Below are 133,541 nucleotides of genomic sequence, written 5' to 3'. Positions count from 1 at the left end.
TGGTGTGTACAGCAATGTACAAATGTGACTTGAAATGAAGCAGGAGAAACCGACCTTGTTGTTAATAATAATAATAATAATAATAATAATAATAATAATAAATTTATTATTTATACCCTGCCCACTTGGCTGAGTTTCCCCAGCCACTCTGGGTGGCTCCCAATCGAGTGTTAAAAACAATACAGCATTAAATATTAAAAAATTCCCTAAACAGGGTTGCCTTCAGATGTCTTTTAAAAATAAGATAGCTGCTTATTTCCTTGACATCTGAAGGGAGGGCGTTCCACAGGGCAGGCACCACTACTGAGAAGGCCCTCTGTCTGGTTCCCTCGCAGTGAGAAACCACCAGAAGGCCCTCGGCGCTGGATCTCAGTGTCCAGGCTGAACGATGGGGGTGGAGACACTCCTTCAGGTATACTGGGCCGAGGCCGTTTAGGGCTTTAAAGGTCAGCACCAACACTTTGAATTGTGCTCAGAAACATACTGGGAGCCAATGCAGATCTCTCAGGACCGGTGTTATGAGGTCCCGGCAGCCACTCGCAGTCACCAGTCTAGCTGCCGTATTCTGGATTAATTGCAGTTTCCAGGTCACCTTCAAAGGTAGCCCCACGTAGAGCGCATTGCAGTAGTCCAAGCAGGAGATAACTAGAGCATGCACCACTCCAGCAAGGCAGTCCGTGGGCAGGTAGGGTCTCAGCCTGCATACCAGGTGGGGCTGGTAGACAGCTGCCCTTGACAAAGAATTAACGTGCACCTCCATGGACAGCTGTTTTTAAGTTACTAATATGTCCACAGCCCAATTGTGCATAGTATTCCTGCAATGAAAGGGTGGGGATCCTTGGACCCTTCAGGTGATGCTGGACTACCACTCCCATAATCCCCAACAACTGGTCATGCTGGCTGCGGTAGATGTGAGTTGGAGTCCAACAAGTTACGGCTCCCAATCTCTGTTGGTAGTCAGTGGGTCACCATGTGACTTCAACCCAATGCAGTCCTTCACCTGGCATGGCTGCTTGCAGATATTTTATACAAATTCTGAAAACCACATAATGAACCCCTGTCTTGGGTATTTAAAAGCAAAAGGGCCAATGAGCTTCCTTAGAGGTTCTCCAGGTTAGCTAAAGTTCATAATGCTTTATTGCCTTGGGATGGGGGCATAGAAAGGAAGCTCTTTATATGTACAGACATTCTATTTCCTCCTCCTGTGGAAATTATGCATACTAATGCAAATTCGCACAAGAGGGTGGGGATGGGAGACACACACCAGGTTTTGTGTGGTACAAGCCGCTGATGCAGAAGCTTAGCACTTAGTCAGTTCCTCCTCCCTTCCACTTGAACTCTTGCCAAAAGCATGATAGGAGGCATAATAGTTGGGGAAGAATTAGAGTAGATGGAGTGCTTCTCCTGTTTTTAGAACTCTGGGTTTGGGTGTGCAGTTCCAGGAGGGCGGACGGATGGACAAAAAGTTATATCCTTTTTCTCTTATCAGCTGTAGCTGGGAGGACCACTGGATGTTGGGTGTTTATGGCTCATTCTCAGGCTTGAGACCTCTGCCCCAGTACTGGAAAACCCAGGAGGAGGAATAGGATTGAATGAGGCCCATCGCTTGCACACAGCTCTGAAGAAAGAGGGTCAAGAAGCCAAATCAAATGCAGGGGTCGGCAAAGTTTTTGTGGCTTGGGCCGGTTCATGGTCCCGCAGATGCTGCGGTGGGACGGTGTGTGTGTGTGTGTGTGTGTGTGCGCACGCATGCATGTATGCATGCACAAACAATATTTCCAGTGCTCCTTCTGTTGCAGAGGAGGCATGCGCAGCTTCCCATTGGCTGCAGGAGCTTCCTGTAGCCAATGGGAAGCCGGCTAGCATTGCAGAAGGCAGCCCCTGTTCTGCTCCATGCCGCTTTAGCGCGGCTCACAGGAGTCGACCAAGCAGACGGTAGGGGTCCCCAAGCGGGTGGCGGGGTTTATGGGCCGGTTAAACAACCCCCGTGGGCTGCTTGTGGCCCATGGGCCTTAGGTTGCCAACCCCTAGTCAAATGCATTCCTCCCTCCACCCACATCACAGAACAGTGTGGTGGGGATGTTGGTTCTTGTTTCATGGCTATCAGCAGTGCTTTCCCCAAATAAATGGGAAGCACCAGCTAAGCTGGTCATAAAACCTCTATAGATGGGAAAGCAGGTCTGAACAGGCAAATTCTGAAATTGCATATGGTCTGGGTAGCGGTTCATAAGAGCACGGCTGAGTACTCACCTTACTTTAAAGCACACGGCTTCCCCCCAATATTCCTGGGAACTGCAGTTTGTCAAGGCTGCTGAGAATTGTAGCTCTGAGAGGGGTAAACTACATTGCCCAGGATTCTTTGGGGGGGGGAGCCCTGTGCTTTAAATATATTGTGTGTATGCAACTCATGTCTCTATTAAAAAAAATGAATAATAGGAAACTTGTTTCATTACTGAGGATCCCTACTAGGAACTTAATCCGTCCAAAAACAAAAACCTAGTTCCCATGGTTCTCTTTGGGGAAGTTCTGACAGTTAAGCCAATTTTAAACTGGTTTGAATTGTGTAAGCCTTTTCAGAGAGTATAGATTGAGAGTTTGAGAGCGCATTGAAGAATGGTTGTAGCCAGAGATGCACATTCTATTTTCCACCACTGCCACCCCCTGTCCTGTCCTGCAGTGGTCTCTCAACAAGCTGGTTTTGCAGGTTTCTTCAGACCTGCGCTTCAAACGTTACCCAGGAAGAACAAAAAGTAGCTTCCAGCAATATGACTGCAGTTGTTGCAACAGACCTGTGTACCTTTTAAGGTGGCTGTCGCAGCCTCCCCCATGCTTGTGACGCAGTCGGTGCCAGATTTATGTATAAGCTAAACAAGCTATAGTTTAGGGCCCCACTCTCTTGCAGTAAAGGTAAAGGGACCCCTGACTGTTAAGTCCAGTCGCAGACGACTGGGGTTGCAGCACTCATCTCACTTTACTGGCCGAGGGAGCCGACTTTTGTCCGCAGACAGTTTTTCCGGGTCATGTGGCCAGCATGACTAAGCCGCTTCTGACGAAACCAGAGCAGTGCACGGAAACGGCATTTACCTTCCCGCTGGAGCGGTACCTATTTATCTACTTGCACTTGACGTGCTTTCAAACTGCTAGGTTGGCAGGAGCAGGGACTGAGCAATGGGAGCTCACCCCGTTGTGGGGATTCGAACCGCCAACCTTCTGATCGGCAAGTCCTTAGCTATGTGGTTTAAACCACAGCGCCACCCGCATCCCATCCACTCTCTTGGGCCCCCCCCAAAAAAATTAAAGGAAAAAAACCTGGATGTACATTTCCAAAATATAAGATAAAAACAAACAAACAAACAAACAAACAACAACAATTTATTTATACCCCACCCTTCCGGCTGGGTTTCCCCAGCCACTCTGGGCGGCTTCCAACAAAATATTAAAATACAGTAGTCCGTCAAACATTAAAAGCTACCCTAAACAGGGCTGCCTTCAGATGTCTTCTGAAAGTCTGATAGTTGTTGTTCTCTTCTGGTGGGAGGGCTTTCCACAGGGCGGGTGGATGTAAGTAATGGCCCCTGTGGAAAGTAATGGCCCCCACCTGTTGGCCTCCTCCCTAAAATATCACTGGTTTGCTCATTTCTTAACTGTATTTCACTATTAATATACTTCTTCTTAATTGTATTTCAGTTCAACAATTACTTTGATGAAACACACATTTTGTTATGTGCAAATGGCTTTAGATACCTACTAAGTCCATAAATTACCATATAGCATATATTCAACACAAAAAACAGCAACAATTTGCAGTTGACAAAGGACAGCTGGACATATAAAGGGCCTTATTACCTTCAGTAGCTTAGGGCCTCATCAATCCTAAATCCAGCCCTGGATGCAGTAGTGGTAAAATAAATGTTTCTTTCACAGCAATGATTCCACGTATCCCAAAATGAAGTTTGGCTTCCATGGCTGCCAGCGTAATTGCCATGCGCATGCATCTGGCCCTTCAAAAAAGTGGGGACATTTCAAGTCCCATCCACCTTGCCTCCACTCACCCCAAACTGTTTCACTCCAGCTTTGCCCACAAAGGACCCTCATGTCAGGTGGGACAGCTAAATGAAACGTCTATGTTTGGAGACATTTCTCAACAAAACGTTGCAGGCTGACCTGTTGCCTGCCATGCTAGCATAGCCATTAATCCATCAGCAAACATAACAGGACATGGATCTGCATTAAATTTGCATATGCTAATATACAGATAACAATTCTTTCTAAGTTTATATCATTTTAATAGAAATAGAATCCATCTCACTGTAGTGGGGAACAGAGATTGTGACCACGTATGAACCTGTATGCCTCTAGGTGCTACCTGCTGATGAGCAACTTCAAAGCCTCCACTCTCTCTCTCCTTTATCTTACACTAGACCAGGGCAGGGAAGCCCTTCAGCTAGAGGACTTCAGCCTGTAAAGTAGGACACCTAACCATCCTACTTCATGCCCTGCTGATAAGCTTCTCAGAGAGGACTTTCCCTGGCCACTGTTGGAACTTAATGCTAGATGGACCCTCCTAAGACCAGAAATGGACTCCAAATTGGAGCTGGGGCCAGAGGCCCCAAATATTAACCCCCCTCCCCGCAGTTCTCTTCCCATCCAAAAACAGCCACATTTGCAGCAATGCCATGCTTTGAATTGCTTCTCTCCCTACCCTCTCTGCACCTAGCAAAGACAGGGGGAAACAAATTCAAGGTGCCTCATGAAAGAATGTTGCTCACATGACTTCTTCACACAATGCAATAATTAACTTATGGAATCACTGCCAGAAGGTGAGGTGATGGCCATTAGCTTAGATGGTTTTCTCCCTCTCTCTCTCTTTTTAAGGATTAGGCACATGCACAGAGAGTAGGTCTATCAACAGCTCTTACCTGTAATCACTAAGATGATGCTCAATACTCAAGAGACTGTAGAGAAGATGATAGAGACAAAGAACCAGACCTGGCATCAGCACCCAGAATGACCAGGGAAGTGCTGGGATCCTTGAGGGTTCACCATGACTGATACGGGCACCATTTTATTCATTATTATTAAATTTTTTAAAGTTTTTTTTTTTACTGTTTTCTTTATGTATTCAGCAAGACTCACAGCTGAATCAGCAGCTGATTGTCTGGTATTCTGTCCATTCAAATTGCAAAGGCAGGAGGAAGCTGGGCTCACCCCATTACTGGATGTGATGGGGCAGGATGTGAGTTCTATTTTTATATTGTGTCTGCCAGCAGAGGCTGGTGGCCACTGGGACTGGCAGGGCGGAAGGCAGGCAGACCTACAGGACGTGGAGTCAGACCCAATGACAGGCAGAGCCAACCCTGCTTTGGCTTCCATCCTCCTGCCTTCTGAGTTCCACAAGGACAACATGGAGACTAAAGAGAAGGGGAGGGGGGAGCTGCCAGCCAGTGCCACCCCCTGGACTGGTTGTAAGTTAGAAAGCAGGTAGGTAAGGACACCAGACTGTGTCCTGGGGGCCAGACTGAAGTTGAGGGGGCACTGCCCCATTCACCCTAATAGTCCATTGATATCTACCTTTACCACCAGAAATGTACACTTGTATGACAAATTTCAAATTTCTCTATATAAAGAAAGCTATTAGATCTTATTACAAAGCCAGAAACCTAGGTCTCGTTTAAAGGTGAAGCACTAAGCAAAGAGAGAGTAGGAGCCTGGAAGCTGACAATCAACAGTTAGCACATAGACAGCAGACTGAGAATTCACACAGGACATGTAGTCTTCCAAGCTATGGTGACGTGTGTCTTTATTTAAATGACAGCAGTTATTTCTACATTTGTGTGTGTGTTAGCATAGTCAAATTTTATACAAATAGTTGCATTCTTTTGTCCTTTTTTGGATGATATGCGCTCTTTTTTTACATTGTCCCCACATTGCATGCCACTTGTTCAGCTGCATAAACTCTAATCCACCAGCTTTTTTCCCTGACTAATTTTGTTGCCCCAATCCCATGGAAAATCCAAATTGCTGTTTGTTGCCCTTCAGCTTTAAAGAACGGATTTCTGCAGGAAAAAATCCAAAGGTGGGGGGGAAGAGTGATTGGACATGGAGCTTTAAAACATGAACCTGTGCCTGGAAAGCGTGGGGCAAAATTTAAGTGTGGATAAGCCCTAAGAGCTACTAGGACAAATGGCTTGGCTTTCACATAGGCATGCATAGTAGTGCAGTTGTGTAATTTTTGATTCCAGACTTCCACAGTGCTACAGAGGACCCCCATTTTAGATGGTAATGTGTATTACCTCACTTATTCAAAACATGGTAAGCCATCCATGCTTTGTTTGGGGAGCCTTCCTGCTCACTCTGCTGAAAGGCAGCCATGGACACCTGCCTCAAAGTCCTTCTCTGGTGACACCACTGGGCATAAGCCTTGGTCCTTTGCATTTTAGAAGCAGAGCACTATTTTACCCTTCAGTAGCCGGTCCATTTTGTTGGCATGTACCTGTGCCGCCAACAGCAGAAAGACAGAACGAAAGAGAACCTATTAAATTCTCAACCGAAACATCAACTGTTTCAACGACTGGGGAATTGGCAAATAGTTCATCTCTATGTATCTGCGCATTGGCATTTAAAACATTGCATGTCATAAATGGATCTATATATCTGAGGGACTGCATTGCAGATGGGGTGACATATGTTTCTCCCACAGAAGAATGCCTAGTGAATGTTTATTCCCCCCCCCCCGAACTTCAAATGATAAAAAAAGGTTCTGCTTTTAAACAGGCAGTGTAGATGTCTCTTGCATAGTCTGGATAAACTATTGCCTCATTCAGGCACACCAATGTTATTTTTTTCTCTCCTTGTACATTTTTCTAAAAATATTTGTTCTGAGGCTGGTATCTGAGTGTGCCAAGTTTTAACCCAAAATGGGGGGAGGGGGAGGGAAAGTATGTTCTTGTTTGCGCAAGAAATCCTTTATGTTTTGGAAGTTTACAATGGGGAGTGGCTACGTACTCTGAACTGTGCAACAGTACTGCCCTCCACTGCTAAATGGAACCTAGGCCTAAACACGTCAGTGGGTATAGGCAGTGTTTACAGCTAGCTGGGGCCTCTGAATTACACAATAGCCTGCCTACTCTTAGCACATTCTGTACCAGTTGTTGAAAGCATTGGGTGCAGCTGCTCCAGATGACAATTTAAGTGCTACAATAGATAGGTCTAAACAATTTCCAATTACCATTCTTGCAGGATCTTCACAACCTTAATAACGGTGCAGGAGCCCCATCTCTCTCTAACCCTTATTTACACCATTGTCAGTAAAACAGGGACAGGATGTACTAATGCAGAGGGGGATTAACGGAATGGGCTAAAATGACTTGCAGCCGCCTAAGCTTGCATTCTTTCTCCCATTAAGACTGTTTTGGAGGAGCAAGGAAGGCTCGCGGTATTGCATTTCTCAGATGAGTGGGATGCATTTATAGTGAGAGATGTTTTTAGCTGTGTGGCATAAGCTCTCAGGAAGAAACTTGAGTGACGAGTTTGTTCCTGCTTCCCCTATCCCAAATATTTACTGGTGACAATGTAAAGAGTACTTTATGTGCCGTTGCCTGAAGTGAATCAGTATGGGTAATCTGTGTCATCATAGGCCCGGTGCTTCCTATGAACAATTCTCATCTTGTGCTCCTGTAAATTGACTTAGCTTTCAGCATCACTTGGATTGAAAGAGAAGCAGCAGTTGTTACAAAACCACAGTTGATAACGTGTCCTTGTTTTTGTGTTACTGATCTGCTTATTCCTAAATGGTAACATTCAAGATATTAAAAGGATAACAAATAGAGGACATATGTTGAAAAAATGCAATTAAACTCTGTTATCCAAATGTTGCAGGGACTCCTTATCACAGCCTTGAATGTCTCCCGATAAATTCCGCAGCCTTTGTTCAGAACTGTACATGCTGTGTTCCAATTCCCAGCCACTCCTCCCACACACATTCACGCACGCACACAAAAACAAAGGAAATCCAGATTTTGCATTCAGAATTAATTATATACACCAGTGACACTGACATCTTTTGGGTTTCCACCTCATCCAGGCTCTTTGTTTTATCTAGCCATCACTGTGCAACCATCACACATTGTGATTCAAACAAATAACATCACCCTAATTATGCTTTTCTTGTGGGCAAATAACTATTTACCAGAACATGAACTACTGTCCAAGTTGCTAGTAAACTAGGATGTTCACTCCAGCAAGTGTAATTGTTCTGGGTGTTTTTCTCTGGATATTGTCCTTGCAATAGTGAGGCCCCTTTGAATGGAGCTCGTCATCACTGCCACTCATCCCATAAGACCTTTCTTTGCTTGACTGTGGCGTTTTGAATCCTCTGTTAGTTTCAAGAGACTTTCCGTTTGTTTTTTTCTCAATAGGCTATGTGTTTACCTGCTCCAACACTTAAGCACTGACTTGAAAGTATATATACCTTCCTAATTATATAACAATGTAAGGCAGTCATCATTCTGCAGTTCTCCTGGCTGCCATTAGGCTGCGACCTCCAGCATCATGAACGGCATGCAGGCAGGTGACCAAGCAAGGGGCAGGAGTAGCAGATGGGGCAGGGGAGCTGTTTAATGGAGGTGGGAGAGGCGCTTCACAGAGCACCTCCTCCTCTCCATTAAACACAGCTGAGGCGGGGTTTAATTGGGGTGGGGGAGGCATGTCACAGAAACTGCTCATACCATAGATATTCTGAAAAGGTGAGGGTATAAGAATATCCGGACTGAGGGAGGGGAAAGTGTGGGTAGGCAGCAAATTGGGAAATAACATCACATGGACAACAGAGAATTAATGGAGGTACAGGAAGCTTACTATTCACATTAAATGACTGTATGGATGAACCCTACATCTAACAGGGTCTAAGAGGGTCATCCTATAAAAATCCACTTGAAGCTGATCCTGTAAGGTCAATTGCCATTTTTAGTGCCATCAAAGACGTTCCAGGTGTGGTCAAGGCTTGCGAGGTTAGAGGTAAGTATCACTGCACTGAATGAGGAAATGAAGCACAAAGCCTTTCTGCTTTGCCAAGGTCACTTTGAGCCAGCAGCAGCCTGGGGCCCACTCTTCCCCATGCGAACTGCCCTCTAGCCAGTGCGAGTTCCGTCCCCAGCCCAGGCACTCGCACCAAATGGAAGGGAAATGTTCCTGGGTTATATAGCTCCTCACTGAATCTAAATCAATTGAGGGTTTGTACACTGGCGAGAAACGCAGGCAGGCAAGGTGCAAATTGGTTTCTGCTCCTTAAATGTTCCGAATGGATTTTTAAGACCAGGTTCATCCCTCTTGGAGATAGAAGCAGGGAGACAGACAGACATAACTGACAGCAGGATGTAACTGAGCCTGGAGCAGGGAAGTATAAATAAAGTCCAGCTTCTGAGTCCTGGATCAAAGCCACTTGTAACACAAAGTACAATCCGCCCGAGTGTAACAAACCGTACCAATCTCCTCCCAGGCTGTGACTTGGGGATTGTGAGTGGGGATCTGGGGGGAAAGGCTTCCTGCTGATGAGGCTACAGCATGCAGAGGGAGACAGTGCCTGGCACTGTACAGGGTGGTAATGGGAGCAATGAGACACAGCAATCTGGTTTACTGCTGAAAGCCCACAGGAAATTCTGGGTTCCTTTTCTCTAGGTGATATCCTTTTTCTTAAGGTGCCTTCTTAAATGAATCCTAAATGTTTGAAAAAGATCTTTGTCTTCCTTTGCCCCCCTCTCCAGGGGTTCCTTCTCTTGACTTCGAGGTCCAAGCCTTCTTATTTTTTTCCTGCTCAGAAGCTTATAACATGGGTCCCCTCCCACAGACATACCACAATCCTATCCCCTACATACAATCTCATGACTCAGGAAAGAAACTTTCTGTTTTAATTCTGAAATTACATTTTGTACATTTCTGAAATTACAACATGGCCCACACTGGAGCGTTTCTCCCATGCCCCAATCCAGGCTCTCTCCCTCTTCTGCTTTACTATTTTTGTTCATCATGACATTGAGCCTGAAGAAGAGTCCCACCAAGATACTGTAATAGCTTACTATTTTGTAACTTTTGGTTGGTCCTAGTTACTATATTGCTGCCGGACTATGGAAAGTCCTGTCTGTTTTGTGAAACGAGACTGAATGGTGTCCTTTTGCTTCTTTCAGTTCCCTTTGTTTCTGGTTGACTGATTTGTATTCATAGCCAGACATGGCAGCAGCAGGTAGTGTCTTCCTGCATGTGAATGCACTAGACATTTACTCACACATATATTGAGCACATAGATCCTTACAACAGCACAAGCTCCCGCTGTCCCTGGGATCCATGTCACTGATTATTATTATGCTCGCTTCCTCCCACCACCTGTCTCTCCCTCCTACCTATGCACAAGGAATTCTGGGACAAGTAGTTCTTGAGAAAGCACGCCACATTACGTAGAGAACCACACAGCTGTCTTTCAAGCTCCAAATCCTAGTTAAACTGTGCAAGCTCACTCTCTCCGTTCTAATGAAGGTCCTAAGCCAGCACTTCACTGTTCAAAGTATTGTTTGTTCCGGTGTGCTTCTGATTGGCTCCAAAAAAATGCAACAAAATCGGGAGATAAATAAGGAAATAAGTTTCCACCAATATTCCCCTCAAACATGATCTGCAGTTCCTTTATTGTAATGGGGTTGCATCCTGGGCTGGCCCTCCTTGATCTCCAGACCCTAGTAAAGTGCACCCTTCCCCACGCTTAGCATCCCAGTCATCTACTCCCTTCCTTAGCTTATTTTGCTGCTATGAACCTCACTCTCACACTCCCAATAGTCTAGTGGACATAGCCTACCTATATGTGTTGTAGATCCAGTGGTGGGACACCAAAACACAATTTGGAAGTGTATAATTTGGACTGTTTGACTTGGATGTGCCTGAGGCTTTCAGTAGCAAGATGCTCCTGGTATGATTTGCCTTTGTGATATATCCTCTTGTGTCAATGTCATTGCTTGCATACATGTTGGTGTAACATGATGCATCCTTCTGCAGTTTTCTTGGGACAGGACACACAAACACAAGAGATGACTCCTCTGTTCCTTCCACCAGCAACAGAATTTATTGTTTAGCCTCTCTTCCCATGAATATGAGGAATTCAATAGAACTCAGATGTCCTTTAGATATTCTCCGAGGCTCATGAGGCTCTTATCCATGAATTCCTCCTACGCAAATAGGAAAACATTTAAGTGACTCAGCCATGTGAAGGACCCAGTTGCACAAGAGGGTTTCCATGGAATTGTCAGACACACACACATGTGGGAAATACCTGTATGATTGCCTCCTGCACATGTGGTTGAGTTATTTTGCCATTCTCGCAGCCATGTAGGAGCTGTTTGTGAATAGGGGGTTTCCAATGTGGCTGGCAGAACATCCAAAGAGCACCTAAATATGTCTGTAATGTTCGCCGCAGGCAGTGATCCAATAGGGCCAAGCAATACAAGTGCTTTTCATTTCAAGGACTGTATGACCAGGCTCCCAGAATAGCTTATATGTTAGAATATCAGTATAGTGATACAAATGTGCTTGGATTACATATTTCTGTCATTGGCTAAATGAGTGCTTTGACCACTGTTTTAAACAATCATTCCCAAAGTGCACTGTTTGATCTTCTGTGGGCACATGGGAGATTGGGAAAGGTTGGAGGTCATTACAACTTCCTGGTCTTCTCATAGAACCGCAAACCATCCTGAGAGTGAAACGGACAGTTGGTGATAACAGAGAGAAACTCTGTGTTGGCAGAGTACACTTCAAGAAACATTGGTGGGTCTCTATCACCAACAAAAGTGAGGGATATGTGCGCTTTAAAAGGCCTGAAACTCTCAAGTGAAGCTTGGCCAGAAATGATTTGGGCATTTTTGATCCCCACTGAGTCCATATGAACTCTCTAAAAGACAAAGCGCATCTCGCAAGCATTACATACCCTGCTCAGAATACCCTGCTCAGATTTCTTATGAGGAAATCTCTACACAAGCTGTTGGGTTGAAACATTTGTGCAGACAATGTGCTTGGTGGATGTACCTCCCATATTGTCTGCATTGGTTCATCGCACCGGCTATGGCTCAAAGGGCATCTAAGTCTTTTCTTTGGTATAGTTTCACATGTTTTAAACTATGAAGCGAAGCAACATTGTGGCAAATAGTCAGAGATGGAAGGTATAAGAGGGCGAGGTTGCTTTTTTGCTGGGAACATGTGTGTGTGTGTGTGAGAGAGAGAGAGAGAGAGAGAGAGTGGGGGGGGGGGAGAGCGCTCCAGCCTAGGATGGATAGATGGGATGGTAGGGAGAAATAACTTTAATCAGGGCTCTTCAAAGGAGTACCAAGTAGCCCCATAAGTGTGTCCCAAGAGACCATTCTGTAGCCATGCACTTCAGCTGTGCTGCAGGGTCTTATGTCGTTCAACTTGTTTGCCTCCGTTGAGCCACAGGGCGATGATTTACATTCAGAAATAACATAGAGACATGGAGATGACCTGAGTTAATCTCTTGCAAAACTGGTGGTTTGTTCCCCTCAGCCACCCCTGCCGTTACCCCCCCCCCATCCATATGTGAGGGCTTCCTTCTGGCATAAAAGCCCCAAACGGTCCCTCCTTTCTCTGTAAAGCTGAGGAAGGGGGTGGGGTGGGGAGGATTGCCGAGCTGCAAACCAGCCCTCAGTGCAAGCTGAGAACACAAACAAGAGTGAGAAGCTGATGTGAGCTGGGCTACGTGCCAGCGAGGCAGAGCTGGAACACAATGTACAGAGCGCGAGGCAGCAAAGGGAACAGCCTGACTCAGCAGCCGGGGAAGTGGGTGTGCTGTGTCGCGCTAGATAAACCACTCCTGCGGGCTTGTGGTCAGCAGCATCAGTCCTCCTGACACACAGCACCAGGCTTCTGAGACGGCAAGGCATAAAGAGAGACATTCATGAGTCCAGCTGTCTGTCCGTCTTTGCTGTCTAGCCCTAAGAGAACACATCCATACTGCTAGCAGTTCTGTACCTTATATATTCCTCCAGCTCTGGTTTCCGCCTAGAGACCACAGAGGGTTCAAAGCTCCTCAGTTTACCCATCTCTAAAATGGGGATCGTACCTGTTCAAAAGCACGGGCTGCTTAGGCAAGGCTGATTTAAAATCATGAATGGTGCAAAGATTACACACTGAATACTCAGCAGAAGTATCAAATGTCCCCGTTTCCACTTCTTGGGCACTCAGCAATTACAGAGAACAGTTCATTAAAGTTCACTATTCATGATGTGTAGTGATGAGTAATCATTCACTGTTACAGTTAGGGTTGGGCTGAATTCTCTCAATCTACACCCCTGAAGGCAATTTTGCTTTCCTAACCCTGCTTTTGAGATCAAATTCTTCCCTTGTCTAGAACCTCTTTTGGCATTCTAGAACATGCAAAGGCCTGGCAAGGCATAAACACAGAGAACATTAAAAGGTGGTGTTGCCCTAGGGCAGTGGTTTTACACACACACACACACACACACACACACACACACACACACACACACTGGACCACTCTAATGTTTCTGGGTATGGGTGTGTTAGGAAGCCAATATATTCTGTTCTGCAAATCAGAGCACTTCCCGCTTCCCTTCCACTGTGGGCATCATCACCAAGCCCTTGGTATATTATGAAAACCATGGGCCCTAGGCCAGGCCTCTGAAAAGAGGCCCTTTAGCTGGTATTTTTTGAAGGATGAGTTAGTAGGCAGCACCATATTATGAAAATCATAGGCCCCAGGCCACAAGGCCTTATTAGCTTCTTCAATAATCTGACCATATTATTAAGGAACTCACATTTCAGTCTAGTTGAAGCCTTTGGAACAAGGCGTTGGCCACTCTCAACCCATCACAGCTTACTTTCAGCTTTCACAGCTGCTTCATTACAACTCGTCAGGTGAGTCCTGGGGTTTCGGTGCTTGTTCATATACTTGGTAAATATCCCCTGCTGCACACTGCATACCCTGCAACATTCCTCAGATGAAAACGTTTCTCACAAGGACAAGCGCCAGCTGGTCTTCCTCCCTGAGCTCAGCAATGGTGGCGCTGGTGGGGCAAATAGGGCCATTCCTGGATCAAATCAGAAGCCAGGATGGCTTTAGTAATTCTGGGACTTCCCCTGGAAAATAGGGACACCTGGAGGGTATGACATGACACTGCTGTGGTCCTAGTGAGGCTCGATCACCTGAATCTTTCCTGCACACCTTCATGACTTATGTGGCCCACACACCCAGCCCTACACAGCAACCCCAGCCATTTCTCTCTCTCTCTCTCTCTCTCTCTCTCTCTCTCTCTCATGTTAAGGATTTCAGGGCCCTTGGAGGAGACGCTCTTCAGCATGCAAAGCTTATCAGTGTCCTTGGCATACCTCCTGGAAGACAAACTAAGCACATGAGAACAATGGCATTGAAATGGGCAGCACAGCCTGGGATCTTGAGCATTTCACAGGCTATGGAAACAAATGCAAGGGCAATTTGTATGTGAGAAATGTTGACAAAAAGTGCTCTGGATTTCCTTCAGCACCCTAGTGGGCATCCTTCTATGCCTGCTGCTAGATTAGATTGAAATTTGGAATGTGGTGGTGGTGGTAGTAGTAGTAGTAGTGAGGGAGTCTTACAGGTTTGGAGTGCTGAAAAACAACAACCGAATCTCAGTGACGTAGAAATCCCCATTTCACAACAAAATGGAAAAGGTGAAAATGTTGAACAGAACAGAGCAGATCTGGGGCCAAGGTGCCTTTTCATTCTGTTAGAACAGCTTGGCACAAAAAGGGCCAATTATTGCTTCTGACTTCCTCCTCTATCCCTTTAATCATCTGTCTTCTGCGGCAGGGGTGGGGTTAACCCTTTTAAGCCTGAGGGCCTCAATCTCAGCCTTTCAGGAATGGCATGCCAACAGTAGGTGTGCCCAAAGGTCTGCATGGCAATACCCGCCGAAGGCATATGCATGTGCACACCACACAGACACAGACTGCGTCCACACCAGAGCACGCAGAACCCTACAGAAAGGCTGCATTTTTGAGACAGTGCTGTAAAGAAGTTCACTTTGGTTTGTGGTTAGAAACCCCTTAACGCATGCCATATGATATCAAACCATTTACCAGAAGTGTTCACATATTACAAAAGCCCTTGGTTTCTCATTGGTGCATAACTTTATCCATTAACAACTCTTAAGTGTTGGCCTCTTAAGGAGCATATAGCATGAATTTCCCCCACAAACTGTTACGCAAATGCAATGTACGCCCACTGCAAAAACCAAAACAACCCCCCCCCGCACCTCTTTTAATAACCATTCTGATGCCAATCTGGACCCCTTCCTAATCTGTGGCTAAAGATCATGGATCTGTAATCTGAGAGTACACCTTGATTTCATTCTGTCACTGCAGTCCCAAGTAGCTTCTGTGGCTAGAAGTGCTTTTGCCTATCTTAGGCTGGTTTGCCATCTATGGCCATTCCAGGACTGGTTTAGTCCAGTGATCTCCCACTGGGTCTACTGCATACACTCTATGTGGGGCTGCCCTTGAAGACAGCCCAGGAACTTCAGCTAGTGCAGAATGTGGTTGCTAGGTTGGTGAATGGGGCAGATCCTGCATCACTGGTCCTGAAAGTGCTGCACTGGGTGCCATAGAGCTACTGGGTCCAATTCAAAGTTTCACACCCGGTGGAAATTGCAGGGATGTGGCTTCCAATAAGGATCAGAACCACAGCAGTTTTTCTATTTTCTGATTTTTTGAAAAACGTATACTCACTGCTGTATCATAAAAATATATCAAAGAGGTTTACAACAACAACAAGAAAATGTTACTCCTTATTCTGGGGTCCCAATCTGGATCAAGTTCCTCACTTCCCTGCAAGACTGTTGATTTGTGTAACAACAACTGCAACCTTGCACATAAGGGCACAGTACATAGCACATAGCTAACGTAATGTGCAGCTTGCTTGGTCTGTCTTCTGGAAAGAGGCGAGGGGTTTATTGGTGCAGTTTAGTGTGTAGTCCAGTGAGGAGTTCCAAACACACGCTGCCCCATGTGAAAGTGCAAGCCACATGTTTGGAAGAAGGGGAGAGGATGAAGGGTAAACTGAAGGCACAAAGGGAAGCGGCAAAGAGAAAGGTGTTGTGGGAGGATGAGAGGTCTCTGAGAGAGGCAGGCAGCTCACCAGGCAAGCTTAAATAAAGAAACTACAAAGACTTGGAAGGAAGGGAGGGAAGAGGAATGATGGTTGCAAAATGGGAAGAGATAAGATTAGGCTAGATCAGGGGTGGGGAATACTTTTTAGCCTGAGGGCCGTCCCCCCTCTGGGGTAACCTTCCAGAGGTCACCTGCCAGTGGTAGGTGGGGGTCAGAGGTAGACATGGGTGGAGACATGGATGTGGCTTTTACCTTTATACTGTAGGCCAAATTCCTGCCAAACAAGTCAAAGGATTTTAAACACATGCCATGCCTCTTCATCCTCCATCCTAGGTAAGCTAGAGGCAGCCACATGGACACAGCTTTTCCTGGTACTGAGATGCACTGGTGAGATATGCTTTGCCAGCTGGATTTCTGCCTGTCATGTGGTGACAATAATCCTGCTATTAAGGGTGTGGGGGGGGGGTCATGGTGGCCCCAAAATGTCAGGGATCTTGGACCACATAGAGAAAATACAACAGAAGAGTTTATGGTCACCTCCAGGGTGCCAGTATTTTGAGGGGGGTTCAGTTGCATATTGGAAATTTAGAGGCCCCACTATATGGAGGGTATTTCATGGGAAGGATTCAAGCACATACTGGAAAGTTAAGTTTGCACAAATAAAGCTCTGTTGCCCTAGTGTAGCAAATCCACTTAAAGAATCGGACTTCTGTGCATTGAAAGTATAGGGTGCATGAATGACTAATGGAAAGATGTATAAACATCCCATAAGGAAATCAGTAAGAATGCTTGATAAAATCCAGCAAATCAGGATGAATGTTGCAAAAATAGGCAGTCTGCAGGAGCTGTTAGTTTTATTTTATTTTTTTTTTAAAGTGGATTAAAGCACTCTGGTCCAGCTAACCCACTTTTCTTTTTAAATACTTTTTGCAGTTAGAAAAGTGGCAAGCAAATGTTCTAAGAAGTGTGGGATTAATAAGTGATTTACAGGAAGCTCTGTAACCACTGTGCAAGTAAATCACTGTGAAATCAGGATGAATGCTGATTGTCATCTAACCTCCCTGCAAATGAATCAGAATAATAAAGACCTGGAATTGACTAACCGTAAACTTTGTGCAAGCAAATCTGGATGAATGCTCAATAAACAGGTCACCGGGAGGCGCCCTGCATAGACGAGTGTGATTCTGTACAAGCACACACACTGTTGCATGCAGTCTGCAGACATACTGTCTTTGTGATAAGTAGTAGGCACTGCAAGCGGATTTCTTTAGAGGACTTATACCCACATGTCATTATTTTTCTTAGTGTGAGTCATTCAAGAGGTCTGGGGAAGAACAAGGAGCTGAATGTCCTGAACTGATTGCTCCCCGTCTCTTGCTTCTTGCTCAAAAACAATGCTACTGGCAATACCTTTTTCCTGTTATCCATAAATAGCAAAGTGCTTTGCTGAGAAGGCACTGTAATTAAACCCATTGTACAGCTAGGGAAGTGGTACAGGGGGAGGGCTCTCCCAAGTCACTCTCAGAAAAGGAGCCAAGGCAGTCCTACCTTTCTAACCAGCCAGACTCTGGCATAATCCATGTCTGCACCATGCCATCACTAGACCATGTCTGCCACAGATCCGCGGTGCCCCAAAAATACTGAAACTAGGCAGATTACTCCATGTCACCACTAGACAACAATGTCCACCACAGGACCGCAATGTCCCCCCCCCCCTCCCCGAAGCATGAAAACAAGTCCAACTGGTTTGGATATTGGGCATGTGGCTTCACTTTCATGCAGTGTGGAGCTGGGAACGCTCACCAAAGATTTCTGCAAAAGCTGATTCATCTGAAGGCTGCTCGACCCCACTTTACAGGGTAATTCATTCCACACACATACCCGACATGCTTTCTTTCCTCCCCGCCAAGGCTAGCTGTGGTGCTTCATGTTCTCTCCCATGGCCCCGGCTAGCACTCTCTGTCCACAGGAATGTGCCAGGGATGGGGAATGATCCTCCCCTGCAGAGCTGTGGGAATGGCTGGCAGCCTCATCATTTCAGTAAAAAAATTCAAGGTGGGGGGAAATGGTTGCCTATAAGCAGCTCAGGCTTCGCAGCCCTTTGCAAGGCTGTGGCACACAAGAGCCATGATCCTTGCACAAGTCGGGCATGGCACTCTTGGGGAGGAATAGAAAGTTTGTTCCTGTCTTTGTCAATGGCAAAGTTCTCACTGACTTTGTCAAGGAGGACCAGGCTCCTGCAAGGAACGCCTTGCTTGGCCTTTGTTTGTTGCTAGCTTATTCTAGGTCACGTTAACCTCCTATTCTACACACCCTCCAATTAGTCCTAATATTGTTGGCTGGCTCTAATAGCGGTTTAGCTTCCAGGCTGCTGGGAAGGTTGAGAAATGTATGCAGCAGGTATAAACAAGTGAGTGCTCTCCCATCTCTTCCTCTCTCTGCAGCTGGTGCTATACCAATAGAATGAGCACCACTTGCCTCCTTCCAAAGCATTTCCACTGATGAAATGGTCCACCAAACCTCAGATCTACATGGCCTAGGCTCTTTCGCAAACCAGGATATTTATAAATATCCCCAATATTGCAACATTGAATGCCACTATTTATTTGTATTGCCCTTCCTTGAAGGAATGAATTTTGGAAACAACGGTGCCCTGGAAAGAGATGGTGCTTAGTATCCATGCTGACCCCTTCCACACTCTGAGCATAAACATTGTTGGAGGCAGTATGGGTGGGAATCAGCTAGCAAGTCCTGCTTGCAGAAGCCAGTGCATGGGCTCCTACTAGTGCAATGGGTTTTGCTCTCCCTTACCTCCCCACTGCAAGCTGGCATGGGAGAATCACCAGAACAGTGCACGTGGGAGGAGCTGAAGCGTTTGCTTTGACAGAACAATTGCCATGGTTGCTACATTGAATTTCTCCCTATGCCTCAGATTCCCAGTGGTTGGAAATCACAGGTGGGGGAGGGTATTGTTGTGCCACTCCGGTTCAACTTGCAGGCTTCCCATGGCCATCTGGTTGGCCGCTGTGAGAACAGGATGCTAGACTAGATGCTAGACTGTGGAATGCTCTCCCCAGGGAAGTTCGCCTGGCGCCTTCATTATACACCTTTAGGCACCAGGCAAAAACATTCCTTTTAAATCAGGCCTTTGGTTGACCTGAGCAACATCACATACCCTTTTAAAATGCGGCTTTTTTTGGGGGGGGTGTATTATTGGGTTATTACTCTTATTTTTATTTTATATACTGCAATCTTTTTAAGAGAACTATCCTGAGAGCTCCAAGTATAGGGTGGTATATAAATTCTAATTCTAATAATAATAATACTAGATGGCCTGACTCAACAGGGTTCTGACTTTGTTGCTGTTGTGTGCCTCCTTTCTCTGTCCTGATATGCTATACAGATTCAGCCAGATGGAGGTCACGTGAGTGGCACAGACCTACCACACCATCCGCTGCTGCCTAAACAGTTTGAGGATGTGCCTGCCAGTGCCTGGAGATTGGCAATGGAAGCGATGCTCACTGGCATGCCTTTATGATCAGTTAGATAGGAAGGTTCAAGGGACAGGGCCTTCTCAGTAGTGACCCCTTGTCTATGCAGTCCATCTCAGGGGATGTGCAGTTGGCCTCTTCAGTCTTGGTATTTCAATCTTGGCGTTCAAAAAGCTTATTCTAGGTCACGTTAACCTCCTATTCTACACACCCTCCAATTACTCCTAATATTTTTGGCTGGCTCTAATAGTGGTTTAGCTTCCAGGCTGCTGCGAAGGTTGAGAAATGTATGCAGCAGGTATAAACAAGTGAGTGCTCTCCCATCTCTTCCTCTCTCTGCAGCTGGTGCTATACCAATAGACTGAGCACCACTTGCCTCCTTCCAAAGCATTTCCACTGATGAAATGGTCCACCAAACCTCAGATCTACATGGCCTAGGCTCTTTCGCAAACCAGGATATTTATAAATATCCCCAATATTGCAACATTGAATGCCACTATTTATTTGTATTACCCTTCCTTGAAGGAATGAATTTTGGAATCAACGGTGCCCTGGAAAGAGATGGTGCTTAGTATCCATGCTGACCCCTTCCACACTCTGAGCATAAACATTGTTGGAGGCAGTATGGGTGGGAATCAGCTAGCAAGTCCTGCTTGCAGAAGCCAGTGCATGGGCTCCTCCTAGTGCAATGGGTTTTGCTCTCTCTTACCTCCCCACTGGAGGTCACGTGAGTGGCACAGACCTACCACACCACCCACTGCTGCCTAAACAGTTTGAGGATGTGCCTGCCAGTGCCTGGAGATTGGCAATGGAGGCGATGCTCACTGGCATGCCTTTATGATCAGTTAGATATGAAGGTTCAAGGGACAGGGCCTTCTCAGTAGTGACCCCTTGTCTATGCAGTCCATCTCAGGGGATGTGCAGTTGGCCTCTTCAGTCTTGGTATTTCAATCTTGGTGTTCAAAAAGAATACAAATGCCTCTCAGTTCCAAGTGACTTGGGATTCTCAAATGTTGTAATTTTTGAAATGCTATAGTGTTTCCATTTTGTGCTTTATGTTGTTGTTTATAGTTATTCATATTGTTGAACATTGCCTTGAGAAGACTTTGTCTGGAGAGGCGGGCCAAATGTGCTTAAAAACAAATAAGTAAATATAGATTGAATGTGAATGTCATCAAAAATCAATAGGGCTTACTTAAGAGACCATGTATTAAGAATGGGAGAATTTCTGGTTCAGAAATCTAACATGTGAAACAAAGGTCACCCCAATTCCACTAAGAAGATGCACATTGTTCCCTTTATGCTCCCTTCAAACATTTCCTCACCCTTTGTTTTCCAGTTTGGTGTGCTCCCATTTTGTAACTGGTCTAATTTCTTGAATTATTGAAGCCTATCACACAATGAGGGGCAATGACAGGGTAGAGGCTCAGGCAGGCCCATTCCCAAGTAAGGGTGGGGGTGGAAATTCAATTCAGTTTGCATTTAAGGCCGAACCTACCTACCAATTCACATTTTCCGAAACAATATACGAACCGAAATACATCCAGCCTTCTCTGAATTTTGCAGTGCTATTCTCCAGTCAAATAAACACCTATCGTATAGTGCATATGAAGATGCATCTCTTGTGAAAACAACATTTTAAACAATGCTTTATCCTAGGAGATATTGCTTTGGAAGACAGTGTATATTAGGCAAAATTGCGCAGGAAAAATGTGTAGAGCAGGAGAGATTCGCTGATGAATTTTCACAAGGACTAATAATAAAGAAAAAAACCTCAGCAAGCTCAAACTGATGTGGAAATGTAGAACCTAAGGCTGGAAAAATGTGAAGGTGAGGGGGAAATGAAATTTACAGATTCACCCATCCCTGTTCTCAGGTAACTAAAAATGCCAGCGTGTTTCCCCTATAGCGAAGCCGGCTCTTGCCAGATGGTTCCGCTTATCCCTGTGTGCTATCGGTGAATCCACGTCATCTTCTTCCCAACCTTGTTACCCAGGAACAGCCAACCTGTGGAGAAAAACCAGGGTCAGGAGGAGGGGCCAGAGGAGAAGAGACAACACGATCCGCAGGGGCCAGGCGACGGGAGGGGTTGTCTCATTCCACTGAATGTCAGGGGAGGAAAGGAGAGGGAGGAGGAGGAGGAGGAGGAAGGGGAGAGAGAGAAAAAAAGAAAAGCAACACTGTCTCTCTCTCTAAGCCACCTAGTAAACCGGCAAGCTGGTTACCGGCCAGGTCTTCAGGAAACCCCCTCATAAAAAGTAGGCAGAGCTGCTAGTTTATGGTGATGAGAGGCCGGGGAGTTTGCCTTTTACTTCTGGGATGAGCAATGCAGAGGCTCTGGGAGGGAGTCGCGGGGGGGGGGGGAGGAAAGAGAGAAGTGGAGCAACAGCCACTCTGGTATTGTCTTCACACAGAGCTGTGCCGAAGTGGCAGAGGAGGGGTTAAAAAGGTGAAGGCCACAGGCCTGAGAGTGAGGAACAGAAAGAGGGAGGGGTGCGCGGAGTGAGTGTGCCTGAGTGTGTGCTTGCGGGAGAGAGAGAGAGAGAACAGAACATCCTGTACCTTCGAGCATTAAAAACGGCCCTGTGAGGGCGGTGGGGGTGGGCGCAGGAAGACAGGAGCTGTCTTTAGGGAATAGCTGCACAGAAGAAGTGGGAGGCCTCCGTCTGTGTGTGTTGAGAGGGAGGCTGCTGGGCCGGGCCAGTTGGGAATAGCAGAGAGAGCGAGCAATGACCTCCGCAAGGTCAGCCCCCTCGCCTGCCTCCGTCCAGGCCTCGGCCTGCAGCTAGAGACACCGGAGGCCATTCCAGAAATGGAAACTTGGTCCTGGTGTGAGGGAAGGGCCACCAGTTGGTGGCAGAGCAGCTGCATGCAGAAAGCCCCGTGGCCAGTCGCTGGCATCTCTGTAGGGTGGGGCATGTGCCCTGTCTGAAATGCCAGAGAGCCACTGCCAGTCAGTGTTGACCAGGCGCATGGAGCCTTTTTTGGACAGGTACAGACACACTCTTTCTCTCCCTGTCACGTACACACATATTCCTCATTCGTTTCATTTATTATATTTCTGTGCAGCTTTTCACTCTCATGAACCACATAGCAGCATCCATACAACAAATAGCAAGAAGAAGAAGAGTTTGGATCTGATATCCTGCTTTATCACTACCCGAAGGAGTCTCAAAGCGGCTAACATTCTCCTTTCCCTTCCTCCCCCACAACAAACACTCTGTGAGGTGAGTGGGGCTGAGAGACTTCAGAGAAGTGTGACTAGCCCAAGGTCACCCAGCAGCTGCATGTGGAGGAGCGGGGAATTGAACCTGGTTCACCAGATTACGAGTCTATTGCTCTTAACCACCACACCACACTGGCTCTTGTAATAGGACACCACAATCACAACATAAATCATATAAAGTAACTAACAAATCACTAGGAAAGCAATTGCAAAATCATCAGTAAAACAACCAGCTCCTGTAAAACACTATTAACAAAACAACTGTAAAAAAATAGGCTAGACCAGTGTTTCCCAACCTTTTTTGGGCAAAGGCACACTTGTTTCATGAAAAAAATCTCGAGGCACACCACCATGCCAGATGGGGAAAGGTCACTTTTTACTTATGTAAAAAAAATTTAAAAAATAGTAACAGCATAGAAGGTAATGGTTAGGCTAGCATCCCTCTTCCAAATATGCTAGGTTTTTATTTGCAGGGACTGTTCTACATGGGAAAGCATTCAGCACTGTCATTCTCCCATCTGCCATCTGAATTGGTACTATTCTGGGTCAACTTACTCTGCTGCATGTGTAGATGAAAATGGCACCAAGTGTGGGGGAGGGGGCAGAACAGGTTTCAGATACAGGATATTAAGCATACACGTACTTCAGATTGAACTGGTTGCTTGCTTTGCAAGTTTTCATTTCCCAAATGACTGTTTCAGCAGCAGCTGGTGAGACAGGAGACGAGAAATTTAAACAGAGTGGGTTCTAGGCAGTGCCCCCCCTTCACCTGGAAAAGGCAGGAAGAACTCTTTTGGGCTGCCTCCAAATTCTAATTTTCTTGAGTGCCACCTATAGGAGAACCATGAGTGGGTTAGGATGGCGGGCCAGACCTCGCCACCCTTTGGTGCCAGCCGTGATCTGGACAACTCAAGCCGTTGCCTCTGACTGAACCCGTTATGATTCTGCTCACAACCCCCCATCCCTTGGCGGGCCAGCGGGGTGGGGGGTGGGAAGGGGAGATAATATAGTGAAAGGGAAGCAATAGGGGCTGGAAACTGTGGTAGCAGCATTTCCGGCTGAAGCGCGAGATAGAAAATGTTATCAATTGTTTCTTCTTGTACAACTGCAGCCAGATCCTACCCGTATTTACTCTGGAGTAAGCCCTAGTTTGTTCACGGGGTTTTGCTCCCGCGTAAGTGTGCACGAGGGATGGCAGCCTTAAATATCGGGGAGACGCAGGAGTCGCCTGCGCTGCTGTAATTCCCCCTCCTTTTGGGGAGGGAGGCGCTGGGCTACTGTGTTTACTTGGAAGTCCCATGGAAGTTAATGCATTATTAGGCTACTACTGGCTTAAGCCGGTGCCCACCTTCATCCCTAGGCGAGAGGCACAGAGTTCTGTTCCGCCCGGGCGCTGCCTCTTTAAACGAGCGCGTGGTTGAAGAAGGCGCTTGCCCAGCTCCCCTCTGCGCCTCAGAGGGCGGGTTTGAGCACGCGCAATGCGCCGCCCTCCCGCCCTGCGCCGTCGCCGTCTTGCGCTCCTCCCTTTTGCGCGCGCTGCCCCGCCGCCGCCCCATTGGCCGGGTCCTGTCAGCTGATCCTGTGTTATTTCCTGTGTGTGTGTGTGAGGGGAGAATGGAGAGAGAAACCTCGGCACCACCACTGCGGAGCCGCCCCCGGCTCGATGCGGATCCTCGCCGCCGCCGCCCCGCCTCTCGCCGCCCGACTCGCCCGCCTCCCTCCCACGGCACACCAGGCAACGTCTCGCGGCACACTAGTGTGCCGCGGAACACCGGTTGGGAAACACTGGGCTAGACAACCACAAGAAAAGTCATATTATGAAACTTGCAAAGCATTACGGCACTAAACAACACTAACAACCCAAAACAAGCTAAGCACTGTTGAATTCACTCTCTCTCTCTCCCCACCCCCATGACTCACAGCTCCTCCCTCCCTATCTTCCGTCTAGGCAAGTGAGAAGTGGCTGGCCAAGGGCATAGTCCAGCCTGGCAAAAACACTCAAGGAGGATGTGAAGCAGAGTCAGAAGGGGACGTGACTGGCTGAGGAGGAGGTATGGCCTCTGGAGAACACCACAGGTCAGATAGAGAGGCTGGGGACTGCATTTGACTCTCCAGGTCTGAGCTTCTCCACCCCTATTGTAGACAATGCTGAACTAGGTGGACCAGGGTCTGGCTCAGTATAAGGCAGCTTCAGGTGATCGATCCACCTGTGGGAAGAGTGAGTACATGTGCAGAGAGCAGTTTCAGAAGCAACCCCAGGAGGCTTTGCTGACAAACCGCTGTTCATTAGCTGTTTAGAGCTGTTTGCAGATGCCTACATTTCTACAGTTCCCAGCACCCTTAACAAACTATAGTTCCCAGGATTCTTTGGGGGAAGCCATGACAGCCAAAATGGCACAAGAATGCTTTAAATATATGAAATGCAGATAAAGAAAAATATTGAGTTAGATCCAGACTTAAGTTAGTTGAAATCAAGTGGTGTTAATTTAAGTCATGACTAACTTATTCCATTGGTTTCAAGGGGACCTGTGTTCAGCTTACTTGCTCCAACCTAATGGACCCTTAAAAAAAAAGTATTGCCTGATTAATCTGGGATGCCTCTTTAGCCAATTAAAATAGGTTTTTAATTGATCAACCCAACAAATTAACTCATTAACACACCCTCAACCTGATGCCCTCCAGATGTTGGGAGTTGTAATCCAAAACACCTGGAGGGCATCAGGTTGGAGAAGACTGTATCAAAGATTACAGCCCTGCTGTTAATGACTGTCCATATTGGGGTATCTTATCATGCATCTCTCTGTAGTCATAAGCACAATTTCATAGGCATTCTGTTCTGGTTATCGTCAAGTGTGGAGTATCTCTTGAAGAGCTATGCGGGGCCTGTGAAATCTAGTGGAGATTTCAACATGTAGCAGAGGGTGCATTTTGCCGAACATACTTTCAAGTGTGAGCACGCACACACACGCACACACACACACACACACACACTAGAGCAGGGGTCCTAGTGCAGCACCTGTGAGTTCAGGGGCACCTTGAGGTTTTCCTTTCATGCCCATGAAACCTCTGAGCTCCCACACAGGCTGCCCCCTTGGCCAGAAGGTGGTGAAGGTGGCTACCTTTATGCCCTTTTCAAAAGTTGAGAGAGCTGAAGGTGGAAGTTTGAAAAGGGACACTCTTTCCAACTTCCTCTTTCAGCTCTATGTGCTTTCCAAGACTCAGATCAATTCTACTGGAACTGACTTTAACCCAAGTCCCTTGGAGAAGCAAAATGTGTCTGCATGTATGCTTCTGTCTGTCTACATTAGGGGACAGTTGTAATCAGAGGGGATGATACCCATAGTCACTTGAAAACAGTGTAAGAAAATGTAAATCCATTAATTAGGTGTACTGTAATCTATTTATAATCTCTGAACAAATTACATGGAGATTTAGTATAAAATGAGAATGGAAAATACGCATTGTAATTATATATGCGCTTTTATTATTGTTTTTTCTCTCCTTCAGTTTTTCTTTTCTTTTTAATATTATATGTTATATATTCTGTATTTGTATAGTATAGGAAAGAATAAAATTGAAGGGGAGAAAAAAGGAAGAACGAAAACTCATATGTGCCCATGAGCCTAAGAAGGTTGACAAGCACTGTGCTAGACTGTCTGTGTACCCTGCTGTACAGAGGGCAGGTCATCCTCTGTTGAAAGTCCTGCCCAAGTTCAGTTTAGAGAAAAGACCCATAGGAAGAGAGAACGGGGCCTTGAAGTTGTTCATCCACAGATAGCTCCCCCGCGGCAGACTGAGCAGCAGGCAACATCCAGGTCACCCGGCCACAGTCTTCCCTTCTATGGTGAGATGTATGGTATTTTTACTTGAATTACAGTAATTATTTCTAAATTTGCAGCTGTACCTATAAATTAGCATATGCAAACCAGTGTGGTCCCCCTAACACACAAACACACAAACACCTGACAAGAACCTTGGCAATGGAGGCATAAAGAAAGGGGTAGAAATGAAAGAATGCATATCATTCTGCCACTAGACAACCTTTGATCAAAGGTTACAACAGATTTCAAGGCATGGCAGAGAACAATAAGGAAGACTATCATTTTACATGAAGGTCTGCAATGGTAACATGATGACAGGTACATTAAAATAGAAAAAGCATCTAATGTGTGGATCTGGCTACGTGCAAGCAGAATTTTATGGGCAGATGCTATTTTTATCCCCAGTAAGATGTTTGGGGTCAGGAAGGGTCCAGTTGCAGAGGTCACAGAGTTGTGTTTGTTGGCAAGGTCCGAATCACTCTGCTCCTTAGCTCCAACACAATTCCCTGCAAAGCAGGTAATCATGACTAAGGTCTTGTGCATACATGCAGTTGCTCTTGAGGTCCACTTCACATGGTGTGGAAAACGCTTTGGCCTGGAAGGAAGTGGGAGCCCCGGTGTGTGGACTGTCAGATTTCCTACAGCTTTTGAGGATGGCTTCCCATGTAAATAGTTTCCATCACAGGCGTGTTTTGGCAAGACCATTCTAAAAACATTGAGCAAAACGGGGGGGGGGGGGATTAAATGAGTCTGCTTCTGAGAAAGCTTCAAAATATGTGGGTCTTTCCTGCTGATAGTCTCAAAGTGTGGTTCCCAAGCTTTCAGTCAGGTCAGAAGGCCTGCATATTAGAAACTGAGTCTTGCAGTGTCAGCAAATATAATTTGTAAATGGTTAGATACATGTCTATTTCATTGCCAAGAACAGTTTCTGGGAAACTAAGTGCACAACATAACTTGAGAATGAGATGACTATTCTGTAAATGAGATCTGCAACAAAATAGTGCAGTGTGAAATGCTGCTGTCCAAGATGCTAGCTGCTCCACTGCTCCCCTTCTTTATTTTTTCATCCCCGCCCCAACAGCCAGGCTGCGTACACATGACATCTTGTTCTAGAATCAGTGGAGGCTTGGTTTTTTCCTATGTAAATCTGCACACCATCTAGATCTTCTCCTTCTTCTTTTTGCCCCTGAAAAGTACTTCTTGAGAATCTGGTTTCGTTCCAAATATAAAAGCTCATTATAGATTGATTTGGCATTACTCTGCACTGTGCCCATTTGAAAACAGATGTAGGCAGTTCTGGCAATCGGGGGTGTATCTACACCTGCCCAAGGATGCTGAGGGCATATACCAGGATCAGAATCACTGCTTCCTTCTCCATTCACCTGGGGCATGTACAGGGAGGAAAAGGTGTGGATGACCTAATCAAGGGGAAAGTTTTCAAACATTTATCAAACAACCACACCCACCCTTGTGGACAGCAGGATCTAATCAATCTGGATTGACAGCAGCATGATGAGGACAAGCACGAACTATTCCAGAATGAGAAAAGCTACTTTTTGTGCTGAACATAAGAAAGAGAGCAAATCATTCTATTTTATTTTGGCAGATTGTGTTACCCCATATATTCCCACTTGACTGCTTCAATATGCAGAACTGACTATGTTACAGGTGCCACATAATATTCATCCCACACTTCTCAGAAATCATTTTTTTTGGGGGGGGGCATCACCTACACTTTGGAACTCACTGCCTATTGACATCAGGCAGACACCTTTGCTGTCTTATTTAAACACCTGCTTAAAACAATGTCGTTTAGGCAAGCATATCAAGACATGTTAAAGTTACCTGTGTTTTATCACTTTTTAGCAACCGTTGATTTTAATTATCTTTGAATGTTTTAAAATACCCATATTTTAATCGAGAACTTGAAGGTTTTATTTTATATTCTCTTAAACCGCTGAGAGGTTTTCTGGCAATCAAGAGGTATAGACCTTTTGTTAAATGAATAAACTAGTCTCCTCTTTTATTCCATTCTGTTCTAAGTTCTGTGTTTCCGTTCTCATAGAAGGAGACTCTCCACCACCACCTGCCCCGCTGACGTGGTCTTGGGGTTCTTGCTTTCTACTTCCTTTTGAGCTTTGAGGTTCAGAGCTTGCCAACCAGAGGGGCAACTCGTGAAATAAACAGCGGATCTAAAATAACAAAAAGGAAGTGGTTTTAACGTGTGTGCAGTAATTTCTCATCCTTTCCTGCCCATTGCCAGTAGCAGATGTGAGGTTAGATGGGCAGTTGCTCTGCTCCAATTGACTTGATGGCATAGTTTTACAAAGTCAGAGAGGTAGAAGAAAAGCTACAGGGATGGTTATTTGAGGTGGAAAGGGAGCAAAAGAAGATTTTGTGAGTGGGAGGCTACAGCCTTTGCTACAGCCTGCTGAAGAGGCAGTAGGTGGAGAGTTGCCATATCAGTGTGGGGTTTCTCTTAGGAACAGAAGTCCTGAATGCATTTGCAGCTGATCCTTGTATGTACCGAGGTTTCAAGCCATGCTAGTCCACTGTACATCTACAGAGCTGTGAAGAATGACCCTAAATCCAGTGCAGACTGCACAACCCCTGCGCACTTGGCTTCCCACAGTGAATGCAAGGGGAATGCTACAGCCTCCAGCAAAACAAAAGTAACACTCACTGTGCAGAGAAATGTCTAGAGAATACTTGAATAAAGAAGAAAGGAAGCAAGACGAGTTTGGAACCTGAGTAACATTCTTCACCCACAACATCTCCTTTCTGACTCACCAGGATACAGCATATAGAAGTGTTACATTCTTCAGTCTGGTCTCTGGGGAGCCCCGGGCCATCTCAAGGGTTTTGCTGCCCTCTTCTGGGGCCTGCCAGTGGTTCTTCAAGGAGCAAGGCTGATGCCTCCTTCCAAGATCCCTGACCCAAGCACTCCCTATGCCTGTAAAACTGCTTCCAAGCAATAGGCTGGCTGTGAGTCCTAGGTTGCAGAGGATAGTCCTCTGTTTGTTGAGGTCAAGTCTGGTTTACAGATCAGGAACCATGAGAAGGGAAAGCAGAGGCCTTGTAGTTGCCCACTGAGGTGACTGAGCAAGCCCACAGCTCACCTAGTCACCGTCTTGGTGAGGTGCACTCTATTTTTATTTAAATAATATTAATTCTTTCTAAATTTGCAAATCTGGACCGTCTCTTTGTCCTTTTTGAGGAGAGGCATTTCTTCTCTCGCTGGCAATATGTAAGTGGCCACCCGACTGAGTAAGTTTGTTCTGCACAAGCGTATTTTTGATGCAGTGCATATTTTATTTCTGGGAAAGCATGGCAAGTTCATGCATATTCTCTAGCATGTGGCCTCCAGAAAGTTGCATATGAGGAAATGTGGCCCCCAGGCTGACTTCTGCTCTAGGTAGTTGTTAGAAGGAGATAGATGGATGAACCCAAGGAGGACCGACAAAACAGATGTGCCCTTTCCAGGCTTCTCTGTTGCCTTTTCAGAGTATAAAAAGGGGTGTTTTTTCTTCTTAAATTAGGACCCATATTGCCTGGAACCAAGTCAATGTGTTTGTCTCTGTAGCTCACTATTATCTATTCTGACTAGCAGTTGTCCTCCAGGGTCTCAAGCAGAAGTCTTTGACTTGCCACCTCAGGGATGGGGAACCTGTGGCCCTCCAGATGTGGTTGGATTCCAGCTCCCATCAGCTCTAGCAAACATGGCCAATGGTTAGGGATGATGGGAGTTGTAATCCAATAACAGATGAAAGGCACCAAGTTCTTTGTAGTAGCTGATTCTTCTAAGATGAAATACTAGGGATTAAATTGGGGAATTTTGGCACGCAAAGCACTTGCTCTTCCACAGAACTATAATTCCTTCCTGTATTTTACTGTTTGAGATTACATTGAGAAGTAGTCTGTCAACTTCTCACATTGTTTTGATAACATCAGCAAGCGGGGATGGAGGACTCAGAAGTCTTACCTCTCATATCCTGTGATGTTGATGTGCCACAGTTGTTATGGTGGACTCAGGTGACATCACAAACCATGTAATGAGCAGTCAAGTTGTGTTGTGTTGGTGGGTTGCTGGTGGCCAGAATTCCCTAGTAAGCTCAAGGCAGGATGAAGAAATACTACGATCTGGTAACTAAAAAAAATGTGTTAACTGCAGCTACAGGAGCTACAGCCATCTATCTGGTGTCCAAGACTCTCCTATCAATGTTCAGAAGTCCCCCCTACAACCCGGATCAAATGAATTTTGCCAGTGAGTCATATGGGATATAGGGAGATGATGACGCATTCTCATGCCGCATGTTTGTTGTTGTTGTTTGTTGTTGTTCCAGAAGGGTCATGGCCATATAGCACATCATCCATCCATCCAGCACATTCATTCTGTTTATGAGATACCTGATAAAACAAATTATCTATTTGCCATGCAGATTAAAAAAAAGAAGAGAATAAAACATAATGATAAAACCATACTAAAATAAAACAGCAATAAGTTTAAGAGAGATCCAGGTGGAATCTACACACACATTTAAAAAAAGCTGTGAAAATGCTTTTTTAAAAAAGGTTTTGAACAATAAATTGAATTTGGCATAGCTTACTGTTGCCATCTAGTGTCACAATTGTATATTGCACTTCACAACACATTTAAAATGTTTTATTTGCAGCTGTATAGCTGAGTCCCCAGTGTAAAAAAAAAAAAAAAAGTATTCAGCACAGTAAAATACGATATACAACACCTAACTAAAACAACCATCACATATCTACATTAGAACCATCAATTGGATACCTGAGGTTTAAAACTAAATCTTATAAGCCCAGGTCTGGGAGAGGAAAATATTAACCAGACACCAAAGAGACAGCAATGTGGGCACCAGCCATGCTTCCCTAGGGAGAACATATCCTAGGCCCCAGGGAGAGCATTCTAGTGTCTGGGGACGCTACCACTAGTGGCCACCCTCCAAGCTTCAGATTGAAAGGGCACACAGAGAAACCTTAGGGTTTGGGTTTGGGCAGGTAAATACAGACGGTACTGAAGTCCCAACCCGTCATTGTCCAGGAACTAATCATACATTTCCTTCATCGTTGACTCTTCACTCCAGTTGTTGTGTGGTTAATGATGGCACATTTTTGTCTTTCTGTAACTCTGTTTCCTGACAGGTAATCATGTTAGTGTGCTGCAGAAGGGGGTAGAAGAAGAAAAAATGTGGCCCCTCAAACTAATAAGCCTACCATGGCATAGGTTTCAATAGTGCACTGCAGTCCACTACTTCAGATTCATGAAGTGTTTCCCCAAAGTGACACTGGCACTGGCACCCATACATATCTAGGTTTCTTCAGAACAGCTGCTTGAGGCATCACACATGAGCTTTGTGAATCAGCCTGCTCTATGCAGATTGCAGGAGGGACTGGTAGTATCGGCACAGGGAACCCCCATGCCAACTGGATAATCCAATGCCCCTTGAGATGTTGCTGGACTCCCAACTCCTAGCAACTCCAGCCAGAATGGCTAATGGTTGGGGATGATGATGGTGGTGGTGATTTATCAATTTTTTATAATAATGGTTGGGGATGATGGAGTTTGCAGTCTCAGACATCTGGAGGGCCACAGGTTCCCCAGCCATGCTTTATGAGGTATTGAAATGTCCACAGAAGCTTCCTGTCACTTCTGTTGCACTGATGCAGAAATGCAGGAAGTTCTGGATCAAAAATGTCCGTAAGTTGTCCTAATTCACCTCTGGATTATTGCTTCTAGATCTAGCCGTTGAGTATTATCCAGCTCCATCTGCAAGAGCAAATGTTCCTGGAGAGCTCAGGAGACTCCTGCTGTCTCTCAGCCCAAACCTAGATGACAACTCCAAGAGGACAACGCTTCATACCATCACTCAGTGTATCTATCTGAAGGAATCAGAGGTGAAAGTCAAAACTTGCAGGGCACAGATGCAACATGCAATATCAAGCCTGATTAGTGCAGTTGGCTCCTGTTCAGCATTACCATATTCCTCTAGTGATCAGTGTGGCTTCGTCCCCAGTATCTTTCAAGCCAAACATTCTCACTGGTGTGGATTTAAGGTGCCGCCTTGCACTGAGAAAAACTAGGCAGGAGTTTTTCAGCAGAAGCTGAAAGCTGCATACAAGACACAGATTGTGAAGGCTGGGAATGTATAGCTGAACTGGCCCTACTTGAGAGTATCAGTCTCTGGTTGGGGAGGTATTTTAGAGTTAATCCCCCCGACTGTTTGATGCTTGCTCTGCTATGGAAATCCTATTTGGTCCAGCATGGCTTTGTAGATTCAGAAAGCCTGCAGGTAGGCTGACAGGGCTCCCCATTTGGCGAGGTCCCACCCCTAATATTAGTTAATATGTATTTTGTGGTTTTTGTTTGTTTGTTTTTTAAAAATCAACAGCAAGGTAGCTTGAGCCTTGCAAGAGCAAATGCAGTTTCCCCATTGTGGACTATGAAACACTACTGAGCCCACTATGCCTATGGAACCCTTGGCCAGCAAGAGGAGCTCTGTGCATGTGTGGAGCTCAAACTAGGCAGCTGATTGGGTGCATTTTAAAAAAACAACACCCCCCTATTTCTGCTTCAGTGCACCTTAAGTGCATTATTTTTAATGAATCAAAACTGGATGAGATTCTCCAAAACATAATGCTGGCCCCAAAAGGCACATTGTCACCTTAATACATATTTAACTCCAGGTACATAGGGAATAGCTACCCATAGCAAAATAGGAATATTCCTGGGACCAATGGGAAACCAGAGTATAACTTCTGAGCACATAAGAGTCCTTTGCAGTGACCACTTGTTCCTTCTACCTTTCTCTAGGAAAGTTACATGCTAAGCACCAGTGTGCACATTATAGCTCCAATGACACTCCAGGAGTAGATAATAGCAACTGAGGGGGGAGCACTTAAACCTTTTCTCCCCCTGCCACTGACCTGCTTCAAATTGCCCTCCCCACTGGCATTTCTCCATGTCTAGTTTCAAATTTATGCTTGCCAATGCATTGGTGTTGCTAGTCAGAGGTATCTGACCATGATTAAATCCCATGTCCCAGTGGAATAGCTGTTCTTTCCATTTTGAATCTTAAGAGAGCATAGGCTGCTTCAGAAAGTGGGCTGGGCTGGTAAACACTTGGGTTAAGCCATAAGTGCCACAAAATCTGAAATCCCATTGTGAAATCTAGCCCTGGGTTAAGTGCTGATGAAAATTCATCCCATCTCTTGCCAGTTACACCACCACCTAGACTGAACTGTCAGGTTCAGCATCTTGGCAACAAGGTGTTGTGTGAAGATGAAATGCGCGGAGCACTCTAATTCAGGTGGCCTCAATTCAGGCATATTCCCATCTGATAATCTGCTTCTTGCTTTCTAGGCAAATGCTTGCACCAATGATGACATTAGATTGGTGGCATTATTCCTGGATGACGGAGACAAAGCCGTCAAAACAGAGGCACTACATGCCCTCAAAGCTTTCACTGTCGTCTGGAGGTTCAAAATCAAAATCCAGGTAACCACTTAGGGAAACTGTGCTAAAAAAAACCTCTAGTGCATCTGAAGTTCTTACCCTAGATCATTTCTAGAAGGCTTCATCTATTAACATTGCAGGAAAACAGCTTTTAAGGTTTTCTCAACTGTTGTGCCCTCCATATGCCTTTCTTCCTCAGCATACTTTTAATATTAATTTGGTCTGTTTCATTTCTGCTGCTGATTTTATGTTGATTGTTCATATGTTTTGCCTATTTTTATTTTACTGTTTTAAAATTATTTTTGTAAGCTGCCTTTCAGATTTTTAATAATAATAATTTTTCTTTATACCCCGCCCTCCCCAGCCAAGGCCGGGCTCAGGGTGGCTAACAAGCAATAATAAAAACAAGTTGAATGATTACAACTTAAAAACAAAATTAAAATACAACATTAAAATATTGAAACATTAAAATATTAAAATGTAGCCTCATCGCAGGAGGAGAAAGGAAAAGAAAAAAGAAAGAGAGGGAGGGAATCAAATTTTAAGGGAAACACCTATAAGAAATAAAATAAACAAAGACTGGGAGCAAGAAGGTTCGGTGCCCTGCCTCTCTGTAAGGCAGAAACATAAGAATATAAGAATAGTCCTGCTGGCTCAGGAAACGGACCCATCTGGTCCAGCACCCTGTTCTTACAGGGGCCGATCAGATGCCTGTGGCAAACCCTCAAGCAGGAACTGAGCACAAGAACTGTAATGGGTATGAGTTACTCGTGTGTAAACTGGTGCCTTTCTCGGTTAATTTGCCTTGTTAAACCTTTCTGACTGCGCAGCCCCTTCTCATCGTGGCTGCCTCAGTCACTGGCAGAATCCGTCAGTGGGCGTTTCTTGAACCTCTTCCAGCATAAAAGTTGTTTGACACCCAGTCTCCTCCTCCTCTCACTGCGCGGGAGTCTTCTGCGCAGGGAAGGCGTGGGTGGCGGTGGACCTGGGCTCTCCTCGCTGATGTCCAGTGAAGAGTCCTGGAGCCCTCTCTCCAATTCCCCCGTCTGTCCCCCCCTTTATCCCTGGTGTTGCGCTGATTGCCTTCCCCCTCTACTGAGCTGTTTCTCCCCCTGCTGCTGGGTCCTTTGCCAGCATCATCTGGGAGCCTCCCCTTCGCCTCTCCCTCCGATGTCAGTTCCCTGACAAGAACTCTCCCCTTTTTTGGTTTCCAGCAACTGGTATTCATAAGTATTCCAGCAACTGGTATTCATAAGTATTACTGCCTCCCAACGTGGAGGCAGTGCCTAGCTCTCACGGCTACTAGCCATTGAGATAACCTTATCCTCTGCAGATTTGTCCAGTCCTCTTCGAAAGGCAATTAAGTTGGTGGCTGCCACTTCCTCCAATGGCAAAATAGCTTTGCCTTTGCATGGAAGGGGCTTACTGTATATATTAGGATAACGGCACAGGGAAAGGGTTAAACCCTCCACCCCCAGCACTGCAACCCCAGTCAAAATCTTAACACCCTCCACAGCTGCTTTTTACATAAAAAAAGAGGGTTCCTGTTCAAACTCTCCCTTATCATGTTTCATTTGAAGTTGCCTGCAGGAAGTACATGAAATTAGTCAATTCCGCCTCAGCCCCCAATGGGAGAAAGACCATAGCTCAGCAGCAGAGCACCCACCTTGCAGGCAGAAGGTCCCAGGTTCAATCCCGGGGGACCCAAAGTCAGACTGGAAGACACTCCCTGTCTGAAACACTGGAGAGCTGTTGCCTAATCAGTGTAGACAGTATTAAGCTAGATGGGCCAGTGGGTCTGACTCAGTATAAAGCAGCTTTCTTGTATTCCCTATCGGTGGTGGACTTTGGGCTTTACAATCTCAGTGGGGCCTTGTGCAACACCAAAATTTGGCACCCACCCATTGTTCGTCATTGTTGCAGCGCCTCCTGCAGGCGAACTGGTTGTGCTCCCCTAATCCGCCTCTGTCCCTATGTTTGCATGGAACTTTGGATTGTAGCAGCTGACATGATGTTAGGCTGCACAAACAACTGTGCTCGCTTTCTGCTTCCGTGAACCCAATGACTGGCTGGTATGCAATTTAGTTTTTACTCAGAATAAACTTGTTGAAATGAACGGACTTTGTCATGCTCATATTAGTGAGTAAAACTTAGCTGAATCCCACCCATGATTTTTAGTGAATCAAAACTGGATTAGTCTCACCAATGTTTGGCATCTTGAGCCCCAACGGAGCACTCTTTTTGTCCCGTGCATGTTAGAGCTACGAGGGCACTTAAAAAAAGAGCAATTCCAACCATCACCACCAGAGGACACCTTAGCCACTGAACATAAGACCCTGCTTTGTGTTTTGTCCTTGTTTTCATTCACATTTTAAAATTTTGTTTTGAATGGGCAGAGTCCTTGCAACGGGCTGAGGTTGTTCTCAGCTGCAGCCAGAATAGAAACCTGAATTCTGGGCCAGGGGAAGCCAAAGGCTTTGTTCAAAACAAATTATAGGGGTTTGGAGCATTTTGACTTCCTTTACGTAATCCGTTCTGCCTTGAGTGTTTAATTTCTTGCAGAATGTGAAACATTTCGCAACGACTAGGCTGGCAGAGCGTGAGGAAGGAAGGGAATGAAAGCGGGTGGAGTGAAACATTAACCGTGGTAGACCATAATGACTGGAAACTAAAGTTGCAATGCTAGACGCACTAACTTGGGAGTAAGCCCCCTAAATGCAGTGGACCTTACTTCCGGGTAGACATACATAGGTTGCTTGGGACCTGGTAATCCCCACTCAGCCGGGAAGCTCCCTGGGTGACCTTGGGCCAGACCCTATCTCTCAGCTTCACCAACCTCGCAGGGCTGTTGTGAGGATAAACTGAAAGGGGAGAACCTATGGCTCCTCAGAGGAAAGGGGGAATAGAAATGTACTCAAAATAAAACAAAAGTAAATAAATGCATAAAAATACATCATTAATTTTATTTAGTTCAATTCCCCCCCCCCAAGACTCACAAAGCATCTCTGCCACTACCTACAACATTTGCACCAAAATGTGCCTGATAATCAAGAAGTGAGGAGCTCTTGAGGCTCACATCTCCCAGAAGGCAACACCCCTTGACCTCGAATACTAAAAATATAGGACGAGCTGTGATGACCGATGATTCAGTTGGTTAGAGCATGATGCTGATAATGCCAAGGTAGTAGGTTCGATCCCGGTAAGGGGTAGCTGCATATTCCTGCATTGCAGGGGGTCAGGAGAGCCAGTGTGGTGTAGTGGTTAAGAGCGGTAGTCTCGTAATCTGGGGAACCGGGTTCGCTTCCCCGCTCCTCCACATGCAGCTGCTGGGTGAACTTGGGCCAGTCACACTTCTTTGAAGTCTCTCAGCCCCACTCACCTCACAGAGTGTTTGTTGTGGGGGAGGAAGGGAGAGGAGAATGTTAGCCGCTTTGAGACTCCTTAAAGGGAGTGAAAGGCGGGATATCAAATCCAAACTCTTCTTCTTCCTCTTCTTCTTCCAACTATGATTCTACGATAATCATACCCAAAGCAAATACATGCTTTGGGTATTCTCAGTCACTCTTTATTCTGCTCCTTCTCATGATTCTGAGCAGAAGCTGAAAAACAGGTACAGGGGGTGAGGTCTGCTCGGGATGATACCCTGATATGATATTCATCATAGCCATAAAAGGACTATTTACATTTCACCCTGGATTGCTAGTAGGCAGTGGTGCCTCTAGAAGCCCTCTCAACAGAATGAGCCGGAGGCCTGAAATGCTGCGGCAAAGACTTATCACCTTTTGAAGCACTCGTTGCCATCTGTGGGGTGGGGGCCTAACTGCCTGCAATACTGCTGAAGGGCAGAGTGCGAGTCTTTAAAATAAAACGCTGGTCTGTTTTCTGATGCAGGAATACGTTCCCAAGATTGTTGAGCTGGTGACTGGCTCCTGGGACCCCACCCTTCAGGTTGCAGGGTTGAGGCTGCTGAACGGGTTGAATATTCCAGACAACACCCACACTCTCCTGAGAGGGATGCTGCCGAACTTCCTGGAAATCCTTCTCATGGCAAACACTATGGCCAAGGTACAAAAAATCACAGGCAGGTACCTTCTCTTCCTCCTCCGGTACAGCGTTAGCCTGGAGCTGGGAAGTAGTACAACTTCATGCTCTAGTAGTTCCTAGAAGGAAACACTGATGACTAATATTTCACCTTTTTGCTAAATGAATCTTTTATTTATTACATGTGGGGTTCTGCAACAAAATGTTGCAGCCTAGAGTGCTCCTGCTTGGAGTTCCAGTCACTACATTCCATTTCAGTCTCCCTGCACTCTGGTTCCCCTCACCCACAGGCAGTCTGTTTGTTCTATTGAGTATGTTCAGTCCCCACTGGGAGTTTTGTGGGCCCCTCCCCTCAGGATGTTTTTCTGTGTATTATTTTTGTATTTCTGCAAACTATGGGGACTTCTGCCACACACACCCAAGACTGCTGATACCTCCCTCTTGCTCCTGAATGGTTCTTTATTGGCCACATACCGGTAATTGATGGCACTCACAGCCTGAACATCAGAAGTAGAATGAGAAACAGGATCTATACCCTGACCTTTGATCAAATTATCAGTGTGGCTTTGGAGAGCAGTTGCCAGCTCAAGTAGAAAGCACTGGATAAACCAATGGTCTGGTTCAGTCTATAAAGTAACTTTGCACATTCATATTTTTGTCTGAAATATTTCAGTATGCTCTCTCTAGGGTTTGTGTTACCCGAGTCCTCCAGTAAGTCCAGGCTACCTGATCATCCAAGGAGGGAAAGATCAATCTATTCTCAACTCAACTTACAGCCTCAGTTTTTATTCTTGCTCAGAAACCCAAATCTGTTGAAGAACATGATGTAGCCTGGAAGGTTGCTCCCTTCAGCTGAAAGGAGCAAATGTCATCTTCCTTGCTCAGCGTGGCTCATCTCTTTGCTGCAGTTTGCCCCCAACCCCACTGCCCAACTAGAAAGCATTAATATTTTTTATTATAATTACTACTTTGCTTGCAAAGGGGGTCTAGTACCCACCAGTGTCCACACACCCTGACATTCTCACTTGTTTGTTCAGGTGCAGGTTCTCAAGCTTCTTAGCACGCTGGCCCAGAAAGAAGACCTACTGTACGACATCATGAATTGTCGGGTAAGGACTGCCCTTGTGCCTGCCAGCATGAGAAAGTTTTGTATTGGGGTGGGGGATAAAGAATATCAGAAGGACAGAGGTTGGGAAAGGTCAGTGTTTTTTTCTAGAAAAAGAGGCACCGGAATGCACCATGAACACCTCTTTTGTTCTCTTAGAATGGCAATGGTGCCCACCTGAGAGGCGCCAGAACTGAGATCTGGAGAGTTCTGGCTGAAAAAAGCCCTGGGATAGCTGCTCTAGTTATAGGAATTTATCCAGACATAGGCATAAGAATACATGTTGCCCAGGGACTGCAACTAGGGAATCAATGCTGGCTCAGTTGAAGCCACTTTGCATTCCAATGTACAAGAGTCAGCATCTGAATAGGAGCCAGAATCACATCCTTTGAAGGCAAACACCCTAGCCCACCCAATTCCTGCTCTGCCTGGAAGCAGCCACACCCTTTCATTGTTGCATATTGATATTAGAAATGTCAATCTTCTAATAGGCATTAGGTAATTCATTTTCTCAGAACAGGATTATTTGCTCCTTGTACAATGGGCGGGGCCCATGTGAGTCTGACTTTATGGCCACCAGACCTTTTGCATGCTCCAAACAATCTGGCTGCCGTACGAGACCCCTTTGACATTATTCATTATTCATTATTCAGTTTATCCAGGGACTCTGGTGTGTGCTGAGCATGCACATACACAAATTCCCATGGTGGAGAAATAGGCCACATCTTCTTCTTTTAAATCCTTAGCCTCTCATAGGGAGACTTAGCTGAGAGGTTTAAGAAGTGCTGGAAAGCTGAAAGCATGGCTCCTCTGGCCTAAGTAGGAAACAGGACATGGCAGGAGTTCCTGGAAGCTCCGGCTAGGCTCATTTAGCCTGCCCAGGTGACTGAAGGATACAGCTGCAGCACACAGCAGATGGCAGCTCTGTCAGCAGAGTGGTCTCTTATGCATTAACCAAAAGGAGGAAACGTATCACCAATGAAAGAGAACAAGATAACAGGTTTTGCATAAATTTGGCAAATACTAATGTATATGTATAGGTGCAAATTTTAAAATGGTTACAGTAATTTAAATGGAAACACAATACATGTCACCATAGCGGGGAAGACTGAACTTGGTGAACTGTGCTCATGCTCAGTCTGTGGTCCATGTGCTAACAATTCAAGGGAACTTCCTGCTCTCCCATCATACGGTTCTTTGTCTTTAAACTAGACTTGGATTGGATAGCCCTTTAACTAGAGGCTTGTCCTCTGTAGAGTAGAACATATGATCACGCATCCCCTAAATTAGGGTCCAACTCTGGAGCAGAAACCCAGGTGGTCTTGGAACCAAGTTCAGGCTTTTAGTCTGGTGGCTCACTCTTTTACCATCACTCACACCTGCCCTCACTGGCACGAAGGTTTCTCTGTTGCCACAGGAGTGTAGGGAGCTGCACCATGCTCAGGACTCTGTGTTCTGGTGCATGTACAAATATCAGAACCTCTTGGTGGACAAAGGAAATAATGGCATCCTGCTGGTTGCAGCTGCTCCATTTCCTACACGCCCCCAGTGACAGAGGTTGAGAGTGAGGGTTACTATTGTCATTAACTACTTATTCACAGATCCACATGCATGGATCAGGGCCCTGTATACCATCCACCCCCATCGTTCAGCCTGGACACTGAGGTCCAGCACTAAGAGCCTTCTGGAGGTTCGCTCACGGTGAGATGTGAGGTTGCAGGGAACCAGGCAGAGGGCCTTCTCAGTGGTGGTGCCCACCCTGTGGAACGCCCTCCCATCAGATGTCGAGGAAATAAACAACTATCTGACTTTTAGAAGACATCTGAAGGCAGCCCTGTATTGGGAAGTTTATAATGTTTTACATTTTATTATGTTTTTATATGTGCTGGAAGCTGCCCAGAGTGGCTGCGCAATCGTTAAAGAAATTGGAGTTCTTGTTGAAACTGCACTGAAAAGGATATATCAAGAACTCTGGCCAAAAGTTTCAATATAAGGAATAATTCCTACTCAAGAGTTGAAAAGAAAAACGTGTATATTCTGCTAAGAATAACAGTTTGAAGCTAGTAGTAAATTAAACACACTGTGTAAATATGATAGTTTTAAAGTAATGGTAAGTTTGGATACAACGTTTAAGTACAGAAATAATGAGTTTCAAATACACAGTGATATAGTACAAAGGTACATGAAATACCAGTGCACAACAATTGTTTTATACAAGTCTCAATAGCAGTCAAAAAGAGTCCATATTGTATAAAATCAGAATAAAGAATAAAGGATCAAATGGGGCCAAAAAGGAGTATCCGGAGTGTGAATCAGATGTACGACTCAGTAGTGGTGACCAGGACAGGGCCCTGTTTCGGAGTACACGCCTTCTTCAGCTCGGTTTTTTGACGACTATAAATGTGTTGGAAGTCTGTATCATTTAATTCTTTTATGCTTCTTTTTCGACATGCGTCTTAGATAATTGCATCCAAGTTTTCTTGCCTTTCTCTGTGTGTGAGAAAACGCACAAACGCAAGAAAACTTGGATGCAATTATCTAAGACGCATGTCGAAAAAGAAACATAAAAGAATTAAATGATACAGACTTCCAACACATTTATAGTCATAGAATCATAGAATCATAGAGTTGGAAGAGACCACAAGGGCCATCGAGTCCAACCCCCTGCCAAGCGGGAAACACCATCAGAGCACTCCTGACATATGGTTGTCAAGCCTCTGCTTAAAGACCTCCAAAGTAGGAGACTCCACCACACTCCTTGGCAGCAAATTCCACTGTCGAACAGCTCTTACTGTCAGGAAGTTCTTCCTAATGTTTAGGTGGAATCTTCTTTCTTGTAGTTTGGATCCATTGCTCCGTGTCCGCTTCTCTGGAGCAGCAGAAAACAACCTTTCTCCCTCCTCTATGTGACATCCTTTTATATATTTGAACATGGCTATCATATCACCCCTTAACCTCCTCTTCTCCAGGCTAAACATGCCCAGCTCCCTTAGCCATTCCTCATAAGGCATCGTTTCCAGGCCTTTGACCATTTTGGTTGCCCTCCTCTGGACACGTTCCAGTTTGTCAGTGTTCTTCTTGAATTGTGGTGCCCAGAACTGGACACAGTACTCCAGGTGAGGTCTGACCAGAGCAGAATACAGTGGCACTATTACTGCCCTTGATCTAGATGCTATACTCCTATTGATGAGGCCCAGAATTGCACTGGCTTTTTTAGCTGCCGCGTCACACTGTTGGCTCATGTCAAGTTTGTGGTCAACCAAGACTCCTAGATCCTTTTCACATGTACTGCTCTCAAGCCAGGTGTCACCCATCTTGTATTTGTGCCTCTCATTTTTTTTGCCCAAGTGCAATACTTTACATTTCTCCCTGTTAAAATTCATCTTGTTTGTTTTTGCCCAGTTCTCTAATCTGTCAAGGTCGTTTTGAAGTGTGATCCTGTCCTCTGGGGTATTAGCCACCCCTCCCAGTTTGGTGTCATCTGCAAATTTGATCAGGATGCCCTTGAGTCCATCATCCAAGTCGTTGATAAAGATGTTGAATAAGACCGGGCCCAAGACAGAACCCTGTGGCACCCCACTAGTCACTCTTCTCCAGGATGAAGAGGAACCATTGATGAGCACCCTTTGGGTTCGGTCAGTCAGCCAGTTACAAATCCACTGAGTGGTAGCATAGCCAAGACCGCATTTTACCAGCTTCTTTACAAGAATATCATGGGGCACCTTGTCAAATGCCTTGCTGAAATCAAGGTAGGCTACATCCACTGCGTTCCCTTCATCTACCAGGCTTGTAATTCTGTCAAAAAACGAGATCAGGTTAGTCTGACATGACTTATTTTTCAGAAATCCATGCTGACTATTGGTGATCACAGCATTCCTTTCTAGGTGCTCACAGACTGTTTGCTTAATGATCTGCTCCAGAATCTTCCCTGCTATTGATGTCAGACTGACTGGGCGGTAATTATTTGGGTCCTCTCTTTTCCCCTTTTTGAAAATAGGGACAACATTTGCCCTCCTCCAGTCTGCCGGGACTTCGCCTGTTCTCTAGGAATTCTCAAAGATGACTGCCAGTGGTTCTGAGATCACACCTGCCAGTTCTTTTAATACTCTTGGATGCAGTTCATCTGGCCCTGGAGACTTGAATACATCTAGACTAGCCAAATATTCTTGTACTATCTCCTTAGTTATTCTGGGCTGTGTTTGCTTTGCTGAATCATTTGCTCCAAATTCTTCAGGTCGGGCATTGTTTTCTTTATCGGAGAAGACTGAGGCAAAGAAGGCATTGAGGAGTTCAGCCCTTTCTGTGTCCCCTGTTTGCATTTCACCATCTTCTCCTCTGAGTGACCCCACTGTTTCTTTGTTCTTCCTTTTGCTACGAACATACCCATAAAAGCCTTTTTTGTTGCTTTTAACCTCTCTAGCAAGCCTGAGTTCATTCTGTGCTTTAGCTTTTCTGACTTTGTGTCTACACGTGCTGGCTATTTGTTTGAATTCCTCTTTGGTGGTTTCCCCCCTTTTCCATTTTTTGTACACATCCTTTTTTAATCTTAATTCAGTTAAAAGTTCTTTAGATAGCCACCCTGGCTTCTTTAGGCACCTTCCATGTTTCCGTCTCATTGGTATTGCCTGATGTTGTGCTTTTACTATCTCCCTCTTAACAAACTCCCAGCCATCATGAACTCCCTTTCCTTTTAGTATTGCTGTCCATGGGATCTCACCCAGCACTTCCCTAAGTTTTATGAAGTCGGCTTTCTTAAAGTCAAGAAATTGAGTCCTAGTATGCTTGGCTGCTCCTTTCCGCTGTATAGTAAACTTCAGAAGAGCATGATCACTCGCGCCTAATGATCCTTCCACATCTACCCCACTAACCAGGTCATCAACATTGGTTAGGACCAGATCTAAAATGGCTGTTCCTCTTGTTGCTTCTCCCACTTTCTGGACAATGAAGTTGTCTGCAAGGCCAGTGAGGAATCTGTTTGACCTTATGCTCTTGGCTGAGTTTGACGTCCAACAAATATCCGGGTAATTGAAGTCCCCCATTACTACTATCTCACTTCCTTTTGCATGCTTGGCCATCTGTTCCAGGAAGGCATCATCTATGTCCTCCGTTTGGCTTGGGGATCTATAGTAAACTCCCACAATGAGGTCTCTGTTATTCTTCTCTCCCTTAATTTTGACCCAAATGCTCTCACTTTGGCTTTGAGGTTCTAAATCTTGGATCTCTTCACAGGTATACACATCCCTGACATATAACGCCACTCCTCCTCCTTTCTTGTCTGGTCTGTTTCTCTGAAATAAATTGTATCCCCCCATTATTACATTCCAATCGTGGGACTTATCCCACCAGGTTTCAGTGATGCCTATTATGTCATATTTAGTTTGCTGTACCAAGAGCTCAAGCTCATCTTGTTTATTTCCCATGCTTTGCGCATTAGTGTACAGACATTGAAGTCCATTAATCATTCCCCCGTGTCTCTTATTTAAGGATTTTTTCCTCCCACCACTAGGTCCGCGTGCTGTTTGCTCCATTTGGTCTATGACATTGGGATGATCAACTTCATCAATTGATAGACTCCTACCTTCAGGAGCACTGTCTCCCTCCCCCCCATTAGTCAGTTTAAAGCCCTCCTGATGAGGTTTCTGAGATTTTTGGCAAAAACATTTCTCCCAACCGTTGTGAGGTGCAGCCCATCACTTGCCAGAAGTCCATCTTCAAGAAACTGCAGTCCGTGATCTAAGAATCCAAACCGTTCCTGTTTACACCATTTGCGAAGCCAGCTGTTCACTTCCACTATTTTCCCCTCTCTCCCTGGGCCACATCGTTCAACTGGGAGGACAGACGAGATGACAATTTGTGCATTTAGTTGCTTCAATTTCTTGCCGAGAGCCTCGTAGTCTCTTTTGATCTTCTGGAGGCTATTGCTTGCAGTGTCATTGGTTCCCACATGAACCAAGAGGAAGGGGTATTTGTCAGTGGGTTTTATGATTCCTTGCAGTCGTTCAGTTACATCTTGGATCTTAGCCCCGGGGAGACAGCACACTTCCCGAGACATCTTGTCAGGCCCACAGATCACTGCTTCTGTTCCCCTCAGTAGGGAATCCCCTATCACCACTACACGCCTCCTCTTGGGTTTGGTCGGGGTTCTTCCGTGAGCTGTCCGTTCCAAGGTCGCCTGCACATTCCCTGAGGACTGACTTTGCTGCTCGTCTTCATATACCTGATCGACTGTAATGAGGGAGAGATCCTCAAATGGAGTCTGCTCTTCGTCTTCCATGCTAGGGGAGAGGACCTCAAAGCGATTGTGTATTTCTAAACAATCAGAGTGAACCCTGGGCCTCCTACTTCTTTGAGTCACGTTTCTCCATATATCTGGCTCCTGTGTTGGTGAACTATCCTCCTTCTCAGGGGAGTCCCCTGTCTCCTCCTTGGTGGGGACGGTGTGCTCTGTTGCTTCCAAGAAGAGCTCCAGCTCTCTAATTCTTTGGAGCGTAGCTACACGTTCCTCCAGTTGCTGGACTTTGTCTTTTAAAAGGGCAATCAACATGCAATTGCTGCAGGTAAAGCTGCCTGCAACCTTTGGCAAGATGGCAAACATTGCGCAGGAATCGCAGGCGACTGCAGCTGTTCCCTCCCCTTCCATCTTGAGATCGTGTCGTTGGGGGTGGCTACAGAGGTCCTCCATCATAAAAAGCTTGAAGACTGGACAAATAACTTCCCCCACAAAAAAAACACCTAGGTCTCCCCCAACAAACGTTTGAGACTAGCTCCCCTAAATCTAAAAGATGGGTATAACTGCGCGTGCAGCTAGGCGCGCGCTGCTGCCCTGCAAACTCTGATAAGCTCCTCCCACAGCTAATCCCCTGCCTCAAGAGAAACCCTGCCCCCTCTGACCTTTACGCAGGGAAAACAGCTAATCAGCCACAAAGAAACACACACACACGAAAACCCTTTTTGCTCCTTCTTCAACTGCTGCCCTGCAAACTCTGATAAGCTCCTCCCACAGCTAATCCCCTGCCTCAAGAGAAACCCTGCCCCCTCTGACCTTTACACAGGGAAAACAGCTAATCAGCCACAAAGAAACACACACACACAAGAAAACCCTTTTTGCTCCTTCTTCAACTGCTGCCCTGAAAACTCTGATAAGCTCCTCCCACAGCTAATCCCCTGCCTCAAGAGAAACCCTGCCCCCTCTGACCTTTACACAGGGAAAACAGCTAATCAGCCACAAAGAAACACACACACACACGCACACACACACACACACACACACACACAAGAAAACCCTTTTTGCTCCTTCTTCAACTGCTGCCCTGCAAACTCTGTCGTCAAAAAACCGAGCTGAAGAAGGCGTGTACTCCGAAACAGGGCCCTGTCCTGGTCACCACTACTGAGTCGTACATCTGATTCACACTCCGGATACTCCTTTTTGGCCCCATTTGATCCTTTATTCTTTATTCTGATTTTATACAATATGGACTCTTTTTGACTGCTATTGAGACTTGTATAAAACAATTGTTGTGCACTGGTATTTCATGTACCTTTGTACTATATCACTGTGTATTTGAAACTCATTATTTCTGTACTTAAACGTTGTATCCAAACTTACCATTACTTTAAAACTATCATATTTACACAGTGTGTTTAATTTACTACTAGCTTCAAACTGTTATTCTTAGCAGAATATACACGTTTTTCTTTTCAACTCTTGAGTAGGAATTATTCCTTATATTGAAACTTTTGGCCAGAGTTCTTGATATATCCTTTTCAGTGCAGAGTGGCTGTGCAACACAGCCAGATGGGCGGGGTGTAAATAATAAAATTATTATCATCATTATCATGGGGATGAGGAGGAATGAGGGGAAGGAAGATGAGACATTGACTAAAGCCACTTGTGGTGTTTCTCCCCAAGACACCCGCTGAGTTCCTGAGCCTCTTCCAACCATCCCTGCCAGGGAACCTGCTCTATGAGATGTTAGTCTTTGTGGAGCGCCTCAGCGAAGGGCGCCTGTCCCCGCAGTACCAGTCGATGCAGTGGCAGTACAGCGACAACTCCCTTCACGAAACCATCTTTGGCAACAACTCCCGCCTCTCCGACCGCCTGCTTGCTCTCATCATCCACCCAGAGGAGGAGGTGCAGGCTCAGGCCTGCAAGGTCATTCTCAGCCTCCGGCTCAACAGGGAAGAGAGCAAGGTGGTCAGTGCCCTCCCCTTTGGGGCCAACATCAGTGTCCACCCCCTGGAATCAACGAGGATTAGCCAAGTCTCCAACCCCTCTGACCTGAGCAGCCACACTCTCGGTCCCAACAACGTCTCCTCTGAGCCCACCGGCACCAACGTCTCCTTTGACAGCACCCATGACAACAGCGGGCGTAGCTTCCACACCCTCCAAGGCACTGATGAGACTGGACACAGCTTCTATCCCCTTCCAAGAGCTGACCACAGCTTCTACCCCCTTGAGACTGTCAGCAGCCACATTATTCAGGACCAAAGAGTCAACAGCTTCAATATTCCTCCAGCTTGCTATTCGGGTGAGGGTGACAACAGTGTTTAAAGGGCCCATTTCTAGACGAAAGAGCGAATGATAAAAGAGTTGGAGAAGAGATGACATCACCATTTGTCTCTCCCTATGTAAGGGAAAGGTCTGGGCATGTAAGCATTCAGGATCCTACCTTCTACCTAACAAAGCTTCTATGTACATTAGAATCTGGAGTGTACTGATCATTTGCTCATTACCATCAGTGTATGGTCTGTTGAACTTTGCTGCTCCAGTTCAAGGTTCAGAGTGCTCAGAAAACCAGGTCCATCCAAATGTCTACCAGCCTGCACTCATGGTGGTCTCTGAAGGGGTGTCTCTAGAGTTAGGTTAGAAACATTAAGACCGTGCCAAAAGAATTGGGAAAGTTGCATGGAGAGAAAGATCTGGTGTGTTACTGAGAAACCAGTAGTTGGTCAGTAGCTTTTATTGTTTATAACCAATGGTCATCACAATACAGTATGAGCACAAACCACACAACTGCACAACGAAAGACATTGCATGCACCAGACCGGAACAAATCTACAATGTTCAAAATTTAGCAATGTTCCTTCTGGTCAGCATCTCTGGGTTTTGGCACTTGCACTATCCAGAAAGTTTGCCCTTATCTTTCTTGCCACTAATGCAAACTGTGCAGCCTATAGCACTTATCAACCTCTGCCAACAACCATTTAATTTTCAAATCATCTGGTTGACCTTCTAAGGCGATCTGAAAAGGGGAGATAAAGTTAGCTCTGGGTCAATCATACAATAGGCAATATAAAATATAATGTACTAGATCCTCAATATATATATGATCCACATATACAAAGGCTCTCTTTACATATTTGTTAGTATATCTCCCAGCCAGAAATTCAGTAGGCATTGTCTGAAAACTGAGCTGGGTGAAAGCATGTCTTACGGGGGGAGGGGGGGTTGAGTTAATTCTCGCAAGTACATAGCCCTTTTGTGGTCTCTTTTAATTTTACTGTACCAAGTGGCGGATTTACAATTTTTTGTATATTCAAGGTCTTTTTTGCATCTTCGCCAAACACAATATCTCATATCTTGTGCTCAGGAGCATCTGACAGTATTACTGCTGGGGAGATTGAATAACTCTGCATCAGACCTCTACAAGATTTTAGCCAGCCTTCCCTTTTCTGCAAATCTGAAAAACAACTTTGGGTTATGTGTTCTTCTGGCTGCAATGATATTTCCCCCCAGTACAAAAACATGGATTTGTGTATACAAGCCTTTACAGAGGGAAGACCCAATTCAGTCCTTAGTAGTGCTCCAGGTGTACTGTGTGACAGTGCCAACATCACATGCAGGAATTTATTTTGAAATACATCAAGTTCCTCCCTGCAATGGTGACCCCAGATAGGTGCACCACATAAAAGGTGAGACACAATCTTGGCCACAAAAATCTTTAATGTTGGTTCAGCTAAATGATGGCCCTCTGTGTAATACAATTTCTTTATAGGCCCCAATAAGCTTGTAGCTGAAAGTGTTGTTGCTTCTAAATCGGTGTGGTTCATGTTCTAAATTGGACACACTAGTAGATTGTGGCCTGGTACAAGGTTGGTTGCAACAGGAGCATTACCACCATGCAAGTATATGGTAAAAGATTAAGAAATGGGCCCTCAAATGCATATTTGGGTTAAAAGTGGGTACATGGTCTAGATCAAAGAATGCAATCTAAAGGGTATACTAAGTAATAAAATTATTTTCAACGAAATGGTGTGGTTTGAGAGTATGGATATGAATATGCTGGGCTGAACTGATGTATATGGATGTTTTGAGAAAGCATGTTTGATCTGTGTTAGATAAGGGCTTTTAGCAGGTTGGATGAGGGGTATATTTGGAAGTATTTTCCATTTAAACAAATTGTGGTGGTGTGTGGATTAGTTTAGAAACTTGTGAGATATGTGCAGACACTGGAATTATTTTGGACAATGATAACTGCTGCATGGGTGTGTGAAGGAGAACAGGAGTGTGTGTTCATATTGTAAATGTTGGTTTCTGCTCTCTGAGTCCTATGCACATGCACCTTCTCTCTACGTTCCTTCACTCTGCCGACGAGTTCCTTATGCAGAGTGCTGTGCCCATGTGTCAGCTGCTTTCTTCCACTGAGACATCAGAAAGGACCATGTGGCCAATTAAACTGCAACATATGTACAGAGGTAGGAATTACATTGAGGAATAATAATCACAGAGGAGAATAGGAGAGCAAGTGCATCTTTAATGTTTTTCCTCAACTTTTAATTTTCTTGCTGGGTCCTCACAAATGCCATAGTCGGTGTTGGTGATAGTCCCGATAATTGTCCTGTCAGCCTCACAGCTTAATCCATTTTCACAGGGACACCTGTAGTATATCCCAGTAAGGTGCTGCAAGAGATACAAAGATGTAGATCAGAATTCACAACTTGACTAGAGGAACAAGCTACGTATACAATGTCTTCTCCATTCTGCTAAGCTGACTAGGCTTGGACATCATCCTGCACTCCTCACTTTTCACTGTATTTGATACCAACTTCAGAATATTTGCCACATATATGAGGCTGCTTTAAAGTGAGTGATGGGTTCTTCCAGAAGACTTTTTTTAAAAAAATCTAATTCGATTCTGCTTCTTCTCATGTTCACTCTCTCACACAAATCTTTTCAGCTTCTCACCATCTCCAAAATTCATTACTTCATCCAATACCACTACATCCTCCTTCACTTTCCTAAGTATCTCTCAGGTTCACAGTTGTAATTACCTTCACTGGCTCTCTTTTTTTGCTTCATCCTTCACTTACACTCATTCCCTCTAACCTTAGTTCTGCTGCTTAGCTTAATCTTCCCAGCCCATCATTATGATCATAATACTTCTCTCTATTCGTCTCTCCGCTGGCTTCTTCTTTCTTGTCTGACATTCTTCTGAATCTCCACTGACATCTTTAAGCCACCAACAAAGAAGATGAAGGCCAGAAGAAACACCAGTCACTCCTAAGGAATAGGAAATGCCACTTACCCACCGAGAGCACTCCTGAAACTCAGCTGCTTTGTCTGCACAACGAGCCAGGCTTAGGCCACTCCCTCTGTGACAACATCCACTTTTGCATTGGAGACTGTTGAGACATAGCTCTCCATTCTCCTATAAGGTAACCATGATTAGATAAGGTGTGAGCAACAGGATAAATGTCCATGAAGATGGACGCAGGTGGTGCTGTAGTCTAAACCACTGAGTCTCTTGGGCTTGCCAATCAGAAGGTCAGTGGTTCAAATCACCATGACTGAGTGAGCTCCCGTTGTTCTGTCCCAGCTTCTGCCAACCTAGCACTTCGAAAGCATGCCAGTGCAAGTAGATAAATAGGTACTGCTGTGGTGAGAAGGTAAATGGCGCTTCCGTGCACTCTGGCACTTGTTACGGTGTTCTGTTGTGCCAGAAGCAATGTAGTCATGCTGGCCATATGACCCAGAAAGCTGTCTGTGGACAAACGCCGGCTTCCTCGACCTGAAAGCGAGATGAATGCCGCAACCCCATAGGCGCCTTTAACTGGACTTAACAGTCCAGGAGTCCTTTATATTTTATCTTTAGCATGAAGATGAAGGCCAGATGAACCACCATCCATTCCCAAAGCATAGCAGAGAACAAAGCCAGCCAACCAAGGGAGTGATATGAAAGCTGGAAGCCAAACCCAGCTCTCACAGGTCTATATTCCCTGAATAGAGGATTTCATGGAATCTTATGGACCTTATATTTAAGTAACATAAAGTTGATTCTGCCGCACTCATGTCCTTTCCAAGCTGCCACTAAAGATACTGTGTTGTCATCATCCCTCAACCTCGCAAAAGAAACTTCCCATATAGGCAGGAAGGTACCTTGTGTGCCCTGGTTTTTATGCTGATATCCTAGAGTACCCTAATAATCAAAGTGTTTGTTTGATAGTCCTATTCCTAAAGTGAACTGGGGCAACTAAAGCATTTCTGAAATGAATCCTGAAATGGCTCATATGCATAAATCAAACAAAGTGAAGAACTCCCTGTAAAAGTCTTTCCCTATTACATGACTGGGTAGCAATTTCAATACTAGAGAGAATCCCAAGAGCCAGACAACATGGCAAATCCCTCGCATCAGGGATGCTTCTGGAAAGGGTACAGCAAGCATACCCAGTAACCTCTTACCAGATTCAAGATGAGTCCTCTTTGGCTAGAAAAGGCCTCTGTCAAGGCAAGTGTCAGCAGCAACAAAACCCAAGGGCTCTTCATTGCTTCTTAGCAGTAAGCCAAAGGTTTGATCTGGTGCACCTAGGACGAGAATCCAGAACATGGCATGTTGCAGACTTATAAAGCCTACCCTCAAAGTCACATGGGTGCCTTCTTGCAAAAGATATGAGTACATGTAATGGAAAAATGCTGTCTGGGTTAAAAATTAAGAAAAAACAAACAAGCCAGTCAAAATCACCCAAGGCCACAGGAGAGTATCATGTGCAGTCAGCCTCGATAGCTCTGTTGGTTAGAACAGAGGTTTCCAACCTTTCTGAGTCCATGGCTCCCTTGACCAACTACATTCTTTCTGCAGCACCCCTGTGGGGCTCAGGAGCCCAGTTATGTCACCCCTTGCATGCAGAATTGGCAGCCTCTCACCCTTTTTTGGAACTCCCTCCATTGCGGAATGTTCCCTCAGCCACCTCTCCTTGGGAGTCCTCTGGGCAGCTTCTGCTGCCACCCCTGGTCTCTGAGCTCTCTCCCCCTGCCTCACCCCAAAGAGAGGTGCCTCCTCACACTGCCCCTCAGGGGCTTGGAACTTGTCTCTCCCATTCCCAACAGTAAGGGCTGGTGGCTGGCTGGGCTCCCTTTCCCACTTGCTTACTTACTCCAGCAACAGCACCCCCTGCCAGAGGCATCATTCGCCTGAGGAGTTTGTAGCCATGGCTGCTGCAACAAACAGCTGTGCAAGCCTTTGGGAGGCAGAGACAAGAGAGAGCATCAGAGGAGAGAGGGAGGGAGGGAGGGAAGGAAGGAAAGAGGGACAGGGCCCAGTGTTGCCCATGGCACTCCTGACCATCATTCAAGGCACCCCAGGGTACCATGAAACACTGCTTGAAAACCACTGGGTTAGAACATGGTGCTGATAATGCCAAGGTTGTAGGTTTGATCACTGTATTCTGCCTATTCCTGCATGTTTACACTCTCATAAAGAACTGGAGCACGTGTCCAGATGTTTGGATATAGCAGATATAATCACACCAGGCATGAATCTGGCAGGGCAGGTCCTCCCTTCTTACCTTTCATGGAAGGCTTATACTGCCAGAGGAAAGGATAACTTGCCACTGGGTAAAAACAACAGAAAAGCTTATTGCTCACTGTTACTCATTTCATGGCCCTTTCGCCTTCTTGAATATCTAACAGGACTGCCAACATAAGGAACAGCAGGCAGGCGTGAAAGGCTTGCTCTTTCCCAGAGCTATTATTCAGACAGCCTGAGATATGAAATCACCTTGAGTCCAGTAACAGGTACAGCCTGCTGGAACTTTCTCAGGGCACAGGTGTGGACTTTTTGGATTGCAAGGCCAGGCTCAGGTGTTCAGGGAGATGATTTTTTGAATGCTCTCAGCAGTTAAGTAAGTTTCAGTTTAGACTTCTGGTTCCCAATGTGGGGCACATGCCCCACAGAGGGGCAATTTGATTTTTAAGAGGGGCAATTCGAGAATGAATTATTAACAGTGAATGGCCTTTTAGGCTTCCTCCACATGAATAGGAGTTCACTTTTTGAATTATATGTCATGGGGGGGGGATCAGGATTTTAAAGATGCTTAGGTGGGGCATGGTCAAAAAAGTTGGGTAACCACTGGTTTAGACATTCTAGATTATCGACTCAGGCAGCTCATGACTCTGGTATTAGTGACTTTGGTGGTATCATTCTTGCTTGTAACTCTCACAGGTTGTTGTCCATAGGGGCAATGGCCAAGTCAATGCACAAGCAGGAAAGCTTCCAGTTGTTGAACTGAACTTCCTCTTCTACCCTCCCCTGTATGCCCCTTGTACCTCACACCCCAGATCTGTTTTGGGTTCCCCTCAACTCTGTAGAGCAGATTGGGGGAGGTGCAGGGGCACATGGGAGGAGGAACAGGAGAATTGGACCAGGTACATATAACATATAGTTATGAGTTTGGGTGGGATCGGGGAGATAGACTGAAACTGCAGAGTTTTGAGAAATTAAAAAACAAAGTGCAAGACTGGCTTCATTATTATCAGATAATGGAGGCATACAATTTGGACAAGAAAATTGGCTTCCAGGTGGAAAAATCAAAATTAGAAACAGAACTGCTAGAACCCAAAACTAAGATTTTGTCAAATATGTATAACTTGCTGTTGAAATGGAATACACAGGATGAAACAGTGAAATCTGCTATGATTAAATGGGCACAAGATGTTGGACATAACATAATGATGGCTGACTGGGAACAGTTATGGACCACAGGTATGAAATTCACGGCATGTAATGCCTTAAGAGAGAATATTATGAAAATAATATACAGGTAGTACTTGACACCAGTCAAGCTTGCAAAAATCTATCATTTGCCCTATAATAAATGTTGGAAATGTAAAGAAACTGAAGGTACATTCTTTCACCTTTGGTGGATGTGCCCAAGGATTAAGGCTTTCTGGGAGATGATTTATAATGAAATGAAAAGGGTATTTAAATATGCCTTCCTGAAGAAACCAGAGGCCTTTCTCCTGGGCATGGTCAGCCAAATGGTGTCAAAGAAGGACAGAACTTTCTTTATGTATGCCACAATAGCAGCAAGAATACTTATTGCAAAGTATTGGAAGACACAAGATCTACCCACTCTGGAAGAATGGCAGATGAAGGTGATGGACTACATGGAATTGGCGGAAATGACTGGCAGAATCCGAGACCAGGGAGAAGAGTCGGTGGAAGAAGATTGGAAGAAATGTAAAGACTATTTACAGAAATATTGTAAAATTAATGAATGTTAGAATGATGTCAGAATGAAGTTAAGTGGTTTAAGCAGTAATGTTATAAAGATGTATGTAAAAATGGATTGTTAACAGGTGAGAATCCAAAGTTATAATATATTATGTTAAAGGACTAAGATAAAAACAAAGAGGGAAAGAAATTGCTGAATTAACTAACTGAATTGGAATACAAAAAAGGGAGGTGTGAGGAGGTCAGGGAAACAAGGAAATGAATGTAAGGTATGGAAAGATTGATGTATTTTTAAGTGTTTTTTATGTTTTTTGTATTTTGTATTTTGTATTTTATTTTTACTTTTGTCTTTCTTTTTTTCTTTTTTTAATTCATGTAATTCTTTTCTTTGAAACTTTAATAAATATCATTTTAAAAAAAGAGTTTGGGTGGGATCGTTCTGGATGAAACTGTGGGTCACTTCCAGGGTTGGCCGATCCATGAGGTGGGATGAGGCAGTTGCCTTGGGGTGGCAGGCTCTGGAAAGATGGGAGGGGTGGCAGACCCAGCCTCCATGAAGCATGGCCTGTACTTGCTGACCTTCCCCCCTCTTCTGTGTGCTTAACCCTCTCTGCCAACAACAGGTGACAGCTGGTGTGTAGGTGTGTGCCTGGCTGCAGGTGTGCAATGGAGGAGGAACAGGTGGGTGGGAGTGCTGTGGGTGCTCAGTGGTGAGGGGGTGGCATTTTCTGTTTTGCTTCTAGCCCTTCCAAACCTTGGAATGGAATGAAGATGGAATGAAGATGGAATGAAGATGGAATGAAGATATGGTTTTATGGTTGCTTCACCCTGTTCCTTGCTCAACCCACAGTTGTATTATCCATGCCACTGCAAAGTTGCTGAAAACAAACTCACAAACTTCATAAAAAAACATTTTTTAACCGTAAGCTTCAAGCTACATTTCCCTTGAATATTCCAAAGACCTTGAAAAACGCAAAAAATGTAGCTACCTTGGAAAGTTGTCTCCATCCTTGCAGAACACCTCCTCAAACCACAGAATATGAAGTGTTGTGATTCAGGGGCAATGAATATATTTTATACAGCGAATAGAGAGCAGCTAGCATTCCTCTGCATTACAGCAGGTATGAGCACTTGGTCTCTGAGGGAGTCAGAATTATAATGGGTCAATCATGAAAATAATGAACAATTCATTGATAAAACCCTACTAAGCTTCAGTTAGTCCTGGAGGACGTGGCTGATGAAAGCCTGGAAAACCACTGTCCCCACTTGGATGCCAAAGGCATAAACAGATGTTCAAAATTGCCATTCGTCCCCGTCCTACACCCGGATCGGATTGTATCCCCGCCTCGTCCAATTTAGTGTATATTCGTGCTGCGCGCAGCTGTTGCAGTCTGCCTCCTTCCCCCTCGTTCTCCTCGCCTTCCATTCCCTTCTCTCCCCTAGGCTTTATCTGCCGGTCGCTGTCCGTGGTGCTGAAGCAGAGCGCGGAAGAGAGAACGGGCGAAGCAACAGCAGGGAGGAGCTTCGAAGGGCATGTGGCAGGCGCCGCTTAGAAACCGGGAGATCCGGGAAAAGGAGGAGGAGGAGCCACGGCTAAGTAACCTTCAGGCTCTCAGGGAGCAGATCAGAACAGAAACTTAAGAGGCATTCTGGAGACCCGACGTCTGAAGCCCGGGAAGGGTCTCTGAGTCTAGAGCTACTTCCCAGAGCCCTGAGGTACTGGCTAGGACTGCGAAGCTGAGCCTGCAGCCCCAATTCCGCAGCTTCAGAGCATCTACCCGCTGCTCCCCCTCTCATTTCCTGGCGTAAGGAAGCAGCCAGCTTGCTGAGCGCCTGACTTTCACCTCCTAGGACCCCTGTCCAGTGCTGACCCTTACCACCCGTTTCCTAGAAGAAACAACCCACCCTAGGAGTCGCCATGGGGAAGATGCTCCCAGCCCAGGAGGCAGCAAAAATCTACCACACCAACTATGTGAGGAATGCCCGAGCCATGGGGGTCCTGTGGGCTCTGTTCACCCTCTGCTTTGCTGTGATCATGGTGGTGACTTTCATCCAGCCCTACTGGATCGGGGACAGCATTGACACACCACAGGCTGGCTACTTTGGCCTTTTCTCCTACTGCATTGGCAATGCCCTTACAGGGGAACTCATCTGCAAGGGCAGCCCGCTGGACTTTGGCACCATCCCCTCAAGTGCCTTCAAAACAGCCATGTTCTTTGTGGGCATCTCAACCTTCCTCATCATTGGCTGCATCTTCTGCTTCAGCCTCTTCTTCTTCTGCAACGCAGCCACTGTCTTCAAGGTGTGCGCTTGGATGCAGCTGGCAGCATGTGAGTGGGGCTTAGGGGACCTGGAGGGAGAGGGGAAGACACTCTTGTAAGAGTCACACACCTGCGCTAATGGGAGTAGCCTCAGGGCCAAGCAATACCAGTTTGGGGACAACATAGCTCTTTGCCTCTGTTTTCCAAAGGCCACCTGTGTAGATATAATTCAAATCTGCCAGTGGCCATTTTGGATTCACGCTACATTGGCACCAACACAAACCAGGTTTCGGAATATTAAATTTGCTGCTGAAGCTCCCAGTACATAAGATGGTAAGTGAAATTGGTTTTGGATTGTATATATCAGTTCCTTAGAGGAAATAAAGCATTTCCAACTTCTTATACAAGTGGTTGCCCAGATTACATGGATGCAAACCCTAAATTGTCACTGCAGCCAATCATTGCTCCCTGATCAGTGCACCTATGTGCTTCATATGATGGCAAGTGAATCCTTGTACAATTCATATTTTCTTATTTTTGAATGTACACTTAAATATGCAATATGTGAAGTCTTCCAAAGGCACCTTTTTGCCTCAAATTTCCAGAGGGGTAGGCAGGTCAGTCTATTGCAGTGCAAACAATGAAGTCTTGTGGCACCTCAAAGACAAACAAATTCAGTATGGCATAAGCTTTCGTGGACTACAGTCAACTTTCTACTCTCCGTAGATTATCCTGTTTAATCTGGTGTTTACGTAATGAATAAGAGTGACTGCCTAATTAAGCCCTGCTAGTAATGGCAATGTCCAAGAGAAGGCACAGCTAGGATTTGGTGAAGCTTTTGGCTGTCCAGACTCAGTCCTGCTAGGTCTGTGCAATTCTACAGGCAGAAGAAGTTGACATATAATCAAGACACTTGAAACCTTTTGAAATATTTACACCAGTGAGAAATGTTGATAGTCTTCTTATATTACCTGCAGAGTTCTGCTTCAACAGGTGGAAGATACATTTGGTGAGAGACATTGGTGGCATAAACCAAGATGAACAACACTGTATTTTGTGGTTTTATATTCTGATTTTATCCTGTGAACCGCCCCGAGATCTGCGGGTATAGGGTGGTATACAAATGCAATTAATAAGCATAAGAATAAGAATAAGAAGGGAAACCTCTGGTTCCAGCTGTCTCCAAAGCTTGGGAGTCAGAGGCTTGAAAAGGCCTGCAAGTGGCTCACAGTGACCAAAGAGCAGAAACACAGGAGGAAAAGAAAAGGATGGGTAAGCAGGGGTGTGTGTGTGTTTAATGATTTCATGTGCAAAATTTCATGTTTCATGTTGCCATATTGGCTGCCAAGGAAAATGCCAAATAGCAGCATTGATCTATTTTATGATACCCACTTGCATAACTGTAGGAGACTATTTAAACCATGTATGACTCTTCATCTTACTGGTTTAGTATCTTAATCCCATACATGACCAGTGAACCCATTTATTCTGAACTGGAGGGTCATTGAACTTATTTACCAAAGACTTACAGAATTGTCTGAGATCTCAGGGTGTGAAGAATGAACCTCTACTTTCTGGAAAGATAACATTTATACATTTCAGTGTAATCTGGGAGAGAAGGTCAAATCAAACTGTGCATGGCACATTAAGTAGAAGTCACAGCAGAAACACCAACTAAGATCTAAGACAGGAAGGGATGTTGGTTATAATGAAGAGGAAGCTTATGGGAAGCTAATAATTCAGTTTTCTTTCTTTATAAAGTCCATCCTAGGGAGAAAGCAGTGCCAGAGAGTCATCATCATGTTATGGCATTGTAGTCTAGGCTATCACAATTCCTAGCGGCAGAGATCAATTGTGTCTGTAAGCAAGGAAGACAGAAAGCAGCACATTTATTACTGGCATGAAAGAATGCTCTGCAACAGAGGTTATACTGTCTCTTAATGCACTGGTGTATAGTAGTATATCAAAGTATTGTAACTATGACCATGTGGCTGCTTTAGAGCATCAATTGCTGCATGTCACAGAAAGAACATTCACAATGGATATTAACAGAGCTTTACTGGATGCTTTTTCTACCACACTTGTCAGTGATGAAAAATGCTTGTGCAGCCCAGAAGGGCTTGTGTTAACATACAAATAATGATTCCATGACAACAGAAGCACTTAAACAAGTCTAATTCAGAACAGCAATGCTACCTAAATGAACCCTATTCCATACTTATGCAGTAATCCTGGCTTATTTGGTTGTTTACAGCTTGGTTTGTTTGGATGAGTCATCTTGAGCTTTTTGCTCCATTAGCAGCTTCTGTTCTCCTTGTAGGAGAGGTTAATGATCTGTAGATATCTCATTAGTGGCTTGTCTGTCTTTGCTACAGGCCAGCTAGGCTGACTGTCAGTCCCATTCAGCTCTTGGATTCTATTTCAAAGGGAATAGGAACACCAGAAGTGCATATTACTGTTTTAACCCTTTAACTTTCATAGTTTCCCCCAAAGATTAATGTAATTCAGAGTTAGACGAGGTGCCAAGAAAAATCCAGTTCTTTCTCACAGAGCTACTATTACAGGATTCTCTACGGAGCAGAAATTGAGCAGTCCATCAGATTAGCTAAACCATATCTGTAGTGTAGATAAAATGCCCTAACACAATTACTACAGGTGAAATAAAGCCAGTAACATCTTGAATCTGGGGATCTCCCGTTGGCTTAGAATGTCTGTGCAGTGTTGTAAAAACACATGAATGTACTGCGACCACCATTCTGCATCCCTCTTTAGACAGGATTATATTACAAAAGGGATCTACATTAGTTATTGCAGTGGCACAACTCAGCAGCGAAGATGCTGCTGTGTTTGCAGAGGACTTGGTCCTCACACTGCTTCCTGTGATGGATGCGGCCCCAGGCACTGCTGAAGAACAATTCACAGATCCCTTTTGTAATGTGTAAAGCATCTTCTGCGTTTAACTGTGGCGATGTGTTATCTCAGATATCTAAATAAAGTTGTCATAAATAATGCAAGTGGTCCCAAGGGAAGTCATTTTGCATTCAAGATCCTGGAACTGAAGTGTTGCTAAGGGAACAAAGAAATGATGCATAACTACATCTCTCAGCAAAGAAACTCGAACAAGACTTATTCTTTAGAGATGCTACAACCATACCACTTAAATGTACAGGATATAATATGCTGATGTCACAGGCAAACTATATGCATGTGCACTTAAGAGAAACAGTAGATTGCATGAGGCATATAAGTTATATTCCAGAAAAACAAGGCGCCTACTACAATGATAATCCATATCTAGCAGCCTTCTTCCTAGTCCTAGATGCATGAGGTTGGGGTGTGGTTACTCTGTAGTGAAGGACCTGGTGCTGAAAATTGCTTCCACACATTCATATCATCACTACTTAAGCTAACATAGAACTGTGCCCATCAAAGGCAGAGACGCTGAATGGCAATGACCTTCTCCATGCTGTGGAGATGAGTGGCAGTTTGCAAGAGATTCTGCCTTGTGTCACCACTGATGCAACACTGAGCAAAAGCACTCCATTTGTGCCGTTTGGCTCTCTTTTCATTCAGCCTCTCTTCCCCCTCCATCCCACAATTTCTGGGAGAGATTTGAAAGACATTACTGGAACCAAGATTATGTTCGATAACCTTATTGCACCATGCAAACATCCTGAATGACACAAGATGAGATCACGTATGGCCTGCAGTCATCTATTTGGAAATCTTTTTAATGCAAAGCATCTTTCCCTGCAGGTGCAGGCTTGTCAATAGGCTGCCTGCTCTACCCTGACGGCTGGGACTCACCTGAGGTAAAACGTATGTGTGGTGAGAAGACTGACAAATACACACTGGGGGTGTGCACAGTGCGCTGGGCATACATCCTCTGCATCATTGGGATCCTGGACGCCTTCATTCTCTCCTTCTTGGCATTTGTGCTTGGCAACCGGCAAGACAACCTCCTTCCATCTGACTTCCAAGTGGATAATAAAGGTGATCCTATTGTGTATATGGAATCTCTCTCAGGGCAGACACCACCCTCCAACCGACTAATACCTTGTAGGATAGCATTAGGCATGCATTCAGAAGTGCCAGGACTATGGGATATGATGAGAGAATGGTGGTTCCGAGCTGTGCTTAACTGCATAGTTTACCCAGATGTGTGCTCATGAAGCGACAGTAACTGCAGTGGGCAATTTGAGTTTATTTCAATTATTACTTTTACATCCAGCCTTTCTTCCATGGTGAAACTCCAGCTGGCAAATAGTATCCAACTTGCCTCCCATCCAGGTACTGACCACACCTGCTTTACTTGAGCATAGTTGCTTCATCATGTGGTGGTGGGGAGCTCAGTCCTTGTGCCATGGTACAGGGAGAAACCAAGTATTTAATAGAGAGGGCTTACTTGAAGGGTGCACATGTCAAGGCTTCTGCATAACTATATCCCTGAAAAACAGCCTGTAATGCAAATGCTTCTGCATGAATGCCAAAAACTCAAGCCTATGTATACAACTCCAAGCAAGCTTCTAGCAGGTGTAGGTATGACTCTCCCCTTAAATATATATGTTTGCTAGATACTAAACAGCACCGCAATAGCGCTGTGGAGAGATGATCTATCTTTTCCTCATTGCCCATCATCCTTCAAAGCCCTGCTCATCCATGGAATTCAGGTCTAGTCAGTTGTGATGAAGCCGATACACTTCCAGTGCAGTCCTTATTGGTACATTGGGTACTAAATTGAGCCAGTTCTCATTAACTGCAAGCGCAAATTGCAAATACAGAAAGGGAGTGACATCCTTTTTTCATATATAATCATGGCTAGTGATGGCTTTCAATTTAGTACTAGAGGTTCAGGCTGCACATCACACACCTTCTCCCCTCCCTCAGTAAGTGTGGGCTCGTGTGCATCATGACACTCTTTTGGGCCATGAAACAAGGGCTCCTTTAATAGTAGTCATGAGGCCTGGATACTTTTCAGGGTCACCACTTGTTGAATGTTGTTGTTTTTTGTCTTGCAGAAGAAGGAAATGAATGAAGACAAACAACCTCAAGTGTACCTTGACTGAAGTAGGCGACATACACATTCCAACTATGACGCTGGAGTCCAGAAGGCTGCTTGATACGCTCCCAGACTTTTATTGCCTGCAGACATTCAATTGCGCTATGACACAAAACCAAAGGCACCACAAAAGGGGGGGGGGAAGTGAGGACTCCTTTCGGAAAACTAACCCTTCTTTCTCCGGAAAGATCACCTACTAGATTCTCAAAACCTTTGCCTTTGCCAAGAACTATACCCAAATATTCTTGAACTGAAGATCTGCTATGCAAGAATCAACATATTCATGACATTCTCTTTTAACTGAGGGATCCAATCAATCAAGAGACAAATGCAGGCATATAATAAGTAACAAGCAGCCTATGTGAAGCAATCTGTTCCCTCCTTTGTTTACATGAAGCCAGAGTGGAAAACCACAAAAGGAACTGAGACCCAATGACAGGCACGCCCAGGAGGATAGTAGACTTCCTTCTTTGAAGAATGACTTTCTACCCTGCACTATAGAGTGATCGTGAAACTTCCTTCCAGTCATGAGTTTGCTGTGCATCAAGGAGAGCTGCTGACCATGGAGAATATCTCTTGTTAGGTGTGCAGTTGCTTGCAGTTTTCAGAATTTGGTCTTTTATTCTGTTCTTATGTTTAGTGTAGCCTACTGAGGTTTTCCGTAAAGTATAAATGAAAGAAATCTGCAGCAAAAATTAGCAGTACCAACAAGATGCAGTAATACTCGCATCCAAGGAAAATAGGTCTATAAGCAAGTCCCAGACATCAGCCACAAAGCTAACCCTCCCCTCCCTTGGCCTTACAAAATATCCCACTAAGATACCAAAAGAACCACAGAACAAGCAAAACATGCTAGTAGTTGGGTAATGCATCTCTGCAGTAGGCTCTGTCCACTGCACAGAGCGTATTAGAAATAAACTCAAATGATAAGATTATGCTAAACAGATCTACTCTGAAACCCAAGAGTATTAACTGGATTTCTCTTTATGGTTAATTATCTGGGACAATTCAAACATCTCTTCCTGCAATGAAACCAGTATTGCATTAAGATGATACAGAGTTAAAATAAGCTGCTAGTATTGTAATGTAAATCTTAACTTAGACCATGATAATGAAATGTCTGATCAATTATGCATTGTGGTTTATGCTTTCAAGAATTAATTTCATCATCTTTTCTCCAGCAGTCTAAAAGCAGACCACCATTTCCTGAACTCATCAGCCACCAATATTCTTTGTTTCCTTTTCCTGCCCTGCAGCCATGCAACTAGATCACTATATCCCCATAACACAGCAGTGCTTGGATTTAATTTAAGCTTCTCACTGTCTCACAGCCTGTTCAGATAAGAGGCTCTACTGTACGAAACCTGTGGATGAATATAGACAGCATATCAAAAGTACCTGTGGATTATTTAATAACCTGTTTATTGTGCTGCTGCATTTACAAAGAAAAAAAGACAATGCACCCAATAGAAAGAATAAAAATGTATTTTTTTCCTTCAGGTTTTAGAACGACAAAACAAGTACAAATCTGTTAGTGAGCACTTTATGGCAATTTGGAAGTTGAGTGAATCCAATGTGAGCCCCCAAATATGTAGGCGATCCTGACAAGCTACCTCTTGTATTATCCTAGAACTTCTCTCTTAGTGCAAAAGAGGTGGCAGCAGCCTTCTTCGGTGGAGGGGAACCTATATCAAAACCCAAGAGATGCAGCCCCCACACCCAGGAGCATTTTGTTCCATTCAGGTAGGCAAGATGTTGATGCAAACTAGGTTGCATTGACACCGGAAATTCAATTCTCCCTGCCAGCAAGTTTTCACAGTATTCAAAAAGAAAGTATGTATTTATACATTCTATTTCGATCCTTACAGTCAAGCAAAGAAGTGCTTCTTGGAGGTGAAGAAGATACTTTAGATAACCGGAGTATCATTTAAAACTATTGGAACCTTTTCCTTTTCATCTTAAGATTGTACAAAGAGAACATTGCTTAAGATCTCCTAAATGGACATGCAGCACAGATTTTGCAAAAGCCTCAGTCAGGTATAATATGACAGTGCAGCCAAATTCGAAAGTGAAGGAGGTATGATGGTTAAACTTCCATTTAAGATAAAGTAAAATAAAACTGCACCAGACTTTTTTTGCAAAGGATAACGAGGGTTTAAGATGACTATAAACTGGGATTTCTGCCAAGAGAAAACAACCGAGAAGAGTGTTTTCCTGCTGGTAGCTTTTGCATTGAATTGTCCCTCAGAGTGCCTTCAATTCTGAGTCCTCCAGCAGTTTCCAGCCTGGGAGAATTTTGCAATCTCAAAGGCCTATTTGGTCCATGGGAAGTCTCCAAACCTTACATTTGAGCAAGATGCTGGGGATTTAAAAAAACCCACAAACAAACCTGGGAAAACCTAGGAGATACTCATTGTAAAACTAGCAAGAGTTACATATCTTTCTAATAAAATAAAAAGCCTACAAGAGTCAGTCACAACTAACCCCTTTTCCTAGGAGTTCTACAAGCTTGCGTTGTATATTCTCTGCTGAGCAACAATGGCTGTAATGATTCTGGAGAACAGAATTTGACACTTCATCTCTAGGGGTGGGTGGGGAAGATTCAAACTACTCTGTTCCCCTAGATTATTTGTTCTGCTGTTAATACATAGGAAGAAATTCTATTCGAAAGGGGATTTCTAGAGTCCAGCACCTTGGACAGTTAACAGGGTATATATATATCATTACATTCATTAACCTTTGGAAATAGGGTGATTGATAGTCTGGGCACAGCTGGAAAGACAGCCCCCAATATTATCTTTCCTTATTGTTGAAAAGGAAGAACATATCCTATTTTTCCAGACTGAAAACGTAACTGCTCTCTCCTAAAAATACAATTTCACACAAGGCCAACAAGGCCCCTGGGGGCATAAGGGAGACCTATGGAAAAAGTGGTCTGCCACAGGCTGGATCACCTCCTGGCTTTTGTAGCAGAAACCATGCCATCGTCAAATGCCTTTGGGGCCACTGTACACTGTTGGCAAGCCCCGTATTGCCTGGGGCTGCATGTTGAGCAAGTCTGGCACTGAACCCCTCTGCAGCCAACAAATGCACAGAGCCATACTTGTAAAGAGACAGTGACCTCTACCAATGCCGGCTGCCTTTATTTTCCATGTGAAACTTACTGGAGTTCACATGCCACGGCTTTGGAGAGCAGCTTATTTCATGGGACTCAGAAACTCAAGTGAACATGGAGGGGTCAAAAAAATGGTGCTAAAAAAAGAGAGGTACAGTTCATAAGAGGTCGTTTCAAAGGATTAAATGGCTAAAACTAGAGAAAAAGAATAACGAGCAAAAAAGAAAGTTACCCAAGCAGCAGAGCAGACACCTTAGGAATGAGTCGAGTCGAGTTCAGTGCTCCACATGGAGCTACCACCTTGGTGCCATCTGCCATTTCTCCTCTTACTGTCAGCAACTGGATGTGCACTAAGAAAATGACTCCCAGAGTCAGTGAGCTAAGGAGGGATTCACAGCTCTTCACATCCCCCTTGGGATGACGGCAATATAGTTAAGGGAGTGTGTCCCAATGGAGATTTCCCCACACCTTCAGGGTTAGGTACTTGAGTAAGGAAGAGAGTCAGGGGTCATTTCACATTCCTGTAAAAACTCTTTGGCAAACTCCAATCACGGCAAAACATATTGGACGCCCACTGGCTGACAATAGTCCCTACTGAGTCGAGTACACAAACTCACATGAACGGTTAGATTTATCTAAAATCTCAAAAGCCCTCAAGGAGAAGCTTCACTCTGAAAATCAACAAGGAAAAAATTGACCTGGGAGGAGAGGAAAGGGGCAGCTGGGACATCTAGGTGTGTATATATTATGCTGTAAACCCGGTTATAGGGCCAATACATCTAGGAGTTGAGCCAGGGGTGCCTGAGACACTGTGCTGCTGTAGCTCTCTTCTCAGGATTCAGTTCCAGCATAGGTAATAAGAAGTCTGTGAATGCAGCTGCCTCGTCTTGGGACCACTCATATTTCTCCACCAAAACTTCAAAAAGGCCCCATGGCTTCAGTTTGGTGATGTGCTTCAGATCACCTGAGAACAATGACAGGAAGATTAGCAAGGCTCACATTAACATGAACAGGAAGACAAACAGAACAGGTATCAGGATTCTAACGCTCCCTTCTAAATGATATTGCTCAACAGAAAAAGGAGTATTTTTTCTCTTTCAAATTTAACACCCAGCGCAAGGCAAGTTGTAAATTATGGACTGTATGAAGTAGTGATAGCTAGGCAGCGTTGTGCCAAATATGGACTACACTTTAAGGAAGTGGCTGGACTCTGGGAAATTTTTTTGAGAAGTCTGGTATTCCATGTTCTCTGTCTTCCTCACTTTCCAAAAAGTCTAAATCCCAATCCTGCTCTACACCTGCTGTCATACAATGTCAGGTGGGCAGGACTTGGGCAGGACAAATGGCATTGTGGGCCAAAATGGGACCTCAGTGGGCCTAATGCAGCCTGTGGGCTGAAGCTTCCTGACCAGCGGCCCAAGGGGCCCCAATGGTTAAAGAAGTCTGACTTTGTTTCCAATGAATGAAAAGTAGAAATAATTATAAGCAAATGAGTAACCCTCTCTGCCATTGCTCATATATGTCAGCAAAGTAAATGGGCGCTTTGTTATTATAAAAGAAAACAAACAAGCAAAATAATAAAAACTAGATATTCCAACTATCCCAGGTCTGGAACCCTCAGCCATTCAACCTCAGATTATTTTCGCCTTACCTTTTTTGGTGAAGAACTCCTTGGAGTATTTTCCAGCCACAATGAGCTTGCGAGGTATTTTCCCCAGAAGTTCTATGATTAATGCAATATGGTCTGTATTCCCCAGGAGAGGGCATGAAAGAAATAATATGCAATAGTATCAACACACAATGGCTTTCATCCAGTTAGTGTGCTCTTTCTACCTTCTTCCCTGCTGGATTTGAGTGTTTGTCCTGTTCTCCCCCCCCCCCCCGTTTTCTATTGCTCTGGGTCAGTCTATTCTGGCAGACATAAATCTCTACATTGGGAATAGTCCTTTTTATGTGTTACCTTTCTATTAAAAATATTTCAAGGAACTTAATGCTGTTAAAAACAAACCATTGATTATTTAATAAATGACTAACAGTAACACGCTGGAACTTAAAACAATCTGTTTTTAAATCTTATATTGAAAATGAGCTGCATAATGTACCAGTAGACTCCAGCAGACCAGTATTAAAAGCTCTCAACAGAATAAAGAGGCTAGATCTCTTTTTGAGGTCTTGCTTTGTAGAACTAGAACTTCCAAACCCCCTTGCGTAGGAACTATGTGCAGAAATAATTTAAAGTACTAGAAGTAGTAGGTACTCACCTTCATCCCTTGAGTAATCTTCTCCAGAGTGAGGCTCAAACAGATAGTCACCCGTAGCCAGTTCGAAGGCCTAAACAAGGAAATGTCAGACAACTTTCAGGGTCTTTGGGGGGAATACAGTCATTTGGTATAAAAGCCACAATGCTAATCACACGTTAGTGTGCAGAGAAAAGGAATCCACTCTAAATTATGGTGCTGAAAGAGTATGTCAGGGACCTGCCATCAGAGCAGGGGTGGGAAACAGAAGGGCAGATGTGTTACAGGGAGCCTCTGAAAATCTTGCGAAGCAGTTTCTCTTCCGGTGATGAGGAAAGCCCCACCTCCAGTGGGGAAGAGGTGAAAGGACCAGAGGACGCTGGTGGGAGCCTCAGCACCACTTCTGGCAAAGCCGTCCAGGACGGAATCATGCCCCCTCCGTCGCCCACCCTGCACAGAAGTCTAAAGCACAAAGAGGGAAGGAAAAGGCTGGGCGTAACAAGGCTTTTATGCTGGAGGAGGTCCAGGAAACAGGCACTCCCGGATTCTGCAAGCGATTGAGGCAGACATGAACTTTGGGGTTCTGCACTGTAAATAGTTTGCACCCAAATAAAACCTGTAAAAGACAGGTCGGAGTCCTGCCTGGTTACTCGTGAGCAGCCACCCTTGCCATCTGACAAGTATCATGAATACTTCAGGATTCTTTTAGTCAAGCAATTTTGATTCAAAACAAGGTCCACATCCCAGAGTGCCTTGCTCACCAAACTGCTGATACTGAACACAGACATATAACTGGTTAGGCTTTAGACCTGTAAATTACTTGGTCCATGAAGTCTGAAACAAGCAGGCCTTACCGAACATTGGCAATGTAGTAATAATTTTTTTTAAAAAGTAAAAAGCTTGCTTCTATTAAATGAAAAGCTTCATTTAATTTCTAATAGCATGCTTCATTTCATTTCAGGGCAGTACGAATATAACAAATGTAAAACACACACACAACAAAAGCAAGAAAACAGCAGACAAAACTTTAAAACAGATAAAAACGTACTATCAGCTTATTGCAATTTAACAGTAATTTAATTCCTGCAGAATTCTGCAATGGACACCACTTCAAAGATTTAAGACAATGTGATTGAACTTACCATGCAAGCTGTACTCCAAATATCAGCTGGGGTGCTATAACCGGCTCCAATCAGTACTTCCAAGGATCGGTATTGCCGTGTCTGAATGTCCTCAGTGAAATGTTTATGCTGTGGGTTTAAGATGAGAGATCAAAGGAGATTCCAGAGACCAAGTAGACATGTACTAGGGAATGAATACATCTCAGAAATGAATCCCAGTGAATTCAAAGGCATGTATAGGCACTAGCTGATGTCAACAGAGCCCCTAGTGTTGCTATTAGAGGACAGATCTGCAAGATGTAATATAGATCTCAATTATCTGCATTCAAATGCTCTGGTGCTCATTACTTGGTCTGCCCTCCCTCACCCTCATCTTCCCTTCTGCCTACCCCAGTGCTAATTAGGATGCTATACAGCATCAACAAAGGCTTGCGGTCACTTTTGTGGCTCTAATATGGGGCTGAGACAAACTTGGGTACTCAGTTTGAAGATGCACCTTGGAAATCAATGTGCCAAAAAACCCCTGACTCTATCTATCCTTGAGTCCAGTCTCAAACATGTGTTGAGATGAATCTGTACTGCTACCAAACAGAGGATTACTGGATCACTCCCTATGGAATGCTGGATGCCTGTTGATCGTGCGACATGTACTACCACAAGTGGTGCTCATACACAGTGATACAGACCTTTTGGTCTCAGGTATTACAGGAAATCTCTGCTAACGTATCACAAATTGCACCTTCCTTGCCACAGCAGGCCTTGCTCTCTATCTTTCCAGAGGAGATGTGTGAACTTCTGTATCAGGAGTTTATTTCTTTTGCTGGCTATGAAGCTGACGGTTGCTCAGCATTGGAACCAGAGCTCCCCCTTCACTTTGGAGGAACGTTGGAACCAAGTTAGGAACCTTCCGTTATTAGAAAAGCCAACTTACATAATCAGGCTATGTACAGGCTTGAATGAAGTGGACAGGTTAGTTTAGAATACTGCTTGCATACATTGACCCCCTGGTCACCAACTAACTTGCTGCAATGAACTGATCCAACCGTGTCACATGAACTCTCAATGTTACATTGAAGATGTAAGAAGCCAGATCTCACTTCTCATTGTATTCAGCGTATTTTTCAATACCACTACTAACAGTACCACTACTGTTTGGTTTCCTGCTTATTTGGTGGGAATGTGGGGGGTCTGTATCAGTGTTTGTATGTAAGAAACCAATTTTTAATAAACAGTATTAATGGGGGGAAATATCAGAGGTCTGTTTGCTACATTCACCTGAGCTAACTGTAAAGAGACAGCAGTTTCTGTAACAGTATGGAAAGAGCTTTAAAACTTACCACCCAGCAAGCATTTCCTAGGTCAGCTATCTTCACTTTGAGCTTATCTGCATTCCCAGGCTCAAGAGGATTAAGGAGGAAATTTCCAGCAGCCGATTTTCCTAGGCACAGCACAAACAACAGCCAGTTAACTCCACATGGACAGGCCCACCATCTGCCACACAAATTCTAAAAGCATCATTGTTTATTAGAGTACTAGTCACTCCTTGTCTGGAGTCAAGTATTAATTTCACATCCATGAGTTGGTTTGGATGTCACTATAAACCATGGCTTAATGCGACAAGAAATGCAGAAGCCTTGAGCTCATGTGCTCCCCCCTCCTCCTTCAGTGCTACTATAAGTGGAAGACCAGAAGCTCTTGCTTCTGTTTGTGATCAATCACAGCTTGTCACTTTTTCCAAACCTGGCAAATTGTGGTTGACTTTAACTATTTAACTTTTAGAATCTTCAAGCCATGTGTTATGGAGAAAGGAAGAACCTTGACAGTTCTCTTTCCTTAGAACCAGGACCAGCTCTAATAGGGAAGTTTTCACTTCACAATGAAGCACAATAAAGGACAGAGAATAAACTAAAGCCAACTCATGCCCTGTCTAATCTCACCTCAGACTTTGCTGGATGACTTTAAACAAGCCATTATCTGGCTTCTCCCTGCCTCTCCCTTCATATGGGGAAAAAACAATACTAGCGTGCCTTACAAGGAATGCTACTGTAAGATTATCATGATCATGTGTGAGAAATGCTTTGAAAGCTTAGGAAATGTTGATAATATATCAACATGATTGTGGCATATTCCATAACACGGTTTGTGTCAAAATTGCACAATTGATTGCTTATACAGAACCCATGTCCTGTACCTTGGCTGTTCTCAGATGACTCATTATTCTCATTCTCATCCTCTGAAGGGATTTCTGCCCTGATGCTCTCTTGCAAATGGCTGATCTGCTGTTCACTAAAATACTGTCCGTCACTTGAAGTTGCTTGGCATATCATTGAATCTGCAACCTCCGAAATTAAGGGCTCGCAGGAGTCTGATAATGCTTCCTGTATGCTGGCCTCTGGGCCACCATTACTTTGGTTGTAAGCACAGCTCTCCTCCTCTTCCTCCTCCTCCTGCTCCTGAGAGGGCCTGCTGCAATCATTGGCATTGTGAAGGTCTTCCTCGAGTCTCACTGACACTTGGTTGATGGACTCTGAGAAGGTAGCCATTTGCATCACTCCATTACAGTTGATCTCTGTTATGCATTTTTCAACTCCTTCCATTAAGACAGCTTGCTCTGATACAAGGGAAATGTCATCTAGATAAAACAGAAAAACCGGAAAACTTATTGAGGAGGATGGAGTTATAACTAAACGTGTTTTAATGACTAGTGATTAGGTACGAAGTGCAAACAGTATCCAATACTGCAGCTGTTCTAACCACTGATAAACAGTGGCTTAAGATGTCCATTACATATGCTGGGAAAATGCTAATTCCTATGGTAACAATAATGATCTGTTAATATTTTCTTTTCCTGTAGAGTTTTTATCATTACTTCTGTTATGTTTAATGTCTATTAATGATTATTTTAAAACCTCCTCCCTTTCAAAGGATGCATTATTACCAAGTACACCCAAAGCACATATTTTCTAGAAATCCATACCTGTCTTTTCTGGCAGCTCTTCATCTGGAGGGCTCTCTTTTAAGAGCAGCTCAAGTGGCTGTGGAATTTCCTGCTGCTCCTCCTGCTGCTCCTCGGGCTCTGCTTGCACTGGGATGGCTTCCTTCTCCATCTCCTCAATTTCCTGAATTCGCTTCTCCAGCAGCTCCGCTTGCCGTTTCTGTTTCTTTTTCAATTTCTTTTTCTTATTTTTCGACATTTTGTCAGCCTGTAGGGTAATTGCAAATACACCAACCCTCAGGCATCTATTGCCTACTGCAAATAATCTGGTAGACTTTTTATATAGAAAAAGCAGTTAAATAAGGGAAAACAGAAGGAAATAACATCCGGATATCATGAACATTTACACTGCAATCCTATACATGTTTATATGAGTTCAATTTGGCTTATTTCCAGGTTTGCAAGTAAAGGATTGCCACCATAAATCCAGTATTTCAAACAAGCCTCAATCCTATTCTCCTAATTCTAGTACTGTATGTGCTTGTTAATGATGCACTCCTATGCTTACTCAGAATTCCTACTGAGTTCAATGGCACTCCCATGTAAGTGGATATAGGATTGCAGTCTAAGTGCAAATTAGAAGATGTCAAACAAAGCCTCTCTGAGGTGAGCGCTCTTGGATGTCAGTACCATTTACATAGCAGAACAATTCTCCATAATTATTCTTCCTTGTGTAAATTGCTAGCACTCATTGATATAACTGACCACATTCTAGATCAGGCATAGGTAAACTCGGCCCTCCAGATGTTTTTCAGACTACAACTCCCATCATCCCTAGCTAACAAGACCAGTGGTCAGGGATGATGGGAATTGTAGTCTCAAAGCATCTGGAGGGTCAAGTTTGCCTATGCCTGCTCTAGATATTTCAGATATTAAACAAGGAACCTTTGTGCACTACAGACCAATTCACATCATATTTATTTCATTCAAGTGAGCAGTTCAGACTACCCCCAAGTGCGTGTTCATACGAATAAATATAAGATACAAACAGAAAAATCATAGATTTAGTCATCAGAAATTCCTGCAATTGTAGTAGCTAGAAAAATAGCCAAACTAAGGCATAGAAAGGGTAACCATTAAGAGAACTGAAAGAAATGAAGTGTATATGGCAGCATGCTAAAATCTGAGCCCCTGGGATGGTGGGAAATAGAAATCTAAATATGTCCAGACACAATTGTGCTGTTTGGTAGGAGCCTTCCCACAGCACTGGAACTGCTCTGTAAAAAGACAGTGTACATCTGAATGCAAAGTTTAACTCATTTATAACATGCACAAGTTATCACACTTACTGGTTTGGGCTGTGGTGCAGTACTCACTGTGAAATAAAAAAGAAATACAATTAATATGCCTGCAATCATGCTATTAAAGTGGCATACTACTCAAACTATTCTATAGTTAACAGAAAACTACTTCTGAAACATGACTGCAGTATAGAAAAAAAGGAAAATGTTCTCATCAAGTCATCAACAGATTAAATTCCAACACTGAGCAGCATTGGAAGACAGGCATCTACTTAAATCAATCCTGCAACACTGAGAAGCTGTTCCAAACACTAAATTGTTACCTTCTTATGGAAGCAGAGAGAACGCGATGTCAGATTATTATACATAACAACAATTATGTTATCAATTGTCAGGCCACTCAACCGTTTTCAAAGTGAGGGGAATAATTACATGCAAGTGAGGCAACACAGCAGCACGTACACAGTATTTTAAAAAGTGAACTGAGATGACACATAGGTAAGTCAAGAGTGCATTAAGTCCACTTCAAGTTCCATCAATTTCCAATTAACCACAGTCGTACCTTGGAAGTCAAACAGCCTAGTTCTCGAACGTTTTGGCTCCTGAACGATCAAAACCTGGAAGTGACTGTTCTGGTTTTCTAACATTCTTTCAGAAGCAGAATGTCCGACGGGGGTTTCGGCGGCTTCCAATTGGCTGCAGGAGCTTCCTGCAGCCAATCAGAAGCTGTGCTTTGGTTTTCTAACGTTTTGGAAGTCGTACAGACTTCTGGAATGGATTCCGTTCGACTTCCAAGGTACGGCTGTACTTGAAATAGTAAATCGCAGGTGGTCAGCTGACAGCCCACAAAAATAATTTTCATTGGTCCCTGGCAGACCTATGTTTAATCAAGGGGTAAAAATGTTTAATAGACAAGAAAGAGCCTGACCACTGGAGAAGGACAGGGTTGTGACCCCTGGACCTCTGTTTTGAAAACTGACTGGTCTTGAAGAATACAGATACAGCAAGACATTAAACAGTTGTCATGGCTACTGCTCTGTAACCATACTCTTATGAAAACTTCAGGTACAGTCTGCCACCTTGGCTGGTGACTGAAAAGGATGGAGTTCATGTAGTCTCAATAAAACACCACAGATCTGGTGGAGACCAAATTAGGAACACCCTCCCCGCTTTTACCATTAGTCAATGCTCTTCAAAAGTAATCCTGAGATACCGTTGCACAGCTCTTTGGCAGCACCAGGGAGGATTCAATTTCTATATCAGATTTGTCTTAAAAGATTGAACACCTATAATAGTAAAGCCACTTAACGGAGAGTCTGCTTATACATAATATATACAGAATGTATGATGGAAAGAATTTTTAAACTCTCTGGAGAATACAAGACTGAGCAAGGCATATCCAAGATGACCTCACTGCAGAGGTCTTCTAAATTGAATTTCTATAAACTCTTTTATACACAACGCAACAGAAGTTGGCCTATCATCAATTTAATTACATGAGATCAGAAACAGCATTTTAAATAATTCTCCAGCGTGGCAATTTACACACTTTTCATGAGCTCTATACATAACCATACAGCTAGTACTGCAATGAATATCTATTTTATGGACAAACTGAAATGATGTTCCATATTAATCATGTTCAGGGTGATCTAGACAGCTAATATTTGTCATATCCTAACAAACCACTTCAGAATGAACTGACTTTAAGCTAAAACACAAAAAGCACCTGCAGAGCCAGAAGGAGGGGGGGCTCCAGATCTCTGCCACTCTGTTGCTTCTGCAGCCAGCCTGCGGATATACTGGTCATTAACACACAGCAGAATGTTCTCTGGTTTAATATCAGTGTGGATAATCCGACACTTGGCGTGCAAATAGTCCAGTCCCTGCAAAACCTGCAGAGAACAAACAACAAAGGAAAGTCACATACAGGTGACAAAATGTCATTGTGTAACTTCCAAAGTATACCGAAGACCCAGGATCTGGTAGTTGTGGTGCACAATGTGACCAAAAGCTTGATTTTATTATGAAGCAAGCAGTGAAAAAGCCAGGTTACTATGGAAACTATAGCAAAATGAGCGCTTTACTTGATCTTCAACCTACTGTTGCTGAAGGCGTAATTCCCATTCATTTTAGCACTATTATTCTACTCCAGGCTTGCCCATCCTTCCCAGCTTTCATTTCTGTTCTTGAAGCATCAATTACAAATGGGACTTGCAACAAAGCGTTACACAACACCAGTGTGTGTGTGTGTGTGTGTGTGTGTGTGTGTGTGTTATTCAACGGGATGATGCCTCCAGTATTATATGTTAATGTACAAGTGTGTGCTATATGAAGGGAAGATACATTTTGCAGCCTGAACAACACACCCAGTCAACCTTACATGGGAATAAGTCCCATTAGGGCTTGTTTTCAAATAAGGATGCCTATGATCAGGTCAGGCCCTTGAGTGGAGGCACCACTGTGACATATTGGGATGCCCATTTGGCAGCACTTTGCCAGCTCCTTTTGCGTATCACCTGACTCGAGGGGCTGTTCCGTACTCACAGAATGAAGAAGCAGCAGGTCAGTGTGCCTCTTTGGTTCCACCTCCTTTAGCTGCACCCAGTAGGGACCAGGGCAAGTAGACAGGGCAACTGAGCAACACCCCACCTAGTTAGGTGCTGTCACTCCATCTCCTCTTCCCACAGCCAAAGTGTGGGGCAGAGAGAAGTGAGCAAACAAAGGATCCATCATCACCACCCAGTCTTTTGTTCCTGTGTGTGTAAGGCAGTTGGGGGATGGCACCCACCTGCCTCAGTTAGTAGCAAGAGTGCCCACATCTTCCCTTTGTTTCACTCTAGCTGTGTCTCCTTCCCTAAGTTAACCCACCCAAATGATTCCCTCCCCCTCAAAACACACACACACACACACACACACACACACACTTTATATAAGCCCAACTGGAGCAAACAAAAATGCTCCTGGAGCAGTAAAGCACACATACACAGTCCTTTGCTTCCACTTTTGGGAACTGTGCTGCCTTTTTAGTAGAGTGCCTTGTGGTTTCCAGTGATATGCAACAACCTACCCTGTTTTGCTGCCAAATCAATCAGAACAGGATCACTGATTCTGCTATCAGATAGAATCTTATTCTGCTATTAGACAGAAAGCATGAGAAAACTCTTGAACTGGCCTACTGATTCACAGCAGTTTCTTGTTAATTCTTAAATACTGTGTGAAGGACCTGATCTTGGGATCCTAGAGCATGTGATGCACAGGATATCCACCAATGAGAAGTCATTGTTACAATTTTGATCTGTTCCAGCAGCCAAAAGTGCAGCAACTGACATCACAGAGTGTCTCCAGCTGCACTTTGGAGCACCAAACGCTTGACAAAAACAACTTTTCACAAAAGTAGACCCAAATGTAGTATATATAACATGCCTGGTGGATGATCCTTTTTACACAGAGTAGTGGAAGACCCTGATAATTTGATTTGATGATCCATTTCAGAAGATGGTGCCCCAGAACTTCAAACACCATGCAAATATCTGTAGCTGAGTCAAGGCTGAATTTCCCAGAACATTTACAAAGTCAGCTATTGCTGAATACATAGCAACACGGAAAAAGAAATTTCATGCTTAGTTATCGCGTATATACCCATTTCCCCCTGACTATCTGCATGTAGTTTTCTAGAATAGCTACACTTTGTGGCAATTTTACACAGCCCCCGCCAGTGGTGTGGCATTCCTTGTGTGGCTTCCCCATGCTGTGCACTGCTGCCAGTTACCAAGCGGGAGAGGTAAGGCAATGGGGCGCTTGGTGTGGGTGCAGTGGTTGAGTCAGCCCAATGCTCCCCCCCCACTGCACATCCACTGCACTCCCTGCCCCCCCCCCGGTAACCAGCAGCAATATATGACATTGGGAAGCCAGATGAGCAAGGCCGCAACATCCACCCCATTACAGTGGTACCTCAGGTTACAGACGCTTCAGGTTACAGACTCCCCTAACCCAGAAGTAGTACCTCAGATTAAGAACTTTGCTTCAAGATGAGAACAGAAATCGTGCAGCGGTGGCGCAGCGGCAGCAGGAGGCCCCATTAGCTAAAGTGGTGCTTCAGGTTGTTTCAGGTTAAGAACACACCTCCAGAATGAATTAAGTACTTAGCCTGAGGTACCACTGTACACCAGAAAGTATTCTAATTATTAATAGTCCTATGAATTTTCACTGGTAAATTCCACGCACACAGGGATACAGAGATATAGTAAGGTGGTACAGAGGAAGCTAAAGCCACATCGGTGGGAAAACCCAAACAATACTCTCACTTTTTTCAAATTGTCTTCTCAACTTCCAACATTCAAAAAGGTTCTTGCCACTCAGAATTAGAAAGGAAACCTTTCTGTAGGTTGTTTTCTTTATATGGCCGAAGGAAACTGAAAACATACTTGTGCCAAACGGCTACACGTTGTGAAATTTCATCACTGTGTAAGACAACCATTTATGTTTTACCCCAGTACTGTATTTTATTAAATCCCACATTTTGCTGGATTAAAGGTCGCAGAAAAGTCTGGTTTTATTAAAAGGATACGGGAACCATTTACTCCTGAGATTTTGAAGTCATCTAATAACTGAACTACTCTCTCTCGGTTTGGGTCGTCTGGGTCAGTGTTGCGGACCTGTAGGGTGGGAGGAAATCAAACACCATAAAAAATCATTTAATGCAGGTTCTATCTTTATCAAATTCCATAGGTTTCCAAGACACTCTCCAGATTCTCACCCCACATTCTTATTTAGCAAATCAAATAATCAATTTGTTAGCATTTCTGACTATTCTTGAGCAACTATGTCCATACTAACCTTGCCTTATGCCCCAGCCGGGGCGGAAAAACCCTTCATTAATCAATACCTAAACAACACTGTCTAAGTAGCTGTACTAATGCTGTTACTTCTCATGAGCCTGCATTTACCTTTCCCTTCCTCCATAAAAATGACTGAAAATGTACTGCTGGATACATGAAAGGAAGATTACCAGCTAAGGTAATGGGATGACATGATACCTACAACTAATGGCACAAATAGCAAACCAAACTTGAGATGAATTACCCACTTGCAATAATTACAATAGCCGTATCTTTAAGCAGCAGGCAGAAATTTTCATCTCTAACCAAGACTTTGACCTTTAATTATCTGTGGCCTTTTAGAAGTGTGTGGGATGTTTTAAATGTATCCCACCCCCTTGGTTTTAATATATCTCTTGTGGATTTTTTTTTTTTTTTGTCTGTTTGGTTGGTTGGTTGTAAATTGCTTTGGGCTGCCTTGGGCAAGATAAAACGACTAATCAATTTAATAAATAATCTTCTGTCATCTTTTAAAATGCTCTGGAAACAGAGATAAAAATTGACCTTTACAAATTAAAGAAAAACAACAACAAATGCCTAATCTAATCCTGTGTAAAGCATTCCCCTTTCTATCTTGTGTGGAGCAAGAGATTATATTATGGCTGGGAGCCATTTGCTGATATTTTTAAAGGATATAATTTGAAATTGAATCATAATCATCTACTTGTGGATACTCACAGATTTCAGCAGTTTGATTTCATCCAATGCTGTTTCTGTGTAGTGTTCAGCACTCTTTACAACTTTCATTGCCACAAACCTCTTCCCCCTAAGTGGACACAAAGTTTAGTACTAAACTGCCTTCAGGAATCAGATAACACTAACAGAAAAAGACCTGAATGATCAGGATCATTTCCTACAAAATACAAAAGCAGGTTCTCTGTCACTCCTGAATGCATGATTTCCCTCGAGTTCCATAAAAAGTAAACTTGAAGAAGTAATATGCAAGTGGGAATATGAATCAGTTTTCAGTTTGTACATAGAACTGTTACCATGTTATTATAATTATTTTTTTAAAGCATGAGATGAAACCTCTGGATTTGAAAACAAGGAGGAACATTCTAAGGAAAAATCATGTTGCTGGTCTGTAAGAATATTCCATGCAACTAGCAGAAATTCCTTCCAAAACGAAATAAGACTTACTGGATGTCCCATGATAACCACACTGTAGAAAAGTGTCCCCATCCCAGCTTCCGGATCACATGGTATCTTCCATTGAATAGATCCCCTATTTTAACAAGATGGTAGCCTCCTAGGAAATGTAAAAAGAGTTATTGGGTCAAGAACCCTCAGTGATATTGAGAAACTCACAAGTCAATCTATGCACCCGCCACTTTTAATCTCTCTTAAAAACAAATGAAAAAAGTGCATTGAGAATACAGAATTGTTTGTAGAGCCATGCAATGTTTTCATTTTAGATATCATGCAAGTAAATCCTGACAGCTTACCAAAGAATAATATCAGGCACAATATAGAATAGATGGTGTGTTTTCCCTGCTCAGCTTCTGCAGAGAAAATAGCTGTAGAGTGTGCTATTCCTCTACGTGGGAAGGATAAGGCAAACCAGCATGGCTATGTGCAGGTGGTACAATCCCACTGGGAACTCTCAAATCTCTTGATTTTCTCACTAAATATACTCCACAATAAGAAAAAGTATCTTTTAAAAACACTACTGTTTAAGAAACTTCAAATGTCACATTAGCTATGAGTTCTGGGATTGGTAGAGATATAATGCATTGCTAACTGCTCTCTCCTAGCAGTAGTAAGAACATTTGGATTTAATAACGCTTTTCCTTCCCTCCATAAGAACAGGAATGCTACCCTGGGATTTTCTTTATTTGGTGAAACACATGATGACACACCACTTGGCTGCAACTGCAGCTGAAAGGGGATGTTGATTTGTAAGGTCTAGTCACAATATTAAGAAGACCTGGTGGCTACTCTTCAAATCTCTTCATAAGATGCTGGGCTCATAACAGAACAGAATGACTCAGCTAAAGCATAGCAATATCCTTAAAAGAATGAGAGCCTAGCGTGTCTCTAAGGTTTCCATGATGAGGAGCTTTAGCCATGAGATAAGAGAATGATCTGATGGGTAATCTACTCAGTATTACGGCCATACTGAGAACATGTAAATTCTATGTGCTACTACAGATGCGTATGTTTTGTTTAACACATTTGTCAGCCATCTTAAAAAAAAAAAGTATTTTCTCAATTGGATGTCACCTACTGAATTCAGGAGAATTCCCAGGTTGTGTCCTTGGACTTGCAGGCAAAGTGCAACCCCACATCCAGAGCCAATTGAACCCTCTTTCTGGAGAAGACCAACTTCCCACCCACAGTATCTCCATTTTGTCTGAATTAAATTTCAGTTTGCCTACCCTTGTTCATGTTAAAATTGCCTCCAGATACATAATTGACCACTAGTTTATTAATAGAAGCCAATGGAGCTGCATACATACAAGCCCTGCCTTTGTTCAAAGAGCTTACTCAATATTTATCAAAAACAATCTAGAGAGAAGACGGGCATGGTGGGATCGGTTGCCAGTTGATGTATGAAGGTGTATGTCGTTGAATTACTGACTTTGAGACTTATCCCTGGACCTTGGCGATCCTGGATTAAGAAAAATTATGACCTATGTGAGCTCCTATTAAAGAGCTCCCGTACACCATTCTGCCAATGCATTCTTGCCCCCTTCTCACATTACCTTTGTGCTATGGTTGCCACCACTATGGTGAACTGCAAAGGGTCCAACCATGTGGGAAGCTGCATATCTGAAGAGGTTCACACATCATCCTAACCACCTAAATGGCATCATCAGCCAACCCAAATCAGCCCACCTCAAACAGGAGCTACTTCACACAAAAACAATTCATTTTCTGACATTCACGCCAGGCAGCTACAGTGCATCACTGTGATCCATGAGGGCAGCACCTCCATTTAGGCCCTGTACTTGTTACACCTACACACATACTTCACAACAGCATCAAGCATTGTTTGCAATTGTGTGAACCTGCTTTTTAACAAGAAGTAAAGCTAACAATGCCATCTCATACATTGCTACAAAAAGATCCCATTAAATTAAAAGATGCTTACTCTCAGGTATACACAAAGGGGAAACAGGCAACATCCTACCTTTTAAGAAATGGCTTGGTGAACGTATTTCCTTGAAGCCTGGTTTGTTCAGCATGGGGAGTTTGTTATTAATTTTTAAAATATATTTCTGGATCACTATATTGGATTAGATAATGCAAGGACTACAATGCAAGAACTATCAAAGCAGACTTGTTTTTAAACATTTGCCCGGTCGCCATGGGCAACAAGGAATTTCATCCAGGCGAGTGACTGGGCTGCTGGAGGATCAATGGAGTGCTTCAACCCTTCTCTGGTAGCTTGCTGCATTTCTATGCTGGGCTTGGAGGAGGTTCCAGGGGTGGGGATGAGGGGCTGAGCACCCATTCCCTTCTCCAGCATCCTTTCTGTGCTGGACAGGGAGGTGGGGAAACTGCCTCCTTCTGTCAAGCAAAGAAACCAGGCAGACTGACACGAGGCAGAAGTCTGAACACTCCATCCCTCTTCTGACAGCCCACTGCCATTCCAAGCTAGCTGATAATGGGTAAGCCTTAAATGGGTTCAGCATTAAAAGCAAGAGGGTTCGCATCAGGTTGCTCATTCCCTCTTGCTACCAGTCTACCATGTTTTCATATACAGGCACAGCAGGTGACACCCCCCCCCCCGGCATGTCTAGCATAGAACACGCTGGCTGGCAATAGAAAGACAGAGAGATCCATGCCTTCGCTGCCAACCTGCTAAATTTCTATGCCGGGCAAACAGTATACCCACACAAAATGAAGTCAGTGGAGACATGACATATTTTTCATTCAGTTTATTCCATTGAGCGGGATGCTAAGTATACCAGTTTGGGTAACTAGAGCCAGGATTGGGGACATACAGTCATGTTTGCAACATTTTACCATTGAGAATTCCGTGATGTGAAGGTAGACATATGGTATTTAAGTGGAGGAAATGTCTGTCGTTTGCCAATTCCTGTATGACACTATGTCAGTACTTTATATATAGCAAGTGGACCCAAAATGTACAGATTTATATGGTAATTAGAGGAAGAACAATCTCAGCACCTGAAGAGCAACCAATAGCTTTCTCTAGGTGTCGGCAGGTATGTAAAGGTACCAGTACAAATTGAATTGCTTCACCCAGTATTCTCTAGCACACACTGGGGGTCCTATACTGAGCTTCCTGCAAACTATGGATTGCAGACAGTAACTACCCTTGGGAATGCAGTCTCCCTCTGACCAGAACAATTCCCCCCTACTTATTCCAAATTCTACCACTGCATTGGTAGATGGGTTAATCCAGCGTTGTCCCTGGCATTTTCTATGAGGATGATGTTGCTTTGGAATCTCACCCATCAACCTGCTGGAGAGGCTTACCAGACAACTACATAGTTTTTACTTTTCACTTGCCATGCTTATGAGCTATTAGGCTTTGTTTATTTCCTGGTTTCCTGGTGAATTTTATGGCTCCTAAAGTTCCATTTTTTGTTATTAAGTTTTTATTTCTGATGTTTGTTATGCAGTTTTGATGTTAACTTTAATTTCAGTTGTAAATATGGAGCATATATTAAATGGAAAGCTGGTGAAGTAGTAAAAAGTTAAATGAATAAAAATACTGAGAAATACCTTAAGCTAGCATATGTCTTGATGTATTAACTTTGATATGCTAAACAAACAAGGAGGATGTAGTCTGGTAGATGTCTGGTCTTATAAGAAGAAGCATTAGTCTATCAAGTCCCCATAGATGTTTTCCTTTTTCTATCTACAAAGCAAAATCACTTACTGGTTGACACACACAATGTACCAAACCAGGTTTACAACCTTAATTATTGGTTTAAAATTATGATACTCAAATTGTAAAATAAAACCTCTCACCTTTGCAGTAATCATTGGGATCTTCCTGCTCATCATCATCTGATCCCAGGATTTCCTCTTCTTGTTCAGGAAGATCATTCTCTGCATGGGCAGCAGGGCCTCGATGTTGGGTTTCTGGCCTAGGAGACATCGTAAGTTTGTAAGTCGTAAGCTTTTTATTGTGTGTACTTAGAGCAAAGGAAGAAAGAATATGCAAAGACTAAAATGCAGTTTGAGGTTGGATAATGATAGGCAAAAGAAATATTCCTAATTTTTAAAGAAGTAACTGAAATGCAGATGCATCACATCTATCTCAGTTCACTTTGGTTGGAACAAACCCTCTCAGCAGATACAACTTGTGCAGACAACTCCACATGTGCAGCAAGTACCGACACTCAAATTAGTACAGTTTCAAAAGATACCAGTCACACCAATGTCTAGAGCTGTCTTCATGGAGGATCAAATGTTGCACAGTACACCAATCACTCCCACTATGATTATGCCAGGTATTTGCCTTGCTCAGTCATGGGGATGGAGTCAACTGCACTTTTGCCAGGTACAGCTGTGCTTTGTGATGCATTTTGTCTGTAGCAGAATGTCCTAAGCTGGAGGCGCTGGGCCAAATTACTGCCCCTCTCCAAAAAATGCCAATCAAGAGGCGAGAGACTCAGGCAGAGAGTAACAGCAGCAAGAATTCAGGCTTGTAACTAACTACTCACCTTGTAGCTATAAGCAAACAGGAATTTCATACTGGCAAGGGAGTGAGCTGGTAGAGGATGGATCTCTCCATCCCTCCTCTGCCCAGTCCACTTGGTTTCCATGCCAACCATGGAGGAAGGAAAGCACCTACCTCCCTGATCAGTGTGAAAAACAAGCAGGATGGTGGAGGGATGGTTCATTTTACGTCTGCTTGATAGCAGGGTTCTTTGTTTTCGGCTTTTAAAAGAACTTTATTTCCATGCTGGTTGTGGAGGGGCTTCCGTTCCTCTCCAGCCAGCAGGGAAATGCAGGCTGCCAGTGTCTCAATGGAACAGTAAACATTTCAACAGGCTAGTAGCTTTAGCAGCCTAATTTATCTGAAGGACCCTCTATACCTGTATGAATCTGCCCAAGATCAGAGTCCAAGACCCTGCTCTATGGCCTGTCATAAGGCGGGTAGGTTCTAGGAACAGGGCTTTCACAGTGGTGGTCCCAACCTTTCGAATTCCTCCCCAGGGAGATACGCATGGTCTCCTCATTACTGGCTTTCAAAAATATTTTAATAAAAAATAACAGGCATTCAGAAGGCTTCAGCAGTGTAGGATAGTCCTTAGGCTAAAAATAATTGCCAGTGGCTCACAGAAGACTTGCAGTGAAAACTGCTTGGTGATGGGTTCAGGATGAAGGAAAATTTTAGGATTCTGAATTATTTTCTATAGATAGCCCCTCAGAATGGCTTCAGTTTAGTCATCCTATTACAGGTACCCAAATGCATTCCAGCCCTATAAGTGACTCAGTGTGCTTCCATGCAGTGGGACGAACCCATCTTTATGGCTCCCTAAAAACGGGAAATTCAAGTACTGTATAGAGTGGCAGAAAAGAAAAACCCAATCTTTCAGCAGAAAGAAAAATAGTCATGCATATCTAGAAACATGTAACTACAACTTGCATGCTGTCAACTAGTTGTTGTCAGGCTTTAGACTGACAGCTACAGTGATCCATGACATATTATATTTGAATACCAAAAGAAACATACTTATATCTAGTCACTCCCTGGATTTTGTTTGTTAAATATTGAGTTGCTCAGCTGATCATAAGGCATAAATCAATGCTCTGAAGGTCCCCAACCCTCTGGAGAAGATTTTTGCGTGTGCACAGGGTTGTTAGTGGTAGGGGGAATAGCCAAAAATTGCTTCCCTCTTCATTCTCTTCTTATTGACAGCTATGTGACAACATTATATAAAACACATAACAGTTATTTTACAGAGTAACAAATAAACCTTTTGTAAAGTAACTGGTTTCACAAAACAATTGTGAAATACAGCTATCGCGGGGTTTGGTGTAGGGATGTTCAAACAAAAATAAATAAATCAGCATACTTGCAAAGAGTGCTCATGTACACTTCTGGAACATTTTACACACATTCTAAACTGACTGTTCCCTCCACACACTCATCTCTTGAAGATTTATTTGAACTCCCTACACCTTTCTTTGGCAAAAATTAGAAGTTGTAAATATTTGCAGTTAGCCTAATGCGGGCAGAGCACATACAGGAATAAACACAAAATCAAATGTTAAACAAGAGTTAAGACAATTGCAGACAATGATTTTTAAAAATCATAACGCTACCCAATAAATCTCAAACCTAGAGAGGAAATGAATAAGGATGAAATCGATGTGATCCCTCTAGAAGCCACACCCTCTCTTCACACAGCAAATCTCTTCATTAATTACGTCATAACTATGGGAATGCTGAATTGTTAAGGTTTACTAGATCGGTTTTTAATGACAGAACGTTCTAGGGTCTGCATCGACAAGGAATTAGGTAAGCCTTAAAGCTATTTTTCCAGGCAAAAACGCTGTTTGAAATTCCCTGAATATTCTGCAATCATACATCTCTTCCACAAGCACAATCTTCCTGCAGCAAAGAAGTTACTAGAAAGCCTTCATAAAGCTTTTGAGAACTATCCTGATCCTTTATCTAAAGGAAGTCTGAATGTCTTATCACTGAGTGATGTTACAAAGACTCAGAGAGCTCAATATCTTTGCAATTAATTATTTCAAGTCCTTATACTTTCAAAATGAGAGTGAACTATTATTTGCCAGGGAGTGAAAAAGACCACATAACATTGCAGAGATGTGATTGCCTTTCAAAGGCAATATTTTCTCTCTAATGTTTCTTGGAAAGTATGTGTACTTTTGCTATTAAATCTTTTAAAAATGCTCAATACAATCCCCACAACTGCTCCTGCCCCGCCCTCCTAAAATGTATCCCCCCTAAAATGCACCCCAAACGGGCATGGGCAAGGATGGTAAAACATGCATAGGAGGTACAAAGACCTTATTTTAATACATCATTTGATTCTAAACAATGATTTATTTGAGCAAATTGTTACTAAGAAGAGAAACCTGAAAGCATCTTCTGATTCATTTAAACGATTTAGAAGTCAGCTTGTAAGCAGGGACAAAAGGCTGATGTGAGAGTTCCAGAGACTGCATTTCAATGAATAAGAAACAGACAGCTGTCAGAACTGCTACACTGCTAGAAACACATCAAATGCTAACAGAAGCCTTGAATGAATCCATTTTAACATATCAGAACATTTGGCAGACATCCACCCCAACAAGCACCTTGGGCTTCTGAACATCTACTTGCTTTTACAACCTAACTTCATTGGATTTGTTCTTAAGCTAAGCATCTGGTAAGATTACATGCTAGGGGAGGGCGACAATTGAATCAGTGACCTCAGGAAGATTTATGAGCTTAAACGGAATTCAGAGAAGTCCTCACTGAGGCAGCCAAACTCCCTTTTTTCCATCTGGGTTTTAAAAAATGCTGTAAAAGGCAAGCTTACCTGCACGAAGCACGAACTCCCATTGATGAAGGTATCTCTGAAGTCGGGCCAACAGTTTTCGAAAGAGCCATCAAAAATTAAATGGCACCCTGGTGCAAGTAATAGCGGTACATAAATTGCAAGCAGAGGGCTGGTTCTTCCTGAACACAGCAAAGCTTTGTGCAAAAGCAAGAGAGAAAAGGAATTTGCCTCCACCACCTAGCTGCAGATGCATAGCACTGCATTGCAGGTAAATGCCTTGCAGCATCACTGAAGAGAGTTGCTCTCAGCTAATTTGCTTCCCGAAAAATTTAGCCATGTTCCGGAATGACCAAAAACTCATTCTATTCTTTTGATGCTGACCAACTTCCAAAGTCTTTCCAGATATACTAACTATGTAGCCTAACTGAAGTGAAGCCCCGAGTTTCCTGTTCAATAATAAATTTCCTTCAGAACTTTGAAAGAAAAGAGTATCACAGTATTGATTATACTGTAGGAGCACAAGAGCTCAAAGTATTAGCTTCTCTGTGCCAGTAGGTGCCAATTATTCTTCTAGCTCTACCCAAAAAATTCTATGGAAAAGATGGAAGACAATTTTCATAAAGGCATCCCAACCTAAACAAGACAAGCTTCTTCATTTCATATGTTCTTATTAAGAAATAAACAAACTGGACAATTGCAGAGGCAGGTGCCAGTATCATTCTTGGCTATTGTATGGTACTTCTGCAACATATTTAGCCTTTCAGTTCATGCTGGCATTTCCATGATTAACTGAGCTGATGAGCTATGAAAACCAAACAGCAACGCATCTGTCTATGTAAAAAGCAGTATACAGCTGAAAAGGCAGAGAAAAAGTTACACGAAGCAAGACAAATGAAGATGCAGCTGAAATACAGTCTGAATAAGTGTGGTCAGCAGCTCCGCCTGCAAACACATTCAAGTTCTAGCTTGCACATCTTATTCATGAAATAAGCACTAATTTGTGCTGTAACATTCCAGGTATTGCAAGGTACACTGCCATTGCCTATTCTACCAACAGATCTACTCAGGAGAACAACAGAAGCTCTTGCTTGCAAGTGAATCTGCCTGGCTTCAGTTAGCCTGCTGCAGTTTTTCTTCTCAAACAGATCGGCAAAGAAAGAAGTACTACAGTCGTACCTTGGTTTCCGAACAGCTTAGTTCTCAAATGTTTTGGCTCCTGAACGCCGTAAACCCGGAAGTGGCTTATTTGGTTTGCGAACTATTTTTGGAAGCTGAATGTCTGACAGGGCTTCCAATTGGCTGCAGGAGCTTCCTGCAGCCAATCAGAAGCCGCGCTTTGGTTTCCAAACATTTTGGAAGTCGAACGGACTTCTGGAAAGGATTCAGTTCGACTTCCAAGGTACGACTATACTTACTGTGAGAAAACAGACTGAAGTCTTTTACAGCTTGTGAATCTGCTTGCAACTAAATGCTAAAACCAAACGGTTACTCTTAGGTAATTCCTTAGTTGCTCTGGGTGGGCGTGGAATGCATGCAAGTAAAAAGTGATACAATAACTTAACCAGGGAAAAGAGGGACAAACTCTAAAGACTTCCTCCCATGAAAATTAGATGGTGAAAACACAGCCAAAGACTGGAATCCTATATGCATTTACATGGGATTAAACACCCATGTACGCAATAGAACTTCTTTTGAAGAATCAAATAACTAGTTCCACTCACTGAAGAGGGTCTGGGGCTTGAGATTCTCAAATGGCAACTCTCCCAACCCCTAGCCAATGTTACACAACAAGCCTTTTGAAACTAAAAGGATCTTTCAAACACAGTTTGTTATATGGCATGAGGCTTGCTGTTCAAAATTAAAAAATCTACTGGGCATGCGTTTTGGATCCCAGACTTGATTGCAATTCACATAACCAACAGTCCTTAACTAAGGCTGCCTGTAACTCTGATTCTAGTTATTCATGCATAAGCCCCATTCAATGTATGGGGTTCACTGGTGCAGAACTGGTAGCAGAATTGCCATACTAACTGTTTCATTTAACAATCTAGATAAAGTAGGCTTCTGATTATGTCTTCACAAGATATACATCATACAGTCGTACCTTGGTTCTCAAACAATGCGTTCCGGGAGTCCATTCGACTCCCAGAACTGTTCGAAAACCAAGGAAGCAGCTTCTGATTGGCTGCAGGAACGTCCTGCAGCCAATCGGAAGCCACGCCAGACATTCGGTTTGCGAAAATTGTTTGAAGACTGGAACACTCACTTCTGGTTTTTTTTATCATTCGGGAACCAAAACATAGGAATTCCAAGGCGTTCGGCAACCAAGGTATGACTGTACTGTCTTACAGTATGCATGCTTAGTCTTTTACTCTAATCTACATTCTCCATATTTAAATGTATGGAGAATGTAGTAAAGTTCATATTCTATGAAGAAAAACCAGTCAAGTTCTTGTTCTTAAAAGTTATAATTAAGCAAAAACTCTTGCTTCCTCTCCCACAGACCTGAGAATGAAGGCTTTCTATTTTCTTAAAGAAAACATGCCAATTAATCACCAGCTTTAGAACTAGAAAACTGTATGACTTCTATCACTGAGAAACAACCATAGGGTAGTTCTATTTGATCTATTCTACTTATACCGGAGAACACATACCAGAGTAATTCGTTCATTTCTTCCTTCAGGCATTCATTCTCAGGATGAATGCCATCAAACTGTGTTCGAACAATAATAATCCATAAAGAAATAAGGTGATGCACTCCCAACCCGTCTGTAACCATTAACTGTTCTAGACAGAAATTCAGAGGAAACAGATTAAAAAAATAAAAGGCCAATTAACATGTAGCTTCTCATCGCAAGGTGAAACAATGAACATTCAAGCATTTCATTAGACACCATGCTGATTTATGAGTGAAGACAGCATGTTCTTCAAAGGTGGGGATGAGGTGAAAAAAGCACTTGTATTCATGAGCATTTAACTCCCAGCAAGTAGGAATTTGGGGTTTAAGGGATCTCACCCTTGTCTCTCTGCCTATAGGAAGAAAGACAACAAAGAAGGAAAAACAGTATTGCAGGAGTGTCTTGCTCTCACAATCCTACATATTTTCCCACTCATTCAGTAGTGCCAGCGAAGTCAGAAGAACAGAACACATGGCACAGAACACAGAGCAGACACATACAGATGGATCTGTGTATTAATGTTAAAACAATTCATGGTTGTGGAGAGCAAAAAAATTAGACCCAGCACACAGAATGGCTGCATTTACTTAAAGGGAAACAGCATTAGTTTATTGTATATCTATGGCTCAGAAGGAAATGTCATCTATATTGTTTTGAGAGTTATACATGCAAAAAAGTAGAATTCCATGGAGGTCCCTGATGGCCACATACTCACAGACCTCTAGGCACTCTTTTCTCTACAGACAGGAGGGCAAGTGGATATCTCCCTAATTACCTACAGCCTTAGCATTTCGTCAGTGCTCTCCATCATAATTAAATCAAAGCCTAGCTGGGATGTAGAGAAGTGTGAGAGCTTGACTTGTTACCAGCTGCTACTGTTCTGCAGACCTTCTCCCCAAAGAGAGCCCTCCCCCTCAAAGCCCTGAAGTACAGGGATTTGGGGAACCTTGTGACCCTGCAAAGAAGGGTGTGTCACTCTCATTTTTTTAATTGAAAGAGGGGGAATGCTGCATCCCCACACTAACAAAAATGCACAGAGGTAGCAGCAAGAACAACTGTTTGCTTTCCAAGGTTCTGGGAGGGAAATGAACCTTCATTGATGCATTCTAGCTAATGCAGGCAACTAATGCTCACAACCAGTAGGACCTGTACTGATGGCATACTGACTAGGCCTGTGGGTTATAAATGCCTTAAATATATTTTAAAAGGTGTAGGTAGTATGTAAAACCACCACCTTGGAACACATTAAAAAGCAGCAAGCCCATGCTCCCACTCAGAGTACACTTGTCAAGAAGCTTCACCTGGTCCCAACTGACAAGTGTATGGAGGACATGTTTTCAAACATTCATAGCATACTTGTGTGTGTGAAGAGGCCCGCAGGGTACAGACACAACAAAACAGTAATTCTACGTATAAGCACCAATGTTATCAGAAGGAAACCCATGGCCAGGAAAGCAGCACATATTTTGCAGTGATCACAGGTTATAATCACAGAAAGCACTCTATATGTATTGCCATTTATCACCTCCATATTTGACCTCTGCCTTGACTTGAATGCTCTCTTTCTTTTCTTTAAAGTGTATTGGCTTTTAGCAGAGATCTGATATTTGACTGTCAAATACCACATGCACTGCTGGCAGCCTGTTAGTAACCACTTGCCTGGTTATGAGCAAGGCTTACCTCTATGCAGGGAAGCCTGATAAAAACTACTGCTTTTAGAAGACAGATGACTAGCATTAGTATGCGCAGGCGGGTGGGTTAGGAACATTTTTGTGATCTTTTGCACAATTATATGCAAGTCAACATTGTATATTTAAATGCTTCTTAAATTTAAAATATATTTTGATAAATCACTTATAGCTTTGTATACATAGTAACATAGCTGCTGCCCAAAATTATTCCAAAAAGAAGGCATTATTTAAAGCCTGTTCTTTTAAATTTATGTTTGCTGTTAACAAATAAGCCTATCCATCAAGTTCAGGGGCAAAATCACACAAGCAGCAGCATTGAGCAGAGAAATCCACCTAGGGCTCAAAGACACATTTCTTCTGCCAACCAACTCAAGTGTATGGATGGGCATCAATTGGTAGTAGGGAAGAATGAAAAAGGAAGACATGGGAAACATGCACAGATCCTGTTACACTTCTTCCACACATATCACAGCTGAGGAAAAATAGGGCTCTGTTGAAACCCATGGGGTTTTGCAGTTCAGTGTCCTAAGCCTAACTTTGTTACAGCAAAATTCAACCACTTCTCTTCCTCTATGATAAAGGATAGCCATGGCTATTTTAAGGCTCTCGGAACTGCCAGAGTATTAGCCATCTTACATATGAAGATTCACGACATGTTAGCTGCAGAAACAGCGATAAACAACTTTATGTCAAGTCCTTGATTTTTTGACAAGAACGGAACATTTTTTATTGTTCTTTTCTACAAGCAATTAAAAAACCGGAACTCTCTCAGAGCACTAGCATTAAATGGGAAGCTACCTTGGCTGAATATGTTATAAAAACCACTCTACTTAAGCCACTATATGAATTTGTAAATAATGGTTTTGGGTTGTATAATTAAGTTAACTGTTGGCCAGCTCTTTTAATTTTTACTAGAATGCTTCCACAGTGCACGACAGCTTTGAAAACATAGAAGAGCGAGCTTGGGAAATTTGGGATTCAATTTCTGAATATTACTAGCTTGCCACAACTTTGCAGTAAACCTTCATGCAGTGGGTTATCACTATGGATTCAATCTAAATAGAGTAAAATATTTGAGACAAGAGACTACACTGAAAACAGTGCTACAACTATTAAAACTTTGCAATCACAGCATGATTTCAGAAAGCATTATTTTAGATACAAAAATTGCCTTGACTGTTCAGAAGTGACAGAAATGCTACATGGACAAAAAATAGTGAAGTGAACAATGGATGAGAAGAGGCATAAGGTAGGTGAATAAATGAAGCCACTTCACACCAAGTCAGAATATTGGTGCACCTAGATCTATCTGGTTTTCCAATTGCTCAGAGGCAAATATTTCCCCCACTATTGCTACCTGAGTTAATTTAACTGCAGATTCCAGCAACTGAAACTAGGATCATCTACAAAGCAGTACTTCATTATTGCTTTTCTCCAATCAGAGATGCCAGATTTGGGAGCTTTTTGTGCACTGCATGAGAACTGGAGAAATATGAATAATGAAGGGCAGGACATAACAAACCAAGGGCAACCCAGTCAGATGGGTGGGGTACAAATTAACAACAACAACAACAACTAATAACCATTTGATAATGCAGACAAAGGGGTTCAATTCAGGCATATTTCAAAGTCAATAGGAAATAAAAAAATTATTAGAGCATTTAATGGCATATGATGGCATCTACACATGTAAGCTTCCAGTGACTGTGCAGTACAATCCTTTGAAATTTTACTCAGAAGTCTCACTTAAACGGGGCTTACTTGAGTCTTGTAAAGAATCCTCCCCCTCCACCTCAAGTTACTAGCTTGCAAAAACTTTTACTCCTCTCACTTTCCCACATGTAACTCCTGCTTGCATATGGGTACTTGGCTAGTGCTTAAACGAGGGATTACTTTCCTTAATATTCCAGGCTTAAAGAACTTTCAGAGAGCACTATCAACTCTGATAATTACTCGCACTAAATAATGCACACTCTCTGGCTCCATTTTCTTAATCTGAAACCACTTGCCACTTAACACACACAGAACACAATCTTATCCACACTTAACTGATTTCAGTGGGACTTCTCAGTAAAACTAGCCTATCAATTTAGTCCACCAAAGTCAGTCTACAGCAGCTACATAGAGTACGGTATGGTCAAACCTCTTTTCGAGTTATAGTAACAGGGTGAAAAAGAGAAGACTTCCCTCTTCTATGTGACATCTGAAATGTTTAAAGTAAGTTCCACCCTTCAGTTTGAGTGGGATTATAAAATACTCTTATTCAGTATTAAACTACACAGAGAACATGTGTCTATTGCATTTTAGTTTGCTGAATTTACGGGCAATCTTAGATGTTCAGAAGTTAGTGCACCATTTTGAACATGTTTCAAGCTTCTTGGATCTACAAGGCCAGAACAGCTTATTATGACTATGCAAATAACACTTGAAATCCAGGGCTAGCCAGAACGGCTTGCTATACAATATAAATGTAAATCTCAGGGTCACAATTCAAATTCTGCTTGCACCAGGCTGGGGGGCTCAATTAAGCAGAGATCTTGCTTCCTGCAGCCCTGCCAGCCTCTGCCTGCAGAGTGACATCGGCATCGCTCTGCCAGTGTGGTTTCCCATTTTGCCTGCTGAACTTGTGGGCAGAATTGCTGATGGTGGGGAGGGGGACTTTCTGGGATGGCAGACATTCAAGACAGAGGGCTGAGCTAGCCTTACAGCTGTCATGTGACAGCAGCAGGCCTGATTGCCAGCCAGTATGTGCTGCAAGGCTGCAGATGCTGCAGTGGCCCTGTTGGACAGCGCCCAGGGCTTGGATTTCACCCTACTACGGTTTAAAATGTATATAAATAAATAAATAACATATTTGATCCATTAAGTTTATCTACTATTTTAGATTAAAATATTATCCTTGGAAAAGGAGACGAGAATATTACCAGCAAGCTGATAGGCACCCAGAGACAAATTTAATGGTGCCCACTTAAAATATGCACAAGATGCAGAAGAGGGCATATCACTCATGTGAGTTTATGCGCTTTTAACACTGAGGCTACCCTCAGGATGTAAAGAGTCACTTAGAATTGGAAAATCTGGAAGATTTCTCATTACCATGCAACCAAGGCTACCAGGCTGGCTTCTGCACATCATTTCAGGAAATTATTGTCACTGTCCAGGACACCATTCCAGTTTGTTTAAGGCAGTAGGGTCACACTTACTTTCTCTGGGCTTTTTCCTTCTTGGCTTTAGTCCGCTTCTTCCGGGCTTGCAATGCTAGAACTAGGAAGAAACAGAGGGAAGAAGAAGAAGAAGAAGAAGGGGTGGGGCAAGAGTCAGTAAGCTTCTGTTCAGGGTGAAAAAGAAGGGCACATTATTTGCATCATCAAACCTATCCGGTTTATTTTGTTCTAAGATTAACCCCTTCTTCCCTAGAAGCAGCATTAATCCAAGAACAAACCAGATTCGTGAGACACGTGCTCATAATAGACTCATTGTACCCATATTTATAATATATATTTTTTTAAAAATCCCCAAACACGTTACTGGAGGAGACAGGCGATTACAGTATGTCACCCTCTTTTATCTCATACTAGGTAGCGGGGTGGAGGCCGAGGAAGGGAAGCCTAAGGGCCGGACATTTGCCAGGATACCCGAAGACTGGCAGTTAGGATCCGTGAGAAGAACTCTGCGAATAACAGCGGGACCTGACAAAAGCAAACCGACGCCCGATCTCGTGTGAATTGGGGCAACAACCAGGGAGGAAGCGAGCCGCCAAGACCCAGAAAGCTGAAGCCTGGCTAGAAGAGCCGAGGGGCCGAGGGCGGCGGGCGAGGGGCGGCTGCGGGGGGGGGGTATGAGTTTGGCGGGGAGGCGGCGGGGCCAAGCGCACTCACCTTTCCGCTCCATGGCGGCTAGAGACAGCAGCCCCCGCGACCCCCCGCGCGTGCGCTCCAAGGATATTTCCTGCGCCTGCGCTGGCCGCGGGCGAGCCGGTCGGCGCGTGCGTACGACTGGTATCTTCGCGCGCCGTTGCGCGCGCCACCAGATCTCCTCGCCGCCGCCGCTGCTGCTGCTGCTGTCACTTCCTCCCGAGCTGGGGCTCCCGGGGAAGGCCACTCCCCCTGGCTCTTCCAAACGCGTGCGGCGCCGCCCCCTGCTCTGCGTGACAGGCAGGAGCCGGAGCCGCGCGTCAGGCCCCTCGCCCGCCTCCCCTTGTCCCATGGGCGGAGCGCATGCGCCTCGCGGTGTCCCAGCCCACCGCTCGCTTCCCCGGGGCTTCGCCGGATTTAACTAGGGCCAAGCGAGGTGGGGGCGGCGTAAAAAGTGGCCTAGCGCGTATACAAGTAACTGCGTGCGCTGTCGCCGGAGATGGGATTGTGACGTGCCCGCCACGCGTTCTGGGTCCGGGCGAGTTTTCCAACTTCACGCGTAGCCGGCATAGGAGGGAGGGATGTGTTCTGCTATGGACCCCTTGCGCCACCAGGTTGCGCGATGACTCGCAGCAGCTAAAGTTAACGTTCGAATTCTCGAATTAAACTTTTTTTTTTTTTTTACAATTTACATGACTTTGTACAAATGCGTGGCTTACGCAGTGGGAACTTTTGGAAGTTATTTTAATGTATGCAGCTTATTAAAAATGAATTTAGTGTACACATGTTATCCCCAACAAAGGTTAGAAGCCAACAGTTGGGTGCTACCAGTTCTATTTGCAAGAAACAGGAAAGGCAACTGGTGCTGCGTACGTGCAGCAAGCAACGTTGTATCTGGATGGTGAATGAAAGCAGCCTAGCTTGTCACTGCACATAGTGACAATAGCTTTCTGATTGGAAAGGTTGGACAGTCCTGCAAAATGAAGCCAAAAATGGCTTATCTTCTGAGTTTATGCCAATAAAACTCAGAAACGTGAGGCTTACAACAGACCTAGCATAGGACTCTAAGCAAGAAAGGATCAGCAGTCATAGCTAATTTATCTGACTTGTCAGGGGAAAGGGGGGCGTGTGGAAACAGTACGAAGGTAAAATTTACGTCCATCGCTGCACCACGAAAATGGCCCCCAGAAGTTGGTGCAAGAAGGGAATGCAGCCCATGAGCTGGAAAACGGCTCCTCATCCCGCATTAACCAATAACAAGGAAGACTGTGTTGTTAGCTACCACAATTTACTAGCCGAGGACTGTAACTCAAATGGTTGCTATGAAGAGAATTGCATTCCAACGATTATTTGTTAACGAACATTATGTACAACTGCAAGCACAAAACAGCTAATGCGCTTCTTCCCCGGGGGCACAGAAAGACCGGGAGGAGGAAGCCACAAGGTGGCGGGTGTGAACCTTCCTTCTGAGAAGGCACCTGTCCAGGTTCCCGCTGTCTTAAAGAGCAGCACCTGCAAGCCTTAAACCTTGGCCGGCATCACGCTCCACCCTTCCTCTTCTCCCTCCTCCTCTTTCCTTCTCGTCTCCTTCCAGATCTCGCGAGACGCTCCCCGCTTTCTGGTTGCGCTCATCATAGGGCGCTGGAGCTGGGTTCCATATTGGGGCATCGCCTCAAAACTCTTTCCGCGCCGTGGGTCTCGCGAGACCTCTGCAACCGGGGACTTAGGAAGAGGTCGGGAGAAGTCAGGCGGCGGCAGCAGCAGCAGCTCCTCCTTCTCGTCGTTGCTGCTTGGTTTTGCCGCCCCCCCCCCAGTGCAAGCTCTGCTCTCCTCAGGGGGACCCCTCGCGCCCACCTGTTAGGCTCCCTGTCTTGGGGCTGTGCAGGAGGCCGCGGGGTTGCGACCCGACAGACGGCGGGAGGCAGAAAAGCCCCCTTGGCCTGGCCTTTCCCTTCGGCCGCGGGGCGGGGTTGGGGCGGCGGCGGCACAAGGCCAGTTACTGAGGCGGCCGCTGGGCGCGAGCGACCTCTTTACCCTCGGAGCAGGAAACCCCCTTTCTCCGAAGGGGGAGGAGCCAACGGTTCTGCTTGAGGGTCTTTCCCCCCCCCCCACTCCCGGCCGCGCTGGGTGGGGCGGGCTCGGGGTCGAGATGACCCAAGAGCGGCCCAAGTTCTACCGGCAGGAGCTGAACAAGACGGTCTGGGAAGTGCCTGAGCGTTACCAGAACCTCTCTCCGGTGGGCTCCGGGGCTTACGGCTCCGTCTGGTAAGTTGCTGCCGCTCTCCCGGGGGCGGGGGGGGAGGCTTGGGGAAACTTCGCTACTCGCACTCTCCCTTATCCCCCGCAGCCCTTCGTGCGTACCGGACAGCAGCCGCCACGAAGGCCTGTCATTCTGAATGGGATGATTGATTAGCTGGGAGATCCTGAAAGCGGCCTTAGAAGGCGGTGGATCTCGCATGTGTCCACACCCAGTCCTCCTTGCAAAAGGAAGTCGGTTAGATCCTGTGATTCCGAGGGATCGGCTCTCGGTTGGAAATACTAAAAGAAAAAACGTTGCCTGTTTGGTTCTCTTGCACCGTAATGCTGGGGCAGTGCAAGTTAGCAGCAGAAGTAGTAGAGGCGTTTGATGTACAGTACTTGTCGCTCCGTCTGCTGCAGTGCCTTGATCTCCGTCACTTCTTCCCGTAACCGCTATGAACTCATTCCCTACTTATTTGGGAACGCACAACCCGTGAAGTCCACAGTTGAGCAATGTCTCCAGAAGCAATCAAAATGTGCACCAAACAGTGGCTTTCTTCAAGTTCTCCAGTTTTCAAAAGGCATTATGTTAAGCATCTGATGCACGATCCTTTATTTTACTTTGTGGTGCCAAGATTATTGGCTTTGGTAGGAAATGACTTCTTGATTATTTTAGTTGCATTTGGCTTGCAAACTGTTGGGTGTTTAATGAGGTTTGGTTTTCTAGCAGAATCTTGAAAACAAAGATAAAGCAATATTCTCAACACTGCACAATTAAATAACTTGTAATTAGTCTTATTATTTTTTGCATTTTTATTCCAGCACTCCTCGAAGAAGCTAAGGGTTATGTACATAGTTTCTTCCCCCACCATTCTTTATTTTCACAAGTCTGTGAGGTAGGATAGGCTGGTATCTCAATAAACACCATGAACCTGGATCTCCCCCAGTTTCTTACACTGATCTTGCTGGGAATTGGAGTAGGGAATAAGAGTTTACTTGCAACTAGGGAAGATGTATAATGAAGAGGTTGAGTGCAAAGCTGTTGAAGGAATAAACAGCTGGCGAGGGGTAGCAGAGACTGGCAGGAGAGGAATTTGTGATTCACCTCCTCATGATGTCATAGGCACTATCCATAGATGTTTGACTTCACTACCACATTCCTCACAGCAAAATATGTATTGCAGTTAGACTGCCAGGACAAAGCATAGAAACTTATTCAAGAATCCAACAATAAATGGATGTTGTCTTGGCTACAGAACCCCTAAGCCTCTTGGGCTTGCCAATCAGAAGGTCAGCGGTTCGAAGCTTTGCAACGGGGTGAGCTCCCATTGCTCTGTTCCAGCTTCTGCCAACCCAGCAGTTCGAAAGCATGCCATTGCAAGTAGATAAATAGGTACCACTGCAGCGGGAAGGTAAATGGTGTTTCTGTGTGCTCTAGGATTTGTCACAATGTCCTGTTGCACCAGAAGCGGTTTAGTCATTCTGGCTATGAGATGTAAGTATTTTTGTATATAAAACGACATAACCATTGCAAGTTCAAGGTAGTCATAACTTCTTTGGTAACAAATACTTGAATTGTACTCATCAGACTACCAGCCTTCTGTGATAGTTTAGCTAGAGTTACATGTATATATTTACCTTATTTACATGGCACAGTAAACTAGTGAATGGTTTGCAGTGAAAGTACCAGTCTGAGCCACTTTGTTCCTCTATGCTAGCCCAGTCTCTGGCTTAACATTGTGTCCAAACCAAGGGTTGTGGTTTATTTCCTTCCAGACAAACACTATGATCTGTAGCAAAAGTTTGTTCTTGACTTGAGAGGAGCAAACTGGCTCATGTGATAACTGAAAACAAAGACTCAGACTCTGTGTTTTTGTGTTCTTCTGCAGCTACATAGCACCGTTCTTTTAATTGTAGATATTAAGCCAATTTACTGCTTTAAACAAAACTCGAGAGTTCTTCTGCATTTTTTCCTAGAAAAACATATCTTGATCTACACTGTTTTATTATTTCATGTCTCGTTTGAAACAATATTTCACTTGCTTGTGTTTTGTCAGGTAAGAACAATATCATGAGACAAGTTCTCATAGGAGAAAACAATGAAATTTTGTTTTTTAAACACCTGCAGCATAGATCCTGGTGGCCTCAGAAATTTGCATTCATTGATGACTGATAGGCAGGTGTGGTTCATTACACCATTGCCGTGGTAGGATAGGAATGTATACTGCAGAGTTTTGAAAGACCTTAGCCTTTTTGCTAGTTATTACTGCATCTAGTTATTGTAGTGATTAGTTTGCAGAATAATTAATGGTAATTCCACTGCTCTCTTTTTTTGATCACTAAGAATCAAGTTTTGTGCCTTGTATCCATTAAGCAAATACACATATATCTCCATTCCCTCTAATATCAAGCTCAGGTGGTTGAGTGCCCATCAATTTTGGAAGCAAAATGGAATTAAAGTAGTGGGCTACTTAGGCACACAGAAGTATATAAATCTAATAATATTAATAATACTAATGCCAATATATTTACAAACAGCCCAGCAAAGTTTTGTGAGCTCTTGAGATGTTTGGCATGATTTATCAGAAAATGTATGTGTAAGGTCGGGGGATAAGAATTGACTTACTCAGACCATTAACAGTTTATTGCAGGTATCCTGGAGGAGGGTAAATTAGGGTTAGGTATGTGATATTAGGTCAGAAAGTACCAACCGCTCTACACTATATATGGTTCTTTCAAGAGGGAAAAAAAGCATTCTTTTCCCTTTAATCAGAATCACTATACTGTATAGCTATAAAATACAGCAGGGGAAAGTTTTGGGTGGGCTGGAAAAGTAAAAAGAAGTGCTTTTTTTCTCATCATTAGAGACTCGATCTCATATAAAGCTTCTGTTTCAGGCTTCTTAGAGCACTACACATAGTGGGTATACACTGAAACCCTTGCAAGTCTTCCTGAAGCTCCCATACTTCAGTGAGGGAGAGCTATCTATATTCTCTATAATGTACCATTCACTTTCATGGTAAAAGTGAGGATAAAGCAGCTCACCTAGCCCCCTGAGCTTGCATTAAATGAAAGAATTTCTCATTTGTTATGGCCCACTACCACCACCCAGTAATTATTTCCAGACTTCATCTTCTAAGTTTATATTGCTTTCACTTGTTCCTCTCTACAGTTAGCTAGGTCCAGATAAGGAGTTATTGGGGGCACTTATGCATCCTTTGTGTCTTATGGACCTTTGTAGATCATACTAATATCACCAAGAATTTTTTTTTGTTCAGATGCACAATGCTTCTGTTAAAACATCCAAATAATTTCTGACTGAATTGTTAGATATGTCAAATGTATGTGTTCTGATCTGAAGGATTGTGGTTTGCACTTCTTTGTAACTTAGTAACTATCACAAATCATTACATTTTTGTTAAAATGTGTGGCACTTGTTCGAGATCTTCAGAAAAATTAACATATCTTTCTTCTGTTTTCATCATGCCTTATCCCTACCCTGATTTCAGATCATTTAAGTCTCTGCTCACAATATTTTTGTCAGGGAAAACTTGATTTAGATGCAAAAAAAGGAATAAAAAGCAGAAGTGGAGTTTTGTTTGCAACTAAACATTTTTGCCTGGCTCTTGCAACATGTGTTCTGTGGTAAGGCAAGGTGCAGGGCAGTGCCATATTGACAGGGTAAATTAAAAGGGAACTTGTTCTTTAAAACAATGCTTCAGTAGAAGCATACTAAAAATGCCCCATCAGTTCCATATTATGATCAGGTACCAAACATAAATTATTGAAAAGCAAATCCATACTAGTCTAGAGTCAATTGAGAAGTGCAAGTGGCTTCCTGCTTCTTGCTAGTGTGGCACTAGCCCTGCTCTAGAATACAAAATTGGATGTATCAGTGGATCCTTGCAGAAAGGCATTTTGCATCATTTGTATCTGCAGGTGTTTCCACTAATTTAACACAAGTCAGTGGGATGGTGAATTGCAAACCTAATCAACTTCATTTATCAGGCAAGTTTTGCCTAATGCTCCACTCCCCTTTTTTAAAAAAAGACTTGATATGTATACAAGTACCTTTTTTCCATACTAAGAAAAACAAATAAACTTTAGAAAATATTCCATAATTGTCCCAGGTATAGACAGGTGCCCATGACAGTGGCACCAAAGTATGCTGTTGTAACCACATTGGTTGTATGTGTGTTTTAGGGTGAGGAGTAGTCTGGCTTTCTGATGGTAAAATTTGGAATGCCAAAAAATCTGCAAAATGTGTACCATGGGCAAAGACATCTGTACCATACCACCTTCAAGTTATCATCACTGTAAAGCTATTGGCTAACATCACCTGATAAGTCACTTACTACCAGAGATCCTAGGTATTCAGTGCCTTATTTCTACAAAAAACTTGCTTGGAGACATCCATCATGTGTCTGCTAATGCTGTGACCTGGATACAGCGAGCACTAGCTTCTGAAATGTCACAATATTCTGTTAAGGTTGAAATATTCGAAGTTACAGGAAGTCATTGCTATATCTTTTGCTGTGAGTCACTAAATGATTGCAAAAATTGTCATTCTTCCTTTATAAATCCAGCTGCAATTCCCAAACTCATCAATACATTCTTAAAACCCTTCTAATGATTCATTCTAAAACTTGTAAGCACCTTCACCTTTGTTTTTCTGCCTGTTCTTACACAAACCTTAAACTTGTGACTTATTTCTTCTTGGGCACAAAGTTATATTCATTCAGTGAAACAAGACACCTATTAAATCATTTTCATGGAGGGGGGATCCTATTTTAGTCTTAATAGGCATATTTAATGCTGCTTTTTTTAAACTATTGTTTTTTAGCTCAGCCTTTGATGCTAAAACTGGCCTGCGAGTGGCTGTGAAGAAATTGTCCAGACCATTTCAGTCCATCATTCATGCCAAAAGGACCTACCGTGAACTACGTCTGCTTAAACATATGAAACATGAAAATGTAAGTTTGGGGAGGAAACTAGAAATGTACATTTCATTTGGTTCCAAATCCTAGGTTAGGAGTGAATGCTGGCTTGATAACCATGGTGTACTTGGTACAGATAAAATGACAGACCGTAGTGTTGGGGTTTTGTTAAAAGAGTAGAGGGGCCAGAGCAAGAAAATGAATTATTCAAAAGTTCATTCCCAATACCTTCATCTTGACTGAAAGCTGAGAAAATGTAACATGTGTACCATAGTATTTTCAACATACTAGAGCCAGTTGGTTATAAACTGTTTAAGAAGTTTCTTAGTTCTGATTTTCTGGTGGTTATCGAGTCCTCTCTATTTCAAATGTTATGAAAACTTTCCTTACTGGTTAAATTCTCTAGTTTTAAAGTTAGCTTAATGCATGTTTATTTCCATGAGTACGTATTTTTTTTCATTTCATTCATTGTTTTGGGTAATGGCTTCCATGTGTTGATTTCAATATTTTCTTACAGAACATATTAACTAGGGGAGACCCTAAACCTTGGGGGAAATAATGAGTCTGTTAATTACACAATTGTAGAATGTGAGAACTGTTGCAAAGTATCTCACAGTCCCAGTTTGTTTCTGAAACACTACAAGAAGGATGTTGCAGAAACATTTCTACCTTTTATGCTGCTGTGAAGATTTTAGTGTTACTATTTCATAGTATGCAGGAATAATATGTGTGCACAGAGTGCAAACTACTTCAGATCTGTTCTCCTGCTTTCTTCCCTTAACCTTAACCCTAACCCCAACAAATTATGCAATTATAGTACTAAATAAATACAACAGCATATACCTTAGGGTGATTTTTAAGTACCTTTTTTGGAACAGTTGTGTTTCTGTTCATAATATTTCTTCAGACATGTCAGCAGACACCAGAGGTGTGACAAAAGCAGGGTGACTGACATAGGAAAGCACCTCCTAAACTCCTAAAGCATGAATGAGGAACCTGCAGTCTTTGAGGTTGTTGGGCTTACCACCCCGATGTAATCCCTTGGTTCACTAGCATTTGGGTAGATTTTTTATGACAGCACTTAGTGTCAAACCTCGATTGACGAACGTAATCCGTTCCGGAAGACCGTTCAACTTCCGAAATGTTAAACAACCGAGGCACAGCTTCCGCTTGGTTGCAAGAGCTTCTTGCACACAAGCAGAAGCCGCTTTGGATGTTTGGGTTCTGAAAAACATTTGAAAACCGAAGCATTTACTTCTGGACTTTCGGCATTCGGGAGCTGAAATGTTCGAAAATGGAGCCGTTTGAGAATCGAGGTTTGATGGTACTATTTACTGTTCATCTGTTTTAACCACATTGTAACGTTTGGTCCATAATTTTTAATTTTCCTATAAATGTAGGAGAATCTTTAGTTCTTGCATTTCAAACAGGAAGGTACCCTTGCAGCAGTTTTACAATGTAATTACTTGGTTGGGCCTGAGTGTACTATAAAAATAGTCTTTTCACGTATTTGTCCCAAGTTGAAGCTTTCTAACACAACTATGAGTGACCAAGTGTTTGGAGAGGACAAAGAAGGAGATGGGAGGAGTGAAAATAATTTACCACTGAGGCAGAACATAGGTTAGCAGCCATAGCTTAGGGCAAGGAACTACACATCACAGAAGCCCTAACTGTAGTCTTGACCACAGCTATAATGCCCAAGGCCCTTCTAGTTCTTGAGCCATCTGTGTATTCTGCCTGATCACTTCTTTGGGTCCATAGGGATTAGATTTAGCTGTGTTGGTAAGGTTTAGTCAAAAGTCAGATGACAAATACTTTAATGAAATAAATAAGTACATTACAATGTATTTACTTTAAAAGAAAAGTGAGATGTTCAAGAATCCAAATTCTTTGTTGGATACATGAACATGTTGTCAGATAAATTCCAGGACATTTTGTAATCCTTGGGATTTATGCATAGGGTTTATTTGTAAGCACTAATATAGTGTCTGGCTCTCTTTATTTTCCATGTCTTGTGCAAAAATAGCTGCCCTCTAGCACTTGAAAAAACATCCACTGATCTGTGTGCATTTAGGTATATACAGTAGTGATAAGTAGAAATTTCTGCAGTTGAAAAAAGTTATCACACTTGGGTTTCAGCTGTGCACATGAATGAAAATATTGTATGCCTCAGAGATGGAGCCTGTATGATTACCCTGTATAATAGCTTCACTTTACATCAGCCTTTTGGAAAAAGAAACATGAGTAGAATTAGTCAAGATGCCTGAGCCATGAATTAGCTTTCCTATTTACTATATGTGTATATTTGTGGGATTATTATTCTAGTGTGAAGCATGTGGTAGTCTTCTGGTCACATTTCCCCATTTATTTTGTTTGTGAGGGAACAGACCATTTTTGTCAGTGCTGGAGAGGTTTGTACTGATAGCACTACTTGCAAATGTATGTTTTTAAAAACCCTCTTCTCCAAATTCTAATTAATGTGATGTATCCCTACTTAAAGCCTGTTAAAAAAGGGTGAATGTACAAAGTCATATTTCATGGTCTCTGGTTTGAAATTACATGTTACATGTAAACGTGTAATGGAATCCTGAAAGCCCTTTTTAATTAGAAAAATCAGTTTGCTAGGGGGTGATTAAGATCAGATGAGTCACATCTCCCTTCCTCTGCCTTCAGAGTTCCATGATGCATTTGTAAGGGCAGAGGGTAGTCATAGAAAGTAGTGATGGCATGCTTGCCCTCCCATCCCCCTGATTACCCTATACAGGTACCACTGTAGTACTGTACTAACTAGCCAGAGAGCTATTTAGCTAGCTGACACTGACTTCTGTACTTGATTTAATTGAAATACTACCACCAAATTACCTTGACTTGTACCCAGTCGCCACATTCAAATGAGAGATGAACAAGCCTTTTGTCCAAACATGCAGCTACTTTGTTTCGCTAGGTTGTCTTCAGTTAACTATAGATTTCCATTACATCTGAACTCATAACCTATAGTTATCTGCTTTCGAACAGGGCAGGATATCAAGCCATGCTTTGAAGTTAGAGCTCATATTGTGGCTTGTTCTGAAGCTGTTAACCAAGGCCTCCATTTCAGAGCCGTTGCGAAACTATACTTGCACAGTTCCAGATTTGTTTGCTTATACAGCAAAGAGAGGAAAGAAGTTAGATGTGCACCCACAAGGTTCATTTATATCTTATCTCATTAAGCCGAGATACGATTTTCTGAACCAACCCAGTGTGTATCACTGCATATTTACATTGGAGGTAGCGCTGAGCTATTTGATATGCTTACACCCCTTGTTTTTGAAAAATAAGTAGGAATGATGCTTTTAAAAACAACAACTGTCGATTCTTTTCATTAAGGAAAATAGTTTACAACGGAAACAGTGATCTGGAGCCAAAGATGAAGCAGGAGGCGTCCATGCATGCAACATGATTCTTTTCTCTGATATTTTTCAACATGCCACATTACAAGATATTTGAAAGTTTGCCAGATTTAAAGGAACTATTTTGAGTTTGCATCTGTGTAAGGATAAAAGTCTTATTTATGTGCAAGCCCATGTGTTCATGTAGTAGGCACTTTGAATTGGGACAGTGTATATATGTGAGTTGGGAAATGGCAGATAAATGTAGAAAATGTTATTCCTTGTGTGTCTTTTTCCCTTTCTAGGTTATTGGTCTTCTAGATGTGTTCACACCTGCAAAGTCACTAGAAGAATTCAATGATGTGTAGGTAACCCTTCATAGCCTTGATGTTGGAAATAGTTTCCAGCCTTGATGGAAAGTCCTTATCTATAAGGAGCATTAATGTAATAGAATCAAAGGTTTCAGTTTAGACAGGACTTTAGATTGCTATTGGACAATGAAATTAGGCATATGGAGGAAGAAATGAATGAAGTCATTGCATTGACTTTACTGTGATAGAAGTATGTAGTCACAACCCTTCATTAATTAGCATAGAAGGTAGCTATGGGCTGTTTCACACACTAGATTTTCTTTACTCAGTAGTGGGAGTAAGAAATTATTCAGTCATGTGTGAAAACTGTAAATATCTACTTTGCCATGTTGACATTTGCCAAGAAGTTGACACCTGGCAAATGGTAATACAGTATATTGGACTCACTTTATGTAACTATTTCCCATCATGCCTGTAAATACAGTTCTCTAGCAAACGGCGTTTCCGTGCACTGCTCTGATTTGCCAGAAGCGGCTTAGTCATGCTGGTCACATGACCCAGAAACTGTACGCCGGCTCCCTTGGCCAGTAAAGCGAGATGAGTGCCGCAACCCCAGAGTCGTCCGCGACTGGACCTAACGGTCAGGGGTCCCTTTACCTTTACCTTTACAACTCTCTAGCACTGTAGCTCAACTCTCAGCTGGTGTGATCTAGAATCCTCAGTGAAGGTCTCCCTCTTTAAAGTCATGCTATCAGTTTGAGGGTGTTTTTTTTACTTTACAGTCATACCTCAGCTCTCGAACACCTTGGGAGTCGAACGCTCCGGCTCTCCAATGCCCCCAAACCAGAAGTGAGTGTTCTGGTTTTCAAACATTCTTTTGGAAGCCAAACATTTGACGGGGCTTCCGATTGGCTGCAGGAGCTTCCTGCAGCCAACCAGAAAACATGCTTTGGAAGTTGAACATTTCGGAAGTTGAACGGACTTCTGGAATGGATTCTGTTTGACTTTCGAGGTCCAATTGTACTAGGCTCTATGTCTTCTCATGCACAGTAGATCCCAGAACATGCTGTGTATTACTTAGGTTTCCAATTTCAAATACTCCAATTTCAAACTTTAAGACATCCAAATTTTGGATCTTAATTCCCCTCCCCCCTCGGTTTTGTGCCTGGAAGGGGAATATATATGAGTTATTCTGCAACTTAACAGTTTTTATTTATTACTGAATCCAGTTCTCAGGCCTAAGCCATTTGAATTAAATGGCACAGTACACAGGATTGCCATGCTTATAGAAGCATAACAAATTTAAATGTTCCATAATTAGGTGCCCTGAGTTACTTGTGGAGATAGATGTTTTGAAGCTTTTTAGTAGCAGAATATTATTGTTGCTTTAAGGTTACCTTATGCAGGTGCAGTTACTGTCCAAAGCAGGAATGGCAAGTGTATCTTAAAAAGGAGGGGGAAGCGTCACACATTGAGGGAGGAGAGTGGGAAATCAAGACTGAGCAAAGTACTTTAGTTGTATGGAAGGACTTTTTGGTTTTGGTAGCTTTTCGTTTTAGCAAGGAGGGGAGTAATGTATTAATCATGTGACCATCTTCAGTCACATAGAATGATTGAGCCCTGGTTTCTTTAGTCATTACTTTGTACCAAGGCAGACTCATGGATATTTGCAGTTGTATGATGAGACAAATGACAGATGTTTTAAATAGCTGTTTATAAAACCTGTTGGACTTGTATGTGACAGTTTCAAAGCACATGTTGAGACAGGCTTCCTGTCACAATAAGTCCATGTAGAAGTATTTTATTAATGATGTACATACACCCTGTACACACCTTTTACCATGTTCTTACTCTTGTGGAGAACTGGAAAGACTGAATCAATGCAGAGATCAGCCTAGTTTCATCGTCGTTGAAAGGTAGTAAAATTACTAATTTCAATAGGTCTTTTTCTCTTGGGGCTTCACATTTAAAAATACTTAAAACTAACAACTATTTTGTACTAGGAGCTGGTTCCCATATAGCCCTGCCATATGGGTGGGGTGGAGAATACATGTAAATTCTTGTGTGAGTAGATCCTGCCAAACATTAGTCTGACTTGGGAAAAGGAGTAGATGGACTGTGTGGTTATACTCTAGGTCCTGTGAGTGGTCAGGGAGAGTGTGCAAATCTGAGACTCATTCCTTGGCCTCAGCCCTCTGTAACCTACAAGCTAAGACCTTGCATGAAGCAGGCCCAAAATAAATATAGGAAAAATATGTTAATTGTGAATTTAAATTACAGTGCATCCTTAAGAAGTCTCTTATTATCTACTGGAATTTTAAATAGAATGGATCTTTCTAAACAACGAGAGATGCAGGGTTATACAAGAATCTGCAAAAGATAGAACTGTCTTATTGCTTATTGTCTTACATTATGAATACACTCTTTTTTGCGTTGCAACACAAGTGTATCGTATATCTCTCTACTAAATGGTTTACATTCTTTATAATGGCTTGTATCCAATATAGTGCTAAGTACCTGTCACATCAGGATTTCCACTTGTCCACTCGTGCAAAGGGACTTCCCTCATCTTGTCCCTCTGAACACATCTCAAATCTGTCTTGAAGGTTTTCTCAACCCTCTGGAATAGATTGCAAGAGGATGCAGGAGGAGGAGAGGGAGGGAAGTCCCATTGTGCAAGAAGAAATCCTTGTGCTGATGGAAACAACAGAGTTAGATACTACCCAATGTATTCTCACCATACATTTAAAATTGTATCTGTACCATAGCAGACTACTGGCTTTGAAAAGGTCATACATAAAACCAATGAATTTTCATAAATTCAATAGGTTGGATCCAGATTAGTCGTATTTGAAGAAGTTGGCCAGTAACTGATTTCAGTGGAAACTAGGCAGCTAACAGACCAGCCTAAATCCCTGTTCTATCATGGTGGAGGGAATTTTAATGGGACAGAGTTATCCCTCTGCCTGGTTCTACCACCTTTTGCTGTTGGCAGGGAACAGCTGCACCCTGTTGCACCGACCCAAAAGGCAGGTCAGCAGAAGCTGCTGCTACTGCCAGCATACTTGCCAGCAGTAGCCAGTGGAAAACTCCCCTGCTAGGGGGTGATTGGGGGATGATCTATGCTGTACAGGATCTCCTGTGCTGACCACCCTGCTGCCACGTGATGGCAACAGGCCTTATCCAGGCAACTGGAATGCTGGCACAGCAAAGGGATATAGTCCCTTTCTGCCACCTTCTGCTCTAGCTGGTGTGACTGGTAGGACTGTGGAAGTGGTGGTGACTACATGGCACTGTCAAAGCCCACCGCTGCCAGTGATTGATCCCTAACTTAATCTGAACAAAATCCAGTGCTTCTCTATAAATGCTCTGACTCGCTCACCTACAACACATGGAGGTAATACCATTGTTTAATTCTTGTTTTTTAGATACCTTGTAACCCATCTTATGGGGGCAGATCTGAACAATATTGTGAAATGTCAGAAGCTCACAGATGACCATGTACAGTTTCTAATCTATCAAATTCTTCGTGGCTTGAAGGTATTTGCATTGACTCTATTACTATTGTATTCTGTATGCAAGTGGCAAATAAAAGACATACTTTCTTCCCATTAGAGAGGTCCATAGGCAGACTTTGGATTCAGATAAATACACCATCACATGGTCCTGAATTGGTTGAACTGACCCCCATTATGACAGTCATGAAATATTAGCTGTTCTTTTTGAGATTCTGAAGAGAGGCAAAGATATCATTACATGCTGCTCTCCTGAATCAGCTCAGACTTGCCTCTTGTATTCTGCTCTCCTCATGTTCAGAGGAACTAAATGTTCTTTCTGTGTGGGAGGAATTAGTTTTATGTGTTATATTCCCTTTGGTGGTGGGGGGAAGCACTGCAAAAAAAAAGTTACCTAGAGGGAAAGAAGGGAACGGGATCCTGCTGGAGATACCAAGGCAGAAGCCAATACTTTCTGCTTGGTGGTGCTATCTTGTTTCACCCTTCTGTGTAGGAAAACAACGAAGGGTGTTGAGAGGCACAGAAAGATAGTGAGAGCCACAGCATTTGCAGCATGATCACAGGCACTTTTGTCACTTTTTCAAGTCTATATTTTCTGACCTGAAGAAGAAATGTGCTCCTAATTGGTTTGTCATATGCAGATGAGTCTAATCTAGGAAACACACTGCATGCATTAGCGCAGAGAAACAGTTGTGTCGCTTTTGAATAATTAGCACAGCCTTACTGGAAATAAGTTATAAATTGTTGTTATTTTTTAAGTAGAAGTTCCTTCCAGAACTTCTAGATGCCCTCTTAAATGTTAAATGTTGTGAACCTTGTGAGGTTACTATCTCGTGAGATTTCTGGGGCACCAGACGGATGCAGACTTTGATTCAGTAGTTTCAAAATGCATCTGTACTTTGCCACAGAATGGGGAAGAACCAAATATGAAGGGATGAAAATATGAACATTGTGCAGGCATTATTCCCTCTTCCTTTCTGGTTGGAAATGACTTTGGTTATCTTCAAAGGAACAAACTTAGAGCAGACATTTCTCAAATGTCATTACAAAACCAATGAATGCTAGATGAGTAAATGTAATACAAGACATAGACTTTCATAAGCCATGGACCTTCATAATGGAAAATAGTGTCTGAACCTAATCTTCAAAATATTTTTATTTTCAGTATATCCATTCAGCTGACATAATACACAGAGTGAGTATTATTTTTAGTGTAAACTATTCAATGAAAGCGGCATCCTGGGAAGTTGTAGCATTAGATCTTTGTATATCAAAGCAGCAGTAAAATTAAGCTAAAAGTTCAATAAAATTGCAATAAATATTTTAGTTAATTCTCGGAGAGAGTGATTCTAGACAGATTCTGTTCAGGCATAGTTCACTTTACCATGGGGTTGGCTCTGGCCATCACTTTTCTTAACATGTGCCTGCAGAGTACAGAACTGTAATTTGACTTGTTTCATATATTTGATTGGCTGGTTGTTTTTTCAGGGCTGGAATTAATTCTTGTTTATATACATATGGTTGATGCATACTGTTGAAAATCTCAGTGAAGTGTGGATTATGGTAGGATTGTATTACAGTTAACATCTGAAGATTGTTTTTGAAAGTTGAGGAATACATTAGATGTTGCCAGTGCTAAATTTCATGGTTGGGACAGCTTTTTTATCATTGCAATGCTGTGACACCAGTATCTCTTTTTTCCTTTCTTTTAGGATTTAAAACCTAGTAACCTAGCTGTGAATGAGGACTGTGAGCTGAAGGTAAGGTGGTGTTAGTGTACACATAGCTTGTGGGCAGCCTAGCAATCATTTGTTTAACAGGTCAGGACCTGAATATCTTAACAGGAAAATGTAGGCACTAATATAAGCCAGTCTGTTGACCCCTGGACAAATATTTTAGAATTTATGAGTCTTTGTACACTGTTGGCTCATAAGGTATTTAATAAAAGTTCCACTTTAGTTATTCCATGGTTGTGTATTTGTGGTACTGTTGAACTGCTCTTGTTTGAAATTGGGCACAGTGCGGTTAGGGAGTCACATAAGAGCTGTAAATCCTTGACAAATTTAGTCTTACAAAAGTATGTTTCACCAAACCTATTTCTGGAAGTGTTCAGCAACATTTCTTTTCATCCATTTTTTGCATCTTCTGCAAATGTAGCTAATCAGATCAAAAGTCCAGTTTGTCCTTTTTAAAAAAAATGTACCAGTGCATTACTATCTTCCCTGTTCTGCAGATTCTGGATTTTGGATTGGCACGACACACAGATGATGAGATGACGGGGTATGTAGCAACTAGGTGGTACAGAGCTCCTGAGATCATGCTGAACTGGATGCATTACAATCAAACAGGTACGGTGTCTCATTAATCAAACCATCAGAGATTTGTATAATAAAACTGTATCATATAATTCTGTGCCACAGTGGAATTGCCTCACTCTGTTGTAATAAAAAACAACCTAAATTTTCAAGCATAATTTGGCATCTTTATCATTAACGGAACCAGGTCTGTATCTGAAGTTGTCAAATTCATGTTTATCAAGAGTACAGATATGTGCTTTTTCTTGCTGTCATACTAAAGCTAAGCATTTTAGGATTAGGTTAACCATTGCAATTGGTTTTATTTTAATCTTTTGGAATACTGGAACAGAGATCTGGCTAGAGGAGTCTGGCTTCTAAATTCATTCTGCTTTTTCCTCAGTTGATATTTGGTCTGTTGGATGTATTATGGCTGAACTGTTGACTGGAAGAACGCTATTCCCTGGTACAGACCGTATCCTTTAAAAACATCTAAAAATGAACTGAAACATTCATTTTCACACACAGCAACATGTAACCCAAGGAAGACTTAGGAACCAGCTCTGCACTTTGGTGTTGGAATTATTTCTATGCAGATGAATGCATTTTGAGAACTACTGCTGCATTCTCCAAGAATGCTTTTTGCAGGTGGTTGTAATGCATTATTTCAGTCTGTGGTTTAACGTTAGGGTTTCACTTTCTCTGTCTTTGCTTGTTCTTCTCTTTAAAAGCTTTGAAAGTGGCCTTCCACCTTGAAGGGAAAATGTAATTACTTTTTTCAGCATCTCTGAGATCTGTTTTCCAGTTCCAGTAATTCAGATGTCCTGTCAAACTACTTCAAATTTGATACTAAGGTTCTATGAGAAGACCGGTTCCCTCATAATGTTTGGCAACCCCAGAGTAAAGGGATATCTTGACAAGTCAGTGTCTTGGCTAGTAAAAGGGAAGAATATATAATCTACAGGTAGATCTGTTAATCTGTTCTTATGTAACTTCTAAATATGACACAAAATAAAGGATTCTGTGTTGGCCCATAAGAAAAATTCCAAAATCCATATTATGGCAATACTTTTATTAAGCCAACCAAAATAGTGGACAAGCAATCGAGTTCTCAAATCAAGACTTGGGAAGAGAATGCATGGCTGGTGGTAATACCATGGCTGTGCATTTTGGAAGATTCTAAAGGCAAAATGTGGAAAGAGGTAGTAGGCTCCAAAATGAAACTCTTAAATGCTGTGTTGCTGTTTCTTTGTACCAAGGTTTACTTGAAAGGAAGAAACAATGGCAAATTTCCTATCTTTGGAACTACAAAAACCAGCTGTTACTCAGGTCTGTCTCCATCCTTACATGAAGCACACAGGTTTATGTTTTGTGTGACTTGGATAGATGGAAAAGCAAAATAAAGAGGAAGGGCTATAGCTCTGGGTTGGAGCATCTGCTTCTTACCTTCCTAAAGAGAAAGGCAGTCTTATTAACATAAGTGTACTTTTTTTTTACCTTGCACCCCACCTATACTTAACTTTTACCCACCTGAACTTTCTACCTCTGATAATATAAATACTATCAACTTTCTATTCATTCTTCTCTACCTGTCCAGGTCACACAAAAAGTAAACCTGTATGGCGTTTCACCTAAAGATAGAAGCAAACCAGGGTACCAGTTGTTTTTTGTATACAAATTTTGTTTAAAAAAATAAAGATGGGAAATCAGGCATTATCAGCCCATCTTTATACCTTGGTGCAACCTGATACCTGCATAGCGCTTACAGAACCTCATTTGAATGTCTGCTGCTTCCTCCCGCAGTATGCCACAGGATTCTTTATCAAGTGCAGACTCATGGCTTTACTACTAGCTAAATATTCTGTCCCCAGCCCCCCATTTTATCCACACAACAGCCTTAGGCTGAGCAACAGGGACTGGCCCAAGGTCATCCAGTGAACTTCATGACTGAGTGGGGACTTGAATCTTGGTCTCCAGGTCCTAGTCCAATACTTAAGCCTCTTTAACATACTGGCACACTCTATAATATAAAAAAGTGTTCTGTGTATAATTCAGAAGATGTATTTGGTCCCTAATCTGAAGTCTAAATCATTGGCAGGATCCGTGCAGCCCTTTTATCAGTTATTAATGGAGAGATTTTGAAAGATATGAATATCTTGATATTCTGTCCAGTTGCACTGTGTCCACCAAAATATGTTCTATGGGAATGAAACATTTAAAAGTATCCTGGTTATCCGTCTAAAAGTAATAAATAAATGGATTGAATCCTAGGGAAATAAAAAATATTTTTGCATTTAGTTTTCCGACTATTAAATATTTCATGAAGGGGAGTGTGTGATGTTGATCTTTGTGGAAAAAACTTAACACATTTATTTTAGGTTTTAGGCTAATATTAGAAGGTGTGAAGATGGTCAAAGTCATTTATTTTATGGTTGTTTTTTACCAAACTTTCCCAGAATAGATGAGGCAAATGTGAAAACTATATGATACATTTATAGCCTACATGTTGGATTTTTCCTTGTTTTTGTTGTGTTATCCCTTTGCTTTCACTTCTTCCTGTTCACTTCTCCTTTTCCAAGACCCTTACAGTTGTCTTTCTTCTTCTCTTTTTCTGTCTGAGGTATGTAGGGGAAAAAAAGTTTCTTGCCTAAAGGGCAAAATAGACATGTTTTAACTATGTTGGGTGCAATTTTCATTTTTACAATATAAATATTTGTACTCTTTTCTCTATTACATGTACATACTCCTCTTTATGAATGGTCCTAAATGAAGTTGTGTTTGCCTTCCACAAATCTTCACTCCAAATGTGGCAGTTATTTAAGGCTAGGGTGGGCAGTGATAACCATTTCTGTCAGCTTCTTAATGGGAATAATGGGTATGCATTCAAGGAATAATAACACATTGGCTTACATTATAAGAATTCTGTGAGTACACAAAGCATGCAAATTGGTTTAACCAGTGGCAGGAATTTGTAAAGCAAGCTTTTATTGCTCAGCTCTTGGAAATCTGATCTGCAGGAGATAGTGGGTTTGGGGGCTCCATTAGTGGGAGTTGCCAACTTTAAAACTTGATGATCAGCAGCTACAGGTAAGGGAATGATTAAATGCCCAAGCTGTAATTGGTTAATATGCTGCATGTGCAGACTTAACTTCCATAGCTAAATTATGTGTTTGAAAATTGCTAGAGGTTTGAGCATAACCAAAGTTGTATTTGGTAGTACTGAGTAAAATCTAATTTGGTTATTGCTGAACAGAGTTCATATTTCTTCTACCCTGACCCATATTAGGGTGCTCTCCATATTTTGAAATCATGAATAGGGAATCGGGGGCTGGGCCTGTGTCTTCAAGTAATGTACCTTGATTAACCTATTTGGGACAAGTTGCTTTTTTAAAAAAAATAATAAATCTTACTAACTGAATTACTACAATGATCTGGAATGACTAATTGGACTGTGATGTAGAATTTGTTATAAACATATTCTATGTCAGGAAAATTTCTCAAAAAGTAGCCATATCAGAATAACGTGTTCTGGGTACTCTTGGTCTTGAATGCCCACTTGGACCTGGCATCTGGATTTTGCTTTAAACTTGGCTTTTTGATGTATTCACTGTTGGTTGTGGTAGCAAACTTTTCCCTTTTCTGTATGGTCAGTATTGGGACTTGCCAGTTCTTGAAATTCATTCTTTTCTGAGATCTGCATGCTTTTCTTTGCTCATGGCTTTCTATGCACTCTGTTTACTTTTGCTTTGAGTTTACTAACAACTCTTTTTTAGTTAAGTAGCGGTTCACAAATTATATTGTTGATATATAGATGCAACAATCTTGTAATATTTTAATTGATTCATTGTGTTGGTTAGCTGCTTCCAACTGACTTCTGCTTCTTGCCCTAGAAAAGACTTTGTAGTAAAGTAATTAATGTTTGTCCTTGTACGCAGCAGATACAGTCTGTAAAAAAATAAATAGCACTGGCAGCAGATATAGCTTTCATTACATTCAGATAGCACTTAACTTTCAAATACTTCAAACAACCAGAAAATGGTTGACTTACCATTATTTAAATGGCACATGGATTCATACTTTTGGTTGTACTATATAGTGTTCCCTTGTTTTAATTTACAAACTTGTGTTAACTTGTTCTGGCTGAAGGCTGAAGCAAATAGATGAAAACTGGCATCTTCTTTCAAAGATGAGCCTACATTGTGCAGGTTGTGGTTGGAGGCCTCAATTCAGATTGAGCCCAGAATTCACAAAGTAGCTTTTGGGAAGTTACTGCTAGAAAGTAACTTGCTTTAAGGCTTAGTATAACTAAGGTGGGAATTATTTTGCAAATTGAATTTATATCCTGCCATTCCTTAGGACAGCCCTGATGCAGTTTCAAATTTAGGAGATTATATTTTAATATTCAGGGGCTGGAAAGTTCTCACTCTCCAATAGCTATGGGATTTCCTATGCAGTCAATAACTTTTTCTTACTCTCCCCACCATTGGGAGTATTGCTCATGAGCCCCAATGAGCTTTCCGATCTTAAGGATAGCAATTCCAGGTGGGGTATAAGTTCTAGGGCCCCTAAGGAGTTTGTGACTAAGAGTGGGACTTTTTCAATCATTTCCCTGCTATGTTACGCTAGCTGTTGTCTGTAATAATAATAATAATAATAATAATAATAATAATAATAATAATAATTTATTTATACCCCGCCCATCTGGCTGGGCCTCCCCAGCCACTCTGGGCGGCTTCCATAAAAACCAAAAATACAGTAAAATATCACACGTTAAAAACTTCCCTGAACAGGGCTGCCTTAAGATGTCTTCTGAATGTCAGGTAGTTGTTTATCGCTTTGACATCTGCTGGAAGGGCGTTCCACAGGGCGGGCGCCACTACCGAGAAGGCCCTCTGCCTGGTTCCCTGTAGCTTTGCTTCTCGCAATGAGAGAACTGCCAGAAGGCCCTCGGTGCTAGACCTCAGTGTCCGGGCAGAATGATGGGGGTGGAGACGCTCCTTCAGGTATACTGGACCGAGGCCGTTTAGGGCTTTAAAGGTCAGCACCAACACTTTGAATTGTGCTCGGAAACGTACTGGGAGCCAATGTAGGTCTTTCAAGACCGGTGTTATATGGTCTCGGCGGCCGCCCCCAGTCACCAGTCTAGCTGCCGCATTCTGGATTAGTTGTAGTTTCCGAGTCACCTTCAAAGGTAGCCCCACGTAGAGTGCATTGCAGTAGTCCAAGCGGGAGATAACCAGAGCATGCACCACTCTGGCGAGACAGTCCGCAGGCAGATAGGTTCTCAGCCTACGTACCAGATGGAGCTGGTAAACAGCTGCCCTGGACACAGATTTGACCTGTGCCTCCATGGACAGCTGTGAGTCCAAAATGACTCCCAGGCTGCGCACCTGGTCCTTCAGGGGCACAGTTACCCCATTCAGAACCAGGGAATCCTCCACACCTGCCCGCCTCCTGTCCCCCAAAAACAGTACTTCTGTCTTGTCAGGATTCAACCTCAATCTGTTAGCCGCCATCCATCCTCCAACCGCCTCCAGACACTCACGCAGGACCTTCACCGCCTTCACTGGTTCTGATTTAAAAGAGAGGTAGCAAAACTCCCGGAGAGGACAGTGGAGGGAAGCAAGTGTAACTCATTAATATATATATAAAGGTAAAGGTACCCCTGCCCGTACGGGCCAGTCGTGTTCGACTCTAGGGTTGTGCGCCCATCTCACTTAAGAGGCCGGGGGTCAGCGCTGTCCGGAGATACTTCCGGGTCACGTGGCCAGCGTGACGAAGCTGCTCTGGCGAGCCAGCACCAGCGCAGCACACGGAAACGCCGTTTACCTTCCCGCTATAAAGCGGTACCTATTTATCTACTTGCACTTTAGGGGTGCTTTCGAACTGCTAGGTGGGCAGGAGCTGGGACCGAAAGACGGGAGCTCACCCCGCCGCGGGGATTCGAACCGCCGACCATGCGATCGGCAAGCCCTAGGCGCTGAGGTTTTACCCACAGCGCCACCCGCGTCCTAAAATATATATAACTGCCCATTAAATACTATGATAAAATGTCCAGATGGGTTTGGTGACATGGGGTCTCCAATTGTATAAAAGTCGCTGATTTCACAAAAAGGATTAGGACTGAGTGTAAATAGTGTTGACCACCAACTTCTACAAAGTAGAAGTGTTGACAGCACCTGAAGTAGCCAGCATCCTAGAAAGCATTTACCAACCTTTACCAACCTGGTGCCCTCCAGATGTTTTGGATTAAATTTCCCACCATCTCCTGACCATTGGCTGGGCAGGCTGGGGTTGATAGGAGTTGGGGGTCCACTAGGTTGTGGTAAATTGGTTTTGTGCACTATTAAAATTAGCCTCAAAGTTGCTACTTTACTCAAGCTTTAAAAGTTAAGTGACAGCAATTTCTACTTACAAGTAGGTAGCCGTGTTGGTCTGCCGTAGTCGAAACAAAACAAAATAAAAAAATAAGTAAAATAAATAAAATTCCTTCCAGTAACACCTTAGAGACCAACTAGGTTAGTTATTGGTATCTGAAGAAGTGTGCATGCTCACAAAAGCTCATACCAATAACTAACTTAGTTGGTCTCTAAGGTGCTACTGGAAGGAATTTTTTAATTTTATTCTATTTATTTTGTTTTGTTTGAGCAATTTCTACTTTCACTATCACCAGTGCATGCTAGTCTTTTACCATACTGCTTCTGCCGCTAAATCTTAACTATTACTAATGACTGGGAGTATAGGTCTAACCTAAAATAATCACAGAGAGCATCAATTATACCTGTTAATCACCATTGTATTCTGATTGCAAAATGTGCATGTTTGCCACTATTGGATGGTAGCTTGGAATGGTGGACAAGCCTTAGTAGAGCAATTAGAATATAGAGCGCAGAGCAAAAAAAAGCACTTTAACCTTAGAACCTCAACAAATCTGTTTTCAGTTTCAGTTCCTTTGGGCAGAAGCTTGGGTATATTTTCTCTTCTAAGGGTAGAAAGATTTAGACTGTAAAGCTATAGTTCTAAAGATTCTAGGTGCACTCATTCTATTCTGAATTAGGAATTGCCTCATCCCTTCCATGAACAGGAAAATTGCAACTTGTGAAAGAGGAACCACATTGGGTAAATTCAACCTTGCAACAATTGATCACTCACATAAGCAGTTGTCTCCATATGTTAGCTGCTTGCAGAAACAAATGTGGCTAAATGTGTCCACATTTCTTGAACAGATTTGGGTGTAGGATTTTCATCAGGTGGCTATTTAAATGGTATGTGTCTTCTACATTAGATGTGTGCTAATATTACTTATTATTATTATTATTTATTATTATTTTGATTGAGACATTTGGTTTTCTTTTTTCCCCTTTAGTTTTATTCGGCTGCTGCTGTGATTTTTTTTTCTCCCATTTTATTTGTCCCAGCATTTTCCTTTATGGTCCATCGTTAGATATTGATCAGTTGAAGCTCATTTTGAGACTCGTTGGAACACCAGGGCCTGAGCTTTTGAAGAAAATATCTTCAGAGTCTGTGAGTTTAAAGCTTGACTGTAATGCCTTGCCTTTTTGGATTTTGTGTTTTCCCTTTTGCTTTGCTTGCTTGTAGACTGCATCTATCTCCTTCCTGGTTAGTTTTGTCTTAAGCTTGTTTCCTTAGACACATCTTATTTTCCTTGGACACATCTTGAATCCTCCCCTCTCTGCCTCTGTACTAGTCTTCATGTCCCATCTTACCTTCTATTTTCTGTCTGTAGGCTATACTAAGCTTAGCTGAACACTGTGTACTTCATTGCACACTCTTGTTAAACGCTGTTAGGCACATGCTGCTACCAATATCCCATATATATCACATCTCCTAATGGATAGTGCTTTCTTTAACTTGGATTTTGGGACTTGCTTTGAGTGCTCTTTCACAAACTGTTTCAAGAAGGGGGAAATGTTTAGGAACAAGTATGAGCATGAATCATGTTAAAAGCCACACAGTAAATTCCTGTTGTCACTAATGCAAACAGCTTGTTGTTGGATCACAACATTGACCTCAGCCCTAAAAGTGCTCAGTCATAAAGGTGATATGCATGGAAGTAATGATACAGCTGGGGTTTCCCCTCCATAAGTAGGATTGTTCTGCATTCATGGGATGATAGCTAATCTACATTCTACACTTCAACATAGGGAGCAGCTGGGTGTTGCAGCTTACCAGAATAGCAATGAAAGTTGGGAAGGCGCCCCTGTGCGAGGGCAGGTTTGGCTTCACCAGTGTGCCTCTGCAATCCTGTCACCACTGCTGCCTGGTCCTCCCCTATCCCTGCAGCGTCCTAGTAAGAAGCAGCAATGCCAACTCAGTAGGGTAGCACTGTAGCCTACTCTCATCACACTGGTCACTGCTACTTACTCATAGATGATTTTGTTGTATAAAATATTTTGATTAGAAACTCATTTAAAATAGATCTACAAGAACCCTAATTTAGATTAGGCTTACTGAAGAGATTAAAATGTGTTCGGAAATAAGAGGGGAAATGAGCTGAAAGGAACCCACAGATTCAACATATCCATATTTGTTTACTAAATCATGTTTGCCAGTTTAGCCATAAAGCAGTGGTGGAGAGCCTGCATGGTGTAGTGGTTAAGAGCAGTGGACTTGTAATCTGGTGAACCGGGTTCACTTCCCCACTCCTCCACGTCCAGCTGCTGGGTGACCTTGGGCTAGTCACACTTCTCTGAAGTCTCTCAGCCTCACTCACCTCAGAGTGTTTGTTGTGGGGAAGGAAGGGAAAGGAGATTGTTAGCCGCTTTGAGATTCCTTACGGGGAGTGAAAGGCAGGATATCAAGTCCAAACTACTACTCCTACTCCTCCTCCTCTTCTCCTTCTTCTTCTCCTTCTCCTCCTCCTCCTCCTCCTCCTCCTTCTTCTTCTTCTTCTTCTTCTTCTTCTTCTTCTTCTTCTTCTTCTTCTTCTTCTTCTATCACTAAATGGAGTGTGAGGAGGATGGGCCTATGAAACCTGTACCCCTACCCTGCCTTACCCCCTTAAGGTCTGCTGCTTGAAGAATTGATGCTGGAACAGGGAGATGGGGAATTAAAGCAGCAGTTTTCAGGTAGGTAGGGCAGGGAAAGGGGTTGTTCCCACCAATCACACCACCCTTCTTCATTGGCTAACCAACAAGCAGGTATTTAACAAACACAGCTGTTGAGCCCCCAGTAGTTTTCTGGAATTAGTCTGATGGTACTTGAAAAATACTTAAAAGTTATAAAAATAAAAAGGATTCTTCCTTCTGTGAAGTGCTGTGAATAGATGAAGTAGATAAGAAAGACAATGATGCTTATAGTCCTACTTTTTCACCTTTTGTACATCTTGGTTTTTGCTTCAGGAGGACCGAGTAATCAGCAGTTGGGTCATACTGCAAGAATTTAATGGAACATTTTTTCTGGGTTAAGGAAATAACTGGCTCCTCAGAACGAGCATATATTGACAGATGGATTTTTATTGTTTCTATAGTGCCATCTGTGCATATTGCATTTTACAAAGAACATGTTTGATAGGACCCAACCCCAAAGCATGTGTTCTTAGAAGAACAAAGCATGTGTTCTTACCTGTGCTGTATATCCATTGAAGAGAGTACTGAAAAGTCTAGCCCAACCCTTTATAGCCTTCTAAATAAGGGTCTGCTTTGGAGTAATGGGATTTTAAATGGCTGCATCTGCTCATAACTTTCTGCTTTGCAGTATCAGTATCTACATGTGTTCACAGCCAACTTGGCCCAGATCTTATCCAGAAAACAATGCTGAGTGAAAAATTCAGAATTAGATGACAATGCATACTGCAATACAGCAGCTTGTCACCTTAAGCATCTTCATACAGTTATTTGAGATGAAGCAGCAGATGAAGATTCTTCTTAGGTCATACCAGATGGTTGTCTGGAACACCCTTGCTATGAAACATGGATCAGATGCAGTCTTGACTGGATGTGTGTTAAGTAGCAAAAAGTATGTAAACTGTTTTGATGAAATGTAGGAATGATTGCCAGGAGGTAAGTAAAGGTATAAAAATGGCAGCATTGAAAAGCAGGGCGTTTGAAGTTAGAGAGTGATTTTAACTCCCTCTGTGTGCCCCAAACTTGAGCTGTGTATCTTTTTAGAGCAGGGAGGAGCAGCTTTTTTGTTCATATACTTGCTGTGTATGAGCCCTTTCGTTGACTGGGTGGGGGATAGAGAAGAGCCATGCTGCTCTTGTGTGTTTGAGGGTATTAGAGGGGTAATAAGAGATGGTGCCATTATAGTTGAAGCAGATTGGTCTCCTGCTTACCCCACCCATCTTACTTGCAGGTTGGGGGTTGTAACCATAAGATATCAGATCTGAATAGAATGTAAATCAAACTGCCTTGACAAACACATAGCTTTTGCCTTTCTTTACTGATGTGGAAGTTGGTAATATTCAGGCTAACACATTCAGTTTTCCCGGGACCGGTTTCCATTGGTTGTCTAATTTAAGGGAGATAATAGAATCTCTAAAACGTCCAGTCTCTAGTAATCTCCATATATGCATACCCTTTATACCCGTCTGAAACATATAAAGGCCTGAAAATAGGCTCACTTTCCAGCCAGTTTGGAGCCTGTGGTTTAATTAAAAATCCTATAGTGGTGGAAGAACTGTGGAGGATTCCTCCCTCCCAACTTGACATGAATTCCAATAAATAAGAAGTTTTTTGCTTTTGTAGACAAAGTAGCAATGTCAAATAGTATCAAATAGCAACATTATCTAAATAGGGAAATTAACTAGATTTTTTAAGTTGTGAAAACTTTTTAGGCTAGAAAATTATTTCAGTAAAAGGACTTCATTTGGTTCTGCATATAATTAAAGCATAGCTAGACAACATACTTGAAAAAAAATCCTTGTCCTCTTTCCTCCCCATATATCATGTGCAGTTGAACAAAATAAAATGCTGTATAAAGAAATGTGCTACATGAAACTTAACCTGACTACTATGCACTACTATTCACTGTACAGATGTTTGTTTTGCCATAGTTGCTATTAAATTGGCTTTCTCTTGATCACTGACACCTAACATTTTTGTTCAATGCGAACAGCATTCTAACATTGCATATTTCTCTATTAGCATTCATATGGACAAGTATCTCAGATACTGCATCCTCAGTGTATTAGCTTGTGCAGCAAAAGAGTGAAATCTAAGCTTTGTAGAGCCAGATAGAACAAAATAGTATATCTTTAGCAGCCATCAGTTGGCTCACTTCCTTGTTCAAGGTGACTTCTGTTTCTAAAAGGGGCCAGCACCCAGTTTAAGGCTGCCAATTGATTATTATAAACAGTGAGCAAGTATCTGGCTTTGCCGAAAGATTATTAACTGTTTTCTGATTTTACTTTCTGGTCCGCTTTCCTGTAATACAAAGATGGTGTGACACACAGAGTGGTAATTGCCTATAGTGTGCAGACTAGATGCCTTTTGCGTAATTGACTTGATTGTATGTTCACACTGATGCTGAAATATTAACAAAGCCCTTGACTAGGCACCTAAGATATTAACCAGCTTCAGCAGATAATGCGTCTGACGGGGACACCCCCTGCATATCTCATTAACAGGATGCCCAGCCATGAGGTGAGATGTGGCAGGGTGTGCATAGTGGTCTGCAGTTCAAAACATTTCTTTATTCATTGATCTTTAGCCCATCTTCCAGGGCATAGTCCTACTAACGCTGCTCACAAAACTGAAACAGCATAGAACACTTAAATACATTATCACAACTCTGTCTCCCAGTCTAAAACCAACAGTGTTTAAAAACCCCAGCACACTGCACTTAAACAGAAGATAGACCTGAACAGTTCAGAATCTACTTTAAGGCAAATATAATTGGGTCTCATGAATTCATAGAGGTGGAGCTACTACAACAGAAGTCTGTCTCTGCCAGAGGACTAGCGATTAAGGCTCTTAAGGCCCAGGCAGGCCCATATGGGTGCTGGCAGTCCATCAGAGAACCTGCTGCCAAACACTTTAGGTCTTTAAAGGCTAAAACCATCACTTTACATTGAGCCTTGAAGCAAGCTGGCAACCAGTGAAACTGGTATTATGTAAGGTTCTCAAAACACCTAGCCCCCACAAGCATTCTAGCAGCTGAGTTTCCAGAGCACATTAAAAAGGTAAAGGTAAAGGACCCCGACAGTTAAATCCAGTCGCAGACAACTCTGGGGTTGCGGCGCTCATCTCGCTTTATTGGCCGAGGGTGCCGGCGTACAGCTTCCGGGTCATGTGGCCAGCATGACTAAGCCTCTTCTGGCGCAACCAGAGCAGCGCACAGAAACACCTTTACCTTCCCGCCAGAGAAGATTGTAACTATCCAGTTCAAATGGGACTCTTCTAGTTAGTTGCAGAAACAACATTTGTATTTGGTTAGTGCTCAACCTATTTATCTACTTGCACCTTTTTTGATGTGCTTTCAAACTGCTAGGTTGACAGGAGCTGGGACCGAGCAACGGGAGCTCACCCCGTCACGGGGATTCGAACCACCGACCTTCTGATAGGCAAGCCCAAGAGGCTCAGTGGTTTTGATCATGGTGCCACCCGCGTCTCTCTATCCAGAGCACATTATGATAGTATAATTTGGAGGATGTCAGAACATCAATAAGTGAAGCAAGGTCTGCTTCTCTGCATAGAGCCACAACTGGTGAACTTTCCTAAGCTGATAGAAGGCTTCCCTTTATAGTAACTAGGATTTTTTAAAATGTGCTACTGCACAGCTGTAGGCAGCATAATTAGCTTATACTTTGGGTCTTTTAATAGCAAGTAATGAAAATCCACAAAAGAGAACCAAATTTGCTGAAACTTTCTAATTAAGTAGTCAACAGATTGTAACTATCCAGTTCAAATGGGACTCTTCTAGTTAGTTGCAGAAACAACATTTGTATTTGGTTAGTGCTCAACTACATAAAGACACCTGGATGCCACTGCTGACCTCCAGGAACTTGTCCTCACTTGCAGCAACCTTCAGTATATAACAGGCAAAGTTCTTCCAGCCTTACAACTCATAGTGCCCTAGTTCCAACGCTTGTTAATTGTATCTCTGTCGCTGTGGTCAGTCTGGATGAGAAGGGGATGAGGATAAGATAGATGCTGATTAAGCTCAAGCAGGAAAAAGTAGGCACTCACAGGAGCTTATAATGATTAGGAGGCACAACCTTAAAAAAACATTTTTTCTTTTTCTCCAGGCAAGAAACTACATACAGTCTTTGTCTTACATGCCGAAGATGAATTTTGAAAATGTATTTATTGGTGCCAACCCCTTGGGTAAGACTTATCAGCAGTTCCATTACAGTGGAGAATTCAACATGCAAACATTGAGATGTTTAATGTCTCTCGAGACAGACTGATGTTTTAAAATAGTGCTCTTTGTCCAGGAGGTGAAATAACTATTTAATTTTTTTATGGACTGCCTTTCTCAACAAAGTCAATGCGAGGCTCAAGCCCACAACCCTGAGATTAAGAGTCTCCTGCTCTACTGACGGAGCTATCCCAGCTCATTAAGTTCAACTCTGCATCTTAGTGAAAACTTGCTTTATTTGTAAATTTTGGTTCAAGAGATAATACAACCAAGTGTTAGTTTGTTAAATACTACTTGTAGCTTCCTGTCTGAAGAGGAATCCAAAGCTGTCCACTCCGATTTGTTTTCTTGCAGGTGCTATTTGCAAAGCAGGTATTGATTGCATACCGCTTGGGATATATATTAAAGTAATACTCCCAAGTACAGCTTGAACCATAAATTACTCTCCATTGTGAAATTATAATAATCCTTGGACTGCTGGGACTGAATCCTTATCTACTATAGTTGGGATGGGGAACTTTTGGCCCTCTTGATGTTGTTGGACTCCTGACTTCCATTAGTCCCAGCCATTATGGCCAATGGTCAGGGGTGATGGGAGTGGTAGTCTAGCCACATCTGAAGGGCCACAGGTTTCCTGCCCTATAGCTTTAGGTGGGACTTTTTAAGAACTGTTGTACAATAATTCTCTCTCTTCCTCCTCCCTTGACCCCTGAAGCTGTAGATTTGCTGGAGAAGATGTTGGTGCTGGACACAGACAAACGAATCACTGCTGCTGAAGCATTGGCTCATGCCTATTTTACGCAGTATCATGACCCAGATGATGAGCCGGTGGCAGATCCCTATGATCAATCCTTCGAAAGCAGAGAACTTGATATTGAAGAATGGAAAAGTAAGTTTTCTGGGAGACTGATTTGGTAAGACAGGTCTTGATGGGTGGCATTCACAAATACTATTACTGTATGCTCATATAGTGAAAGCAAAACTTGACTGGAGGTGATAAAATATCATGCAACTCAGTATTACTTTATTCAAAGTAGGGGCAGGGGGCGGTGGGAGAAATAGCTCAGTTCTGGTGGTATATTGTAAAAATAAATAAAAAATACAGTCCTTTGAATTTGATGTCAAATTAGGCCTGAACCTAATTGGTGGGGGTTCACAAAACCCTTCTTATTTCCATGTGCTGTTCACTGTCAATAGTGCTTTCTACAACTTGCAACATATTTGCCTTTAAAACTGAAGAAGTGGGACTTCTGTCAGATTGGATAATTCTGTAGGGAATAATGTAGGCAGCATAATATGCAGTTAATCAGAACTGGATACATGATGTCACAATCAAACTGGAGTGAGGGGGGCCTTGCTCTGTGAGGGGTGGGGTGGAGGTGGAACACATCCAATGTTTCTCACATCCTGCCCAACCGTTGCCAAAGTGGAGGTGTGCAGTTCATGAGGGGTGAAGTCTGTAGCACAATGTTCTCCTCAGTTTCTGCATAGTGTTGCATGAAACTGCTGCTCACAAAAGCAGTAAGTTTATCCTTACTGAATTTGCTTATTGGCCCAAACCACCTCACTGCAGATTCTAAATATCTATAATTGGGGATTCTACTGCTTCATTAGGATTTGAGGAAAAAGAGTCATCAGCATTCTGCACTTCAAATCCCCACAGTAGTTTGTAGACTTGACAGAACTGGGCTAGCAGCTGCCATGTGTTCTGTCACCTTGTTCTAGCACAGTGATGACCAAACTTAGTCCTCCAGCTGTTTTGGGACTACAACTCCCATCATAGCTAGCTAACAGGACCAGTGGTTAAGGATGATGGGAATTGTAGTCCCAAAAAAGCTAGAGGGCCAAGTTTGGCCATCACAGCGGTCCAGCAAGTAGATTCAGGTCTGGCCTATAATTATGTGAATCCAGTGTGCAAATCTGGAAACAGCTAGTACTTAATTTTAGTTCAACAATCTTCGTTGACTCAGGATTGAATTAACTAGGAGTGATTCATTATCTTGTAAGGAAGGAACTGTTACCCACCGGCTGCACTAAAGTCAATGTGTCTTTCTTTTTCTCCACCAGGCCTAACCTATGATGAAGTAGTTAGCTTTGTGCCACCACCGCTTGATCAAGAGGAAATGGAGTCTTGAGAATCTATTTCTCTCTCTTTGTCCCATATCACTGTGAGGGGAAGGCCTTTTTCATAGGGATTCTCCACATATCATTCAAGTGCCTCTTGCCGTGAAGATTCTCCTTGGTGGAAGGGTTTTGTGTGTAATTCTCGTGTGTGTGTGTGTGTGTGTGTGTGTGTTGAATGGGGGTGGGTGGGAGAGTATTTATACAGTAACTGTATAAATAATGCTGCATGTTCTCTTGTATTTTTGTATACAGCCTGGGACATGCTTCTGAAGACCTGTTTGTTTGCTCTTTAGCCTTTACAGTTGGTAACCAGCTTTCATCGCTTATATGGCAAGGCAGATATTATGCAGGGAAGCTGAGATTTCAAATTCTCAGTAGCAATTCTTGCCATTAAATGGCTTTCCTATCAAGAAAAGACTTAAGATGATGGAAGCTGAACTTTTACTTGAACTGTGCCCTCTGCTTTTGAATATAAGAGAAAAGAGGGTGAGGGATGTCTTTCCATTCCATGCCATGCAGCTGCTTTACACCCATAGCCTCTTCCTAGTATTCTGTTCAGCAGGAAGGATGGGCCCATGAATGACTGGCTACCTGTTGGGAATATTTTGTCTGAACCAGTGTAAAAAAAAAAAAAGTGTGTGCCTTAAATGACTGAGGAGAAATTGGAATCGGGGTTAGCGTTCTCTTAACAGTGGGATTCTGAGCTTGCTGCTTCCTAGGGTGTTGTGGGCCACAGAATACCCATGTATTACTGGCTGCTTTGGCCAGGATACAAATCTACCAAAAATAGGGTGCAGCCCTCATTTTTGGTATCCTCTCTCTTCCCTGCCCAACTCTGAGATGCCCAGCAGTAGCTCTGTCATGCTGCCTGTTCATTTTGTATATCTTCTTAAGACAGAGTGTTTTGCATGTTGTAGCTGTGTGTGCATGTAGGCTTCTTTGTGTTATCTGGAGGAGGCACTGGGTTGGTAATCAGCTAATAAATTACTGTATTCACTACCATGGTCAGAGCCATATACAATTGCAGAATCCATCTATTCTTGTTCAACTCATGGGTTGACATTTTGGGCACTTTTTGGATGAAAAGGGGCAAGCGAACATGCACCTTTCTTGGATCTTCCTTTTGTGGCTTTAAAAATGAGTTCATTTGTCAGTTTGTGTGTGCCTGAACACAAGATTCAGTTCACTGTATTCATATATGATAGAAATCAAGTAATGATGAGATTGCCCTATTTAGGGACTAAGTGGGGGGCATCACTTCAAGTATTTTGTGTCCATCAGGTGTTCTGGGTATCTGAGGTCCTATTTTTAAAGTATTTTCTGAAATTTATATAATGCAGGTATCATGCATGGATTGTACGTCTGTCTCTGAAAGAGTGAAGCTTTGCAGTATTTTTGTTTTTCCTAATGAATCTGGGATTTTAATGTATTTATCCCTTTTGTACAGAGAAGCCGCCAAAAAAAAAAAAAAGAAAAAAAAAGATGGCATGTGGATAATAAAGCCATCAGTTCCTTCCTTTCTAGTGATCTCCCTTCAGGTCATACCCTCTGTAGAGAGACTTGGGGTCCAGAGAGCAGTGCTGCTTCATGCTTCTGGTTTGGAGGCCATCTTAAGACCAAACAAAGTCAACTCCCTCTGCTGGACCTGCAGTCTGGGTATTCAGATGGAAATGTAGATATATTCTGTAAAACATAACAGGAAGATTATTTTTATCAGTCGTTTTATGTGTAGATGCTACCGTGTGACTTTCATGCAGAAATGCTATAAAAAAGAATTTAAAAACTTATAGGTATTTGTGTGAGTGGGAATATCTCAGAAGTTGAGAGTCTATGTGGGAGCCCCTGTGGAGAGCACTCCCTGTCATTTAGTGTGGTGCTGTTCTACTGCCTCAACTCTGGACAGAAAGTACACACATTAAAAGATAATTTCTGCAAATTTGTATGTATCCAGGAACTTTGCTCTAACTGGTTATGCCGTATAGGATTATCACACAATGCCACTGGTTTAAAATAAACCTATTTTTCAAACTTAATGGACTGGCGGTGGTGGTTGCAAATTAATGTGTGTCTGTAATTAAGGTGACTCATTCATTGAGGCAATGGATATGATGCGGTAATGTCTTACAGTTAGTAATAGCACTATGTGTAAAAAGCAAGGGGGAAAATCTTAACTGGCCACTGTGTGTTAGGTGGTGGTTGTGTTGCCTTTTTAAATGCCCCCCCAACCCAATTACTCTCTTGAATAAAATAATCAAACTAAGCCTGTTCAAATTTGTAAACAGATACCAAAGACGATTTACTCATCATTACATTTCAATGTTACGACTGGACTCTTGAAAGTACAGACTGTAAGAATGGTTTTTAAGGTACCCCTGGTAGGTATCCATTTGAGTTGGTCAACTCTGAAAATGAGCTTCATAAACAAGTCTGAAGAAGCTGGAATTACATCTTCCATGGCCACACTACAAGAAGCTGTGCTTGTAAAGTTATAAGTCATTCTTAATCCTTCACATTTTACTGACATGCATTCATTGTGCTGGAACAGATATATTTTAAATAATAAAAAGGTGGTGTATCTGATTGGTGTGAAGTAGGTAGTGGAAAGAATAGATCAGAGGAAGTAACATCTGCCTGCACTTTCTTGTAAACCTGGCTGAAATGTAAACTGGTGTCTGTAAAATATTCAGGACAAAAGAGTGTGCTTCCTTTTGGGATAAGATGGTGAGAATCCCTTAGCTATAGAGCTGTTATTAAGCTGGAGTTGTCAGTGAGGTGGTTATCTTTACCTTTTGTATAATTGTTTCTACACACTATTCTCCATCCAGGCAGACAAGAGCATTCAGCATTCAGGGATAAATTATAGCCAGGTAAAAACACTCAAGGAGAATGCAAAACAGGGCTGATGGGTATGGCGACAGAGTCCCTAAGGTCAGGTAGGGATGCCCTGAGGACCACATTTAGACCCAGGCTTGAGGTTCACAACCTCTTTAGTAGTCTTTAAGCCAATTCTTTACATTAATCTCCAGAAATCTAATTGGCTATTTGCATTCCAGAATGTTGAGGCTTCCTTCTAATCGTTCTTCATCCTGGGGAAAAAGTGAAAAGTAGGATTCAGTCCTGGGCCAGTGGTTGTTTTTATAAACAACTTGGATGAAGGAATTGAGGGCAGATCCCACCAAACTGGGAGGGGTAGTTAAGGCTGCAGAAGACAGAACTGACATTCAATATGACCTTAACAGATTGGAGAACTGGCCCTAAACTAACAAAATGAATTTCAAAATAAATACAATTAGGGTGCCACAATAATTGAATTTATGTGTGTGTGTTTTAAATGAAAACATAACAATTAAATAGACTGATTTCAGCAAAGATTCAGAGCCAAATGTTTGTTTCTATGTAAAATTTTCTTCACTGGATTTATTTGACAATCCCAAAAAACACTGGCTTGTACCACTGCAGTGCTAAATAAGCATCCCAACAGTGCAAGGATGCCTGCTTGCACAAAGTGATTCACACCCCCCCCATCATCCTCCCCAGGCACACCATAAATCTGTTATGGGGGTACCCCCAATATTACAGAGCAGATTTGGGAAGCAGGCAGTGGGACTTGGAAGAGGGAAATCCTGTTCCACAAGCAGAAATCCTTGCACTAAAGGGATGCTTCCATACTTCTGTAATGGAAACAAGCCTGAGTGAAGTGTGACTACTGAACACCTAAATTTACACAATACATTGAAAGTCAATTGGAAATGTGGCTGTAATTGTGATCACCTTTTAAAATTATCCTTCAGAGCATTTACAAAGATCTCAAATATGCATACAAAAAGACAGTGTTGTAAAAGAGAGCCATATGTAATATGGCTAGGTCTTCAAAGTACTCCTACATTGTCTACAGAGCCCAGACAGAATGAGATTTGCCCATCTGCTGTGGGATAATTTGTAGATAAACATAAAGGGACCCCTGACCGTTAGGTCCAGTCGCGGACGACTCTGGGGTTGCAGCACTCATCTTGCTTTACTGGCCGAGGGAGCCGGCGTACAGCTTCCGGGTCATGTGGCCAGCATGACTAAGCCGCTTCTGGCAAACCAGAGTAGCGCACGGAAATCCAGTTTACCTTCCCATCGGAGTGGTACCTATTTATCTACTTGCACTTTGACGTGCTTTCGAACTGCTAGGTTGGCAGGAGCAGGGACCGAGCAACGGGAGCTCACCTTCTGATCGGCAAGCCCTAGGCTCTGTGGTTTGGACCACAGCACCACCCGCGTCCCAATTTGTAGATACTCACTGTAATAGCACTCTTGCAACCTTCTAAAATGTTTGATGTACCCTGGCTAATTTGAGCGCAAGGTGTCTCCCGGAGCAAAGGGATGAAAGCAATTCACAAGCATGACAAACTTGTCCATAATCACCATTCCCTGCATGAGCCTATTAGCCACAGATCCACATTTTTTCACTGTGATCAACCCTCTGACCGCTCATAATGCAATAATGCATTCATTTATCCAGCTAATTACAAGTGCCTGCAATCAGCATGTGATGATGTGATCAAGGGAATGGGAATGGCTCGTGGTAAGTAACTCAAGTAATTACCCAACCATAGTTGCCAAGCAGGGAGGCAACAAGCCAATCAGCTGGTTAGTTGTCCATCCAATTATGGCTATCATTTACTTGAAAAATATGAAGTCTCCCTCCGTCTCCATCCTACAGGGGAACTCCTAGAAGGTGAAACTAGAGCTGTAATCCATTGACTGGACTATCAAGTGAGCTATAGAATTGTTCCTGGATAACTGGTGTAAATGAACTCTGTTTGCAATCATCTTTCAGATCCCTCCTGCTTATTTACACATGACTGTTGGGTGAAACTAATGATTAACTTTGTAGGCAGCTGCTAGTTGTACCACAGGCAGGTGATTTGTCATCTTAGACCTACAAGTGGTTTTATTGCTAACTATCTTTGTCCTACTCCCCAGCCCGCCCACTGAAAGTCAGCACTTCTTCATTGTCTGGAAATGAGATCCATAACTTACAAAGCTGCACGCTGATCAGACAAAAGATATTTAAGAATATAAGAGCCCTGCTGGATCAAACCATGGGTTCATCTAGGCCATGGGTAGGCAAACTAAGGGCCGGATCCAGCCCAATCACCTTCTAAATCTGGCCCGCGTACGGTCCGGGAATCAGTGTGTTTTTACATGAGTAGAATGTGTCCTTTTATTTAAAATGCATCTCTGGGTTATTTGTGGGGCATAGGAATTCGTTCATTTATTTTTTTCAAAATACAGTCCGGCCCCCCACAAGGTCTGAGGGACAGTGGACCGGCCCCCTGCTAAAAAAGTTTGCCGACCCCTGATCTAGGCCAGAGGTGGTGAATCTTTTTCAGTCTTCGAGCCATAGTCACCATTGCCCACCCATACCTTTTCAAGGAGTGCTTGCCAGTGATGGGTGTGGATAAATCCAAAAGAAAGTGACTGCCCAACACACACTAAAGTGCACACATTGCCACTCACCACGCACATGCATCTCTCTAAACACACCAGTGCTTTGTTTTCTGGTGGTACTCATTGGCACACAGTGCTAGCAGCTTAAAAATTAAAATCTTGGCTTCTAAATTGAGTGTGTGAGGAGGGTGTGCCTTTTCTCCCATGCCCATGGTGGCAAGCCCTTTGGCATTGCCAGCTCCAGTGGCACCACTTCACCCTCCTCCCATGGCGGCACAGCTGTAGAAAGCTGCTGGGCTGCCACTGCACCCACCGCTGCTATTCAGCCAGCTCAGCAGGAAGCAGGTGGGCTGGGTTTATGGAGGCAGTGGCAACCTTGCAGGACTCTGGCTTCCTTAAAGGCCTTGCAGATGGCATTGAGGCAGAAGGCCACACCTCCTGGCAGGGAGGAGCCCAGCTCTGGGTGCTCGGCAAACACTCGCCCACACCGAGCCTAGCTTGCAGCACGGCCTGCCTAATAGCAGCTGCAGCCAGTTTGGCTGAGAAGGGTACTTCATTGTGAGTAATAGCACACACACACACACACACACACACACACAGAGAGAGAGAGAGAGAGAGAGAGAGAGAGAGAGAGAGAGAGAGAAACAAAGCACTGCATACAGGCCACATTTACATCTTGGCTACAGACCACATGCCTCTCCTATTCTCTCACAAACACACTTCTCACACACTCACCCTTCTCGACAGCAGTGGTGAACACTTGTCCAGATAATTCGCCACACCACCAGCACTTTTCATTGAGAGCTGCAATAGTGGCAGCTTTGCCAAACCTTTTCCCAGAGGACAGGAAGAAAGAGAACCAATCTCTCCCAAATAGTGCATGGGCCCACCAGGAACTAGGAAGATAGCTCAGTGTTGCAGGAGCACTTGACAATGAGGATGCAGCAATTAGCAGGCCAAGGACAGGGCTGTGGCTGCTGGCACCATCCATAAAAATTCTGAACTTGTTGGGGGACAAGCACAACAACCCAAGCTCAACCGGTGTTTAATGCAGTTTAGTTTGTTGTTGTTGTTGTTTTTTTAAAAAAAGAAATGTCCCACCAATTTGCCAAATCCTGGTGGGTCTTGAACAGCCAAGGTAAGAACATTTGGTGGCTGGATATGGACAATGGGATGCAGGTGAGCCACCCATGATACAGATTCTGTTTCACACAGTGATGCCTCTAGAAAGATATGATTACAATAACCCCCCACTATTGCTGCTACCCAAACATTTGAGAAGAGCATCGCTTTAAAGGCAATAATTATCAGCTCACCAATGTTCGTCTTGTTTCTGAAACCTTTCATCTTAAAATGCAGGATATGGCCTTTCGGTTTTGCCTCTGAATGTTTCCAATGAGATAGCCAACATTTTCAATAGCATTTTGTGCAACTATAGCTCTATGCTTCCTTTACGCTTCCTCACCGATTGAAGGAAGCCATGGGATAGACAAGCCTTTTACATGAAGCCCTTTTCCCCAGTCTGCATCAGTACTGGAACTGTTTTGATCTGTTTTCATTTTTTATATCTGGAACCACTTTTAATTGTTATATATGTGTGCATGATTCTGCTTTAAAAAACCAACAACAACACTTTTCTTTTACAGTAGTA

At 43.2% G+C, this 133,541-nt stretch overlaps 5 protein-coding genes across 6 annotated transcripts; 3 read left to right on the top strand and 2 right to left on the bottom strand.

The window, feature by feature from the left end:
- The first annotated feature begins 30,754 nt into the window (after positions 1-30,754).
- On the top strand, positions 30,755-48,022 carry LOC308587215 (armadillo repeat-containing protein 12-like). Its single transcript, XM_081194607.1, has 6 exons — positions 30,755-30,960; positions 32,458-32,615; positions 34,081-34,215; positions 38,065-38,238; positions 39,252-39,323; positions 47,229-48,022. The coding sequence occupies exons 1-6, from the start codon at positions 30,819-30,821 to the stop codon at positions 47,868-47,870; spliced, it is 1,323 nt and encodes a 440-aa protein (XP_081050733.1). The 5' UTR covers positions 30,755-30,818; the 3' UTR covers positions 47,871-48,022.
- Positions 48,023-49,964: 1,942 nt separating this feature from the next.
- Positions 49,965-56,243, bottom strand: CLPS (colipase). Its single transcript, XM_081194617.1, has 4 exons — positions 55,758-56,243; positions 51,999-52,121; positions 50,845-50,967; positions 49,965-50,219 (listed from the first exon to the last, which is right to left on the bottom strand). Exons 2-4 carry the CDS (start codon positions 52,080-52,082, stop codon positions 50,073-50,075), a joined length of 354 nt encoding a protein of 117 aa, XP_081050743.1. The 5' UTR covers positions 52,083-52,121; positions 55,758-56,243; the 3' UTR covers positions 49,965-50,072.
- Positions 56,244-56,362: 119 nt separating this feature from the next.
- Positions 56,363-63,443, top strand: LHFPL5 (LHFPL tetraspan subfamily member 5). The gene is made up of 3 exons (XM_081194612.1): positions 56,363-57,098; positions 60,786-61,022; positions 62,048-63,443. Exons 1-3 carry the CDS (start codon positions 56,687-56,689, stop codon positions 62,062-62,064), a joined length of 666 nt encoding a protein of 221 aa, XP_081050738.1. The 5' UTR covers positions 56,363-56,686; the 3' UTR covers positions 62,065-63,443.
- Positions 63,444-65,816: 2,373 nt separating this feature from the next.
- On the bottom strand, positions 65,817-94,708 carry SRPK1 (SRSF protein kinase 1). The gene is made up of 16 exons (XM_081194592.1): positions 94,366-94,708; positions 93,691-93,751; positions 82,625-82,743; positions 78,818-78,926; positions 78,356-78,443; positions 77,368-77,455; positions 76,224-76,330; positions 74,527-74,692; positions 72,846-72,871; positions 71,539-71,764; positions 70,753-71,193; positions 69,899-69,999; positions 68,583-68,690; positions 67,465-67,534; positions 66,855-66,947; positions 65,817-66,167 (listed from the first exon to the last, which is right to left on the bottom strand). The coding sequence occupies exons 1-16, from the start codon at positions 94,691-94,693 to the stop codon at positions 65,983-65,985; spliced, it is 2,316 nt and encodes a 771-aa protein (XP_081050718.1). The 5' UTR covers positions 94,694-94,708; the 3' UTR covers positions 65,817-65,982.
- Positions 94,709-95,947: 1,239 nt separating this feature from the next.
- MAPK14 (mitogen-activated protein kinase 14) lies at positions 95,948-128,484 on the top strand. Of its 2 annotated transcripts, none has more exons than XM_081194610.1 (12): positions 95,948-96,606; positions 101,423-101,552; positions 105,190-105,248; positions 108,624-108,735; positions 109,876-109,905; positions 110,423-110,470; positions 110,944-111,058; positions 111,408-111,479; positions 122,531-122,610; positions 124,215-124,293; positions 125,043-125,216; positions 126,395-128,484. In XM_081194610.1, the coding sequence occupies exons 1-12, from the start codon at positions 96,491-96,493 to the stop codon at positions 126,460-126,462; spliced, it is 1,083 nt and encodes a 360-aa protein (XP_081050736.1). In that variant the 5' UTR covers positions 95,948-96,490; the 3' UTR covers positions 126,463-128,484. The 2 variants fall into 2 exon arrangements, with proteins under 2 accessions (XP_081050736.1, XP_081050735.1); XM_081194609.1 differs by lacking the exon at positions 122,531-122,610 and adding an exon at positions 118,449-118,528 and having other exon boundaries at positions 95,960-96,606.
- Positions 128,485-133,541: the final 5,057 nt, after the last annotated feature.

This window comes from Podarcis bocagei (assembly GCF_964188305.1).
Source record: "Podarcis bocagei genome assembly, chromosome: 5".
Lineage (NCBI taxonomy): Eukaryota > Metazoa > Chordata > Lepidosauria > Squamata > Lacertidae > Podarcis > Podarcis bocagei.
This window is presented reverse-complemented; position numbering and strand designations above follow the sequence as displayed.

Excerpts from the sequence above, each read along its gene's own strand:
- LOC308587215 (XM_081194607.1), top strand. The coding sequence starts at position 30,819 with ATGAAGAAATACTACGATCTGGTAACTAAAAAAAATGTGTTAACTGCA. Across the intron at positions 32,616-34,080 it reads TCTATCTGAAGGAATCAGAG|GCAAATGCTTGCACCAATGA; the intron begins GTGAAAGTCAAA and ends CTTGCTTTCTAG. Across the intron at positions 39,324-47,228 it reads ACGACATCATGAATTGTCGG|ACACCCGCTGAGTTCCTGAG; the intron begins GTAAGGACTGCC and ends TTTCTCCCCAAG.
- CLPS (XM_081194617.1), bottom strand. The coding sequence starts at position 52,082 with ATGAAGAGCCCTTGGGTTTTGTTGCTGCTGACACTTGCCTTGACAGAG. Across the intron at positions 50,968-51,998 it reads GAGGACTCATCTTGAATCTG|GAGAATGGAGAGCTATGTCT; the intron begins GTAAGAGGTTAC and ends GTTACCTTATAG. Across the intron at positions 50,220-50,844 it reads TTCAGGAGTGCTCTCGGTGG|CACCTTACTGGGATATACTA; the intron begins GTAAGTGGCATT and ends TATCTCTTGCAG.
- LHFPL5 (XM_081194612.1), top strand. The coding sequence starts at position 56,687 with ATGGGGAAGATGCTCCCAGCCCAGGAGGCAGCAAAAATCTACCACACC. Across the intron at positions 57,099-60,785 it reads TTGGATGCAGCTGGCAGCAT|GTGCAGGCTTGTCAATAGGC; the intron begins GTGAGTGGGGCT and ends CTTTCCCTGCAG.
- SRPK1 (XM_081194592.1), bottom strand. The coding sequence starts at position 94,693 with ATGGGACAAGGGGAGGCGGGCGAGGGGCCTGACGCGCGGCTCCGGCTC. Across the intron at positions 82,744-93,690 it reads AAGGAAAAAGCCCAGAGAAA|GCCAGAAACCCAACATCGAG; the intron begins GTAAGTGTGACC and ends GATGTCTCCTAG. Across the intron at positions 71,194-71,538 it reads AGAGCTGCCAGAAAAGACAG|ATGACATTTCCCTTGTATCA; the intron begins GTATGGATTTCT and ends TGTTTTATCTAG.
- MAPK14 (XM_081194610.1), top strand. The coding sequence starts at position 96,491 with ATGACCCAAGAGCGGCCCAAGTTCTACCGGCAGGAGCTGAACAAGACG. Across the intron at positions 96,607-101,422 it reads GGGGCTTACGGCTCCGTCTG|CTCAGCCTTTGATGCTAAAA; the intron begins GTAAGTTGCTGC and ends ATTGTTTTTTAG. Across the intron at positions 110,471-110,943 it reads ATGAGGACTGTGAGCTGAAG|ATTCTGGATTTTGGATTGGC; the intron begins GTAAGGTGGTGT and ends CCTGTTCTGCAG.